The following is a 103,720-nucleotide window of genomic DNA, read 5'->3' on the forward strand; positions in this document are numbered from 1 at the left end:
CACATGGCCCACGCCCAGTTTCCCCTACTATTAACATCCTACATCAATATGGTACATTTCTCACAATTAATGAACCAAGAGTGATACATGACTATTAACTGAAGTCCCTACTTTATTAAGATTTCCATAGTTTTTAATGTGTTTTAACTTGTGTTCCAGGAACTGAGTAGCTCAGATTATAGGCGTGCACCACCACATTCAGATAATTTTTAAAATTTTTTGGAGAGATGGGGTCTCACTGTGTTGCTCAGGCTAGTCTCCAACTCCTGGGCTCAAGCCATCCTCCTACCTCAGCCTTCTAAAGTGCTGGGATTATAGGCATGAGCCACTGCGTCCAGCCTTTTTTTTTTTTGAGACGGAGTCTCACTCTGTTGCTCAGGCTGGAGTGCAGTGGCACAATCTCGGCTCACTGCAAGCTCCGCTTCCTGGGTTCAAGCAATTCTCTGCCTCAGCCTCCTGAGTAGCTGGGGTTACAGGTGCCCACCACCATACACAGCTAATTTTTTGTATTTTTTTTAGTAGAGACAGGGTTTCACCATCTTGGCCAGGCTGGTCTCGAACTCCTGACCTTGCGATCCACCTGCCTTGGCCTCCCAAAGTGCTGGGATTACAGGCATGAGCCACCACACCCAGTCTCCAGCCTCCTTTTTTTTTTTTTTTAAATGACCTTGACAGTTTTGAGGAATACTAATCAGGTATTCTGTAGAATGCCCCTCAGTTGAATTTGTCTGATATTTTTCTTATGACCACAGAGGTAAAGTGCCCTTCTCATCCCATCGTAGGAAGGGTGCACACCATCCTCATGGCTTAATGTTGATGTTAACTTATTTACTTATTTACTTTTTTTTTTTGAGATGGAGTCTTACTCTGTTGCCCAGGCTGGAGTGCAGTAGTGCAATCTCGACTCACTGCAACCTCCGCCTCCTGGGTTCAAGAGATTCTCCTGCCTCAGCCTCCCTAGTAGCTGGGATTACAGGCGCCCGCCACCATGCCCAGCTAATTTTTTTGTATTTTTGGTAGAGACAGGGTTTCGCCATGTTGGCCAGGCTGGTCTCGAACTCCTGACCTCAAGTGATCCACCTGCCTCGGCCTCCCAAAGTGCTGGGATTACAGGTGTGAGCCACTGATCCCGGATGATGTTAACTTTGATCATCTGTCTGAGACAGTGTTTGTCAGGTATTATCTAATATAAAACCCACCCTCACCCTCTTCCACCACCACTTCCATACTGCACTCTTTTGGAAGGATGTCGCTATGGGCAACTCACACTTAAGGAGTAGGGAGCTAAGCTCCCCATCCTTAAAGTATCTACGTAAATGATTTCAAAATCTGCACAGGAGATTTCTCTCCATTTTCCCCATTTATTTATATTTAGCAATTACTTTTCTTTTTCTTTTTTTTTCTGAGATGGAGTCTCCTTCTGTCGCCCAGGCTGGAGTGCAGTGGCGTGATCTCGGCTCACTGCAACCTCTGCCTCCTGGGTTCCAGCGATTCTCCTGCCTCAGCCTCCCTGGTAGCTGGGACTACAGGCATGCACTACCATGCCAGGCTAATTTTGTATTTTTAGTAGAGACAGGGTTTCACCGTGTTGGCCAGGATAGTCTCGAACTCCTGACCTCAGGTGATCCTCCCGCCTCGGCCTCTCAAAGTGGTGAGATTACAGGTGTGAGCCACTGCGCCTGGCAATTTTATGTTTTTAACCTGCACACGAACAGAGGTAGAGATGAAACGAGGATATAGTGCAAAACGTAAAAGACAAACACTGCACGTGGTTTTCTCTTCACTCGGCCCTCTAGCTCCCCACCCAGAGCTACCACAGGTAGCCAGTTTTTTGCACCCTCTAGGGAGATAGCTTAGGCATTTACAAGCATGTACAAATATATTTTTTGGTTTCCTTTTTGTTCCCAAATGGTAACTTACTAGATGCACTGATTTGGAGTCTTGGGGTTTTTTGCGTGTGGACTTTTTATTTTTTAATTTTAAAGATGGGGGTCTCACTGTGTTGGCCAGGTTGGTCTCAAACTTGTGAGTTCGTGCGGTCCTCCAGCCTCGGACTCCCAAAATGCGAGGATTACAGACGTGAGCCACCACTCCCAACCAGTTATTTTTGTTATTTATTTCTTTATTAGATCAGGTTTGATTTTAGATGCAGGGGGTCCATGTGCATGTTTGTTACATGGGTGTACCGGGTCCTGGTGGAGACTGGGCTCCCAGTGCGCCCAATCTATTGTTATTTTTTAAGCTCAGTGAGACATCAGGGAGGTCGCTGCTTGTCGCCACCGCTGGATGGAGCCTTGCCGGATCTCCCGGGCTCTGCAGCCCCTCTGCGGTCCCTGATGCTCGGCTCCTCGCGGGGGCGCCCCACTCCGGCTTCTGTGATGTCAGCGCCGGAACCTGGAATCCCGGCTCCGCGAGGGAAGGCCGGGGAGGCGGCGGCGGCGGCGGCGGCTGGAGAGGGTCCTCGGCAGCCTCTGAGGAGCGCGGGGCGCGGCCATGAGCGAGTCCAGCGGCAGTGCGCTCCAGCCCGGCAGGCCCAGCCGGCAGCCGGCGGTCCATCCAGGTAGGGCGGCAGGGAGCGCGCGCGGGGACGGTGCCCCTGGGGTCCGAGGGCGCACGGAGGGAGCCGGGTGCTGGAGGCTCGGCCTGGCCGCTGTTCCCTCCCACCCCCGACGCCGGGTGCTCCCGGCTCTGGGGAACAGCAGGTGGGAAGGAGATCTTCCTTATTCCTGCTCCCTCCACAAACGCGTCCTCATCCAATCCAGTGGAACCCAGCCGGGCCAAAAGGACACGAGAACTGCAGTCTGGACCGTGGTGGGTTTGTCTTCCAGCTGTTGACCGAGACAGTCTTTCAATAGCCTCATCTGCTGTTAAATGAAAGGATTTGAGCACCCCCTCCACGCCTAACATTCTGGTATGAGGTGCCTGCCTCCCGGACATTTCAGCCTTCACATACAGTTAGACCAACTTGAAACCGAATTCTGCCTTGTCTGTTTATTGCTGTGGGACCTTTGGTAAGTGGCTTGCCTTCTCTGAGCCTCAGATCCTTCAGCAGTAAAATGGGAATAGAATGGGGCGGGGATTAGCTGAGAATCGTGTGATGTGTCTAGCACAGTGCCTGGCATTGTGGCTAGACAGTCACAATAAATGGTAGCCAGCCAAGTATTATAATCTTTTGTATCGGGTAGAATTACAGTAAAGTATACAGCTCCATGAATTTCTACAGAAATATGTACAACGGCTGCCCAGTCAGGATAAAAAAGTTGCCAGCACTCAGGCAGGGTTCCTTGTAGCATTTGGAGCTTACGAATCTTGTCCTGAACAAAACACAAGACCCTGCTGTAAAGTTTTATCTGCAATGTTTTCTCTTTTTCAGTTTTAGAATAGAGATTTACTGAAACCAAGGATGTAGGGCCGGGCGTGGTGGCTCACGCCTGTAATCCCAGCACTTTGGGAGGCTGAGGCGGGTGGATCACGAGGTCAGGAGTTCAAGACCAGCCTGGCCAAGATGGTGAAACCCCATCTCTACTGAAGATACAAAAATTAGCCAGGAGTGGTGGTGGGTGCTTGTAATCCCAGCTACTTGGGAGGCTGAGGCAGAGAATAGCTTGAACCCGGGAGGCGGAGGTTGCAGTGAGCCGAGATTGCGCCACTGCACTCCAGCCTGGGCGACAGACCAAGACTGTTTCAAAAAAAAAAAAAGAAACCAAGGATATAGAATAAAACATGAGTGTAGATTTGGTCATTGAGGCCTTCAAATTGGATTGTTCCCAATGTCCAGAAGAAAAAAAAAATTTAGAAGAGACCCAAATCAGAAAACAAAAGTTGGGGTGGATTCAATGCGAATTATTTTCTAGCTCAATATTAATACTGCTTATGTCAGCTGAATTTCAGCCTTTCAATAACAGCTAGTCAAGTATTTTTTTAGTTGGTTCCTATTAATAGTCATCTTATTTTAGTGGAATCCATTATATTGAAGATGTCAAGTTCCTCATTTCCCATACAAAGAATGTGAGATTCATCTTTCTTGCATCTTTGCTAAGTGTATGAGGGGACTTTTGGCATCTTTTCAGGAGGACTATAATTGGGCCCTCTAACTAAAAAGTCTTCTATGCCCCTTAGATAGATGAGTTTTTTTTTTTTTTTTTTGATCTTGTACCCACCAACATTGGTGGGAGGCTCAGAAGGGACTGTGTTTGTAACTTTGTAGCACTTTCTAAACAGTGACCTGTTGTATGGGCATTATAGGACAGTCCGTGGGGTGGGGCGGGGGATGGGGGAGGCGACAAATGAGGTCTGGTTTAAAGAATGAGAAGTGTGACCAGGCATGGTGACTCATGCCTGTAATCCAGCACTTTGGGATGCTGAGGCAGGAGGATCACTTGAGCCCAGGAGTTTGAGGTTACAGTAAGCTATGATTATGACACTGGGCTCCAGCCTGGGTGACAGAACTAGACCCTGTCTCTAAAAAAAAAAGAAGAGGTATGTATCCTTCTAAATGATAAAACAGATCACTCCCCTGCTTACATAAAACTTTCCGGTGGCTGGCCAGGCACAGTGGCTCACACCTGTAATCCCAGCACTTTGGGAGGCCGTGGTGGGCAGATCACGAGGTCAGGAAATCGAGACCATCCTGGCTAACGTGGTGAAATCCTGTCTCTACTAAAAACACAAAAAATTAGCCAGGTGTGGTGGCATGCACCTGTAGTCCCAGCTACTCGGGAGGCTGAGGCAGGAGAATCGCTTGAACCCGGGAGGTGGAGGTTGCAGTGAGCCGAGATTGTGCCACTGCACTCCAGCCTGGGTGACAGAGACTCTGTCTGAAAAAAAAAAAAAAAAAAAGATGGGTATGGCGGCATGTGCCTGTAATCCCAGCTACTGGGGAGCCTGAGGCAGGAGAATCGCTTGAACCTGGGAGGCAGAGGTTACAGTGAGCCGAGGTTGCACCACTGCAGTCTGCCTGGGTGACAGAGCTAGACTCTGTCTCAAAAACAGAAAAACAACTTTCCGGTGGCTTCTCACTGCTCTGAGAATAAACTCCAGGCTCTTCCATCGCAACCAACAGGATCTGGTGATTCGACCCCAGCCCCTCTTTCCAGGCCCTCATCACCTTGATCCTCCCTTAACCTATCCTGCTCTAGCTGCACTGGCTGCCTTCCTATTCCTCCAGCATACCAAGATTGTTTCTGCCTCAGGGTCTTTGCATCTGCTGTTCTCTTCGCCTGGACTCCTCTTGGTTCTTTTTTTTTTTCTTTGAGATGGAGTCTTACTCTGTCGCCCAGGCTGAAGTGCAGTGGCGCGATCTCGGCTCACTGCAAGCTCCGTCTCCCGGGTTCATGCCATTCTCCTGCCTCAGCCTCCCGAGTAGCTGGGACTACAGGCATCCGCCACCACGCCTGGCTAATTTTTTTGTATTTTTAGTAGAGACAGGGTTTCACCGTCTTAGCCAGGATGGTCTCGATCTCCTGACCTCGTGATCCGCCCGCCTGGGCCTCCCAAAGTGCTGGGATTACAGGTGTGAGCCACCGTACCCGGCCATAGAGCAGCCTCTTCCTTTTCCTGTTGGGTCTCTACTCAAATGTCATGTCAGAGAGGCAGACCTCTGGGGCGGTCTATCTGAGGCAATGCACCCATCTCACTTCCTCTGACCAGTTAGTTACCTTGCTTATTCTTTCAAAGCTCTTACCACCACCTGAAGTCATCTATCTGGTTTGGTTATTTTCTTGTTTAGTAGCAGTCTTTATTTTATTATTATTATTTTTTGATGGAGTCTCACTCTGTTGCCCAGGCTGGAGTGCAGTAGCGCGATCTCGGCTCACCACAACCTCTGCCTCCCAGGTTCAAGCGATTCTCCTGCCTTAGCCTCCTGAGTAGCTGGGACTACAGGCACGTGCCACCATGCCCAGCTGATTTTTGTACTTTTAGTAGAAACGGGCTTTCACTATGTTGGCTGGTCTCGAACTCCTGACATCAAGTGATCCGCCCACCTCGGCCTCCCAAAGTACTGGGATTACAGGCATGAGCCACCACGCCAGGCTGGTAGCAGTCTTTCCTAGAATGTGGATGCCTTGGAAAACAGGGGCTTTGCCTTGTTTCCCTAGAACCTAGAATGGCATCTGGCACACAGCAGATGCTACATCTATTGTGAATGAATAAATGAATGAATGAAAGAAGTGTCCTTGCAGCCACACTGGCAGCCGTAACATAGTGGTTATAAAGCTAGACTCTGGAGTCTCAAGTGCAAATGTCATTGGCCTCTCCTCCAGCCTCCTCAAGGGACACTCAATGAAAGAACCTGGAAGGGCCTTGATATGACTGTGGTTGGACTGACCTGACTGCCAGATGGTGGGACTTGGTCTGGAGCAGGGACTACTTGGAACGGTAGAGGCAAAACTCAACAGCCCCTGGAGCTGCGCTTGTGGTGGAGCTGGACACTGATTTTAGCTGGACCTTGTTTTTAGAGACAGGGTTTCCTTCTGCAGTCTCAAACTCCTAGCCTTGATTGATCCTCCTGCCTTGGCCTCCCAAAGTGCTGGGACTACAGGTGCATGCAGCCACACCTGGTTAATTTTCTTTTCTTCTCTCTTTCTTTTTTTTTTTTTTTTTTGATGGAGTCTTGTTCTGTTGCCCAGGCTGGAGTGCAATGGTGCGATCTCAGCTCACTGCAACCTCTGCCTCCTGGGTTCAATCCATTCTCCTGCCTCAGCCTCCCAAGTAGCTGGGACTACAGGTGTGTGCCACCAGGCCTGGCTAATTTTTGTATTTTTGGTAGAGATGATACTTCACCATGTTGGCCAGGCTGGTCTCGAACTCCTGACCTCAGGTGATCCACCCACCTTGGCCTCCCAAAGTGCTGGGACTACAGGCGCATGCAACCACGTCTGGCTAATTTTTTTGAGTTTTAGTAGAGACTGGGTCTGGTTATGTTGTCCAGGCTGGTCCCAAACTCCTGAGTTCAATCGATCTTCCTGCCTTGGTCTCCCAAAGTGCTGGGCCTACAGGCGTGAGCCACCATACCCAGCCCAATTTTTGTATATTTTGTAGAGACAGAGTCTTGCTATGTTGCCAGGCTGGTCTCAAACTCCTGGGCTCAAGGGATCTTCTTGCCTTGGCCTCCTGGAGCACTTGATTACGGGCATGACTGCATGTGCCGTTGTGCCTATACTTTCTGGAGATACGTTGTTAGGAATTTATGTAGTTGGCCGGGCACAGTGCCTCACACCTGTAATCCCAGCACTCTGGGATGCCGAGGCTGGTGGATCACCTGAGGTCAGGAGTTCAAGACCAGCCTGGTCAACATGGTGAAACCCCGTCTCTACTAACAATACAAAAATTAGCTGAGTGTGGTGGCACATGCCTGTAGTCCCAGCTACTTGGGAAGCTGAGGCAGGAGAATGGCTTGATCCCGGGAGCAGAGGTTGCTTGCAGTGAGCCAAGATCATACCATTGCACTCCAGCCTGGGCAACAGAGTGAGACTCTGTCTCAAAAAAAAAAAAAAAAGGAATTTACATAGTTGAACAACTATTCTTTGGACGTCTTTCAGTCCAGTAGACGGTGTTAAACTTGAAGACAAATAACCATTTGACCTGTGATATTTGTTTTTCCCTCTTATCTTCTAAGCCCATTCGTCCAGGTCATTCATCACCTTTAAAGGCATCCCCAGAGGGAGGCAGGTCTGGACAGAGCTGAAGATTGCACAGGCCATTTGCAGGCTGGATTCGTTCTCTGGTGACCCACCCGTCTGACTCGAGTTATTTTTTCCCCATGTCTGGACAAGACTGACCTCTGCCCAGCAACTCAGGCCTGGATTTAGTCCAAGGGCCCTCAGTGGCTTTTTTTTGTTTGTTTTTTTCAGGAAGTGAAGAATTTAGAGGGATAAAAGGCGGAAATAACTTTTCGGCCTCTGACCTTTGTAACAATCTGGTTTCCTTTTAAAGGAGCATTGTTTGGGCCTGGGGCCACCTAGACCTTCTGATGCTCTGTCCCCACCCTTGGAGGAGGAGGAAGGGAAGAAAATGGGCCCTGAGCGATCACCACATACCAGGCCCTGGGGGTCTAGTGGCGAAGGAGGCAGGTAGGGTCTCTGCTTTCATGGAGCTTCTAGTCAAGCGAGACGCACTAAACGGTAAAGGGACAAATAGGATTACTGGAGGTAGCCCTAACTACTGGGACAGAAACAAGATGGTAAGATAGAGAAGGAAGAGTGGCCTGCTCAGGTGGGGTGGTCCAGAGGCCTCTCGGGGGGAGGCGACTCCTTTTTTTTATTTTTTTTGAGATGATATCTAGCTCTGTCGCCCAGCCTGAAGTGCAGTCGTGTGTTTCATGCGCGTCCATGTGAAGAGACCACCAAACAGGCTTTGTGTGAGCAACATGGCTGTTTATTTCACCTGGGTGCAGGCGGGCTGAGTCCGAAAAGAGAGTCAGCAAAGGGTGGTGGATTATCATTAGTTCTTATAGGTTTTGGGATAGGCGGTGAAGTTAAGAGCAATGTTTTGCAGGCAGGGGTGGATCTCACAAAGTACATTCTCAAGGGTGGGGAGAATTGCAAAGAACCTTCTTAAGGGTTGGGGAGATTACAAAGTACCTTCTTAAGGGTGGGGGAGATTACAAAGTACATTGATCAGTTAGGATGGGGCAGAAACAAATCACAATGGTGGAATGTCATCAGTTAAGGCTATTTTTACTTCTTTTGTGGATCTTCAGTTACTTCAGGCCATCTGGATATATACGTGCAAGTCACAGGGGATGCAATGGCCTGGCTTGGCTTGGGCTCAGAGGCCTGACAGTGTGATCTTGGCTCACTGCAAACTCTGCCTCCTGCGTTCAAGCAATTTTTGTGCCTCAGCTTCCCGAGTAGCTGGGATTACAGGTGCCCGCCACCATGCCCGGCTAATTTTTGTATTTTTAGTAGAGACAGGGTTTCACCAGATTGGCCAGGCTCGTCTCGAACTCCTGTCTCACGTGTCCGTGTGAAGAGACCACCAAACAGGCTTTGCGTGAGCAGCGTAGCTGTTTATTTCACCTGGGTGCAGGTGGGCTGAGTCCGAAAAAGGAGTCAGCAAAGGGTGGTGGGATTATCGTTGGTTCTTATAGGTTTTGGTATAGGCGGTGGAGTTAAGAGCAATGTTTTCGGGGCAGGAGGTGGATCTCACAAAGTACATTCTTAAGGGTGAGGAGAATTACAAATAAACTTCTTAAGGGTGGGGGAGATTATAAAGAACCTTCTTAAGAGTGGGGCAGATTACAAAGTACATTGATCAGTTAGGGTGGGGTAGAAACAGATCACAATGGTGGAATATCATCAGTTAAGGCTGTTTTCACTTCTGTGGATCTTCAGTTGCTTCAGGCCATCTGGATGTATACGTGCAGGTCACTGGGATATGATGGCTTAGCTTGGACTCAGAGGCCTGACATTCCTGTCTTCTTATGTTAATAAGAAAAATAAAACAAAATAGTGGTAAAGTGTCTGGGCAGTGAAAATTTTTGGGGGTGGTATGGAGAGATAATGGGTGATGTTTCTCAGGGCTGCTTCGAGCGGGACTAGGGGCAGCATGGGAACCTACAGTGGGAGAGATTCAGCTGAAGATTTTGGGGTAAGGGCTGATATTGTGGGGTTGTTAGAAGGAGCATTTGTCATATAGAATTATTGGTGATGGCCTGGATATGGTTTTGTATGAATTGAGAAACTAAACAGAAGACGCAAGGTCTGAATAAGAGAAAGAGAAAAACAGGTATTAAAGGACTAAGAATTGGGAGGACCCAGGACATCCAATTAAGAGAGTGCCCAAGGGGGTTCAGCATAGTTATTTGCTTGGTTGGCAAGTTTTTGGGCTCTATCCTTGAGTTTTTTTATGTTGTCATATACCAGGCCAGATTGATTTAGGTAAAAACAACACTCTGCATTTAAAAATATACAGAGTCCTCCTTTTTCAGCAATGAGTAAATTGAGGCCTCGGCGATTTTGGAGGAAAGAGAATTGCAAAGCCAGCAATTGTTTCTTTTTTATTTATTTATTTACTTATTTTTTTAAATTATACTTTAAGTTATAGGGTACATGTGCACAATGTGCAGGTTTGTTACATATGTATACATGTGCCATGTTGGTATGCTGCACCCATTAACTCATCATTTACATTAGGTGTATCTCCTAATGCTATCCCTCCCCCGTCCCCGCACCGCACAAGAGGCCCCGGTGTGTGATGTTCCCCTTTCTGTGTCCAAGTGTTCTCATTGTTCAATTCCCACCTATGAGTGAGAACATGCGGTGTTTGGTTTTTTGTCCTTGTTTGTTTGCTCAGATAGTTTGCTGAGAATGCTGGTTTCCAGCGTCATCCATGTTGCTACAAAGGACATGAACTCATCCTTTTTTGTGGCTGCATAGTATTCCATGGTGTATATGTGCCACATTTTCTTAATCCAGTCTATCATTGATAGACATTTGGGTTGGTTCTAAGTCTTTGCTATCGTGAATAGTGCCACGATAAACATACGTGTGCATGTGTCTTTATAGCAGCATGATTTATAATCCTTTGGGTATATACCCAGTAATGGGATGGCTGGGTCAAATGGTATTTCTAGTTCTAGATCCCTGAGGAATTGCCACACTGTCTTCCACAATGGTTGAACCAGTTTACAGTCCCACCAACAGTGTAAAAGTGTTCCTATTTCTCCACATCCTCTCCAGCGCCTGTTGTTTCCTGACTTTTTAATGATGGCCATTCTAACTGGTGTGAGATGGTATCTTATTGTGGTTTTGATTTGCATTTCTCTGATGGCCAGTGATGATGAGCATTTTTTCATGTGTCTGTTGGCTTCTTAAATGTCTTCTTTTGAGAAGTGTCTGTTCATATCCTTTGCCCACTTTTTGATGGGGTTGTTTGTTTTTTTCTTGTAAATTTGTTTGAGTTCTTTGTAGATTCCGGATATTAGCCTTTTGTCAGATAAGTAGATTTCAAAAATTTTCTCCCATTCTGTAGGTTGCCTGTTCACTCTGATGGTAGTTTCTTTTGCTGTGCAGAAGCTCTTTAGTTTAATTAGATCCCTTTTGTCAATTTTGGCTTCTGTTGCCATTGCTTTTGGTGTTTTAGACATGAAGTCCTTGCCCATGCCTATGTCCTGAATGGTATTGCCTAGGTTTTCTTCTAGGGTTTTTATGGTTTTAGGTCTAACAGTTAAGTCTTTAATCCATCTTGAATTAATTTTTGTAGAAGGTGTAAGGAAGGGATCCAGTTTCAGCTTTCTACATATGGCTAGCCAGTTTTCCCAGAACTATTTATTAAATAGGGAATCCTTTCCCCATTTCTTGTTATTGTTAGGTTTGTCAAAGATCAGATGGTTGTAGATGTGTGATATTATTTCTGAGGGCTCTGTTCTGTTCTATTGGTCTATATCTCTTTTTTGGTACCAGTACCATGCTGTTTTGGTTACTGTAGCCTTGTAGTATAGTTTGAAGTCAGGTAGCATGATGCCTCCAGCTTTGTTCTTTTGAAAGCCAGCAATTGTTTCTTAAAGAAGGATTAGAGATGGCTAGGAGAGAGTGAGTGAGATTGATAGTGTGGTGGAGATAGCTGGGGAGAGGTAGAGGGTGGCATAAGAATGGGAATGAGAACAAGAGTGAGTATAAAAGTAAAGAATAGGACTTCATCAGGGTGAAAGTGTTGGAGTGTGTCCTGTCAGCAAAGATCATCTATCCACTCCAAGAGGGAGTCAAGAGTGGAGGATTGGGGATAGATATTCACGATGGAAAGGAAATGAGAAGTTTTAAGAGGTGGGCTAACAGCTTGTAACCTACATGGAAGAAGTTATGAAATGATGACAGAATAGAATGGGCCTGTGAGGCTGGAAGGAGATATTTTCCTTGATCCAAGAACCATTTGCCTTGTGTGGGAAGAGATTGATAGGTGGAAACTTCAGTAGAAGAGTAAATAGGAGTGACCAATGAGAAGGAGAAAAACGGGCCATGAGGGACAGAAGTTGAAACGCTAGCTGCTTCTTTAACTACCTTATCAGCATAAGTGTTGCCCTGAGTGATGGGATCTGATGCCTTTTGATGGCCCTTGCAGTGAATGACTCCAGCTTCCTTTGGAAGTAAAGCAGCTTTGAGAAGTTTTTATTAGAGAGGCATTAATGATGGAGGACCCTTGCATAGTGAGGACATTCTTTCTGCCCATATAACAGCATGGTGGTGCAGGATATGGAAGGCATATTTAGAGTCAGTATAAATATTGACGTGTAGTCCCTTTGCAAGAGAGAGGGCCCGAGTTAAGGCAATGAGTTCAGCCTGCTGAGAAGTAGTGGAGGGGGGCAGAGTGGTAGCCTCAATGATAGATGTGGAAGATACTATAGCATAGCCTGCCTTTGCTGGTGAGTGGTGATTAGGCCTGGTGGAGCTGCCATCAATAAACCAAGTGTGATCAGGGTAAGGAACAGGAAAGAAAGAAATATGGGGAAATGAAGTGAATGTCGGGTGGATCAGAGAGATACAGTCATGGGGGTCAGGTGTGGTATCTGGAATAATGTGGGAGGCTGGATTGAAGTCCAGGCCAGGAACAATGGTAAGTGTGGGAGACTCAACAAAGACTGAGTATACCTGAAGGAGCTGGGGGGCAGAAAGTATATACTTCAAGTGTGAGGAGGAAAATAGATTTTGAAAGTTATGAGAACTGTAGAGAGTAAGTGGAGCATAGTTTGTGATTTTGAGGGCCTCTAAAAGTATTAAAGCAGCAGCAGCAGCCGCCACATGCAGACATGAGGGCTATGCGAAAACAGTAAGGTCAAGTTGTTTGGACAGAAAGGCTACAGGGCGCACTCCTGGCTCTTGTGTAAGAATACTGACTATCGTGCCACTGCACTCCAGCCTGGGTGACACGGCGAGACTCTTCTCAAAAAAAAAAAAAAGAATTCTGACCGCACAGCCCTGTACTTTGGCTGTGTGTAATGAAAAGGGTGGGGATGAGTTAGGGAGAGCTAGTGTGGGAACAGCTTTTAGGGCTGCTTCTTAAGGAATGGAAAGGGGAGTGGGGAAAGGAGTTAGGATTTATGGGGTCAGCTAGGTTTATCTAGAACAGAATGGGTTGTGGAGGGAGGTATTGAGGATAGGAGAGTATATGGGTTTGGCACCACGGGGTGGATAGGGAAGATAATTTGGTTGATAAGGCTCAGATCCTGAACTAACCTGTAAGACTTGTCCAGTTTTTGGACAGCTAAAATGGGGGAATTGTAAGGAGAGTTTATAGGCTTTAAAAGGCCATGCTGTAACAGGCAAGTGATAACAGGCTTTAATCCTTTTAAAGCGTGCTGTGAGATGGGATATTGGCATTGAGCGGGGTAAGGGTGATTAGGTTTTAATGGGATGGTAAGGGGTGCATGATCCGTTGCCAAGGCGGGAGTAGAGGTGTCCTATACTTGTGGATTAAGGTGGGGAGATACAAGGAAAGGATGTGAGGGAGGCTTTGAACTGGGGGAAAAGGCGGCAATGAGGTGTGGCTGTAGCCCAGGAATAGTCAGAGAAGCAGATAATTTAGTTAAAATGTCTCATCCTAATAAGAGCTGGGCAGGTGGGGATAAATAAAAGGAGTACATTAAAGAATGTTGTCCAAGTTGGCACCAGAGTTGGGGAGTTTTAAGAGGTTTAGCAGCCTGGCTGTCAATACCTACAACGGTTATGGAGGCAAGGGAAACTGGCCCTTGAAAAGAGGGTAATGTGGAGTGGGTAGCCTCCGTATTGATTAAGAAGGGGACAGACTTACCCTCCACTGTAAGAGTTACCCAAAGCGTCCGTGATGGTCCGGGAGGCTTCTGAGGTGATCAGGCAGCATCAGTCTTCAGCCACTAAGCTGAGAAGATCTGGGAAGGAATCAGTCAGCGAGCCTTGGGCCAGAGTTCCAGGGGCTCTGGGAGTGGCTGCCGGGCGAGTTGGACAGTCCAATTTCCAATGGGGTCCCACACAGATGGGACACGGCTTAGGAGGAATCCTGGGCTGCGGGCATTCCTTGGCCCAGTGGCCAGATTTCCAGCACTTAGAGCAAGATCCTGGGGGAGGCGGTCCTGGAGGAACGCCTGGCCGCTGCGGTTCAGACGTTTTGAAGTTCTTGTGTGCTAGAGATGTGGCTGGGGTTTCTCTCACAGTGGAGGCAAGTAATTGCAACTCAGAAATACGTTGCTACTTGGCTGCATCTACTCTATTATTGTACACCTTGAAAGCGAGGTTAATAAGGTCCTGTTATGGGGTTTGAGGGCCGGAATCTAATTTTTGGAGCTTTTTCCAATGTCAGGAGTGGACTGGGTAATAAAGTGCATATTGAGAATAAGACAGCCTTCCTCCTGGATCTAGGACAGTAAAGTGTCTAAGGGTTGTTGCCAAGCATGCCATGAACTGGGCTGGGTTTTTATATTTGATGAAAAAAAACCTAAATGCTAACTGATTTGGGAGTGGTCAGATAAAGAAACCTTGACTTGCCTTTAGCTCCAGCCACCTTTTTAAGAGGAAATTGTTGGGCAGGTAGGGGAGGGCTAGTTGCAGAACGAATCTGTAAGCCAGACTGGGTGTGAGGAGGGGAGGTGACAGATAGATCCTAGGGTTGGGGAGCAGCGGCTGAGGAAGAATTGGGACCTGGCTTGGCCTGGCGAGGAGCAGCCTGGGGAGAAGGGGAGAGGTCAGATGAGTCTGTAGAAAAGAAGGATTCAAAGGACTCAGAGCTTGGGGTGGTGACTGAGGGAACAGACAGGAGAAAGAAGAAAGATTTGGGACAAGTCGCATTGGGAGCAGAGACTAGGGAGGGAGCAATGTGTAAAAGAATGCCTGGATGTCAGGCACCTCAGACCATTTCCCATTTTTCAACAAAAATTATCTAGATCTTGTAGGAATTTGCCCATTTTTCGACAAAAACTATCTAGATCTTATAGGATAGACAGATCGAAAGTGCCATTCTCTGGCCACTTGGAACTACTGTCGAGTTTGTATTGGGGCCAAGCAGTATTGCAGAAGAAAATAAGGCATTTAAGTTTTAGGTCAGGTGCGAGTTGAAGAGGTTTTAAGTTCTTGAGAACACAGGCTAAGGGAGAAGAAGGGGGAATGGAGGGCGGAAGGTTGCCCATAGTGAAGGACGTTAGTTTAAAGAGAAAGGTGGAGACACAGAGAAGGGGGTGGAGAGCAGCCCTGGGCTGCAATGTGGGTGAGCAGCCAAAGCAGGCGTCTCCGCAATTGACTTGCCACCAAGGGAATGTGGGTGAATGACCAAGGCAGGCATCCCTGCGGTGATCAGACACCAATGAAATGTGGGTGAATAATCAGGCAGGTGTCCCCGCAGTGATTAAACATCAAGGGAAGGCTGTCTTCCCAAGTCCATGACTAGCGCCGGAGTTTTGGGTCCACGAATAAAATGTGTCTCTTTTGTCTCTATTAGAGAGGAAAAAGAACTGGAATTGGAATGACAGGGAGATTGAAGGGTAGCGAGAGAGGCCAGAGAAGAGTGAAAAGACTGCTTACCTGATTTGAAATTGGTGAGATGTTCCTTGGTCTGGTTGGTCTGAGGACCCGAGGTCATAGGTGGATCTCCTCACGGAGTGAGGGCGAGGACAGGGGACCGGTCTCCCGAAGGAGTCCTCCCGTCCTGGGTTTTGGCATCAAATGTCTCACATGTCTATGTGAAGAGAACACCAAACAGGCCATCTGGATGTATATGTGCAGGTCACTGGGGATACGATGGCTTAGCTTGGGCTCAGAGGCCTGACACTGACCTCAAGTGATCAGCCTGCCTTGGCCTCTCAAAGTGCTGGGATTACAGGTATGAGCCACCGTGCCTGGCCTTTTTATTTTTTGAGACAGGGTCTCACTCTGTCACCCAGACTGGAGTGCAGTGGTGTGATCTCGGCTCACTGCAACCTCTGACTCCTGGATTCAAGCGATTCTCCTGCCTTAGCCCCCCAAGTAGCTGGGATTACAGGCGCCCACCACCACACCCAGCTAATTTTTGTATTTTTAGTAGAGACAGGGTTTCGCCATGTTGGCCAGGCTGGTCTCCAACTCCTGACCTCAGGTGATCCAGCCACCTCTGGCCTCCAAAGTGCTGGGATTGAGCCACCGCACCCAGCCACCGCACCCGGCCTCAGGCACTGTTTTGAGCCAAGGATCTGCAAACAACTCCTGTGCCAAATCCAGCCTTTTTTTTTTTTTTTTTTGAGATGGAGTCTTGCTCTGTCGCCCAGGCTGGAGTGCAGTGGTACGATCTCGGCTCACTGCAAGCTCCGCCTCCCGGGTTCACACCATTCTCCTGCCTCAGCATCCCGAGTAGCTGGGACTACAGGCACCCACCACCATGCCCGGCTAATTTTTTTTTTGTATTTTAGTAGAGACGGGGTTTCACCATGTTAGCCAGGATGGTCTCGATCTGCTGATCTCGTGATCCGCCCGCCTCGGTCTCCCAAAATGCTGGGATTACAGGCGTGAGCCACCAAGCCTGGCCAACCTTTTTTTTTGTAATTCAACCTTTAGTAGAACACAGCCATGCTCATTCGTTTATGGATTATCTGTGGCTGCTTTCCTGCTACAAGGACAAAGCTGAGTAATTGCAAATAGTAAATTCCTACCTCTTTACAGAAAACGTTTGCTGACGTCTGTTCTAAGCACATTACATATGATTGCCATCTAATCCTCAGGACAGCTATAGGAGGTAGGAACCGCTGTCTACATTTTATAGGTGGGAAAACCAAGGCATGGAATGGTCAAGAAACTTGCCAGGTTATGCAGGCAGCAAGTGAGGCTGGTGTCCAAATCCAGGCAGGGTGGGTTGGGAAACTGTGCTCTTAACTGCCAGGCCTTGCCACCTTCTCGGACAGACAGAATTGCAGTAACTGCCCCACAGACCCCTGACCAGATGCTCCACGGGCATGAAAAGCAGGGGCTTGGCTGGACGCGGTGGCTCACGCCTGTAATCCCAGCACTTTGGGAGGCTGAGGCGGGTGGATCACGAGGTCAGGAGATCGAGACCATCCTGGCCAACATGGTGAAACCCCGTCTCTACTAAAAATACAAAAAATTAGCCGGGCGTGGTGGCGGGCACCCATAGTCCCAGCCACTTGGGAGGCTGAGGCAGGAGAATGGCGTGAACCCAGGAGGCGGAGCTTGCAGTGAGCTGAAATCAAGCCACTGCACTCCAGCCTGGGTGACAGAGTGAGACTCTGTCTCAAAAAAAAAAAAAGAAAAGCAGGGGCTTGAGGGCTTGAGTTCCAGGCCCAGCAGCAGCTCTTATGATGGAGTTAGTCACTGCTCCTGAAGGCTGTTTGCTCATCTGTTTGTAAAGCCTTAGACCCAGCCAGTCACCGGCCCCACCCAGGTGCCAGTTGACGTGAGTCATGCAGTTTCTCCTGACACTACTGTTACAAAGTCTAGCAGATCCGGGAGGCTACCAGGGCCTCTGGCTCCTCCCCTCTCAGACTAAGCTCTGGGCTGCTGTGATTGAGGCCCCTCTATGCTGTATTTATTTATTTTGAGACAGTGTCTCTCTCTGTCACCTAGGATGGAGTGCATTGCTTCCATCACAGCTCACTGCAGCCTCAACCTTCCAGGCTCGAGCGATCCTCCCACCTCAGCCAAAAAAATGTTTTATTTTTCTGTAGAGACAGGGTCTCACTATGGTGCCCAGGTTGGTCTTGAACTCCTGGGTTCAAGCAATCCTCCCGCCTCATCCTCTCAAAGTGTTGGGATTATAGGCATGAGCCACTGCATCCAGCCAGTCATATTTCAATTGCTTAATAGTCCCATGTGGCCAGTGGCCACTGTATTGGACAGTGCAGATATAGAACATGCCCTTCATTGCCGAAGCCCAACAAAGGGTAAGCCACCATGCCCGCACCCCTGACTTATTTTTCTCCATGCACTTATCAACATCTGAAATACATTGTTTTTACTTGTTTAATGTCTGTCTCCTCCAAATAGAATGTAAGTTTCGTAAAAGCAGGGAAATGGTGTGTGGTCTTCAAGGCTATGTTGTAGTCCTAGAACAGTGCTTGAGTGGTGATAGTTGCTCAGTAAATGTTTCTGAGTGACTGACTGGTGGGTGAATACATGAATAGATGGATGGGTGGGTGGTCTTTCCAGGAGCAGGGCAATGATCAGCCACTGGCTTTGGAGGGCTTCTTGCAATTGATTGACATGTCATAGCAGCTTCAACTAGAGTCTGGGGACGTTTTTTTGTTTTTGTTTTTGTTTTTTTTGAGATAGAGTCTCGCCCTGTTGCCCAGGCTGGAGTGCAGTGGCGCGATCTCGGCTCACTGCAAGCTCTGCCTCCCGAGTTCACGCCATTCTCCTGCCTCAGCCTCCAGAGTAGCTGGGACTACAGGTGCCCGCCACCACGCCCTGCTAATTATTTGTATTTTTAGTAGAGACGGGGTTTCACCATGTTAGCCAGGATGGTCTCGATCTCCTGACCTCGTGATCCACCCGCCTCAGCCTCCCAAAGTGCTGGGATTACAGGCGTGTAATCACGAAGGCTGCGAGCCACCACGCCGGGCAGAGTCCGGGCTTTATGAGTTCTTGGGTTAAGACCCTTTAGTAGCTGTAAACACAGATTATCTGGACACCCTCCCTCCACTTAACATCCAAAATAAAAACAATTCAGCCAGGCATGGTGGCTCACGCCTGTAATCCCAGCACTTTGGGAGGCTGAGGCAAGTGGATCATTTGAGGCCAAGAGTTCGAGGGCAGCCTGGCCAGCATGGTGAAATCTTGTCTCTACCAAAAATACAAAAAATTAGCCGGGCGTGGTGGTACACGCCTGTAATCCCAGCTACTTGGGAGGCTGAGGCAGGAGAATCGCTTGAACCCGGGAGGCAGAGGTTGCAGTGAGCTGAGATTGCGCCACTGCACCACTGCACTCCAGCCTGGGTGACAGAGCAAGACTCTGTCTCAAAAGCAAAAACAAAAAATAAAAACAATTCAAGTGAAAAGAAGTCCATAATGTTCTGAGATTGATATCTACATCGACTTATCGGTAATATCAAATTGTGTGTGCATGCATGACATTTTATCATTTCATGAGAAGAAAAAGCAAAGCACATTTCTAATAGGGCTGGTTTGTGTAGAGTACCTGAAATAGGAAGAATGTGATATATGGTCAACATCCCAGTCAATATTTTTTGCCAGCTTTTTTTACCCTGTAAATTATTTTTGTTCCAGGTACGGTGGCTCACCCCTGTAATTTCAATACTTTGGGAGGTGGAAGCAGGTGCATTGCTTGGGTCCAGGAGTTTGAGACCAGTCTGGGCAATATGGTAAAACCCCATCTCTACTAAAAATACAAAAAATTAACTGGGTGTGGTGGCACACACCTGTAGTCCCAGCTACTTGGGAGGCTGAGGCCAGAGGATTGCTTGAGCCTGGGAGGCAGAGTGAGTGGAAATGGCACCACTGCACTCTAGTGTGGGTGACAGAGTGAGATCCTGTCTCAAAAATAAAACACCAAACAAAACAACAAAATGTTTTGTATTGTGAAAAAAATACATCATTCATATAGAGAAGAATAATATTCAAGGGTTAAATTCCTAAAATCTTTTACTCATTTTTTTGACACCCTTTCTTTCCTGGTATGTAAAGTACTTTGGTTGGCGTGGTGGGTGATCTAACCTATCTTGTATCCTCAGCATCAAATTCATTCATTCCTGAATTATTCATTCATTCAACTTAGAAGGTATTTATTAAGCATCTGTCCTGTACCAGGCTCTGTGCTAGACCCTGGTAATTCAGCAGTGACAGAAAGAGATAAGGTCCCTGCCTTCATAGAAGTTATAGAGTCAGAGACAACACACAAGTAAAAAATTAAAAAGGACAGAGTAGGCTGAGTGTGGTGGTTCACACCTATAGTCCCAGCACTTTGGGAGGCTGAGGTGGGAGGATCACTTGAGCCCAGAAGTTCGAGACTAGCCTGGGCAACATAACGAGACCTCATCTCTATTAAAATATATGCATATTAACTGGGTGTAGTGGTGCACACCTGTGGTCCCAGCTACTCAGGAGCCTGAGGCGAGGAGTATTGCCTGAGCCTGGGAGATCAAGGCTGCAGTGAGCTATGATGGTACCACTGCACTCCAGCCTGGGCAACAGAGCAAAACCTTGTCTTAAACAAACAACACAAAAAGGATGGAGTAGTAACAGGGGTGAGTGAGTGCGGTGGAGTGGGTACTTAGGAGCTATGTGGTGTTTGAAGGAGTGAGCAAAAGCTCATCAAAGCACAGAGCAAGTCTTCATCTTCTCCAGAGTCCCAACCTCCAGTCTGGAGTCTGGCCCAGAGAGAGGATCCACGCAAGTTGTCAAACAGAACTAATTCCCATAGCAGCTGGTGAGAGGCCTGGATCCAGTGACCTACAAGGTCCCTTTTTACCCAGAGTTTCCATGATACTTTGTGTGGGAAACAAACCCCTGCTGTGAACTCAGCACCAAATACGGTTGGGCAAGTTTCTTGGCTAGAACGCGGGGGAAGCTGGTGGTGGTTTTAGTGCCATTTAGATCATACTTGGCTGGTGCCCACATCCTGGGAGGTTCATGCCTGTTGGTAGGATGTGGTGTCCTGTGGGAAAAGTTGCCAAGAAAGGACCTCAGGATGCTCACCAGATGTACCTGCCTCTGCCACTGCTCATTCATTCATTCATTCATTCTTCAGATGGAGGGCCGCTTTTTTTTTTTTTTTTTTTAAGATGGAGTTTTGCTGTTGTTGTCCAGACTGAAGTGTGATGGAGTGATCTCGGCTCACTGCAACCCCCGCCTCCTGGGTTCAAGTGATTCTCCTGCCTCAGCCTCCCAAGTAGTGGGATTACAGGCATGCATCACCACGCCCGGCTAATTTTGTATTTTTTTAGTAGAGACAGGGTTTCACCATGTTGGTCAGTCTGGTCTTGAACTCCTGACCTCAGGTAATCCACCCGCCTTGGCCTCCCAAAGTGCTGGGATTACAGGCGTGAGCCACAGTGCCCAGCCCGGATGGAGGGCCTTCTGTGAGCAAGACACCGCTTTTAAGCCTCAGAGAGACTTTGTCCTTAACCTGGAAGAATAGTATATGGCAGAAAAATTGGCTATGCCTGGCCCTGCTCCCTCATGTCTCCTGGAATTACCCAGTCATCCTCCTACCTAAGTAATAATCTCCTAATTGCTGAAATCTGGCCCCAGTGACCAAGAAGTTCTAGGCATTCTTAGAGGCACCCCAATATCTGAAATATGCTACCTGCTCCTGTGCAGATGGTCAACAGCAGCCCACGCTGACCACAGGACTACAGTGGCCATCCCAACAGCAAGGCTCTTGGCTGGACCAATTCAGTAGAATGTCTGACAATAACTGTAATGAGATGATCTTATTCTTTAAGGATGAGAAGGACATCAAGGCTCTAAGTGGTGAAATGACCTGTGGTAAAACCAGGAGTCTGTCTTGACACTCAAGTCTTGGGCAAGTCACCATGCCTGGGCCTCAGTTTCCCTGTTGGAAAGCCAGAGCAGGCCAAGGGTGGTGGCTTATGCCTGTAATCCCAGCCCTTTGGGAGGCTAAGGCGGGAGGATCACTTGAGCCCAGGAGTTTGAGACCAGCCTAGGCAACAAAGCAAGACCCCGTCTCTACTAAAAACTGAAAAAGAAAAAAATTATCCAGGTGTAGTGGTGTGCATCTGTAGTCCCAGCTATTTGGGAGGCTGAGGTGGGAGGATCGCTTGAGCCCAGGAATTCAGGTTACACTCCAGCCTGGGCAATAGAGCAAGACCCTATCTCAAAAAAAATAAAAAATACCAGGGCAACGGCCGCCCCTACTGGGAAGTGAGGAGCCCCTCTGCCCGGCCAGCCGCCCCGTCCGGGAGGGAGGTGGGGGGGGTCAGCCCCCCTGCCCGGCCAGCCGCCCCGTCCGGGAGGTGAGGGGCGCCTCTGCCCGGCCGCCCCTACTGGGAAGTGAGGAGCCCCTCTGCCCGGCCACCACCCCGTCTGGGAGGTGTGCCCAACAGCTCATTGAGAACGGGCCAGGATGACAATGGCGGCTTTGTGGAATAGAAAGGCGGGAAAGGTGGGGAAAAGATTGAGAAATCGGATGGTTGCTGTGTCTGTGTAGAAAGTAGAAGACATGGGAGACTTTTCATTTTGTTCTGCACTAAGAAAAATTCCTCTGCCTTGGGATCCTGTTGATCTGTGACCTTACCCCCAACCCTGTGCTCTCTGAAACATGTGCTGTGTCCACTCAGGGTTAAATGGATTAAGGGCGGTGCAAGATGTGCTTTGTTAAACAGATGCTTGAAGGCAGCATGCTCGTTAAGAGTCATCACCAATCCCTAATCTCAAGTAATCAGGGACACAAACACTGCGGAAGGCCGCAGGGTCCTCTGCCTAGGAAAACCAGAGACCTTTGTTCACTTGTTTATCTGCTGACCTTCCCTCCACTATTGTCCCATGACCCTGCCAAATCCCCCTCTGTGAGAAACACCCAAGAATTATCAATAAAAAAATAAATTTAAAAAAAAAAAAAAAAATACCAGGGCAAGTGAAGCCCTCTGTGCTTACCTCTGCAGGTTGGCGTGAGAAATGAGGTGACGTCATGCTGGGAAAAGTGTGTGTTATATGCAAACGAGGGGGTGGATCCTAGTTATAAAAATAATGATGCCTGTGTTCAAAGACATGGTCGTGACATTTTTTGTTTGAAGTTGAGGAACTTCCCTGGAGTGTCTAAAGAGGAAAAATCAGAACAGTTCTTCCTAGGAGGGGGTAGGTGGTGTATGAAAAACAGGATAATTACCTAGTTGATTTGTATGGAATTTTATTTTTATTTTTATTTATTTATTTGTATATATTTTTTGGGATGGAGTCTTGCTCTGTTGCCCAGGTTGGAGTGCAGTGGCGTGATCTCGGCTCACTGCAACCTCCGCCTCCTGGCTTCAAGCAATTCTCCTGCCTCAGCCTCCTGAGTAGCTGGGATTACAGGCACTTGCCACCATGCCTGGCTGATTTTTCTAGTTTTAATAGAGACGGGGTTTCACCATGTTGGCCAGGCTGGTCTTGAACTCATGACCTCAAGTGATCCACCTGCCTCAGCCTCCCAAAGTGCTGGGATTACAGGCGTGAGCCACCGTGCCCAGCTTATACGGTATTTTAACATTTACAAACACTTTTAAATCCATGGCCCCCTGAATTTTTTCATGGTGAAGACTACAGCTTTGGGGTCTGATAAACCTGTGATGGGTTCCTAGTTCCAACACTTACTGTGTGAGCAAGCAACACTTACTAATTGTCTGAGCCTCAGTTATTAATCTGTAACATGGAGATAATTCTTTTGTTTGTCTTTTGGGTTTTTTTTTTCTTGGAATTGGAGTCTTGTTATGTTGACCAAGCTGGTCTTGAATTCCTGGGCTCAAGCAATCCTCCTGCTTTAGCCTCCCAAAGTAGCTGAGACCACACCAGCACAATGGGGATAATTCTCTCTAAAGAGTAGTTCGGAGTATTAAGTGTGACGATGCATGTTAAATACTTTATTTTATTTATTTATTTATTTATTTATTTATTTATTTATTTATTTATTTTCTGAGACGGAGTCTCGCTCTGTCGCCCAGGCTGGAGTGCAATGGCAAAATCTTGGCTCACCACAAGCTCTGCCTCCTGGGTTCACGCCATTCTTCTGCTTCAGCCTCCCAAGTTAGCTGGGACTACAGGCACCCGCCACCATGCCCGGCTATTTTTTTGTATTTTTAGTAGAGATGGGGTTTCACCATGTTAGCAGGATGGTCTTGATCTCCTGACCTCGTGATCCACTCGCCTCGGCCTCCCAAAGTGCTGGGATTACAGGCGTGAGCCACCACGCCTGGCCCGCATGTTAAATACTTTAAATGGCCTGGTACAAGGTAGGCAAGTACTCAATAAATCTTAGCCAGTGTTGTTCATGTTGTTTGCAACTCCTTCCTCACCATCATGCTGATGAGGCCCATGGTATTAGATCCTCCATTCCCGAGATGAGAAAAATGTGACTCTGAGGCAGCTGTGGTCTCTCCTGGGGTGGCTTGGCTGGTGGGTGACAGGCCAGTATTTTAAACCAACCCAGGCTCCAGCCTGGGGCCCCTGACCCCACAGCTGTTGAATATTCAGTAGGTCCATGCTGTTCTATATTCAAAGACCTTTGTTTGTGGCTAATAATAGCTCTTTGTTTCTGCTTGCAGGAGGGTAGCCTCCATGCAGGGCTTAGACCCTTTTCCTTTTCAGGGACCACACCCACCCTACCCTCATATTGGCTCTAGGGAGCCACTGCCACTAATGGAAGTGTGTCATATCCTCAGGGTGTGCCAGGCAGGGAGGTAGAAGGGTGGGTGAGGCTCGTAGACTTGCACATGGTGATTGGCAGGGCCCCAGCCACGTGTCCATGTGTCATCTACAGTGGGACAGCTGCTCCATTGTGTCTGAACTTGCCTATCCGAGAAAGGCAAAGATTACAGTGTCAGAGCCAGGCCTTGACCGGTCCCCACCTGGCCCTGCCCCTGCCCATCCTCATCCGGTTGGTGCCTTTATGGAGCTCTGTGTGTGCCGAGCACTGCCTGGGACCTTCTACCCATGTGATCCCCTTTAATGTTCATAAACAGGCTGTGTAGCAAGTCCTGACCCCAGCCTTGCCCTTGCAGCCTCCAGGGTGACCTTTTTTTTTTTTTTTGGACGGAGTTTCGCTCTTGTTGCCCAGGCTGGAGTGCAATGGCACGATCTCGGCTCACTGCAACCTCCGCCTCCTGGGTTCAAGCGATCCTAAATAGCTGGGATTACAGGCACGCGCTAGCGTGCCCAGCTAATTTTGTATTTTTAGTAGAGACAGCGTTTCTCCATGTTGGTCAGGCTGGTCTTGGACTCCCAACCTCAGGTGATCCCCTTGCCTTGGCCTCCCAAAGTGCTGGAATTACAGGCGTGAGCCACCGTGCCCGGCCCAGGGTGACCTTTTAAAATGCAGTCAAAGCACAACATCCCAAGGTCCTGCCACAGTCTACAAAGCCTGACTTGGTTCGACCCCAGCCACCCCTCTGACTTTAACGTTTCCATTCTCCCTGTCCTAAATACCTATTGTTGCTCAACACACTGCTCCAAATGTGCTGGCTTAAGCCATGTTGTTATTTCTGCTGATTCTGTGCATCAGGGACGATGCAGGGCACGGGGGAGCCCGCTTGCACTGCTGCCTGGGATGTCTGCTGGCGCTGGAGCACCCAAGATGGCCTCATCATGGCGATGCCTGGTGAGGATGCCCCAGGGGTTTTTTTTGTTTTCTTTTGTTTTGCTTTTTTGAGACAAAGTCTTGCTCTGTCGCTTAGGCTGGAGTGTAGTGGTCCAATTTCGGCTCACTGCAACCTCTGCCTCCCAGGTTCAAGCTATTCTTCTACCTCAGCCTCCTGAGTAGCTGGGATTATAGGCGCGTGCCACCACGTGCAGCTAGTTTTTTTTTTTTTGTATTTTTAGTAGAGATGGGATTTCACCATGTTGGCCAGGCTGGTCTTGAACTCCCCACCTCAGGTGATCCGCCTGCCTCGGCCTCCCAAAATGCTGGGATTACAGGTGTGAGCCACCGTGCCTGGCTGTCCCAGGGGTTTGAAGACACGAGCCTGGGGCCTTGGTTCTTGCAGTCACCCAGGTTGTTGGTTCTTTTTGTAGGCTTAGGGGCTCTTCCTCTCCACCTCATTGTCCTAGGCAGTTGGACTTCCTACCAGGTAACCCTGGCCCGAGAACACAGAAGTGGCTACTGCAAGGCCCTCTTATGACTTTGGGCTGGAAATGGCAGAGCATTACTTCCATTGAGTCCTTTGGTTAAAGCAAGCACAGGTCCTGTGCAGATTCAAGGAGGGGACCACGCAGAGGGCCAGGCCAGTGTGGCTCATTGGAGGCCACCAACGAAACCGCCCACCAGGTTCTTGCTCATTAACTCTTCCTCCAACCTGTCACACACTCTTCTGCCGCTGGGCCTTTCCACTTATGGGTTCCCTCTGCCTGGGGTGCTTTTCCCCAAATATCCAGGGGTCTCACCCCTTCCCTTCATTCAGCCTTAGCTAAATGTCACCTTTAAAGAGAGACCGAGATCACGTGCCACTGCACTCCAGCCTGGGTGACAGAGCGAGACTCCGTCTCAAAAAAAAAAAAAATAAATAAATAAAATAAAGAGAGACAATACCTGACCCCACCTTATCAAAAACAGTTTACCCCTCTCATATCACCTCTGTCCCCTGACACCACTCTGTTCTTTTTTTTTTTTTTCATTACACTTATCACTTCCTGGCATAATATTTACTGCCTGTTTATTATTTGATATCCCTCTCCCTCATCTCAGAATATAACTGCCGCGTGAGTAGGGCACTTGCCTTGTTCACTGCAGTTCCCTTAGTTCCAGATATGACATATGGTAGATAGAGTTGTTGAATGAGTATTTGAGATGAGGAAACTGAGTCTTAGAAAGGTTAAGTAACTTTCACAAAGACATACAGCTAATAAGTGACAGAGTGGGGATCCAAACTCAAGCATTTGGCATTGATCATGAAGCTTTGCTGCATAGAAGCTTTGCTGCATAGGGGTAATTGCTTAGGTAATTATGGCTGCCTGCCCCCTCTTCTCCCTGAGTCCTGTCTGTCTCCACTCAGAGTGATCTTCCTGCAACTAAAATCTGATCAGGGATAAAACCCATCTTGAAGGTAGCTTCCCTCCCCTTCAGCAGAAAGCCCGCCTGCCTTAGCCTGCTGCCCAAGACACAGCAAAGCTTGGCTTCTAGCTCTGGCCTGATATAGAAACGATAAGGGTTTTGGAGTCAGCCCTGGCTTTGTCTGCAGTGCTCCCAATCACCAGCTCTCTAAATGCAAGCAAATTAGGAATGTCATTCATTCTGAGTGTCTGTGGTTAGCAGGGCGGTCAAGCTGGCTGAAGACTGGTCTGGAGCGGCCTCAGCTGGGGCAGTCATCCCACATAGTCTCATCTTCCAGCAGGCTAGCTCAGGCTTGTTCTGGCTGGGCTCCAGAGACAAGCAGAAGTCTGCAAGACCTCCTAAGGCTGGGCTTAGAACTGGCCCAGCATCACTTCTGCTGTGTTCTGTTGGTCCAAGCAGATCAGGAGGCCAGCCCAGATCCCATGAATATGTGTGAAGCTCTTAACACCATGCCTGACACACAGGAAATGCTATTATTATTGTTGCTGATGTTGTTGCCATGCATTTGCATGGTATACTTTATGCTTTTTAGAGTTTTATTGAATACATTACTATACCCTACACTGTGGGAGGAAGTTGGAGCAAATATTACCAGCCCCATTTGACAGATATTTAAAATATTTAAAACTTTGGGCAAGTTTAGATAACTTGCCCAAGGCCATGCTTTTAGCTAGTGTCTGTAGCCAAACACTGGAGATCAGATATTGTGCAATTTAAAGCATGTCTGCAAACACATCTGCAGAAAGCGAGCCCATCTGCAGATGATTTCATTGTCCTGAGCACCACTGTGGTAAATAAAATAAGATCAAAATGCTGTCGTCACTGACCCAGGCTAGTAACTATCTGCAAGGTTCAGTGATGATGTCCAAGATCCAAGTTTCCTGCTTGGCTTCCGAACTCACTGGAGTGAATGATGACTTTCTTTTCTTTTACATAGAGAACCTCTCTCTAGACTCCAGTTGCTTCTCTTCTCCACCTGTGAACTTCCTCCAAGAATTGCCAAGCTACCGGTCCATTGCACGTAGGAGAACGACTGTCCATTCCCGGGACAAGCAAAGCGGAACTTTGCTAAAGCCAACCGACTCTTACAGCTCCCAGCTGGAGGACAGAATCGCTGAAAACCTCAGCAGCCATTCTCTTCGAAATTATGCACTGAACATCTCTGAGAAGCGGAGACTAAGGTTTGTTCACTAGCCACCTGGAACCTGCATTGTGTATGTTATGGCCCAGAGGTATGTTTTGTGCGTGAAATGCATTTCCTGAAGAGCTCATATAATTAAAATTTTATTCCTTAGGGTAAGCTAAGCCTCTTTGACAAACATACCTGAATTTTCTTCTCCACTCCTACTGCTTCACTTGACTAGCCTTAAAAAAGAAAAAAAAAAAGACACCCAAACATACTCAACATGTTAGTTTCTTTCCAGGCCGGGCGCGGTGGCTCACGCCTGTAATCCCAGCACTTTGGGAGGCTGAGGCGGGTGGATCACCTGAGGTCAGGAGTTCGAGACCAGCCTGGCCAACATGGTGAAACCTCGTCTCTACTAGAAATACAAAAAATTAGCTGGGCATGGTGGCGGGTGCCTGTAGTCCCAGCTACTCTGGAGGCTGAGGCAGGGGAATGGCGTGAACCCGGGAGGCAGAGCTTGCAGTGAGCCGAGATTGCGCCACTGCACTCCAGCCTGGGGAACAGAGTGAGACTCCAGCTCAAAAAAAAAAAAAAAAAGAAGTTTCTTTCTTTCTTTCTTTTCTTTCTTTCTTTCCTTCCTTCCTTCATTCCTCCCTTCCTCCCTCCCTCCCTCCCTCCTTTCTTTCTTTTTCTTTCTTTCTTCTTCTTCCTTTCCTTTCCTTTCCTTTCCTTTTTCCTTTTTCCTTTCCCCTTCCCCCTTTCCCCTCTCTCCTCTCCCCTCCCCTCCCCTCCCCTCCTCTCCTCTCCTTTTGAGACACAGTTTCACTCTTGTTGCCCAGGCTGGAGTGCAATGGCATGATCTTGGCTCACGGCAACCTCCACCTCCTGGATTCAAGCGATTCTCCTGCCTCAGTCTCCCGAGTAGCTGGGATTACAGGCATGTGCCACCATGCCCAGCTAATTTTGTATTTGTAGTAGAGACAGGGTTTCACCATGTTGGCCAGGCTGGTCTCGACCTCCTGACCTCAGGTGATCCGCCCGCCTTGGCCTCCCAAAGTGCTGGGATTACAGGCATGAGCTACCGTGCCTGGCAGAAGTTTATTTCTTGCTAGCATAAAGTACTAGGTTCAGGTCAGTGGGGGACTTTGCAGCCATTCAGGGACCCAGGCTCTTTCCATCTTGTGGCTCTGCATACCCCTAAAGCCTCATTTTTGTCTGCAACCAAGCAGTACAAAAAGAAAGAGTTTGCAGTATGAGTATACCAGTCAGCTACGCAGCAGAATAAATCACCCCACAACGGAGTAGCCTAAAACAATAGTTTCTCAAGTCTACCAGTCAGCTGGACAAATCCTTCTAGTTTCAGTTGGGCTGAATCTTTATCCATAGTCGGCTGTGGTTGGGGAGGTGTCTCTGCTGATCTAGGCTGGGGATCAGCTGGCTGTAAGCTGGTCTGGGGTGGCTTCAGCTGGGATGATCACATGGTATCATCAGGATAGCTCGGGTTTGTTTGCATGGCAACAGCTGGAGCCCAAGAGAGGATCGGAAGCCTGCAGAACCTCTTGGGACTAGGCTTAAAACCAGCTCAGCTTCCCTCCTACTGCAGTCTGTGGTCTAACAAGATCACAGTCCAGATTCAATCGGTGGGAAAATATTCCTCCCGCTAATGAGAAGAGCTGTAAAGTCACATGGCCACGAGGCATTCACACATTCATTGAGTAATCGGGAGTTTTGGGAGTGGGTTAAGAGCCAAGTCTGAAAGGTGCACATATCACTTTTCTTTACATTTCTACCAGAGAGAATTTAGCCACATGGTCATACCTAACTGCCAGGAAGGCTGGGAAGTGTCTCCAGCTAGTGCCAGAGAAGGGGAGAATGGATTTGGGTGGTAGCTTGCCATCTCCCCCATTCTTGAAGAATTTAAAACATAATTTTCCGATTGACCTGGTGTAATGACAGAGGTGGTTATTTCTGCTTAACTCTCGAATTACTGCCCCCCACAGGGTCAGTAGCATAAATGCATTAGAAAGGTCAGGCAAAGTGGCTCATGCCTGTAATCACAGCAACTTGAGAGGCTGACGCAGGAGGATTGCTTGACAGCAGGAATTCTAGACCAGCCTGGACAGCATAGCAAGACCCTGTCTTTACAAAATAAATAAATAAATAAATAAATAAATAAATAAATAAATAAAATAATAATAATAGAAAAATTAGCTGGGTGTGGTGATGTGTGCCTATAGTCCCAGCTGCTCAGAAGGCTGAGGTAGGTGTATCACTCAAGCCCAGGGCTAGGAGGGCTGCAGTGAGCTATGATTCTGCCACTACCCTCCACCCTGGGTGACAGAGTAAGACCCTGTCTCTATGAAGAAAATAGCAAAACAAAATAACACATTGGATGATACACTGTACCTTGTAGGTTTGAGAATACATTATCTTTGGTTTTATTTTTAATTTGGGTGGTCTTGTATTCTCAAAAAATATTGAGACTTTATAAATGTATTTTAGCTGGCACAGTGGCTTACACCTGTAGTCCCAGCACTTTGGGAGGCTGAGGCAGGTGGATCACTTGAGCTCAGGAGTTCGCGACCAGCCTGGGCAATGTAGTGAAACCCTGTTTCTACTAAAATTACAAAATTTAGCTGGGCATGGTGGTGCACTCCTGTAGTCTCAGCTACTCAGGGAAGATCACCTGAGCCCAGGAGGTTGAGGCTGCAGCAAGCCAAGATGGCACCACTGCACTTCAGTCTGGGTGAAAAAGTGAGATGTTGTCTCAAAAAAAAAAAAAAAAAAAGTATTTTAGTGCTCCCTTTGGCAGCACATATACTAAAATTGGAGCGATACAGAGAAAATTAGCATGGCCTCTGAGCAAGAATGACACACAAATTCATGAAGTGTTCCATATATAAATTTATTTAAAAACCAAATAAATAAATAATGTATTTTATTTCCCACTCTTTCAGATTCACAGATTTTGAATTCTTATAAACTATTACTGCTCTATGCCAAACTCTGCCACACCTAAGAGAGAGACATATTTTCTTCCATCAAGGGACTTCCAGGCTCACTGGAAAAATGAAACTAACAGACTCTCATGAGCAGGGCCCATGTCTATCTGGTTTACCAGTGAATCCCTAGAAAGTGGCAAAGAAGGCTGGGTGCGGTGGCTCATGCCTGCAATCCCAGCATTTTGAGAGGCCAAGGCGGGTGGATCACCTGAGGTCAGGAGTTCGAGAACAGGCTGGCCAACATGGTGAAACCTCATCTCTACTAAAAATACAAAAATTAGCCAGGTGTGGTGGCGGTTGCCTGTTATCCCAGCTACTCGTGAGGCTGAGGCAGGAGAATCACTTGAACCCAGGAGGCGGAGGTTGCAGTGAGCCAAAATCGTGCCACTGCACTCCAGCCTGGGCGACAGAGTGAGATTCCATCTCAAAAAAAAAAAAAAAAAAAAAAAAAAAAAAGAAAGTGGCAAAGAAAAGGACACAGAAAGGAGAAAGGATCATTCTTTTTTTTTTGAGACGGGATCTCGGCTCACTGCAACCTCCCTGCCCCAGGTTCAAGCAATTCTCCTGCCTCAGCCTCCTGAGTAGCTGGGATTACAGGCACCCACCAGCATGCCTGGCTAATTTTGTAATTTTTAGTAGAGACAGGGTTTCACCACGTTGGTCAGGCTGGTTTTGAACTCCTGACCTCAGGTGATCCGCCTGCCTTGGCCTCCCAAAGTGCTGGGATTACAGGCTTAGCCACCGCACCGGGCCAGGAAGGACAATTCTAATTGCTAATAGTTGTTATTCTAAGCTCTTTATTTCCTTTAATCCCCACTCCACCCTCTGAGGCAAGGTTTTCAAATTATTATTATTATTTTATTTATTTATTTTTAGACGGAGTTTCGCTCTTGTTGCCCGGGCTGGAGTGCAATGGTGCGATCTCGGCTCACCACAACCTCTGCCTCCCGGGTTCAAGCGATTCTCCTGCCTCAGCCTCCCTAGTAGCTGGGATTACAGGTATGCACCACCACACCTGGCTAATTTTGTATTTTAGTAGAGACAGGGTTTCTCCATGTTGGTCAGGCTGGTCTCAAACTCCCGACCTCAGGTGATCCGCCTGCCTCGGCCTCCCAAAGTCCTGGGATTACAGGCATGAGCCACCGTGCCTGGCCTATTTTATTTATTTTTTTTGAGACGGAATCTCACTCTGTCACCCAGGCTGGAATGCAGTGGTGCCATCTCGCCTCACTGCAACCTCTGCCTCGCGGGTTTCAGCGACTGTCCCACTTCAGCCTCCTGAGTAGCTAGGATTACAGGCACCTGCCACCATGCCTGGCTAATTTTTTTTATTTTTGGTAGAGACGGGGTTTCACCATGTTGGTTAGGCTCGTCTGGAATTCCTAGCCTCAGGTGATCCATCTGCCTTGGCCTCCCAAAGTGCTGGGATTACAAGCATGAGCCACTGCGCCCGGCCGAGGGAGGGTTTTTTTAACCTTAGCACTCTTGCTTTTTTTTTTTTTTTTTTTTGAGATGGGGTCTCGCTCTATTGCCCAGGCTGGAGTGCACTGGCACCATCTTGGGTCACTGCAAGCTCTGCCTCCCAGGTTCACGCCATTCTTCTGCCTCAGCCTCCCAAGTAGCTGGGACTACAGGTGCCCGCCACCGCACCCAGCTAATTTTTTTGTATTTTTTATTTTGTTTTTAGTAGAGATGGGGTTTCACCGTGTTAGCCAGGATGGTCTTGATCTTCTGACCTTGTGATCTGCCTGCCTCGGCCTCCCAAAGTGCTGGGATTACAGGCGTGAGCCACCACACCTGGCCGCACTCTTGCTTATCGAGATTTGGGGCCAGATAGTTCTCTGTTGTGGAGGGCTGTCTGTGGATTGGAGGATGTTTAGCAACATCCCTGGCCTCTACCCACTAGATGCCAGAAGCATGTCCCCCTCCCCCAAGTTGTGACAATCAAAGATGTCCCCAGACCATTGCCTGATGTTCCTTGGGGGGTATGCAAAATCGCCCCCACTTGAGAACCACTGATCTAAGGGTAGGTACTTTACTAACTCCAAGTTACAGATAAGGAACCCAATGCACAGCACTGCGAGGCTCGTTTGGATGGAAGGTTCAAGTCCTTTTCTTTAATAGGAGCTCCCTGTCTGATGGAGGACAGACTGGTGGGAGGGTGGAGGCGTGTGCCGTGTGCCATATGCCATGGATGGCTGGCAAATTCCTCATGTTTCCTCTCTCGCCTTCAGGCCCCAGCACCTTCTCTTTCCCCTGCTCTCCTTACTCCCTGCTCCAACACCAACTTGGACTTGGGGCGCCTCCTCCAGGTTTCCAGAGCTCTGACCACATCCCCTTTTGTAGCACTTCCCCCAGGGAGCTGTCGTTGTTGGACGTCAGCCTGTTTGCCTTCCCTCCAGACTCAGGATCAGCTTTGTGGGCCGTGTAGTCTCTGTTGCAACTACTTAATTCTCCTGTTGCAGATGGTTCATAAATGAATTGGCATGGCTGTGTTCTAGGAATATTTATGGACACTGAAATTCGAATTTCATGTGATTTTCATGTGTCACAAAATATTATTTTTCTTTTGGCTTTTATTTTTATTATTTTTATTTAATTGTTTTTTTGTTTTTTTTTGATATGGAGTCTCGCTCTGTCACCCAGGCTGGAGTGCAATGGCAACATCTCGGCCCACTGCAACCTCCGCCTTCCGGGTTCAAGCGATTCTCCTGCCTCAGCCTCCCTAGTAGCTGGGATTACAGGTGCCTGCCACCATGCCCACCTAATTTTGGTATTTTCAGTAGAGACGGGGTTTCGCCATGTTGGTCAGGCTGGTCTTGAACTCCTGGCTTCATGTGATCTGCCTGCCTTGGCCTCCCAAAGTGATGGGATTACAAGTGTGAGCCACTGTGCCTGGCCTCCTTGTTTTTTTTTTTGTGACAGGGCCTTGCTCTGTCTCCCAGGATGGAGTGCAGTGGTGAGATCTCAGCTCACTGCAGCCTGATCCCCCAGGCTCAAGCAATCCTCCTGCCTCAGCCTCCCAAAGTTCAGAGATTACAGGCATGAGCCACTGTGCCTGGCCCGTCATTCCTTTCTGAGGTTGAATAATATCCTATTGTGTGGATAGACCACATTTAAAAAAATCCACTTATCTGTCAGTGGACATTTGGATTGTTTCTACCTTTTGATTATTAGCAACAATGCTGCTACGAACACTCAAGACAAGTTTTTTTTTTTTTTTTTGAGACCGAGTTTCACTCTTGTTGCCCAGACTGGCCAACATAGTGCAGTGGCATGATCTCGGCTCACTGCAAACTCCGCCTCCCGGGTTCAAGAAATTCTTCTGCCTCGGCCTCCCAAGTAGCTGGAATTACAGACGCCCACCACCATGCCTGGCTAATTTGTATTTTTAGTAGAGATGGAGTTTCACTATGTTGGCCAGGCTGGTCTCGAATTCCTGACCTCAGGTGATCCACCTGCCTCAGCCTCCCAAAGTGCTTGGATTACAGGCATGAGCCACCACGCCCAGCCTCATGACAAGTTTTTGTTTGAGAGCCCTGTTTTCAATTCTTTGTATGTACCTAGGAGTGGAACTACATGGCACATGGTTATTCTGTTTGACATTTTGACGGACTGCCAAACTTTTTTCCATAGCGGCGGCATTTTATATTCCTTGCAGCAATGTATGAGAGCTCACATATTTCTCTGTCCTTTCAGCTGGGATTTTATGAGATGCTGAGTCTTTCTTTTCTTTTCTTTCTTTTTTTTTGAGATGAAGTTTCACTCTTGTTGCCCAGGCTGGAGTGCAATGGCACCATCTCGGCTCACCGCAACCTCCGCCTCCCAGAGGTTCTTCTGCCTCAGCCTCGTGGAGTAGCTGGGATTACAGGCGCCCGCCACCACACCTGGCTAATTTTGTATTTTTAGTAGAGATGGTGTTTCACCATGTTGGCCAGGCTGGTCTTGAACTCCTGACCTCAGGTGATCCACCTGCCTCGGCCTCCCAGAGTGCTGGGATTACAGGCGTGAGCTACTGTGCCAGGCTGGGATGCTGAGTCTTGATGCTGCTGTTGTTGTCATTGTCATGATCATGTTTTCCATGCAGGGACATTCAAGAGACACAAATGAAGTATCTCTCCGAATGGGACCAGTGGAAGCGGTATAGCAGCAAGTCTTGGAAGAGGTTCCTAGAGAAGGCTCGAGAGATGACGACCCACCTGGAGCTGTGGCGGGAGGACATCCGCAGCATAGAAGGTATGCTGTCCTCACCTCTCTGCAGGCTCCTCCGCAGAAGTCTGTGTCTGGGGAGCAAGTACAGCTTCGTTTCCACTAGGGTCTAGCTGAAATTGAGCATTTCTTTCCATGATGAATGTGAGCAACAAACCACAGCAAGGTTTAGCAGAACCTGTGACTTTGTCACCAGGAAAAATCGTGGATATTTTCCTGTCCCTTCCAGTTGTTGTATTTATCTTGGAATACCGTTAATACCCATGAATACTTGGAAATTTCAGTCATTATTAGACTTCCCACTAGATCTTGTTATTTAATGTGCTAGTGAAGACCAGGCGCAGTGGCTCACTCCTGTAATCCCAGCAATTTGGGAGGCCAAGGTGGGTGAATCATGAGTTCAGGAGTTTGAGACCAGCCTGGACAACATGGTGAAATCCCGTCTCTACTAAAACTACAAAAAATTAGCTGGGCATGGTAGTGCATGCCTGTAATCCCAGCTATTTGGGAGGCTGAGGCATGAGAATCACTTGAACCTGGGAGGTGGACGTTGCAGTGAGCTGAGACCGCACTATTGCACTCCAGCCTGGGTAACAGAGTGAGACTCTGTCTCAAAAGAAGTGCCAGTAAAGGTGCTCATGATGCTCACATAGGTTATTCTATCACACATATTTTTAAAATAATATGATAACTGTATATCTTTTTATCTTATGCATTTAAATGAAATGCATGAATAGTATTATTTAAAAATAATATTAAATTATTTAATAATTTAATTTAAATTAAATGCATAAAATAGTATTATTTAAAAATAATATTAAATTATAATATTTTAATATTAGTAAACTATTATTTCATGCATTAAAATATTATGCATAAATATATTATTTTAAAATGTTATACTTTTAATTTCAATGCATAAAATAAAAACAGACATACAGTTATCATATTATTAAAAACATTATCCCAGCCAGGTGGTGGTTCATGCCTGTAATCCTAGCATTTTGGGAGACTGAGGCAGGAAGAGCATCTGAGCCCAGGAGTTTGAGACCAGCCTGGGTAACAAAGTTTAAGACCTTGCCTCTTCAAAAAACAGTTTTTTTTTTTTTTTTTTTTGAGACTGAATCTTGCTCTATCACCCAGGCTGGAGTGCAGTGGTGCAATCTCGGCTCACTGCAGGCTCCGCCCCCCGGGGTTCACGCCAGTCTCCTGCCTCAGCCTCCCGAGTAGCTGGGACTACAGGTGCCCGCCACCTCGCCTGGCTAATTTTTTGTATTTTTAGTAGAGACGGGGTTTCACCGTGTTAGCCAGGATGGTCTTGATCTCCTGACCTCGTCATCCGCCCTTCTCGGCCTCCCAAAGTGCTGGGATTACAGGCGTGAGCCACCACGCCTGGCTCCAAAAAAAGCTTTAAAAATTAGCTGGATGTGGTGCTATATGCCCATAGTCCCAGCTTCTGGGGAAGCTTAGGCAGGAGGATCACCTGAGCCCAGGAGTTTGAGGCTGCAGTAAGCTATGATTGTGCTATTGCACTCCAGCCTGGGTAACAGAGCCAGACCCTGTCTCAAAACAAAAACATAAATAAACAAACAGAAAGCCTTATTATCCTGAGTCGAGGTTCATCACTTTTACCAAACTGCAAAGAGTTCCTGTGGCCCTGAAAATACTGTGAACCCCTACTTTCCTATAATGGTGAGAATTTGGGATTAAAATATTGTTATTAGTTGGCTTGGGCTGCCATAACAAAATACCGCAGACTGGATGGCTTAAAAAACAGAAACTTTTTTTTCTCATAGTTTTGGAGGCTCGAACAGGCCTTCTTGCTGTGTTCACGTAACCTTTGCTTTGAGTGTGCTCTGAGAAAGAGTGCAAACTCTCTGGTGTCTCTTTTTATAAGGACACTAATCCCATCATGGGACACCACTCTCAAGACCTCATTGAAACCTAATCACCTCCCAAAGGCTCATCTCCAAATACCATGACACTGGGTGTTAGGGCTTCACCATACGAATTTGAGGGTGGGGACACAATTCAGTCCATAGCAAGTATGCAAAAATGGGAAGTTGTGCCAAAATACAAAATTAGCCAGGCACAGTGGCTCATGCCCCCATCCTAGTGCTTTGGGAGGCTGAGGCAGGAGGATCACTTGAGCTCAGGAGTTTGTGACCAGCCTGGGTAACATAGTAAGATCCTGTCTCTATTTAATCTAAAAATAAAAATGAAAATAAAAAAAAACCAAAATACAAAATTAGAAACATTAAACATTTTTTTGATTATCTATTTTATTTTATTTTTTGAGACAAAGTTTCGCTCTTGTTGCCCAGGCCGGAGGGCAATGGTGCAGTCTTGGCTCACTGCAACCTCCGCCTCACAAGTTCAAGTGATTCCCCTGCTTCAGCCTCCCACGTAGCTGAGACTACAGGCACGTGCCACCAGGCCGGCTAATTTTTGTATTTTTAGTAGAGACAGGGTTTCACCATGTTGGACAGGCTGGTCTTGAATTCCTGACCTCAGGTGATCTGGCTGCCTTGGCCTCCCAAAATGCTGGGATTACAGGCGTGAGCCACCACGCCCGGCCAGGATTATCTATTTTACAGCAAAACATTTTTCAAACATCTCCCCAAAACTGCTAAAATGGAAACTTTGTGAGGTTTGTAAGGAATGTAGTAGGATAAACAAAGGAAATGATTGTCTCCATTATTACTATTTTAAGACCTATAAAATACAATTGGCAATCTATCCAATGAGCTACCTTTTTATTGTTGTTTTATTTGGAGAATATAACATATTTCTAAAAGGCTTCTTGGCTCACTTAAGACTTTAACCATGCACTCATACTTTTTCTCTTGAGATTTAAGTTTAACATTATGTTTGGAGCAAAATAATAAAAGCTAACTGTTACTGAACATTTACTATAAACCAGGCATTGTGTTAAGCACTTCACTCATTACCTCAGTTAATCTTCAAAGGAAACTTTCATTTAGGTACTTGTCATTTGCATGGCTCAGAGAGTTTGAGATCTTGTCCAGGTTCACTCAGACAGGGTGAGGCAGAAGCAGGGTTTGAACCCAGGCATTCAAGATGTAGAGTCCAAGGTTTTAGCCACTATGTCTAGCTTCCTCTCTTGTGAAGTGGTAGGCTTTCTTCAGATTTTCATTCAGAAAGTGGCTTGTGTGGTAGACGGTAGGTTCTCCCTGGGAACCGGGATTTTGATTTTCTCTGCAGTTACTCTACCCCTGTGATTTCTTGGCTGGGTAGGTGCTCATCTGACATGAAGTGCAGGTGTGATAATTAAATTTCTTGCCTCTGGCAGATTGCTAAGTATTAGACAGTGGCAAAAAACTGTGGGTATCTTATATCTTCGGTCTCCAGTAATAAGTTCTTTGCCCCTACCAAGAACAAGAAGCCATCCTTGCTCTTCAGAATGCTTTCTATCCTCAGCAATTTAATCATTATCTAGCGGAAGGTTGGTTTTCTATTTGCAAATCAATCGATGTAATTCACCACAAAACAGAATAAAAGAAAAAAAATATGATCATCCCAACAGATGCAGAAAAAGCTCTGATAAACTTCAGTTCTCATTTTTAGCAAATAAGAAGTAGATAAGACCTTTCTTAATTTTGATTTTAAAAACCTATAAACATTATACAGCAAACAACATACTTAATGATGAAATATTGAAAGCTCTTTCCTTGAGATTGAGAATGAGAAAAAGGTGCCGATTATCACAGATTCTATTCAAAATCATCCTGGAAGTTCTAGCCAATGTAGTAGGATGGGCGGGGGGAAGGATAATAATTGGAAAGGAAGAAATAAAATGTCATTTTTTTTTGCAGATGACAATGATATGCATGTAGATAATTAAAAAGAACTATTAATGTTAATGTAACAAGGTTTATTGTTAATGTTAGTGTCTCTATATAAAATGAATTGTATTTCCATGTACCAACAACAAACATTTAGAAAGTGAAATTTTTTAAATGATACAATTTACAATAGTATCAAAAATGTCAGGGCTGGGCGTGGTGGCTCACGCCTATAATCCCAGCACTTTGGGAGGCTGAGGCAGGTGGATCACCTGAGGTCAGGAGTTCGAGACCAGCTTGGCCAACATGGTGAAACCTCATCTGTACTAAAAACATAAAAATTAGCTGGGCGTGGTGGCTCAGCCTCGGGAGGCTAAGGCGTGAGAATTCCTTGAACCCAGGAGGCAGAGGTTGCAGTGAGCTGAGATCACGCCACTGCACTCCACCCTGGGCAACAGAGTGAGACATGGTGTCAAAAATAAATAAATAAATAAATAAATAAATAAATAAATAAAAGCCAGATATCTAGGAATATATCTAAAGAATCATATGCAATAATTATGCACAGAAAACTATAATAGTATTATTGAGAAAAACTAAGGAAGACCTAAATATACCATGTTGATGGATCAGAAGACTTAATATTATAAATATGTCACTTCTCCTCAAATTGACCTGTATATTTTATGTAATCCCAATCAGAATCTTAGCAGATTGCACGTGAAAATTAAAACACTAATTCTAACATTTGTACATAAATGCAAAAGACCAAAGATATCTAAGACAATCTTGAGGAGTAACAAAGCTTAAAGATACCATGTGACAAGTCTTACAAATCTGCAGTAATTAAGACAGTCTAGCATTGGTGTAAGGATAGACATGTAGACCCATGGAACAGGATAGAGTTTAGAAACAGATTCATACATATATGTTCAGGTGATTATTTCCAAAAAAGGCAGCCAATAAATGGTGCTGAGTCAACTAGAGATTCATATAAGGAAAAGATAAATATTGAGCCCTCCCTCATACGATTCTCAAGTGATTAATTCAAGATTGATTGTAGATCTACAGGTGAAAAGTGAAAACACTAGAAGATCGAGTCTTAAAGCTAACAATTGAGAAAAAAATAAAACGTTTCTTCCTCCTTCCAGCTACTGATTCCTCCAGCTTCAGCTTTTGTGGCTGATTGAATCTATGATGTGTAGTGTATCAATATCCCTGGTCAGTGATGTCCGGGTTTGTTTTTTCCAGGGAAATTTGGCACTGGGATTCAGTCCTATTTCTCCTTCTTGAGATTCCTGGTGTTGCTGAATTTGGTGATATTTCTGATCATCTTTATGCTGGTTTTGCTCCCAGTCTTACTCACGAAATACAAGATCACCAACAGCAGCTTCGTGCTCATTCCTTTCAAAGACATGGGTGAGTGTAAGGCCTGGTTTACTACGAAGTGTGTTTGTTTTTCACCATGTACCTTGCTACAATGCTTCCTTTGCTAAGAATCTTTATTCTAATTCTTGGGCGACTGTATTAGTCAGGATGGTCTAGGTTATGCTGCAGAAACAAGTGACCCCATAATGCTCATGCTGCTGTGGAATAACAGCATGCAGGCACGACAGCATAACAGTATGAGACTGTGAGTGAGAAATAACCACAAAGGTTCATTTCTCACTCACAGTCCATGTCCACTGTGTGCTCTGGAGCCCAAGCTGATGGAGCAGCCTCTATCTGGAGCATTGATAGTCACACATACAAGCAAAACACAAGCTCTACATGTGGACTTACATACAAAATATGTAAAAAAGACATATCCCCAGATGTGTGGGGAGAATAGTGAAGGAAACATTAGAAGTAGAAGGAGAAAGAGATGTTACTGTATTGGACACATTGGGGTTTGGACTGAAAATGGCAAATCACAAATACACAAACATATCTATGTGCAAATATGCAAATATATATGACATTTCTAAATGTAATATACATATACAGTCATGTACCCCATGTCAATGTTTCAATTAACAATGGACCACATATGCAATGGTGGTCCCCTAAGATTATAATACTGGATTTTTGCTGTACTTTTTCTTTGTTTAGATATGTTTAGATACACAAATACTTAACATTGTGTTGCAGTTACCTACAGTATTCAGTGCAGTAATGTGCTGTCCACGTTTGTAACCTAGGAGCATAGGCCATACCATACAGCCTAGGTGTGTAGTAGGCCATCCCATCTAGGTTTGCGTAAGTCCACTCCGTGATGTTCGCATGACGAAATTGCCTAAGGACATATTTATCAGACTGTATCCTCCTCGTTAAGCCATGCATGACTGTACATGCTTATACACACAAATAGTGAAAAACAGGCAGGCTGTGGCCGGGTCCGGGGGCTCACGCCTGTAATCCCAGCACTTTGGGAGGCTGAGGTGGGTGGATCACCTGAGGTCAGGAGTTCAAGACCAGCCTGGCGAAACCCCATCTCTACTAAAAATACAAAAATGAGCCAGGTGTGGTGGTGAATGCCTATGATCCCAGCTACTTGGGAGGTTGAGGCAGGAGAATCGCTTGAACCCAGGAGGCAGAGGCTTCAGTGAGCCAAGATCACGCCATTGCACTCCAGTCTGGATGACAGAGCGAGACTCCATCTCAGAACAAACAAACAAACAAACAAACAAAAAAACCAGGCAGGTTATAGAGACTAAAACTGTTTCCACTGACATTCTGGTTTTTGTTTCTTACAGATAAACAATGTACAGTCTATCCAGTAAGCAGTTCTGGACTCATTTACTTTTACAGTTATATCATAGACTTGCTTTCTGGCACTGTAAGTATTTAACATAATCCTTTGTTTAGCTCCTCAATCTACTAAAAATTGATTGATTTAAAGATCAGTTTCCCAAATTTCTGCAGTGAGAGCTAAACACAAGTGTTGGTTGACACATGTACCAGTAAATGAAACAGGATTTGCAGTTACCTCATCAGAAAGAACAATGTTCACCATCGCCTGTTAGAATGTCAGGAAATATGCTTTATCACTTTCGGCCATTGGCCTTTTTCTAGTCCTTTCTTTTTATTTATTATTATTATTTTTTTGAGATGGAGTCTCGCTCCGTCGCCCAGGCTGGAGTGCAGTGGTGCAATCTTGGCTCACTGCAATCTCTGCTTCCTAGGTTCAAGTGATTCTCCTGCCTCAGCCTCTCGAGTAGCTGGAATTACACGTGTGTGCCACCACGCCCAGCTAATTTTTGTATTTTTAGTAGAGACGGAGTTTCACCATGTTGGCCAGGCTGGTCTGGAACTCCTGAACTCAGGTGGTCCACTCTCCTTGGCCTCCCAAAGTACTGGGGTTATAGGCGTGAGCCACCATACCGGCCTCTAGTCCTTCAATCTTTGTATTGATCTGCAACACAATACCGAGGTCCCCCACAGAAAGAAGCTTCAGTGAAAATGAACCCAGATAGAATGTTTACAATTTCTCTGACACCGATAAACCCCAACATTTTGGAGTCCCAGACTGGATGGATGAAAGACATAGCTCTTCTTTCCAGAAATTACACACAGGGACATGTGCGATGCACAACCTCACACTTTCAGATGATATGCACATATACCTGCATATCATGTACATGGGCGTATGAAGATTCTCTGAAATCCCTTATAAGTCAATCCAAGGTTAACATCCCCCACCACCACCCCAACTCTAAAATGGACTTAATCTCTTTGCTTTTATGGTAGTTGTAAAAGGTTTTTATTATCGCCTTCTAAAGAAATGATTTTGGCCAGGCGCAGTGGCTCACACCTGTAACCCCAACACTTTGAGAGGCCGAGGCAGGAGGATTGCTTGAGGCCAGGAGTTTGAAACCAGCCTGGGCAACATATCTCTACACAGAATAAACAGAATTAGCTGGGCGTGGTGGCGTGCACCTGTAGTCCCAGTTACTCTGGAGGCTGAGGTAGGGGAATCACATGAGCCCAGAAGGTTGAGGCTGCAGTGAGCCAAGACTGAACCACTGCACTTCAGCCTGGGCAACAGAGCAAGACCCCATCTTAAAAAACAGATTTTGTGGTTTTTCATTTTTTTATTTCACTTTTTTCATCAAATAAGATTGCAGCTATGAAAAGTGGCTATCTTTGCCCTTTAGACCAGGGTTTTTCAAACTTGGCACTATTGATATTCTTTTTTTTTATTTATTTTTTATTTTTTTAGAGATAGGATCATGCTCTGTTGCCCAGTTAGAGTGTAGTGGTGCAATTGTAGCTCACTGTAATCTCAAACTCCTGGGCTTAAACGATTTTCCCAAGTAGCTAGGACTACAGGCGTGCACTACACTTGGCTAAAAGCAATGAGATTTTGGCTCAGTGTGGTGGCTCACACCTGTAATCCCAGCACTTTGGGAGGCCGAGGTGGGTGGGTCACAAGGTCAGAAGATCGAGACCATCCTGGCTAACACGGTAAAACCCCATCTCTACTAAAAATACAAAAAATTAGCAGGGCGTGGTGGCGGGCGCCTGTAGTCCCAGCTACTCGGGAGGCTGAGGCAGGAGAATGATGTGAACCCGGGAGGCGGAGCTTGCAGTGAGCCGAGATTGCACCACTGCACTCCAGCCTGGGCAACAGAGTGAGACGCTGTCTCAGAAAAAAAGCAATGAGATTATAAGTACTGGGGGAACAGGCATGAGCCACCGTGCCCAGTGGATTAGATAACTCTGTGTTGTGTAGAGCTATCTGGTGCACAGTAGCATGCTGAGCTGTATCCCTGGTCTCTACCCACTAGATGCCAGCAGCACTGCCCTCTTCCAACTCTGACAACCAAAAATGTTTCCAGAGATTGCCAAATGTTTCCTAGTGGACAAAATTACCCCCAGATGAGAACCACTGCTCTAGGTGTTTAAGAAATACAAATAAGTATTTTTATTTTTTCAGAAATACTTTCTGAAAATTACTGGTATCAAAATACCATACCGGCCGGGTGCGGTGGCTCATGCCTGTAACCCCAGCACTTCAGAGAGGCCAAGGCGGGCAGATCACCTGAGGTCAGGAGTTCAAGACCAGCTTGGCCAACATGGTGAAACCCCATCTCTACTAAAAATGCAAAAATTATCCAGGCATGGTGGCGGGTGCCTGTAATCCCAGCTACTTAGGAGGCTGAGGCAGGAGAATTGCTTGAACCTGGGAGGCCGAAGCTGCAGTGAGCTGAGATCACGCAACTGCATTCCAGCCTGGGCAATGAGAGGGAGAGTTTGTCTCAAAACAAAACAAAACAAAACAAAAAACAAAAAAACAAATAAACAAATGCCATACCATTGAGCTTCTACTTTTCTGAATAAATTGGTAGAAAGCCTTGAATTTGTCCACTGCATTTGATTTTGAAAAAGCCCCCCACCCTTTTTTTTTTTTCTTTTTGAGACAAGATCTGGCTCTGTTGCTCAGAGAGTGCAGTGGCACAATCTTGGCTCATTGCAACCTCTGCCTCCTAGGCTTAAGCCATCCTTTCACCTCAAGCCTCCGAAGTAGCTGGGACTACAGGTGCATACCCCCATGCCCAGCTAATTTGTGTGTGTGTGTATGTGCGTGTGTTTGTTTTGTAGAGACAGAGTTTTGCCATGTTGCCTAGGCTGGTCTCGAGCTCCTGAGCTCAAGCAATCCACCTGTCTCGGCTTCCCAAAGTGCTGGGATTACAGGTGTGAGCCACTATGCCGCACCTGATTTTGAAAAAACCCTTTTACATCTCTGATCTCACGTTTTCCTAAAAACAACCCAGGGGAATTGTTGGGTGGGTGTTCAAATGTCTACTATGCAAAAAAAGTTAAAAAAAAATAGATGGCTTGGCACAGTGGCTCACGCCTGTAATCCCAGCACTTTGGGAGGCCGAGGCGGGTGGATCATGAGGTCAGGAGATCGAGAGCATCCTGGCTAACACAGTGAAACCCTGTCTCTACTAAAAATAGAAAAAAATTAGCCAGGCGTGGTGGCAGGCACCTGTAGTCCCAGCTACTTGGGAGGCTGAGGCAGGAGAATGGCGTGAACCTGGGAGGTGGAGCTTGCAGCGAGCCGAGATCATGCCACTGCACTCCAGCCTGGGCGACAGAGTGAGACTCCGTCTCAAAAAAAAAAAAAAGAAAGCAAAGTTAGGATCAAATCCCAGAGCTGCTGTTAACCCCATTTCTTTAGATTACATCCCACAAGAAAAGTTTCTGTTTGTGAAAAAAAAAAGTTTCTTCGCACACTGTAACCTTCTTCCTGATAGGAAAAATTTTATAGGAGAGTTAGCTGCGCTTAATTATAGATGTTCAATAAAGTAAGCATGATAACAGCCTGTCTGAAAGAGAACTTTCTGCAATGATCTGGAGAATGTGGACCTGTGCTGTATAACAATGGAACCACTAACTCTTTTTTGTTTGTTTTTTGAGACAGATTCTTGCTCTGTCACCCAGGCTGGAGTGCATTGGCATGATCTCGGCCCACTGCAACCTCTGCCCCCTGGGTTCAAGCGATTCTCCTGCCTCAGCCTCCCAAGTAGCTGGGGTTACAGGCGCCCACCACCACACCCAGCTAATTTTTGTATTTTTAGTAGAGACAGGGTTTCACCATGTTGGCCAGGCTGGTCTTGAACTCCTGACCTCAAGTGATCCACCCACCTCGGCCTCCCAAAGTGCTGGGATTACAGGCATGAGCCACCACACCTGACCTTTTTTTTTTTTTTTTTTTTTTTTTTAAAGACAGAGTCTCGCTCTGTCACCAGGCTGGAGTGCAGTGGTGCAATCTTGGCTCACTGCAACCTCTGCCTCCTGGTTTCAAGCAATTCTTGTGCCTCAGCCTCCCAAGTAGCTGGATTACAGGTGTGTATGATGACGCCCAGCTAAATTTTGTTTTTAGTAGAGACAGGGTTTCATCATGTTGGCCAGGCTGGTCTTGAACCCGTGACCTCAAGTGATCTGCCTGCCTCAGCCTCCGAAAGTGCTGGGATTACAGGTGTGAGCCACTGTGCCCGGCCCAGAACCACTAACTCTTGAGCACTTGAAATATGTCTAGTGTGGCTGGGAAACTGAATTTTCATTTAATGTTATTGTTAATAATATAAATGTAAATAGGCACAAGTGAAAGAGGGCCAGAGAGATCAAACAGGGGCTTGTTTTTCTTAAAAACAATTGAACCAAGCTCATTATCAAATCAGAAAATATTTTCCAGGCCCAGCCGACCTTTCCCCTGTAATTGTTACATTATTTTTAGGGAGAGGTTGGTGACAGCCCTGATATCAGCCCTTGGCAGTATAAACAGGTTTCTTCTGGTTGGACACGTTTTTATGGCCTTTGGGAGAGTTGAAAGGAGAATGGAGTCTTCTGCTTCTACTTTTTCTTTTCCAGTTAACACATGACTTAATTACCCAGATAATATAAGAATGCACGGTTGTCTTGTATAATTTTAAAATACAGATATGCACAATTGTATAACGTAAATATGCTCAGCTTCAATAAATTTGTTTTAAGAAGACACACACACACACACAAGAATGCACAGTTGTCATGAAAAATACAGAATTTATAGAGTAAAAAATGAAAATATCCCTCCCCAGAGGTCACTGAACATTTAACCCCATGGTTTACAGCCTACTTGACCGCTGACCTTTCTCTGTGCACTTACATGGTCTTGCTTGATATTTCATAATATGGATTTTTAGTGTTCTAGCCCAATCCCTGTATGGACATTCAGATTTCCTCTCATTTCCTTCCTTTATAAACAATGCTGTAGGGAACCTCTATGTATTATCTACCTACAATGTTTCTGCTATATCTGTTCTCTTCTTCACTCTCCTGGAGTTTTCCTGCCATCCAAGGAGGTGTTTGAGGTGTTCAATCATTCCCACCATAAGAAGTCAGTCAGCCGGGCACAGTGGCTCAAAACCTGTAATCCCAGCACTTTGGGAGGCTGAGGCTAGAGGATCATTTGAGCCCAGGAGTTGGAGACCAGCCTGGGCAACATGGCGAGACCATATCTCTACTTTTTTATTTAAAAAAAAAGAAGGAGAAGAAGTCAGAGAGTGTTCTGAGCCACCAGGCCTTACTGTTCTTCTTCTTCAAAGTTGTTTTGGCTCTTTTTCTGGGTGTGTTGCGATTCCATATGAATTTTAGGATCAGCTTGTCAGTTTTTCTATAAGGAAGCCAGCTAGGATTCTAACAAGGATGATGTTGAATCTGTAAATCAATTTGAGGAATTTGGCCATAGATCTTCTGATCCATAAACATGGGATGTTGTCCGTTTCTTTAGAGCTTCTTTAATTATTATTATTATTATTATTATTTTGAGACAGAGTCTCGCTCTGTTGCCCAGGCTGGAATGCAGTGGTGTGATCTCGGCTCACCACAACCTCTACCTCTCGGGTTCAAGTGATTCTCCTGCCTTAGCCTCCCGAGTAGATGGGACTACAGGCACATGCCACCATGCCCGGCTAATTTTTGTATTTTTAGTAGAGATAGGGTTTCACTGTGTTGGCCAGGCTGATCTTGAGCTCCTGACCTCATGATCCACCCGCCTCGGCCTCCCAAGGTTCTGGGATTACAGGCATGAGCCACTGTGCCCGGCCGAGATTTGCACTTTTTAAAAAAAAATTTTTAATTGTTTTATTTTATTTTATTTATTTATTTATTTATTTTGAGACAGAGTCTTGCTCTGTCACCCAGGCTGGAGTGCAGTGGCACAATCTCGGCTCACTGCAAGATCCGCCTCCCGGGTTCACACCATTCTCCTGCTTCAGCCTCCCGAGTAGCTGGGACTACAGGCGCCCGCCACCACACCCGGCTAATTTTTTGTATTTTTAGTAGAGACGGGGTTTCACTGTGTTAGCCAGGATGGTTTTGATCTCCTGACCTTGTGATCTATCCGCCTCGGCCTCCCAAAGTGCTGGGATTACAGGCATGAGCCACCGTGCCCGGCACGAGATTTGCACTTCCTTAGTTAAATTTAGTCCTAATGTTTTATTCTTTTCGATGCTATGGCACATGGAATTTTATTCTTAATTTCAGTTTTGGCTTGTTATATTTGCTTTTTTTCTTTCAGAGACAGGGTCTTGCTCTGTTACCCAGTCTAGAGTGCAGTAGCACAAACACGGCTTATTCCAGCCTCCTGAGCAGCTGGGACCATAGACATGCACCTCTATGCCTAGCTAATTTTTTTAAAAAAAATTTGTAGAGATAGGGATCTCTCTGTGTTGCCCAGGCTTGTCTGAAACTCCTGGGCTCAAGTAATCCTCCTGCCTCGGCCTTCCAAGGTGCTGGGATTACAGGTGTGAGCCACCACGCCTGGCCATCTGTGCATTTTTTTTTTTTTTTGAGATGGAGTCTCATTCTGTTGCCCAGGCTGGAGTTCAGTGTTATGATCTCAGCTCACAGCAACCTCTGCCTCCCGGGTTCAAGTGATTCTCCTGCCTCAGCCTCCCGAGTTCAAGTGATTCTCCTGCCTCAGCCTCCCGAGTAGCTGGGGTTACAGGCGCGCAACACCAGGCCCAGCTAATTTTTTTGTATTTTTAGTGAAGACGGGGGTTTTGCCATGTTGGCCAGGCTGGTCTTGAACTCAAGACCTCAGGAGATCTGCCCGCTTTGGCCTCCCAAAGGGCTGGGATTACAGGCGTGAGCCACCTTGCCCGGCCCACCTGTGCATTTTTAATGCCAGGGTTTTATCAGTGCTTTATTTACCAAACACTGAATACTCCCTGTGCCTCTGGGGCTGTTCCAGTCTCTGGGGATACAGAGAGGAAAGGGGACACTGGAACTTGTGTTCCTTGAGGCAGGGACTACTCTTCTGGTTCCCTGCAGTAAGCTGACCAGTCTGACTTCATGCTCTTGGCTTCGTTTCAGGGTTTCCTGGAGGAAACTAGCCTCTTTTACGGACATTACACCATTGATGGGGTGAAATTTCAGAACTTCACCTATGATCTGCCCCTGGCGTATTTGTTAAGCACAATCGCCTCCCTGGCCCTGAGCCTTCTTTGGATAGTGAAAAGGTAAAGTCTGCCTTTGCATTCTCTCTGAATTACCCCTGATGGCTGGAGGCTATTGGAGATATGGGAGCTCTGGAAGCCATTGCCTAAAGGATGAGTGGAGTCCAATGATGGGTTTTGTGGGGAAGGGTTTGTGAGTCCATTGGCAGCTGAAGAGACCTGGGAGAAATACAAGTCAGGATTTGGGATGGAGTAGCAGACTGAGGTTCTTCTTTTTTTTTTTTTTTTTCCAGACAGAGTCTTTCTCTGTCACACAGACTGGAGTGCGGTGGCGGGATCTCGGCTCACTGCAACCTCTGCCCCTCAGGTTCAAGTGATTCTTGTGCCTCAGCCTCCTGGGTAGCTAGGACTACAGGAACGTGCCACCATGCCTAGCTAATTTTTGTATTTTTAGTAGAGTTTCACCATGTTGGCCAGGCTGGTCTTGAACTCCTGACCTCAGGTGATCTGCCTACCCTGGCCTCCCAAAGTTCTGGGATTACAGGTGTGAGCCACCGCACCTAGCCTGGGGTTCTCCACTCAATCATTACTGAACACATCTGGCAATCCCACCCCACTGCACACATACCCCTTCCTTTGCTTAGGTGTGTATATTAACTAGGTCTCTACTGGGTTGTAAGTAGCAGAAACCTAGCTCTGAGGGTTATTGAGTGGCTCACAGATCCAAGGAAGGGAGGAAACTCAAATTACAGGAAGGACAAAGATGGAGCCATGGCTTAGGAACGATATCAAAAGTAAGAATCCCTCGTCTTCAATTCTTAGGTGTAGTGGTGCCTTTCTTAAATGGTGGGAAATAGGGCATCTTATAGTTTGCATCAGCCTTGACCTCCTGGGTCACAGGTGCAGAAATCCTTAGAAAAGACTTGTTGTATCTGCTTCATTCAGGTTCCCAGCCGTGACCCTTCCACCGTTGCCATGGGGAGCAGTGTGTCTGCGATGAGCCCCTGGTGGTTCAAGTGCCCAGCACTGTGCGAGCACTTCAGCTGTGGCCAGGGGCTGGGGTCCTATGACAACATGACTTTTCCTGTGGGAGACAAGTGGTTTAGGGAGAGAGAGCAATTCCCAAGAAAAGAGAAGAGTATTAATTCCCTTAACAAACAACAGGTACAAAAGGCACAAAGACCCAAACACAATAGAAATTTTATTTCTTCTTTATTAGCTGGGCGTGGTGGCACACACCTGTAGTCCCAGCTGCTTGGGAGGAGGAGACAGGAGAATCACTTGAACCTGGGAGGCGGAGGTTGCAGTGAGCCAAGATCGTACCACTGCACTCCAGCCTGGGCGACAGAGCGAGACTCTGTCTCAAAAACAAACAAACAAACAAAACAAAAACAAAACCTGTATTTCTCTTTTACATGACAGTCCTGGGTGGGGGCACAGGTTAGTGTGGTAGAATTCATCTTATAGTATTCTAGGACTAAAGTTGACCAAAGTTCAGCCATCTTCAGCATGTGGCTTCGAAGGTCCTGCCAAGGGATGGGAAAGGAAAACTCACGGAGGAGAACCATGCGGATGGTATTTATAGGCCAGACCTGGAAGTGGTGTACATCACTCACATCCCATTGGCTACAGCTCAGTCACATGACTATAGCCAACTGCAAGGGAGGCCAGGAAACATTGCTTCTGGCTGGGCAGCTATTTACCCAGCAGTGACACTGTATTATAGAAGATGGACCACAAATTTTTGATGGACAGCTTGCCATCTCTGCGCCAGGGGGGTTGCTTGGCAGACAGTATCATGGATGGGCCTCTTTCTTGCCCACTTGATTGTCCCTGTGAGAGCATGCACAGTGTTGTAAGCCATGGAGCTGTGAAGCTCCTTATCACAGGTGCAGAAGAGACCAGGGTGCTGTGGATTGATCTGGCCCTCCATAAGGACCAGGATTCACCATTGCAAAGAAAACCCCAATGCCCAGCTGGGCACTTGTATCCTGAGTTAGAATCTGTGAGATGAACGTGAACTAGTGAGCGTCCATCCCCCACCCAAGTGTACTATGTACAAATGAGAAGCAGCCTCAGGCTGCTTTTGAGGGGCAAAGAGATGCTTGGTAAAGAAATATTGGTTGATTGGGGTTCCGTGATTGTGCCAGGGGAGATCCAAGTTTTATGGACCTACAGGGTAGACAATTTGGAAGTGCCATCTTTAAGACAAAGAGTATGAAAATATGTTTTGTAAATGATAAAAAAAAAAAAAAAGACCATAGGGACACATTGCTAGAGTCTTCCAAAGCCTTGGAGGGGGCCCTGAAGAATGAAGAAGGTTTTTTGTTTTTGTTTTTCAAGACGAGTCTTGCTCTGTCACCTAGGCTGGAGGGCAGTGGCATGATCTTGGTTCACTGCAACCTCTGCCTTCCGGGTTCAAGCAATTCTTCTGCCTCAGCCTCCCAAGTAGCTGAGATTACAGGTGCACGCCACCACGACTGGCTTAATTTTTGTATTTTTAGTAGAGATGGGGTTTCACGACGTTGGCCAGGCTGGTCTCGAACTTCTGACCTTGTGATCCACCCACCTCGGCCTCCCACAGTGCTGGGATTACAGGCGTGAGCCACCGCACCCAGCCGAATGAATAAGGTTTGTTAGTTGCACAGCGAATCTACCTGTGAATCTCGTTCAAGCTCAAGGGCTTGATTGCTTTCTGGGGAAGGTCATGGAGGGAGGGCTGGGTGTGATGTAATGGGAGAAAGGCCTGCTGTGGCCCAGAAAGTGGATGTGCCACAGAGTGACAAAGAGTATGGACTTTGTAGGCCAGAGACCATCGCTGGAATGCCAGTTCACCTCTTTGAGCCTCATTTTCTTCATCTGTGAAATGTGCATCCTGGAAGGGTTGCTGGGAGGATTAACATAAACTAGGCAGGTGAATGAAATCTTAGCACTCTGCCTGGCACCTTATAGACATTTATGAAGTTAAAATTATCATCATCATCATCCTTATCATCAAAGTAGCACCAGTTCTGCCACCTAACTCTCTGGATATAGGGAAATAATTTTCCTTCCTCTGGATCTTAGTTTTCTCATCTGTAAAATGTAGTTCTGGGTCAGGCCCGGTGGCTCACACCTGTAATCCTAGCACTTTCTGAGTACAAGGTGGGTGGATCACTTGAGCCCAGGAGTTCAAGACCAGCTCTGGGCAACATGGCAAAACCCTATTTCTACAAAAAATACAAATAATTAGCTAGGTGTGGTAGCGTGTGCTTATAGTTTGAGCTATGCGGGAGGCTGAGGTGGGAGGATCACCTGAACTTGGTGAGGCTGAGGCTGCAGTGAGCCATGATCACACTGCTGCACTCCACCCTGGGTGACAGAGTGAGACCCCATCTCAAAAAGTAAAAAATAAAATAAAATGTAGGTCTGGTCTGAATCAGAGGCTTGCAACTGAGATGGGTCAGCATGAGCTTTATAACATGGCATATTTCTGGAGCCCACATGAGACCTATCGAATTGAAAATCTCAGGTAAGAAACCATTTGGGAACCTGGATTTGGGGAAAGCACTCCATGTTGTTCTGACATAAATTATTTGCTGTAATCCTTTGGCAGAATGACTGATCATAACAATTCCTTCCATTTCTATTGTCTTCATGCCTCACTGGCAAATCCTAAAAATAACCTCTTTCATCTACAGAGGACTGTGCATGGCATCTGGTGTTTTATACCAAGTGCCAGGTGTATTTTTTCCATGAAAGCATTTGAATGAATAAAAATATGCAACAGAATTGTATCTGACCTAAACAGGTGCTCACTAAATAGTTAATTTAAGTCATTTATTCATTGCTTTATCCATCAGTTGCATGTTAACCAAAGTATATAGTCCATATAAAGGTGGCAAGATAGCCAGGGTACCTGCTCTCAAGGAATTTAAAATTTAGTTAGAGTAAGGAGTTACAAGCAGTAAACAGATGAATAAGATAATTGCAAGTTAGTGTCATTCCTGTGAATTAAATAAAAGGGATTGGGCTAGGTGCGGTGGCTCATGCCTGTAATCCCAGCGCTTTGAGAGGCCGAGGCGGATGGATGATGAGGTCAGGAGATCGAGACCAGCCTGGCCAACCTGGTGAAATCCTGTCTCTACTAAAAATACAGAAAATTAGCTGGGCGTGGTGGCAGGCGCCTGTAATCCCAGCTACTCGGAAGGCTCAGGCAGGAGAATCGCTTGAACCCGGAAGGTGGAGGTTGCAGTGAGCCGAGACTGCACCACTGCACTCCAGCCTGGGCAACAGAGTGAGACTCCATCTCAAAAATAAATAAATAAGTAAATAAATAAATAAATAAATAAAAGGGACTGACTTGAAGTGGGGGTTATAGCCTTAGATGGGGAGGTGAGGGATTATAAAGGGGTTATTTGAGCCAAAACCTGAAGGATGGGAAGGAGATCAGCCATAGGGAGGGTCAGAGGAGCACCATCCTTGGGGATGGTAGTGGGAATTCCCAAGGGTAGAGTCCCAGAGGCAGGAACAGGAATTTGTGTGTTTATAGAAAGGAGAGAAAGCAAGTATAGTTACATGGGAGGAGAGACGACAGCAGAGCTGGATCATATAGGATATCTAGGCTGTATTAAGGAGTTTGGATTTTAAAAGAAAATGAATCGTTCTACCAAAAAGACATATGCACTCGTATATTCATCACAGTGCTATTCACAATAGCAAAGAAACGGAATCAACCTAGGTGCCCATCAATGGAGGACTGGATAAAGAAAATGTGGTACACATACACCATGGAATACTACACAGCCATAAAAAAGAATGAAATCATGTCCTTTGCAGCAGCATGGTTGCAGCTAGAGGCCATTATCCAAAGCAAATTAATGCAGGAACAGAAAACCAAACACCGCATGTTCTCACTTATTAGTGGGAGTTAAACATTGGGTACTCATGGACATAAAGATGGCAACAAAAGAAACTGAGGAATCCTAGAGTGGAGAGGGAGAGAGGGAGGCAAGGATTGAAGAACTATTGGATACTGTGCTCAGTACCTGGATGATGGAATCATTTCTATCCCAAATCTCAGCATCATGCAATATTACCAAGGTTACAAACCTGCACATGTACTCCTGAATCTAAAATAAAAGTTGGGGAAGAAAATTTGGATTTTATTCTAGCTGTAATTGAAGCGATTAGATGGGTAAAAGGAAAGGATCAACAATGAGATACCTTGTTAGCTGCCACATATATTTAGAATGGCCCCAAACTTGACCATGTCACAATGGGCTGAAAATGCAGCTATGTCTAACTTTTTAAGTTTCAGACACAGCCAATTCAGGGGACTCTCTTTTGCTGTTGTTTCTATAAGAAGGATGATTGTGTTTTGGGGTCAGGTCGGTGGAAGGATTCAAAATCAACCTGATTCGGAGTGAGGAGCACTTTCAGAGTTACTGCAACAAGATATTTGCCGGCTGGGACTTCTGCATCACTAACCGCAGCATGGCGGATCTGAAGCACAGCAGCTTGCGGTACGAGCTCCGAGTGAGTGCTCCTGAGTTTGTCCGTGGTGGGGTCCTCACCAGCAAGGTCCTGCCTTTGGAGCCTGAGTTTTCAGCTTGCAGAGGATCAAGGGTCGGGGACAGGTTGTCCCTGGTACTTAGCAAGTTACCCCTCTGTAGCTTTCAAGAACGTTTCACAGCGAACACGTTACTGGGGTTGATTACCCTAGACCTGAACAGGAGCACTGGTGAACTGGGACTGGGAAGTGGGGTGGGGATGCAGTGGCTGGAAGAAGGTGATGTCTTTCCCCACACCCTGCTACTTTACACTGTTATTTTTCCACCTGAGGAGGACCTGTCATAAACACTACTTATACCAGGAGAAATGGGAGTGAGGAGGGAATGTTATGACAATAGTGTGAGATGGAGAGTATATGAAAAAGTACAGACCGGGCGTGGTGGCTTATGCCTGTAATCCCAGCACTTTGGGAGGCTGAGGCAGGCATATCACAAGGTCAGGAGATCGAGACCATCCTGGCTAACACGGTGAAACCCCATCTCTACTAAAAATACAAAAAATTAGCCAGGCATGGTGGCACATGCCTGTAGTCCCAGCTACTTGGGAGTCTGAGGCAAGAGAATCGCTTGAACCGGGAGGCAGAGGTTGCAGTGAGCCGAGGTTGCACCACTGCATTCCAGCCTGGGTGACAGAGCGAGACTCCGTCTCAAAAAAGAAAAAAAAAGTACAAGAGAGTTTCCAACCATCTCTACTAAAAATACAAAAAATTACTTGGGCATGGTGGCACATGCCTGTAGTCCCAGCTACTTGGGAGTCTGAGGCAAGAGAATCAATTGAACCAGGAGGCAGAGGTTGCAGTGAGCCTAGATTGTGCCACTGCATTCCAGCCTGGGTGACAGAGCTAGACTCCATCTCAAAAAAAAAAAGTACATGAGAGTTTCCAAATGAATAAGGAGAGAAAGGAGTAAAGAATAGCATGTTAATAAAAATAAACCCATCAAAGAAAAGGAGGAGGGGACAAATAAATCAAAAGCATAATAAAATGGAAGGAATCAAATCAAATCTATTCTTTCTTACACTAAATACGAACTGATTAAATTATCCTAATAAAAGCAGAGACTACTACATTGTGTAAAAGAAAAAATAACAACACCTCACCTGTATTGTGTTTGAAGAAATGACACATACTATATTTAAGTAATATGAATAGTTTATAGTTCTGTTTTCACATTTATTGCAAAGCCCAATTGCAGTCTTAAATAGGAGGTTCTGTCTTTACTTAGGTCTTTAGTAGACATAAAAAATAGTTGGGCTAGGCCAGGCGCAGTGGTTCATGCCTGTAATCCAGCACTTTGGGAGGCCGAGGCAGGTCAGGGTCAGGAGATTGAGACCATCCTGGCCAATATGGTGAAACCCCGTCTCTACTAAAATTACAAAAATTAGCTGGGCATGGTGGTGCATGCCTGTAATCCTAGCTTCTCGGGAGGCTGAGGCAGGAGAATGACTGGAACCAGGGAGTCAGAGGTTGCAGTGAGCCGAGATTGGACCACTGCACTCCAGCCTGGCAACAGAGCGAGACTCTGTCTCAAAAAAAAAAAAAAAAAGAAAGAAAAAAAGTAGTTGGGCTAAGTCTAGGATGGTTTCTTGGGGGAGATGAATATTTAAAAGATGTCTTTTTTTTTTTTTTCTGAGATAGCATTTTACTCTGTCACCCAGGCTGGAGTACAGTGACGTGATCATACATCACTGCAGACTCGAACTCCCGGGCTCAAGCAATCTTCCACATCAGCCTCCCGAGTAGCAGCGACTACAGGCACTCATCACCACACCCAGCTAATTCTTCTGGGTTTTCTTGTAGAGATGGGGTCTCACTATGTTGCCAGGGTTGGTCTTGAACTCCTGGGCTCAAGTGATCCTCCTACCTTGGCCTGCCACGGTGCTAGGGTTACAGGAGTGAGCCACCATGCCTGGCTAGAACTCTTAAAGATGGATGGGGAGAGAATGATGAATCAATTTCTATCCCTGAGTATCCCTTCATCCCACTGCTCACAAGTGAATTTTCTTTTATCTTCAGGCAGATCTGGAGGAAGAAAGAATGCGGCAGAAAATAGCAGAAAGGACCTCAGAAGAAACAATACGCATTTACTCTTTGAGACTGTTTTTGAACTGTATTGTTCTGGCTGTTTTAGGGGCATGCTTTTATGCAATATACGTAGCAACTGTCTTCTCGCAAGAGCACATGAAAAAGGTAAATTAACTTGTACTCTGGCTGGACATTATGCCTAGTGCACTGAAAATCTGTGAGGTAGATACCATCGTCATTTCTGTTTTACATATGGAGATACAAGTTTGGCTGATATGATCAAGACCTGAAAATCAGAGGTGATCAGTTTCCACTTTTTTATTTTTTTTTGAGATGGAGTTTTGCTCTTCTTGCCCAGACTGGAGTGCAATGGCATTGTCTTGGCTCACTGCAGCCTCTGCCTCCCAGGTTCAAATGATTCTCCTGCCTCAGCCTCCCGAGTAGCTGGGATTACAGGCATGTGCCACCACGCCTGGCTAATTTTGTGTTTTTAGTAGAGACTGGGTTTCTCCATGTTGATCAGGCTGGTTTTGAACTTCTGACCTCAGGTGATCTGCCCGCCTCCACCTCCCAAAGTGCTGGGATTACAGGTGTGAGCCATTGTGCCCTGCCCAGTTTTCACTTTTAAGAGAACTTTTTTGTTTTTGTTGTTGAGACAGAGTCTCACTCTGTCGCTCAGGCTGAAGTGTGGTGGTGTGATCTCAGTTCACTGTAACCTCCACCTCCCAGGTTCAAGTGATTCTCATGCCTCAGCCTCCCTAGTAGCTGGCATTACAGGGATGTGCCACCACACCCAGCTAATTTTTGTATTTTTAGCAGAGACGGGGGTTTCACCATGTTGGCCAGGCTGGTCTCGAACTCCTGACCTCAAGAGATCCACCCACCTTGGCCTCCCAAAGTGCTGGGATTGCAGGTGTTAGCCACCGCACCTGGCCTTAGAGAAAATTTTAAAAGCATCTAAAGTGTAGTGTTTGAGATCCTTACTGCTCCTGGAATTTGCAATATTCAAAACTAGGCTGGACTAGGGTTTTATCCCTGACTGTTATTTTTGAACTAAGGCCTTGGTTTACCTAAAATAGCAGTGGTTTTAAAATTCCAAGTTTGTCTAGTGGCTCTGTTTTATGCAATCAATCATCAGGGGTCCAGGTTCCGTTCATCTTGTGGCTCTGCCCTCCCTAGGATATGGTTTTCTTTTCTTCTTTCTTTTTTCTTTTTTTTTTTTTTTTGAGACAGAGTCTCACTCTGTCACCCAGGCTGGAGTGCAGTGGCACGATCCCGGCTCACTGCAACCTCCACCTCCCGGGTTCAAGTCATTCTCCTGTCTCAGCCTCCCGAGTAGCTGGGATTACAGGCACCCGCCAACACACCTGGCTAATTTTTGTATTTTTGGTAGAGACAGGGTTTCACCAGTTTGGCCAGGCTGGTCTTGAACTTCTGACCTCAAGTGATCCACCTGTCTCAGCATCCCAAAGTGCTGGGATTACAGGCATGAGCCACCACACCTGGCTGGGTATGGTCTTCTGTATGGTACAAGATAGCTCACCACCATGGCCACATTCTAGCCAAGGGGAAGGAGATGAAGGGGCTAAGGAGGGCACATTTCTTCCTTTAAAGGGCATAACCTGTGGGTTACACTAAAAACTTCCACTTATATCCCCTTGGCCAGAATTTAGTCACATGGTAGTACCTAGCTACAAGGGAGGCTAGGAAATTTACTTTTTATTGCGGATGGCTATATATTGTCCAGGTAGTCTGTTACTGTGAAAGCAGGGAATTGCTATTTCAATTTCAAATCAAATCAATTCTACACCCTTGAAGATACTTTAAATTGCCCGTTTATACAGAATACATGGGTCTTCTTATACATCCCTTTAATAAATCCAGTAGATCCTGGTTTTCTTCCTGCACAGTACTAGATACCTCTTTTTGAATATCTGAAGAAGGAGATGGCGGCCGGGCGAGGTGGCTCATGCCTGTAATCCTAGCACTTTGGGAAGCCAAAGCGGGTGGATCACCTGAGGTCAGGAGTTTGAGACCAGCCTGACCAACATGGTGACACCCTGTCTTTACTAAAAATACAAAAATTAGCCTGGCATGGTGGGGGGTGCCTGTAGTCCCAGCTACTCGGGAGGCTGAGGCAGGAGAATCGCATGAACCTGGGAGACGGAGGTTGCAGTGAGCCGAGATTATGTCCCTGCACTCCAGCCTGGGTGACAGAAGGAGACTCCATCTCAAAAAAAAAAAAAAAAAAAAAAAGGAACGAGATGACTTATGCTTACAGGCCATGTTGAATGACAAATACGTTTTGTTTGCCCAACACACATAGTTGAGTTCTTTTTTGTTCTATCTATTTGTGGTGTAACTTCCTCATATACTCCTGACTAATAAGTTTTGTTATCCTCCTAGGAAATCGACAAGATGGTTTTTGGAGAGAACCTCTTCATATTGTATCTACCGTCTATTGTGATCACGCTGGCCAATTTTATCACCCCAATGATCTTTGCCAAGATCATCCGCTATGAGGATTATTCTCCAGGCTTTGAGATCCGTCTGACAATCCTTAGGTAATGCCTAACATGAAGATGGCAGGCATGTCAAGCCAGTCACTACCTGCCCACTCTCTTGCCCATGGCAGACATCGCTAATCAATTGTAGTGCATTTTCCTGCTGAGCCAAGAGTCCTCCTCAACCTTCAGACAGCCCCCATGAATGAATCAGAATTTGTATATATGGTGAAATGTCTTTGATTTGAAAGTCTACTCCTTGGTATTATATTTTTGCTTCATATAATAGCACAGGGCACAGGCTGGGACCCTGAGAGGAGGGGTTGCTCTAAAGCTGTCAGAAATGACAGCTATAAGGCAGAGTCCAGGGAGTTAACACAAATGAGTGGAGAGGACCAGGTGGGACTGTGCAGGACTTGAGAGTTTTCTTTCTGTTTCTCAAATGCCTTAGATTGCATTTGCATCTTATTTCAAACATTTTTTATTTTGAAAATTTTCTTTGATTCTTTTTTTTTTTTTTTTGAGATGGGGTCTTACTCTGTCCCCCAGGCTGGAGTGCAGTGATGTGATCATAATTCACTGCAGTCTCAAATCCCTGATCTCAAACAATCCTCCCACCTCAGCCTCCCACATAGCTGGGACTACAGACATGCACCACCATGCCCAGCTAATTAAAAAAATTTTTTTTTTTGTAGAGACAGGGTTTTGTTATGTTTCCCAGGCTGGTCTTGAATTCCTGGGCTTCAGTGACCCTCCCACCTCCAGCTCCCAAATCCTGGGATTACAGGCAAGAGCCACCATGCCCGGTCTCAAAGTTTTCAAACAGAATGCATAGTGTAATGATCCCCATATGCCTTTCACTTACATTTCAGTCATTCCCAGCATTTTGCTAATCTCGTTTCCATCCATTCCCTCCTAATTTGCTAGATTATTTTAAGCAAATCTCAGGCAACATGCCATTTCATCTGTAAACACTTCATTATACCTTTTTTTTTTTGAGACGGAGACTTGCTCCGTTGCTCAGGCTGGAGTGCAGTGGCGTGATCTTGGCTCACTGCAACCTCCACCTCCCGGGTTCAAGCGATTCTCCTGCCTCAGCCTCTCAAATAGCTGGGACTACAGGCACGGGCCACCATGCCTGGCTAATTTTTTAAAATATATTTTTAGTAGAGATGGGGTTTCACCATGTTGGCCAGGCTGGTCTCGAACTCCTGACCTCAGATGATCCACCCACCTTAGCCTCCCAAAGTGCTGGGATTACAGGCGTGAGCCACCGTGCCCAGCCAACTTCATTATATCTCTAAGTGATGGGAGCTTTAAATATATAACCATCATCACACCTAATAAAATTGAGGCGGTCTCCCCAGTGGGGTTGCAGATGGTTTTCCATGTTTGATTTGTTCAAAGCTGAATCCAAACAAGGCCCACATGCTGTTTGGTAGTCATGTGTCCTAAATCTCTTTTATTATTTTCAGAGTTTCCCCTCCCCTTTTGTTAGGCCTTTGATTTGTGGAAGAAACTGGATCATTTTCCTGTAGAATAGCTCCTATTCTGGATTTCGTCCATTGTTTCTTCCTGGTGTGTTTAATTTGTTTTTCTATGCCCATAGTTGCTATAAATGACTGTGGAGATTCAGAGTTTTTGGTAGATTCTGTGTCAGTTTTTAGTTAAGGAAACCTCATCAGGGGTGCCGTGTCCTTCCTGTTGTATCCCAGCAGAGGCACAGAAGGTGGTGTTAGTAATGAGAACAGTGAGCAGAGGGCGTGGGTTCGCTCTTTCCCCCATTCTTTTCTTTCCATTTTATTTATTTATTTTTTTTGAGACTGGGTCCAGGCTGGAGTGCAGTGGCATGATCGTAGGTCACTGCAGCCTTGACCACCTGGGCCCAAGTGACCCTCCTGCCTCAGTCTCTCGAGTAGCTGGGACTACAGGTGCACACCACCATGCCAAGCCAATTTTTAAATTTTTTGTAGAGACAGGATCTCCTCACGTTGCCCAGGCTGTTCTCAAACTCCTGGGCTCAAGCAATTCTCCCACCTCAGCCTCCCAAAGTGTTGGGATTACAGGCTTATGAGCCACCATGCCCAGTCTCCCTTATTCTTTAAATTATTCCTTCTTTTTTTTTTTTTTCTTTTTTTTGAGACGGAGTCTCACTTTGTCGCCCAGGCTGGAATGCAGTGGCTCGATCTTGGCTCACTGCAAGCTCCGCCTCCCGGGTTCACGCCATTCTTCTGCCTCAGCCTCCCGAGTAGTTGGGACTACAGATGCCCGGCACCACGCCCGGCTAATTTTTTGTATTTTTTAGTAGAGATGGGCTTTCACCATGTTAGCCAAATGTTTCTATTTAATTTATTTTTTTATTTTTATTTTTATTTTTCGAGACGGAGTCTCGCTCTGTCACCCAGGCTAGAGTGCAGTGGCGCGATCTCGGCTCACTGCAAGCTCCGCCTCCCGGGTTCACGCCATTCTCCTGCCTCAGCCTCCCAAGTAGCCGGGACTACAGGCCCCCGCCACCATGCCCGGCTAATTTTTTGTACTTTTAGTAGAGATGGGGTTTTACTGTGTTAGCCAGGATGGTCTCGATCTCCTGACCTCGTGATCCGCCCACCTCGGCCTCCCAAAGTGCTGGGATTACAGGCGTGAGCCACCGTGCCCGGCTACTTAATTTATTTTTGTATTACAAACCAAACAATGGAAAATTGTCTTAAAAAAAAAAACAAGAACAAAAACTCACCGTCTCCGCCCACCTCCCTTGAATCCAGTGTGTTTTTGTCTGCACAGTTCCTTATGTTTGTGCCAACACTCACGTTTTTTCTTCCAAAAATAGGATCATATTTATGTGATATCTCTGCAGCATACTTTTTTTCACTTTTCAGCATGCCAGACATCCCGCGACCCTGATACAGAAAAGATTCCATTGGTTCTTTTCAGGACTGTGTCATGTCTTGTAGTGTCACTATGTCATCACAGAATTAGGAGGTCCCAGCTTTCTGATCTTTTAAAAAAATTGTAGTAACATATATGTAACATAGAAGTTGCCATTTTAACCATTGTCAGAGTACAATTTGGTGGCATTTAAGTACAGCCCCAATGTTATGCAGTCATCACCAGCATCCATCTCCAGAACCTTTTCAACAGCCCCAACAGAAATTCTGTACCCATTTAGGCATTTGCTTATTATTTATTTATTTATTTATTTCTGAGATGGAGTTTCGCTCTTGTTGTCTAGGCTGGAGTGCAATGGCGTGATCTTATCTCACCGCAACCTTCGCCTCCCAGGTTCAAGAGATTCTCCCACCTCAGCCTCCTGAGTAGCTGAGATTGCAGGGATGTGTGCCACCATGCCCAGCTAATTTTGTATTTGTAGTGGAGACGGGGTTTCTCCATGTTGGTCAGGCTGGTTTCGAACTTCTGACCTCAGATGATCTGCCTGCCTCTACCTCCCAAAGTGCTGGGATTACAGGCGTGAGCCACCGCGCCCGGCCTGCTTTTGTTTTCTTTGAGATGGAGTCTTGCTCTGTCGCCCAGGCTGGAGTGTAGTGGTGTGATCTCGGCTCACTGCAACCTCTGTGCCCCAGATTCAAGCGATTCTCCTGCCACAGCCTCTGAACTAGCTGGGACTACAGGCGTGTGCCACCACACCCAGCTAATTTTTGTATTTTTGGTAGAGACAGTTTCACCATGTTGACTAGGCCAGTCTTGAATTCCTGACCTCAGGTGATCCCTCTGCCTCGGCCTCCCAAAATGCTGGGATTACAGGCATGAGCCACCACGCCCGACATTGGTTTTTTTGTTTGTTTGTTTGTTTTTTCTCACTCTGTCCCTGAGGCTAGAGTACAGTGGCTGAATCTCCGCTCACTGCAGCCTTGATCTCCTGGGCTCAAACAATCCTCTGGGCTCAAGCAATCCTCTTGACTCAGCCTCCTGTGTAGCTGGGTCACCACCACACCTTGCTCATTTTTATTTTTATTTTTTTGTAGAGACGGCCAGGGGGTGGTGGTCTTACTTTACTGCCCAGGTTGTTCTCAAACTTAAGGGCTCACGTGATCCTCTGGTCTCTACCTCCCAAAGTGCTGGGATTACAGGCGTGAGCCACTATGCCTGGCTGGGGTTTTAAGAAAGGCAGCTTTGGGCTGGGCACCGTGGCTCACACCTATAATCCCAGCACTTTGGGAGCCCAAGACAGGCGGATTGCTTGGGGCCAGGAGTTCGAGACCACCTGGGCAATATGGTGAAACCTCAGATCTACTAAAAATAGAAAAAAAATTAGCTGGGTATGGTGGCAGACACCTGTAATCCCCGCTACTTGGGAGGCTGAGGCAGGAGAACTGAGATCACACCACTGCTCTCCAGCCTGGGCAACAGAGCAAACACTCCATCTCAAAAAAAAAAAAAAAAAAAAAAAAAGGCAGCTTCTACATTCCCTAGCCCCAGTTCCAAGGGACCAGCCACCCTGAGGGCCTCATCTTCCCATCCTCTCTCCTTCTCTCCCCGAAGGTGTGTCTTTATGCGGCTGGCCACCATATGTGTCCTGGTGTTCACGCTGGGCTCCAAGATCACATCCTGTGATGATGACACATGTGACCTTTGCGGCTACAACCAGAAACTCTACCCGGTGAGTTGCGGGGCGGGGGCGTTCGGCTGGGTGGGTCCTTCTGGAATACAGTGTCATGGTCAAGAGAACAGCGGTTGAAGCCATGGGTTTGAACTGCATTTGCTTCGCTTTCTTGTTCTAGTGATGAGACAGAGTCTGGCCCCATGGAGTCTAACCCCAGGCACTTCTGAGGGCTTGGAAACCAAGGTCTGTGCTGAGGCTCAGAGTTTGCATCAGCTGATGCCCTCACTGGAGCCACAGGATCTGGAGTTGGAAAGGGAATTAGAAGGTGTCTTGGGAGCCTGGTTTTCTCTGCCTCAGCTAGGGTCTTTCAGTTTCCCTCACTCTCTTTGATTTCAGTGCTGGGAGACCCAAGTTGGGCAGGAAATGTACAAGCTGATGATCTTCGACTTCATCATCATCTTGGCTGTGACACTCTTCGTGGATTTTCCTAGAAAGTAAGTGCGAGGGGTGCCCATATTATCCCCCCCACCACACACATGCACACACACACATACACACACACACAACTGGAGGGTCCCATTGCAGCTGCATTCCAGAAGCTGCTGGATGACTCTACAGCCCTGGAAATCTGACAACTGGTAACTTTCTTTTTTTTTTTTTTTTTTTTTTTGAGGCAGGGTCTTGCTCTGTCACCCAGGCTGGAGTGCAGTGGCGCGATCTTGGCTCACTGCAACCTCCGCCTCCCAGGTTCAAGCGATTCTCCTGCCTCAGCCTCCCGAGTAGCTGGGACTACAGGTGTGTGCCACCATGCCTGGCTAATTTTTTGTATTTTTAGTAGAGATGGGGTTTCACCATGTTAGCCAGGATGGTCTGGATATCCTGACCTCGTGATCCACCTGCCTCGGGCTTCCAAAGTGCTGGGATTATAGGCATGAGCCACCGCGCCCGGCCAAGTTTTTAATTTTTTGTAGAGAGGGGCTCTTGCTATGTTGCCCAGGCTGGTCTCGAACTGGCCTCAAACGATCCTCCTGCCTCAGCCTTCCAAAGTGCTGGGATTACAGGTTTGAACCATTGTGTCTGTTCACAACTGGAAACTTTCAAGCAGCTCTAGGCTGTTGACCTCAGCATTCATTAGTTGCCCATCTAAAGGCAGCATGAAGAGCAGAAATGGGGTCGCTTTCCATGAGGTTTTGCTGGGGATGACCTTCTGCCATCAGCACAAAAGGTGCAGACCTTCCAGGCTGCAGTGGACACCTGTCTCCCGATCTGGGTTCAAACTCCCTCCCTGCTCCTTGCTAGTCATGTGACCTTGGGCAAGTTATTTAAGCTCTGTGCCTATTTTCTCATCTGTAAAATGGGGATAGTAGTAGTACCCACCCAGTAACTTTGTGGTGAGGAGTAACTGGGATAATTAATGCAGATAAAAGCACTGAGAACACTCCACAGTATAGAACTCAACAAAACATCAGCTATCACCAGCATGATTATCATAAACTGTGTTGTCATTTCTGTTATCATTCTCTGTTCACTTAACCACTGTTTACCCACATATGCAGATAATCTAGGCAGAGGCCAGAGGTCCAGTGAGCCCTTAAAAATAAATATGGAAGCCTGGGCACAGTGGCTCACACCCATAATCCTAGCACTGGGGAGGCCAAGGTAGGAGGATCACTTGAGGCCAGGAGGTTGAGACCAGCCTGGGCAAAATAGCGAGACCCTGTCCCTACAAAACACAAAAATTAGCCAATTAGCCAAGCATGCACATGTAGTCTCAGCCACTTGGGAGGCTGAGGCAGGAGGATCACTTGAGCCTTGGAGGTCGAGGGTACAGTGAGCTATGATTGCACCACTACACTCCATACTGAGTAACAGAGTGAGACCTTGTCTCAAAAAAAAAAAAAAAAGTCAAGGATTGTATGAATTTCAGTGCTGAACTATAGATCTGAGACTTGGAACCTGATCTTAATGATTCCAGAGTTCATTATATTCTGCATCTTTAAGACATTTGACTAACCAGTGTCCATGAGAAATATGCATGGAAATAGTCCTGATCTTTGTGATATGGTTCTGTGGCCTTGGCAGACACCAGTAGCCCAAATGAGAATTGTCTGTTTCCAGGCTCCTGGTGACCTACTGTTCCTCTTGCAAGCTGATTCAGTGCTGGGGGCAGCAGGAGTTTGCCATTCCTGATAACGTCCTGGGGATAGTTTACGGGCAAACCATCTGCTGGATCGGAGCCTTTTTCTCACCCCTTCTCCCTGCAATTGCAACCCTGAAATTCATTATCATCTTCTATGTGAAAGAGGTAAGGAGCCGGTGGGAATGGGGGCTCATATACTGGGCCATTTTCGACCTTCCAGGGCACCAATATGTCTGGAGCTCACCTCACATCCCATGAGACGTATCAAAATTACATCCTTTATTTAAAATATATGTTTATTCTAGAAAAATATTGCTTTTTTTTTTTTTTTGAGATGGAGTCTCACTCTGTCACCCAGGCTGGAGTGCAGTGGCGTGATCTCGGCTCACTGCAACCTCCCCCTCCTAAGTTCAAGTGATCTCCTGCCCCAGCCTCCCGAGTAGCTGGGACTACAGGAGCCTGCCACTGCGCCTGGCTAATTTTTGTGTTTTTAGTAGAGACGGGGTTTCACCATCTTGGCCAGGTTGGTCTTGAACTTGTGACCTCATGATCCACCCGCCTCGGCCTCCTAAAGTGTTGGGATTACAGGCGTGAGCCACCGTGCCCGGCCGAAAAAGACTCTTGATGGATTTTTTTTTTTTTTTTTGAGATAGAGTCTCGCTCTGTCATCCAGGCTGGAGTGCAGTGGCACGATCTCGGCTCACTGCAACCTCTGCCCCCCCAGGTTCGAGCGATTCTCCTGCCTCAGCATCCTGAGTAGCTGGGATTACAGGTGCGCTGTGATTTTTGTACTTTTAGTAGAGACGGGGTTTCACCATCTTGGCCAAGCTGGTCTTGAACTCCTGACCTCGTGATCCACCCGCCTCGGCCTCCCAAAGTGCTGGGATTACAGGCGTGAGCCACCGCACCCGGCCTACTCTTGATGAATTTTTATGTTTTTATAATTTTGAGAGTTTTGTTAAGAATTTTTTTTATTAAGGCTGGATGTATTTTGTAATTTTCTGTTGTATTTTGGAGCCAATGCATTTTTTTTATTTGTTTGGTTTTTTTGAATTTTTTTTTTTTTTTAAATTAGAGATGGAGGTCTTGCCATGTTGTCCAGGCTGGTCTTGTACTCCAGGGCTCAAGTAATCCTTCTGCTTCAACCCCACAAAGTGCTGGAATTGCAGGTGTGAGCCACCCCGCCTGGACCAGTGCATTTATTTTCGGGTTTCAATGATTTGTGTAAGACCCTGGGCGGTTCACAGTCCATTGCACCAGATCTAAGTGCTAATGAGGGATGTAGCCTTGCAGATGACTGGCTCATCTGGGCATATTAACCTCTTTTTTCTTTCTTTATTTTATTTTATTTTTTGAGATGGAGTTTTGCTCTTGTTGCCCAGGTTGGAGTGCAATGGCATGATCTTGACTCACGGCAACCTCCACCTCCCGGGTTCAAGTGACTCTCCTGCCTCAGCCTCCTGAGTAGCTGGGATTACAGGCATGTGCCACCACGCCCGGTTAATTTTGTATTTTTATTAGAGAGAGAGTTTCTCCATGTTGGTCAGGCTGGTCTTGAACTCCCGACCTCAGGTGATCTGCCCGCCTCAGCCTCCCAAAGTGCTGGGATTATAGGCATGAGCCACTGCGCCCAGCCTCTTTTTTCTTTATTATAGAGGCAATACAATATTAAACATTTAAATAATGCACATATGTATACAGTAATTTCTGTCCCTTCTTCCAGAGGTACCCTCTGTTAACAAGCCCAACGTTTATTGATTACCTGTTATGCCAGGCCCTGAGGATTCAAAATTGAAAATCATAACAATAGTGTTAATAATGATAATAATGGTGTTAGTAATAATAGCAGATAATAATGCCATGTGTCCCCACTCTGCCATTACTTTACACAAATTATCATGCACTGATTACACCCACCCTTTGACAAAGTACTAGATTATATTTTAGTTAAGAAATTTTTTTTTGAGACAGGGCCTCACTCCAAGTTGGAGTGCCGTGGCGTGATCTCAGCTCACTGCAGCCTCTGCCTCCAGGGTTCAAGCGATTCTTGTGCCTCAGCCTCTTGAGCAGCTGGGATTACAGGCATGCGCCACCGTGCCAAGCTAATTTTTGTATTTTTAGTAGAGACAGCGTTTCACCATGTTGGCCAGGCTGGTCTCCAACTCCTGGCCTCAAGTGATCTGCCTGCCTTGGCCTCCCAAAGTGCTGGGATTACAGGTGTGAGCCACTGCGCCCGGCCAAAGTGTCATATTTTATAAATTAGGAAGCTGAAGTTCAGAGAAACTGGTCCAAGGTCACACAGCTTTTAAGTGACCCCTTGGATTTGAACCCAGGTTTATTTCACTCCAGAGCCTAAGCTCTTAACCCAGTAAGCAAGGCCCTGAATTGGGCCAACCGTTCTACCTGGATGTTTTGGCTTTTGAAGAATGTTCTGATGCTTTCACTTGAAAACACAGGTTGGCCGAAATCATCAAAGGAGAGATGGACGTGAGAAAGCTCACAGGAACTTTTTTTTCCCTTTCCAGGAAATACTGATTAGCCCGTGGCTTCGCAGTGTGTAGCATAGTACAGACACTGTGGGGTGATGGGTTGGGTCATGGTGGGTACCTGGCCTCACTTCCGTCACTCACACCAGGCATGTCCCGCCGGCTGCCCCGAGGCTGGGCACCAAGTATCTTCGGTACTCAGTGTCCTCTGGCTCACAAGATGTTCCGGCTCCTCCTGAATTCAGAAGAACTTATGTCCCTGCGCAGTAACACAGCTTTTTAAACTATTGAGAAATTTCATGCCTGTTACCATTATATCCTTTCTTACTCCCCATTTGATATTTCCTTCAAGTCTTTCTTCCCTCAATGGAAATACTTATTTTTAACATGTAGGAGAAAATATATGTGCTTGTAAAAAACTTCAAATAAAGGAACTCCTAATTTGGTGTATATTATTGTAGATACAGTTATACATGTTTAAATCCCTATAAGGAATACATACTTAAAAAAAACTTAAATGGCCGGGCCCGGTGGCTCATGCCTGTAATCCCAGCACTTTGGGAGGCCGAGGCCGGTGGATCACGAGGTCAGGAGATCGAGACCATCCTGGCTAACACGGTGAAACCCCATCTCTACTAAAAATACAAAAAATTAGCCGGGCTTGGTGGCGGGTGCCTGTAGTCCCAGCTACTCGGGAGGCTGAGCAGGATGGCATGAATCCGGGAGGCGGAGCTTGCAGTGAGCCGAGATCGCGCTACTACACTCCAGCCTGGGAGACAGAGCGAGATTCCGTCTCAAAAAAAAAAAAAAAAAAAAAAAAAACCAAAAAAAACAAAAAACTTAAATGAATTCATCTTGTACGGAGTTTTGAAATCTACCATTTTCACAGTGCCACATGGGGATGTAAAGCTGTCTCTCATCCTTCTTTTTTCTTTTTTGAGACGGGGTCTCACCCAGACTTAGGGCAGTGGCACAGTAGCATGATACAGCTCACTACAGCCTCAACCTCCTGGGCTCAATCCATCCTCCCACCTCAGCCTCCCAAGTAGCTGGGAATACAGGTGCACACCACCATGGCTGGCTAATTTTTGTAGAGACAGGGTTTTTTTTAATAGAGATGGGGTTTCACCATGTTGGCCAGGCTGGTCTCGAACTCCTGGCCTCAAGTGATCCACCCACCTAGGCCTCCCGAAGTGCTGGGATTACAGGCGTGAGCCACCACGCCCGGCCTCATCCTTCTTTAGGACTGTATGGTATTTCATGCTATATAGATGTACTTTAACCTTTAACTATAACCTAATGAACTCCTGCTCCCCACCTTCACTTTTCTTTTTGAGACAGGGTCTCTCTCTGTTGCCCAAGCTGGAATGCAATGGCATGATCATAGCTCACTGCAGCCTCAAAGTCCTGGCCTCAAGTGATCCTCCCGTTCTGACCTCCCAAAGTGCTGGAATTACAGACGTGAGATGTCTCACGCAGCCACGAGCCCCCACTGATAGCTATTTAGGTTGCTTGCAGTTATTCCGTGTTATCAATGACTGTAGCGTTAAACATCCACATACCTGTGTTTTGGCCCATTTCCCCTTCTATTTCATCAGCATGAATTCTCCAAAGTTTGGAGTCTGGATGAAACCTTTTTTTTTTTGGATTTTTTTCTCCACCAAAATCTTTTTTTTTTTTTTAATTTTATTATTATTATACTTTAAGTTTTAGGGTACATGTGCACAACGTGCAGGTTTGTTACATATGTATACATGTGCCATGTTGTTGTGCTGCACCCATTAACTTGTCATTTAGCATTAGGTATGTCTCCTAATGCTATCCCTCCCCCCTCCCCCCACACCACAACAGTCCCCGGTGTGTGATGTTCCCCTTCCTGTGTCCATGTGTTCTCATTGTTCAATTCCCACCTATGAGTGAGAACATGCGGTGTTTGGTTTTTTGTCCTTGTGATAGTTTGGATGAAACCTTTTTCATTTTGATCTGTATTGCTGGACTACCCTCTGGAAAGGTTAGAGTGATTAACATTCCCACTGTAATGCAGGAATGCACTTATTTATCTTCACAGAAGCTGTACTTATTGATCTTAATTTTTCTTTCTTTTTCTCCTTGTAGTGGAGTCTGCTTTACACCTGCAGACCCTCCCCCAGGCCGTTCAGAGCATCCAATTCTAATTTCTTCTTCCTGTTGGTGTTGTTGATCGGGCTGTGTTTGGCAATAATACCTCTGACAATCAGCATATCACGGTAAATGTGACTTTGTTTTCTAGAACATTTCATTGCTTCTTGACCTCTTCCTCTTTTATGTAAAAGCGTCCGTCATATCACATTTTTTTTTTTTTTGAGATGGAGTCTTGCTCTGTCACCCAGGCTGGAGTGTGGTGGCGCAGTCTTGGCTCACTGCAACCTCCGTCTCCCAGGTTCAAATGATTCTCCCGAGTAGCTGGGACTACAAACTCCATCTCCCCAGGTTCAAACAGCCTCCTGAGTAGCTGGGACTACAGGTGTGTTCCACTATGCCCAGCTGATTTTTATATTTATTAGTAGTGACAGGGTTTCGCCACGTTGGCCAGGCTGGTCTCAAACTCCTGACCTCAGGTGATCCGCCCGCCTTGGCCTCCCAAAGTACTCGGATTACAGGCGTGACGCACTGTGCCTTTATTGGCTTTTCTCATGGTGTTCTACCCACAGAGGCTGACAAGACTTCCAAGACTCAAGCGATCTTCTTCCCTCAGCCTCCTGAGTAACTTGATACTACAGGTGTGCACCACCATGCCTGGCTAATTATTTAAACTTTTTAATTTTTCTGTAGAGACAAGGGCTCACTATGTTGCCCAGGCTGATCTCAAACTCCTGAGCTCAATGATCCTCTTGCTTCAGCCTCCTGAAGTATTGGGATTACAGGCATGAACCACCACACCAGGCCAAATTTTGTTTCTTCACCTTTAAATTAAAAGCCTGTACTGGGTGCGGTGGCTCACACCTGTAATCCAACACTTTGGGAGGCCCAGGTGGGGGTACTGGTTGAGCCAAGGAGTTCGAGACCAGCATTGGCAACATAGCAAGACCTTGTCTCAAATTAAAAACAAAAAAACAAACAAAAAAATAGGAAAAGCCTGGAACTTTGAGTCCCTCTCTCAGATTTTGTTCTTTTTTTTTATGAGACACGGTCTCACTCTGTTGCTCAGGATAGAGTGCAGTGGTGTGATCTTGGCTCCCTGCAACCTCTGCCTCCCAGGTTCAAGCAATTCTATGGCCTCAGCCTCCCAAGTAGCTGGGATTACAGGGACCTGCCACCACACCCAGCTAATTTTTGTATTTTTAGTAGAGACAGGGTATCGCCATGTTGGCCAGGCTGGTCTCGAACTCCTGATCTCAAATGATCCACCCATGTCGGCCTCCCAAAGTGCTTGGATTACAGACATGAGCTACCATGCTTGACCAGATTTTATTCTTTTTTAACACTTTGATTCTGTATGTGTTTTGTTGCTCTTTATTGTTATGATAATATACATTATATAAAAAATTCAAGCAGTACAGAAGGGTGTAAATTGAAGAGAAAAAAATTGCTCCTTATCTTCACCTCTTATTCTCACTCTCCATAGGTTACGTAACAACTGTTAACATTTTCTTATGAATACTTCCAGAAATTCTTTATGAAAAGCAATTATTTATTTTTTAAGAAAACGTGAGATAATAGTATAATCCTGCTTGGTAATTATTTTTTCATTAATATTCTTTTTTTTTTCTTTTTTTTCCAGTTAGTTTTATATTGTATCCTTTCCCATGTCCATGGACATACTAAACTCTTCTTTCAAAAATATTTTTAGCTTTGATTTTTTTTTCTTTTTGAGACAGAGTTTCGCTCTTGTTGCCCAGGCTGGAGTGCAGTGGCGCGATCTTGGCTCACCGCAACCTCTGCCTCCCAGGTTCAAGCGATTCTCCTGCCTCAGCCTCCAGAGTAGCTGGGATTACAGGCATGTGCCACCATGCCCGGCTAATTTTGTATTTTTAGTAAAGACGGGGTTTCTCCATGTTGGTCAGGCTGGTATCAAACTCCCGACCGCAGGTAATCTGACTGCCTCGGTCTCCCAAAGTGCTGGGATTACAGGCGTGAGCCACTGTGCTCGGCCTGATTTTTTAAAATAGGAAATGCATTCACATAGCACAAAATTCAAAAGATATTTTAAAAAATGGTGAAAATTCATTTTCTCATTCCTTCTCAAGTACTTAATTTTCCTGAGTGATGGTCATCTCCTCATATCTGTGTCTTTTCTTTCTTTTTTTTTTTTTTTTAAAGATGCGATCTTGCTATGTTGCCCAGGCTAGTCTTGAACTCCTGAGCCCAAGTGATCCTCCCACCTCCACCTCTCAAAGCACTGGGATTACAGGCGTGAGCCACCGTGACTGGCCACTTTTCTCTCTTTTTCTCTCAATGGTTCTTCAGTATTCAGTCATATGAATGGGCCATAAATTGTTCATCCATTTCCTTAAACAACATTTAGGTTGTTTCCAGCAATTTATTTTTATCCCTACATAAAGGGCTGCAATGGAAAGTCTTATACACAGACCTTTGTGATGTGAATTTAGTCAGTTCTTTCCAGGTCTTAATTTTAGTGCTTTCCTATTGTAATTTTATTTTATTTTTTTCTCTCCTTTTCATTTTGAAAAAGTTTAAATCTACAGAAAAGCTGAAAAACTAGCAGCAGTAAAACGCATATGCCCTTCAACTGGATGTCCCAATTGTTAACATTTTACTATGCAGTCTCCCTCAGGACCTTTGGGGAACTGGTTCCATGATCTTCCCCCCCAACCACATTAAAATCTTCAGATGCTCAAGTCCTTGCTATAAAATGGCATGGTAGGCTGGGCGCGGTGGCTCACTCCTGTAATCCCAGCACTTTGGGAGGCCAAGGAGGGCGGATCACCTGAGGTCAGGAGTTCGAGACCAGCCTGACCAACATGGAGAAACCCTGTCTCTACTAAAAATACAAAATTAGCTGGGTGTGGTGGTGGGCGCCTGTAATCCCAGCTATTCCGGAGGCTGAGGCACGAGAATCACTTGAACCTGGGAGGCAGAGGTTGCAGTGAGCCGAGATTGCACCAATGCCACTCTAGCCTGGGCAACAAGAGTGTAACTCTGTCTCAAAAAAAAAAAGCATGGGATTTGCTTTTTTTTTTTTTTTTTTTTTTGAGAGGGAGTCTCACTCTGTCACCCAGGCTGGAGTGCAGTGTCACCATCTTGGCTCATTGCAACCTCCGTCTCCCAGGTTCAAGCGATTCTCCTGTCTCATCCTCCCAAGTAGCTGGGATTACAGGCACGTGCTGCCACTACGCCTGGCTAATTTTTGTATTTTTAGTAGAGACGGGGTTTCGCCATATTGGGCAGGCTGCTCTTGAACTCCCGACCTCAAGTGATCCATCTGCCTCGGCCTCCCAAAGTGCTGGGATTATAGGCACAAGCCACCGCACCTGGCCATATTGTTATTTTTTATTTTTCAAATATTTTTATCTAAGGTTGGCTGAATTTGATGAAGAACCTTTGGATATGGGGGGCCAACTGGATTTGTTTTCTCTATGCATACTTTTTTTTGGATAGGAAATAATTTGAAATTAACTTATAGACATCATAATATTTCACTGCTAAATACTTTAGTGTGCAGCTCCTAAGACTAATGGCACTCTCTTTTATGTGTTTCCACAATAATATATCACACTTAAGAAGATTAATACTAATACCATGTTTCTGTCATTTTAAATTTCTCCAATTGTCCCCTAAATAGTCTTTAGTATAGCTTTTTTTTTGGAGATGGCATGTCGCTCTGTCGCCCAGGCTGGAGTACAGTGGCCCGATCTCGGCTCACTGCAATCTCCACTTCCTGGGTTCAAGCAACTCTCGTGCCTCAGCCTCCCGAGTAGCTGGGATTGCAGGCGCCCACCACCATGCCCAGCTAATTATTGTATTTTTAGTAGAGACGTGGTTTCACCACGTTGGCCAGGTTGGCCTCCATCTCCTGACCTCATGTGATACACCCGCCTTGGCCTCCCAAAGTGCTGGGATTACAGATTTGTTTTTAAAATAGTGATCTTTCAAGTTTGACCCATTGCTTCTATTTCTTCTATCTCCTTAGTCTCTCTTTTTTTAAATTTAAATTTAAATTTTAAGTTCTGGGGTACATGTGCAGGACGTGCAGGTTTGTTACCTAGGTAAATGTGTGCCATGGTGGTTTGCTATACCTACCCCCGTCACCTAGGTATTAAGCCCAGCATACGTTAGCTATTTTTCCTAATGCTCTCCTTCCTTAGTCTCTTTTAATCCCTGATTCTTTGAAGAGTCCAGGCCAGTTTCCTCACTTCTAAATTAAGAGACCGGAGAATAGAATGCCCACATTTTGGATTTGTCTTGTTATTTTCTTACACTGTCATTTAACTTGCTCTTCTGTCCTGAATTTCCTGTAAACTGGAAGTTAGGTCTAGAGACTTGATAAAATTTCAGGGTAAGCATTTTCTTTCTTTCTTTCTTTCTTTTTTTTTTTTGAGACGGAGTTTTGCCCTTGTTGCCCAGGCTGGAGTGCAGTGGTGCAATCTCTGCTCACTGCAACCTCCGCCTCCCAGGTTCAAGTGATTCTCCTACCTCAGCCTCCCAAGTAGCTGGGTGGGCATGCACCACCATGCCCGGCTAATTTTTGTATTTTTAGTAGAGATGGGGTTTCACCACGTTGGTCAGCCTGGTCTCGAACTCCTGACCTCAGGTGATCCACCCGCCTCGGCCTCCCAAAGTGCTGGGATGACATTCGTGAGCCACCGCGCCCAGCCAGGGTAAGCATTTTCGACTCAAACATTCCAGAAGGCCCAGGAGGTTAGGTGGCTCCCTGTAGGCCATTGTTAACAAAACATTCTGGGTGTACAGGGGCGGGACACTCAACCTGTGCTGCACGCTCCTTCTGAGCCCGTTGGTCTGTGTCCTGGCAGCATCCCTTCCTCGAAAGCCTGTGGGCCGTTCACCAACTTCAACACCACCTGGGAGGTCATCCCCAAGACGGTGAGCACCTTCCCCAGCTCGCTGCAGTCCTTCATCCATGGTGTCACATCCGAAGCCTTTGCAGTTCCTTTCTTCATGATTATTTGGTGAGTGAGAACCACCAGGACCCACTGAGGCACGTGGGCTCCTCCCATTGGGAAATGGCGGCGGTCGGGGCGGGGTCACCCTAGACTTGACAAGTTACTGAGCTTCTTTGAACTGCACTTTCCCATCTCTAAAATGGGCATAATAGGCCAGGCGCGGTGGCTCATGCCTGTAATCCCAACACTTTGGGTGGCTGAGGCGGGCAGATCACTTGAGGCCAGGAGTTCGAGACCAGCCTGGACAGCACAGGGACACCCCGACTCTACAAAAAAATAAATAAATAAGTAACAAAAATTAGCTGGGCATGGTGGTGCATGCCTGTAATGCCAGCTACTCAGGTGGCTGAGGCATGAGAATCGCTTGAACCTGGGAGGTTGAGGTTGCAGTGAGCCAAGATCATACCACTGCACTCCAGCCTGGGTGACAGAATAAGACCCTGTCTCAAAAACAAATAAATAAATAAATAAACTAGGCATAATAATAGTCACTCTTTCAGAGGCTCATTGGGCAAATTAAGAAAGATCACACTTAGCCCAATGCCTGGCTTATAAAAAGCTAATATATATTGCCTATTATTAACATTACTGTTTATTTACAGAATCTCTTGCTCTTTGACAAGGAACAGATTTCTGAGCAGAGAGATGAACATCAGATTAGAAGCATGCCCTTGAACCCTGGCTCTACCACTTATAAGCCATGAATAACTGGCATTAATTGTACCTTGCATGTACTAACTCATGAAATCATCGCAATTACTCTGTGATGCAGATATTCTTACAGTAAAACCCCAGCATAATACAAGAAGTGAGCCCAAAGAAATGTACCTGTAAAAAGGCAGGATACCTTTGATGAGATTAATACAATGACTTGGGGGAGCTGTGCAGCTAGCCAGACTCAAATTCGTAGGATCCAGGGCTCCAGCCGCTTCACCCTAATGGGTTCACCCCAGCAGTGCTTTGGCTGGTGCCACCTGGTAGCACTTCTCTGATCTGACTTAAGTATCTCAGGGACTTCCAGGGGAATACTGTGGACGTCACTGATTTCAGGATCTCCTGGTTACTTGGCCCTCATTTCATCAGCCTTGTCTGAGGAGACTGGATAGGAAACCACCTTCCCTTCATTCAGTGAGGTTGCCTTCTGTTTTTATGAGGGCTTGCCCTCCATTCCATTTGCCCCTCTCCCCAAATATAATAACTTTAACCACCCCCATTTCAGATCTAGAGCTGCACAGAAGACAGAAGCCAGCAGTTGATTTTTTTTTTTTTTTAGGAGACAGTGTCTTGCTATGTTGCCCAGGTGGGTCTTGAGCTTAAGTGGTCCTCCCTCCTTAGCCTCCTGAGTAGCTGGGACACCAGGCACCAGGCACCTTCTACTACACCTGGATTTGATTGCTTTTAATTAAAATGATATTATCAGCCAGGCATAGTGGCTCACGCCTGTAATCCCAGCACTTTGGGAGGCCGAGGCGGGTGGATCACTTGAGGTCAGGAGTTCGAGAGCAGCCTGACCAACATGGTGAAACACCGTCTCTACTAAAAAATATATAAAATTAGTCAGGCATGTAATCCTAGCTACTTAGGAGGCTGAGGCAGGAGAATTCCTTGAACCCGAGAGGCAGAGGTTGCAGTGAGCTGAGATCGCGCCATTGCACTCAAGCCTGGGCAACGAGAGTGAAACTCCGTCTCAAAAATAAATAAATAAATAAAATAAATAAAATAATTTTATCCCAAGCTTGCAAACACTGGGTTTTATTATGTTTTCCCTATTTTACAAATGAGGAAATGGGCTAGAGAGCCTCCACAGTGATCATCCACGTGTTAATTACATGCTCAGCTGACTTTCTCAACCATGTCATTCTCTCTCTTTCTGTCATTCTGTATGTACAAGGCGAACATCTGCAAATTTTAATATTAAAAGTAAAAAGCAAGGCATAAGTCAGATTCTGCTGCCACTGCCAAATAAAAACTTCAGTAGCTGTTTCTTATACCCTCTGCTTGGAAGAGATGAGGGTTTTCTTTATTTTTTGTGGAGACAGGGTCTGGCTCTGTTGCCCAGTCTGGAGTATGGTAATGTGATCATAGCTCACTGCAGCCTTGAACTTCTGGGCTCAGATTCTCCCACCTTAGCTTCCTGAGTAGCTGGGGACTACAGGCTCACGCCACCATGTCTGGCTAATTTTACATTTTCTTTTCCTTTTTTTTAGACGGAGGCTTGCTCTGCCGCCCAGGCTGGAGTGCAGTGATGCGATCTCAGCTCACTGCAACCTTTGCCTCTTGGGTTCAAGGGATTCTCCTGTCTCAGCCTCCTGAGTAGCTGGGATTATAGGCGTCCACCACCACGCCCAGCTAACTTTTGTATTTTTAGTAGAGACGGGGTTTCACCATGTTGGTCAGGCTGGTCTCAAATTCCTGACCTCAGGTGATCCGCCTGCCTCGGCCTCCCAAAGTGCTGGGATTACAGGTGTGAGCCACTGCGCCCGGCCATATTTTATTTTTCTAGAGGTGGGGCTCTCCCTATGTTGCCTGGGCTGGTCTCAAACTCCCAGCCTTAAGTGATCCTTCTGCCTGGGCAAAGCACTGGTATTATAAAATGAGCCATCATGCCCAGCCTTCTTTTCTAACAAGAGTAAAACTGTTCCAAGGAAAAATATGTTGGGTTATTTTTCTATTGGCCTTCAGATGATCCAGACTCCCTTGTGACCTGTCTGTCTTGTGTTGCAGCCTCATCATGTTTTACTTCATTGCCTTAGCTGGAGCACACAAACGGGTGGTCATCCAGCTCCGAGAGCAGCTATCCCTGGTAAGGAAGCATAGCTCCAGAGGGTCATGGCTGGGGACATTTACCCAGGACACTGCAAGGAAAGTGCTGTTTTCCTGGGAGGGAGTGAAATTACTGCAGCCTTCTCTCACCACCACCTCCCCAAAACTCTGCCTTGAGGCCCAGCCGCGTCCAGCTTCATTAATTCACTGATTCATCCATTCCTTCAAGATGTGTATTAAGGGGGATGTGGTGGCTCATGCCTGTAATCCCAGCACTTTTGGGAGGCCGAGGCAGGCAGATTACTTGAGCTCAGGAGTTCAAGACCAGCCTGGCCAACATGGTGAAACCCCGTCTCTACTAAAAATACAAAAAGTAGTTGGGCGTGGTGGTGGGCACCTGTAATCCCAGCTACTTGGGAGGCTGAGGCAGGAGAATCCCTTGAACTCAGGAGGTGGAGGTCGCAGTGAGCTGAGATTGCGCTATTGCACTCCAGCCTGGGTGACAGAGTGAGACTCCATCTTAAAAATAAAAATAAAAAAAGATGTGTATTAAGTACCTACTCTGTGCCTTGTACTATGCTGGGTGCTGGGACGCTTTGGTGAACAAGAGACAAAGCTGCTGGGTAGTTAATAAGATAAATGCTGATTAATTATAGCTTCTATGAAGACAATAAAAACAAGGTAGAGTGACAAGCGGGCTATCAGTTACTGCAGATGCGGCTGTAGAAGGCTTCTTTGAGGAGGTGATTTTTTTTTATTTTTTTATTCAGGACGGGGTCTCACTCTCTCGCCCAGGCTGGAGTGCGATTGTGTGGTCATAGCTCACAGCAGCCTCAAACTCTTGGTCTCAAGCCATCCTCCCACCTTAGCCTCCCAAGTAGCTGGGACTACAGGCGTGCATCACCATGCCTGGCTAATTTTTAAATTTTTTATAGACATGAGGTCTCCCTATGTTGCCCAGGCTGGTCTTGAACTCCTGGGCTCAAGTGATTGTCCCCTCTCAGTTCCCCAAAGTGCTGGGATTACAGGCATGAGCCACTATGCCTGGACCCTAGCTGAGACTTGAATAATAGAGAGAGGAGCCCATTATCTGAGGTCCTATTTAAGGATGAAAGTAAGAGGCAAAGAGCACAGTAAAGAAATGAGCCAGGCACTTCAGGGGGACAGGAGGGAGGGGACAGTGTGGCCACAGGGTGGTGAGTGATGGGAAGAGGCAAGGTGATATTGTAATAGCAACCAGAGTCATCAAGTCACAGTGCCTTGAGGGCTCTGTTTAGAGTTTTATTCTGAGTGGGATGGGAAGCTGCTGAAGGGTTTGTAAGAGTCTACTGTGCATTTTTTTTTTTTTTTGAGACAGAGTCTTGCTCTGTCACCCAGTCTGGAGTGCAGTGCCGCAATTTCAGCTCACTGCAACCTCCACCTCCCGGGTTCAATTGATTCTCCTTCCTCAGCCTCCCAAGTAGCTGGGATTACAGGCACCCACCATCACAACCGGCTAACTTTTGTATTTTTAGTAGAGAAGGGGTTTCACCATGATGGCCAGTCTTTTTTTTTTTTTTTTTCCTTTGAGACAGGGTCTCACTCTGTCGCCCAGGCTGGAGTGCAGTGGTGTGATCTCAGTTCACTGCAACCTCCACCTCCTGGGTTCAAGCAATTCTCCTGCCTCAGCATCCCAAGTAGATGGGATTACAGGCACCTGCCACCACGCCCGGCTAATTTTTTGTATTTTTAGTAGAGACGGGGTTTCGGGGTTTCACCTTGTTGGCCAGGCTGGTCTCGAACTCCTGACCTCAGGTGGTCCACCTGCCTCGGCCTCCCAAAGTGCTGAGATTACAGGCGTGAGCCACCTCGCCTGGCCTAATTTTTGTATTTTTAGTAGAGGTGGGGTTTCACCACGTTGGTCAGGCTGGTCTGAAACTTCTGACCTCAGGTGATCCACCTGCCTTGGCCTCCCAAAGTGCTGGGATTACAGGTGTGAGCCACCTCACCCGGCCTAATTTTTGTATTTTTAGTAGAGATGGGGTTTTACTATATTGGTCAGGCTGGTCTCAAACTTCTGACCTCAGGTGATCCACCTGCCTCGGCCTCCCAAAGTGCTGGGATTACAGGCATGAGCCACCGTGTCCAGCTGTACTGTGCATTTTTTAAAAAAAGGATCGGCTGCTTTGTGGACAAGGGGCTGTGGAGCAGACACAATGACAGACCAGATGAGAGGCCATTACAATAGTCCAGTGGTTAGAATCCTCAGCCCTCAGTCTGGTAGGTAATGATGGTATTTGTTTCCAAATATATTAAATGTACATGTGAACTTATTATTTTTTAGGAAAGTCGTGACAAGTGCTACCTAATCCAGAAACTAACAGAAGCCCAAAGGGACATGAGGAACTAACTAGACTGAGCGTGAAGATGGTGCTGCCTGTTGCTTCTAAGCTGACCTAGTGATTCTGCTGAGCCTACAGAGTCTACCTGGGTTTTGAGTGGACATTTAAAAATATATTTTTCTTGAGTTTAGGCTTTTCCATATGTGCAGCTGTGTTTACCTAACCCAGCCCTTAATTAGGGCTTCAGTGACTTAGAAAAGCAGGGGAAACCCAAGGCTTTGCCTGCAGACCGGCCACTCTGTGACAACTCTACCAAAAACCAACAAGCCATTCAAGCTTTTACAAGAATGAAAGAGCGGAGACGGTAGTTTAGTATTTGAGCCACGAGTTTATGTGCACAAGTGTTTTGGGTTGTGGACTGAAGCTCAGCCTGTTAATCAGACCAGCCCATGAGTGTATAACAAACAGAATTGGAGGCTGGTTTCTTAAACACACACGTCCACATTTTTTAGGGTTGTTTTCCTGTGCTTACAATTTTTAATGCATGTGCCTTTATTTCACAAAACATGTGGCTGGGCGCAGCGGCTCACGCCTGTTATCCCAACACTTTGGGAGGCCGAGGCAGGCGGAGCACCTAAGTTGGGGAGTTCAAGACCAGCCTGACCAACGTGGAGAAACTCCGTCTCCACTAAAATACAAAATTAGCTGGGTGTGGTGGCACATGCCTGTAATATCAGCTACTCAGGAGGCTGAGGCAGGAGAATTGCTTGAACCCAGGAGGTGGAGTTTGCAGTGAGCTGAGATCACACCATTGCACTCCAGCCTGGGCAAAAAGAGCAAAACTCTCCCTAAAAAAAAAATGTAGAATATCTCTTAAGATTTCCGTTATGGTAAAAACCATATGCAATAAATACCTCATTGTAAGCTTACCCAAAATTGATAGATGTCAACCTTTTAACAGAAGAACAGAAGTTTAAGTTATTGTTTAATGTAATCAGTTTTCATTTTAATATCTTTGAAATCTTTTTCAAAGGACTGTAGTTTTGTAATGGACTTTTCAAGCCTTCCTTCCATTGTTTTTCTTCCGTTCACTGGCTCCACACGTTTCCTGGGGAGTAGCCTGGAATTTAAAGTTGGGTGCAGGTTTTAGAAAGCTGTTGCTGTTAACAATAATTCTCCCGGCCATCTCCACTCCACTACTCAAAAATGCCTGAATCCTTGCTCAGAGGAGCAAAGGTATCTTCTCGTCCCTTTCTTACAGCCATTTTCTTGCTTTTCCACAAAGATATTATTTAAAGTGGAATATTTTTGTAACTGGGATACCAATGAGCTTTTCGGTCTTTTCCTGACTTGGTAAGGTTTATGGGTTTCTAAATCTAATAACTACAGTCATACCACCCTGAAAATGCCTGATCTCGTCTAAATCTAATAACTGGTGTCATGGAATTTTGAGTAACCAAAGATTCATTCCAGTCTCACTTAAAAAAATAAATTCTGCTGGGCACAGTGGCTCATGCCTGCAATCCCAGAACTTTGGGAGTCCAAGGAGGGCAGATCACCTGAAGTCAGAAGTTTGAGACCAGCCTGGTCAATGTGGCAAGACCCCGTCTCTACTAAAAGTACAAAAATTAGCCAGGCATGGTGGCGTGTGCCTGTAATCCCAGCTACTTGGGAGGCTGAGGCATGAGAATCACTTGAACCTGGGAGGTGAAGGCTGCAGTGTGCGAGACCGTGCCACTGTACTCCAGCCTAGGTGACAGAGGGAGACCCTATCTCAAAAAAAAAGATAGGTGAAAAGAAAAAAAAAGTTGTAATTGTAAACATTTCTGCCCAGTGCCTTTATATTTATATAACATTTTCACTGTGACCAGACTTGATGATATTCAAGTTTTCTATTTGTGTGTGTGTGTGTGTGTGTGTGTGATGAACACAACGAAAACGTACTGCGTTTTTTTTCCTATTATAAAAGTGATACTGAAATATGCTAATTAATATATTAATTTTAGTTAAATGCTGCTAATATGCATACCTCTTACTTGAAGGTTTTTAATATGTTTTGATAACTTTAATAACTTCAGGTGATGTCTGTATAACTTTTAAAGTGCAGCTCTCTCTAACAAATGTGCCTTACAACTCCTGATTAAACGGCGTCTTGAAGGTTTTAAAATGTGATCGTGTATACTGGAATTCAAAGAGGCTTCTTGTCAGCAGTCAAGTGATGATGGAAAACTGTAATAGTTTGTAAAGTTCCTCTTTGCTTTTTCCTAAAATGAGAGAAAAGAAAGAAGTGTTTAATGTAGTCCTCAGATGAGTGCTTTTAAAGCTCCTTGGCTCTGTTGAAGCCAAGGAGGGTGTATGTGTGTAACTGCCCAACTGGTTCATTTTGCCCGCTGCCTGGATACAGCCCATTCATCAAGACAGAGGAATTGCAGCAGAGGAATTGCAACAGAGAAAGCGTTTGATACATGCAGAGCTGGCTAAACAGGAGACCAGAATATTATTATTACTCAAATCAGTCTCCCTGAAATTTTGGAAACTGGGTTTTCCTGTGTATGTATTTTCTCTCTCTCTCTCTGTGTGTGTGTGTGTGTGTGTGTGTTTGAGACGAAGTCTTGCTCTTGTTGCCTAGGCTGGAGTGCAGTGGGGTGATACTGGCTCACTGCAACCTACACCTCCCAGGTTCAAGCGATTTTCCTGCCTCGGGCTCCCGAGTAGCTGGGATTACAGGTATGCGCCACTACACCCAGCTAATTTTGTATTTTTAGTAGAGACGGGGTTTCTCCATGTTGGTCAGGCTGGTCTCAAACTCCCGACCTCAGGTGGTCTGCCTGCCTCGGCCTCCCAAAGTGCTGGGATTACAGGCGTGAGCCACCGTGCCCGGCCGTGTTTTTTTTTTTTTTTTTTTTTTAATATGTAGTCTCTATTGCCCAGGCTGGAGTGCAGTAGTGCGATCTCGGCTCACTGCAAGCTCTGCCTCCCGGGTTCACCATTCTCCTGCCTCAGCCTCCCGAGTAGCTGGGACTACAGGCGCCCACCACCACACCCGGCTAATTTTTTGTATTTTTAATAGAGACAGGGTTTCATCAGGATGGTCTTGATCTCCTGACCTCATGATCTGCCCGCCTCGGCCTCCCAAAGTGCTGGGATTACAGGCGTGAGCCACTGTGCCTGGCTGTGTTTTTTTTTTTTTTTTTTTTTGAGATGTAGTCTCACTCTATTGCCCAGGCTGGAGTGCAGTAGTGCGATCTCGGCTCACTGCAACCTGGGTTCAAGTGATTCTCCTGCCTCAGCCTCCCAAGTAGCTGGGACTACAGGTGTGTGCCACCATGCCCAGCTAATTTTTGTACTTTTAGTAGAGATGGGGTTTTGCCCTGTTGGTCAGGCTGGTCTTGAACTGCTGACCTCAAGTGATCCTTCCACTTCGGCCTCCCAAAGTCTGGGATTACAGGGGTGAGCCTCCGTGCCTGGCTGGAACTAGTTTTTTTAATGGATAATTTGGTGGGTAGGGGGATGGAATTAGGGAATAGTATGCATTTTTGTTTTTTAAATTTTGTTTTGCCATTATAAAAATACTTGTTTTTTATAGCAAATACAGAGAACATCAAAAGCAACAGAGAAAAAAACTTAAAAAGCAGCACTTATGGGCACGCACTGTTAATCCTGGCAAAATTCTTTTTAAGATAGAAAGTACAGAGGGAGGGAAAAAGAAGGAAAAAGAAGGAAAGAACTTTGGTATTCTAATTTCTTTTTCACTTAATATGTGTTTTCCTGAAGAATCTAGTGTTTTCTCCTGTTATTAAAAGCTCTTTACAAACATTTCAATGGGCTACATAACATCATACAGTTGGATTTTTTTTTTTTTTTTTGAGCCAGAGTCTAGGTCTATCACCCACTCTGGAGTGCAGTGGTGTGATCATGGCTCAGTGCAGCCTCAACCTCCTGGGCTCAAGTGATCCTTTTAGCCTCACAAGTAGGTGGGATCAGAGGCACACACCACCATGCCTGACTAATTTTTAAAATTTTTTGTAGAGATGGAATCTCACTGTGTTGCCCAGGCTGGTCTTGAACTCCTGGGCTCAAGTGATCCTCTCGCCTCAGTCTCCCAAAGTGTTGGGATTACAGGCGTGAGCCACTGCACTCGGACATGATGTTTTGATATTCAATTGTTGCTTAACATTTTGTTTCCAAATTTTCCCAGTAATAAATAATGGGCACATCTATAAATCTTTGTCAACATTTTTTCTCCTTAGAAACAGAGACCTAGGCCAGGCGTGGCGGCTCACGCCTATAATCCCAGCACTTTGGGAGGACAAGGTGGGAGGATCACTTGAGGTCAGGAATTTGAGACCAGCCTGGCCAACACAGCGAAACCCAGTCTCAGCTGGGCGTGGTGGTGTGTGTACCTGTAATCCCATCTACTTGGGAGGCTGAGGCAGGAGAATCGCTTGAACCCGGGAGGCAGAGGTTCCAGTGAGCCAAGGTCTCCCCACTGCAATCCAGCCTGTGCGACAGAGTGAAACTCCATTTAAAAAGAACAAAAACAAAAAACAAAACAAAAAGGAAACAGAGACCTAGAAGTGGTATTACAGCAAAGGTTTTGAACATTTTAAGGCTTTTGAGCGCCAGATTCAGACACTCAGTAGTTTTACATGAGAGTGCTACAACATCCTCACTAAGTAGTATTTGGGTTCATCATAATTTTAAATTATTTTGGTGTGTCAATTTGAACACTAGAGTGATATAAAAACTAAAAACTTGAATTCAATAATTTTACAATTGTATTCCATCTTAAAATATTTTATGGTAAACTTGGATAAAGTATATAAATAATCCAAGGGTGTAAAGTAGAAAGTGAAAGCTCCCTTCTCCCAGTTCCAGCCCCCTGATGTTGCCAATATTAAACGTTGTATATCCTTGCAGACACGCATCTTTGATTTTTGCCCTCATGTACATTACTCATTTAAAAATTATTTCGTTGAGTAGATTCCTAAAAGTAAGACTGCTGTATTATATGATCTTTTTAAAGTATGTTGCTAAATTTCCCCTCCCTTCTCAAAAAATTCCAATTTGCACAAATATACATGCATACATGCACACAGTACATTAAGGTGGATACCAAGGATAAAACATGTTCTCTGTTTCTGAAAATAGAGAAAAGACCGGGAAGAAGTTTAAAGTTGGCTTTCAGCCCACCAATAGAGATAACACTATATAACACCATTAACCATGTGGTGCATGTAATTTAGATATACATATAATTTTATTTATTTATTTATTTTTCAGACAGGGCCCAGGCTAGAGTGCAGTGGCAGAATCACGGCTGACTGCAGCCTCGAGCTACCGGGCTCAAGCTATCCCCCCACCTCAGCCTCCCGAGTAGCTGGGACTACAGGTGTGCTCCACCAGACCCGGCTAATTTTTAAAATTATTTGTAGAGGCGGGGTCTCGCTATGTTGCCCAGGCTTACTATTTTAAAGTAGATGTAGGATACAAATAAAAAAAAAAATCTCCTTCCACGTAGGTAAAGCAGGAAATACCGTGCCTTGTTAATAAGTAATTCCCTCATGATCCTTTTCCCCAGGAACTTGGGTGAGAAATCATAACCTTGTCCTGATCTTTCTAAACAGCAATTTAGCATTTTCATCTCCCTGGCAACCCAAGGCGCCTTGGCCTTGGTCTTCCGAGTGATTGACAGTGACCCCACCCAATAAAATCTTTTTATTTGTCGTATCTAACCAATCTAACCCCTAGCGCAGAGCTAGGGGGCGTTCCCACCGGTGCGCGGGCGAGCTGAGCCTTCCTTACGTCTGCTGTGCGTCATCAGTCCGAGCCAAGGGCACTATTGGCCAGTTCCGTTCAACGAAGTGGTTGCTTTTTTTAGTTCCGGCAATGAGTTGCGCCGGGGCGGCGGCGGCTCCCCGCCTTTGGCGGCTGCGCCCGGGGGCCCGGCGGTCCCTCTCAGGTAAAAGGAGGCGCGCAGTCACAGTCCTGCGCCGGTCTAGCGAGCTAGGGAATTTTCGCTTGAGGTTTGGGTCGAAGAGGTCACGGGGGAGAGGTTCGTAACGTCACAGGCCTGCGACGGAGCGCGACTGCGTGACTTCGGCCTCCGGGGCGCTGGCGGGCGGGGCGGGGTCTGTAGTTAGCGGCGAGAGTGACAGGAGGACAGGGGTTGTTTCGGCAGTGACGCCTGGGGAGTGACGCAATTGCACCCCTGTGCAGTGATGTCACGGCAGGTGCGGCCAGCGTTCCGAGTCGAGGACAGTTGGCGACACTGAAAATTCAGCGTCTCCGGGAGTCTCTCTCTTTGTAGTCTTTGCCCAGGGCCTTGCCAGGCAAAGGGTAGCCCGACGACCAGCAGCCTCCGCTACTTCTGGGCGCTCGCTAGAAATACAGATTCTCGGGCCCCACCCCGACCTACTTGGTCGGTATCTGTGATCTGTGAACAGGACCTTTAGGTGATTTGCATGCACTGTAAACTGTGAAAGCCATCAGTGTAGTGGAAGGAGCATCGAATTTAGAGTAGAGAGACATGGTTTTGGACCCTGGTTCCTGCTTTCCTTGTTTCATCTGTGCTGCCTTAGAAAATTGTCATGAGCCCGGGCGCGGTGGCTCCGGCCTATAATCTCAGCACTTTGGGAGGCCGAGGCTGGAGGATCCCCTGAGGTCAGGAGTTTGAGACCAGCCTGGCCAACATGGTGAAACCCCGCCTCTACTAAAAATACAAAAATTTGCCAGGCGTGATGGCAGGTGCCTGTAATCCCAGCTACTCAGGAGGCTGAGACAGGAGAATCGCTTGAACCCGGGAGGCAGAGATTGCTTTGAGGCGAGATTGCACCACTGCACTGCAACCTGGGCGTCAGAGCGAGACTTTGTCTCCCCCGCGCAAAAAAAAAAAAAAAAAAGAAATTTCATGAAGTCGTTTTCTCAACGTTAAATTACCGTGTACCACTTTCGGGATTTTTGCCTAATGGCAGTACTGCTTGAACTTTTGATTACTAGATGTGTTTTTTTGTATAGCTATGTCCCATTTAAAAATTAAATTAATTTCCTTGAAACAAAATCCTTATGGTGAATGGGAAGCCAGTGCCACTTGCCACAAATGGGTGAGTAATCATTAAAAAAAAACAAACAAATTAAAAAGTTATGAAATTGTATTAAATACTGTCTTTCTGTTACAAAGGGGAAATTAGCAAGTGTTGGGAAAGTGTTAAGGCTATACCAGCTGTAAATGGAGTTATCTTCCTTAATGAAAGAGATTGCAAGAGATTTTGAAAGAGTACCCCTTACTACATGGGGTTATTTGCTGCATATCCATAAGCCACTTAATATTTTGTAGGTACCACACTGGCATGTTTCACACTTTGGGAAAATATGGACATAAAGTGATGCATTTGAGAGCTAGCACCGAGCCTCAATTTTACTTTAAAGTATATGGTAATGCAGGCAAAACTCCGAGGGTTGTTGAATGTGAATTTTAATGCTGCTCTGTTCAGCCAGTGAGCATAACAGAATAAGACTCATTTCTGTTTATAAAGTTACTTTGCTTCTTATATCTTATTTTATCCTCATAACTCAGTAAGAAAAGTTTATTATTGTATGTTTTCCCTTAAAAAGGAAAGAGCCTGATTATTGCCTTTTTTTTTTTTTTTTTTTGAGGCAGAGTCTTGCTTTGTCGCCCAGGCTGGAGTGCAGTGGCGCGATCTCAGCTCACTGCAACCTCCGCCTCCTGGGTTCAAGTGATTCTCCTGCCTCAGACTCCCGAGTAGCTGAGGCTGCATGCATGCACCACCACGCCTGGCTAATTTTTGAATTTTTGGTAGAGACGGGGTTTCGCCATGATGACCAGGCTGGTCTCGAACTCCTGACCTCAAGTGATTCTCCCTCCTTGGCTTCCCAAAGTGCTGGGATTACAGGCGTGAGTCGCCGCACCCAGCCAATTTTATATGTAAGAAATGTCGATCCTGATTTTCCCAAGGCTAGTGTTAGAGATGGGACACATGTTTTATGCTTCTTTTTTTCTTTTTTTGAGACAGAGTCTCACTCTGTCACCGAGGCTGGAGTGTAATGGTATGATCTTAGCTCACTGCAGCCTTTGCCTACTGGGTTCAAGTGATTGTTCTGCCTCAGCCTCCTGAGTAGCTGGGACTACAGGCACGTGCCACGATGCCTGGCTAATTTTTATATTTTTGGTAGAGATGGGTTTTCACCATTTTGGCCAGGCTGGTCTTGAACTCCTGGTCTCAAGCAGTCCACCTGCCTCAGCTTCCCAAAGTGCTGGGATTACAGGCATGAGCCACCACACCCGGCCTATGCAGTCTCTTTAGTCAGATATGCTCAGTGAGATGGAGAGGATCATGGCGAGGAGTAGACCAAAGCTGGGTCACTATGCTTCAGAACTTAGGTCCACGCTTCTTTGTTAAAAGTGTGACATTTACAACCCCATCTGGTAGAAGATTTCAAGTTCAGAGCCACCCCAAATTTCACCAACCCACCTCACTACCTTGTGTCCAAAGCACTCAAGCCTTTGTCATGAAAGAACCACATATGTATCTAAAATGAATTTTTTCCACATATTCGCTGGCTGTTGAAGTTAGCCTAAGTGAAAAGAAGTTTGCATAAAAGACATGGTAGTCACGGCTAAGAGCCCTAAAACATTACAAAGTGATACCAATGCTGGCTGGGCATGGTGGCTCACGCCTGTAATCCCAGCACTTTGGGAAGCCAAGGTGGGAGGATTGCTTGAGCTCAGGAGTTCGAGACCAGCCTGGGCAACATGGTGAAACCCCGTCTCTACTAAAAATATAAAAATGTAGCTGGGCATGGTGGCACCTGCCTGTAGTCCTAGCTACTCTGGAGTCCTAGCTGCTCTAGAGGCTGAAAAAGGAGAATTGCCTGAGTCTGAAAGGTGGAGTTTGCGGTGAGCCAAGATCGCACCTCTGTCTCCAGCCTGGGCGATACAGTCAGAGTCTGTCTCAAAAAAAAAAAAAAGTGATACCAGTGCAGATCGAAGCTACCATTACAAACTAAATGACCCTTAGGTCACTATTTTCCGTATCTGCAAAATGAGGTGAATACACCTTACACACCTAAGAATGCTGCAAAACTCCTCTCTGGCAGGGAAAAAAACCTTTTGAGTTACTCTAATATAAGGCTCAGAGAATATAATTAAGGTGTTAAGGTTAGGAGATTTATTTTTAAAGATAAAATATAATCTGTCATGAAGAATTTACATTTTGAAGATGAGAGTTCATTTGAATTGATTTTGGAGCATAATGAAGTGAAATCTAGGCTCCAAGGCTAGTCTCAAAATCGAATGCCCAACGGTGTGGGGTTTTTAATTTTTTTTTCTGTTTTTGTTTGTTTGTTTGTTTTTGTTTTTAGACAGAGTCTCACTCTGTTGCCCAGGCTGGAGTGCAGTGGCACGATCTTGGCTCACGGCAATCTCTGCCTCCCGGTTTCAAGCTATTCTCCTGCCTCAGCCTCCCGAGGAGGTGGGATTAAAGGCACACGCCAACACACCCAGCTAAATTTTGTATTTTTGGTAGAGATGGGGTTTCACCATGTTGGCGAGGCTGGTCTCAAACTCCTGACCTCAGGTGATCCATTCTCCTTGGCTTCCCAAAGTGTTAGGATTACAGGCATGAGCCACCGCGCCCGGACAGGTGTGGATTTTAAGAGAACTTAGTCTGTGGTTCTCAGCCTTGGCTGAAGAGAAGACTTATGCACAGAGCTTCTAAACAATATCAGTTCAGAGAGCCCCCTCCCAGAGATTGACTGGGGAAGAGCACGGTGTTTTTGAAAGCTCTGTATGGGCCTCTCCTGTACAGCCTGGGCTGGGGCGAAGTGGGCCAGAGGGTTGGTGAACTGGAGAACCATGCTCATCTAGAAGCGGTTGCCATGTTAACTGCCTGGTAAGAAGGTAGGCTCAGCATTTCCAGATCTTCATACACTTAAAGTGAAACCAGAAATCCAGATCTTTAGGTAAAATCCTCTGTTTTAACACTGTAGGTTAAACAGAGTCCGTTTATGGGCACGCCTGGCCCATGGGGAACTGATTTGTGACCTCCATCCCAAAGTGCCCTTTCTGCTGTCTGTAAAAGGAACATCTGGATTTTACCTGATCATAACGAAGAATAAACACTTGCATTTCAGCTTATGGAAGAAGAACCAGTGTCAGATTTCGCAGTTCAGGAATGACTTTAGACAATATCAGTCGGGCAGCTGTGGATCGAATAATCCGGGTGGATCATGCAGGCGAATATGGAGCAAACCGCATCTATGCCGGGCAGATGGCTGTCCTGGGTCGGACCAGCGTCGGGCCAGTCATTCAGGTGGGTGCTTCTTCATCTCCCTCACCCTGGTCTACTGAATGGGCAGATCCAAAGGACTTCAAGTAATGAATCATGGGAGGTCAAGCGTTCCCTAGGGAGATGCCATTGTCTCCAGGAGAGCGAAGGTTGGTTCTTGGTGGAGATGGGGAGCAAAAAGCATATTGTTCTTTTTATGGATAAAGCACAGAGAGACATCTAGTACATAGACAGGTATGCGGTATATCTTTGGTATCAGTACTCCATGGCGGGGGCAGGCAGTAATGAAAAAAGGTTAAGAATCGCTCAGCACAGCAGTCAACTGTGCTGAAATGTTGCAGCCCTGCCCCCTACCGTGCCAGAGAGGTATTGTATCCCAAGAGGCTATGGGAGGACCTGAAATTTGTAGTTACACAGACCTGGTTCACATTTTGGCTCTCTCCCACCTCCTACCTGTGCGACCTTGAGGATGGCACAGGACTTCTCTGGGTTTCCATTTCCGTATCTGCAAAATGGCCTCATAATGGCCTGGGTTTGGGTAAGGAACCGGGTCTGGCCCATAAAGGTCAAGTTAGTACAAGTTAAATGGCCTGCCCTGAACCCTTGGGCAAGCTACTTAGCCTCTCTGTGCTTCAGTTTGTTGTGTATACTGGCGCAGTCATAGTGTGTCCTTCACAGGGATTGTGTGGATTGAATGAATTGCTTGCATGAAGCTATTTGATGGCCCCTGGCACTTAGGACGTGCCATCTAAGTGTTAGCTGCAGCTAGCATTCTCCCTTTTTCCTCTGATGTAAATAATATTCAGGGCCGGGTGTGGTGGCTCACGCCTGTAATCCCAGCACTTTGGGAGGCCGAGGCCAATGGATCGCTTGAGCCCAGGAGTTTGAGACCAGCTTGGGCAATGTGATGAGACTCCGTCTCTACGAAAAATACAAAAATTAGCTGGGTGCAATGGCTCACACCTGTAATCCCAGCACTTTGGGAAGCTGTGGCGGGTGGATCACCTGAGGTTAGGAGTTTGAGATCAGCCTGGCCAACAAGGCAAAACCCTGTCTCTACTAAAAATACAAAACAAATCAGCCAGGCATGGTGGTGCATGCCTGTAGTCCCAGCTGCTTGGGAGGCTGAGGCAAGAGAATCACTTGAACCTGGGAGGCAGAGGTTGCAGGGAGCTGAGATCGCACCACTGCACTCCAGCCTGGGCAACAGAGTGAGACTCCGTCTCAAAAAAACAAAAAAAACCGCACACACACCACAAAATTAGCCAGGTGTAGTGGCATGTGACTGTAATCCCAGCTAATTTGAGAGGCCGAGGTGGGAGGATCGCTTGATCCTGGAGGTTGAGGCTGCGGTGAGCCATGAGCTTGCTACTGCACTACAGTCTGGGTGACAGAGTGAGACCCTGTCTGGAAACAAACAAACCACAACAACAACAAGATGATGCTATTCTAGTAATCTGGAAGGAAATTACACAACAGCCAATGTTCTGCCTTCCTGATTTTGAAATGGGTTAAACATGTCATTTCTTATGTGTGTAGACCCTTGTCATTTACTGGGCACATTGTGGGCCTGAGAGACTTCTGCTGCAACCATGGCTCATGGCAGTCTTAACTGGAATTGAGATAATAGACTGTTTTGTATTCTTGGTGCTCTCTTCTCTTTGTCACAGATTCCTTTAGTCTGATGTTTTACTGTTTCCATTGACGTTTTGAGGGGAATGGGGGAGACAGCAGTTCCATCATTTTCTCCGTTTCTGCTTTGCTCCCTGTATGCCGCTTGGATGAGTGGGAGGCCTCTATGGAATGCTTGCATGTCTTTATTTTTATGTTTCTTGCAGAAAATGTGGGATCAAGAAAAGGACCATTTGAAAAAGTTCAATGAGTTGATGGTTACGTTCAGGGTCCGGCCAACAGTTCTGATGCCCTTGTGGAACGTGCTGGGGTTTGCACTGGGTACGTGTCTCTCTAGAAGAGCTTATGCAAGCTTGGGGATCTAGGATGATTAAATCCTTCAGGTATCATGTTCACAATTCTTGCTGTGTCCTCTTATGACCTCATTCTGTTTACTTCATATTTTTCCGAGGTTAAATTGACTGCCTTTTTTTGTGTGTGGTTAAATTTATTTAAGATAGAATCTTAATGTCAGTACTTTAAAAAAAAAGGCCGGGCGTGATGGCTCACACCTGTAATCCCAGCACTTTGGGAGGCCGAGGCGGGCAGATCATGAGGTCAGGAGTTCGAGACCAGCCTGAACAACATGGTGAAACCCCCGACTCTATTAAAAATACAAAAATTAGCCGGGCATGGTGGTGCGTGCCTGTAATCCCAGCTACTTGGGAGGCTGAGGCCAGAGAATCGCTTGAACCTGGGAGCTGGAGGTTGCAGTGAGCCAAGATTGGCCCACTGCACTCCAGCGTGGGTGACAGAGCGACACTCTGTCTCAAAAAAAAACCAAAACAAAACAAAAAAAAACAAACCAGAGCCAGGGTCTCACTCTGTTGCCCAGGCTGGAGTACAGTGGTATAGTCGTAGCTCACTGAAACCTCAAACTCTTGGGTTCAAGTGATCCTCCCACCTAAGCCTCTGAGCCTGAGTATCTTGGACTACTGGCGCATGCCACCACGCACAGCTCTATTTTTTTTGTAGAGATGGGGTCTCGTTATGTTACCTAGGCTGGTCTCAAACTGCTGGCCTCAAGCCATCTTCCCTCTCTGGCCTCCCCGAAGTGCTAGGATTACAGGCGTGAGGCACTGCACCTGGCCTAATGTCAGTATTATAAATAGAAAATACAGTAAAAATAAACAACAGAGAAAAAAAGCTAGTAGAATTCAGTTGCAGCCAAATACTGTTCCCTGACAACGATTCTCAACCTGAGATCTGTTCACTCTTTTAAAAAACGGAGAAGAATAAATGGTATAAAAGATCAAAGATATACTCACCCCAAATGCTGACTTCTCTTGGCCACGGTCAGGATAAAACAGCATTGAAAAGAGAATGGTTTTTCTTAACTGTGTAATTCCAGGTTTAACACTGGGATCCAGTGTCTCCTAAAACAGTGGTTCTCCCTCAGGGTGAGTTTGTCCCCCTGATGAGGACATGTGGCAATACCTAGGGACATTTTTTTTTTTTTTTTTTTTTGAGATGGAGTCTTGTTCTGTCACCCACGCTGGAGTGCAGTGGCGTGATCTTGGCTCACTGCAACCTCCACCTCCCGGCTTCAAGCGATTTTCCTGCCTCAGCCTCCCAAGTAGCTGGGATTACAGGCGCCCACCACCACACTGACTAATTTTTGTATTTTTAGTAGAGACGGTTTCACCATGTTAGCCAGGTTGGTCTCGAACTCCTGACCTCAGGTGATCCGCCTCGGCCTCCCAAAGTGCTGGGACTATAGGCGTGATCCATTGTGCCCAGCCCTCGGGACAGTTTTGATTGTCAAAACTTAGTTGGCACTGCTGGCATCTAGTTGGTAGAGGTCAGAGATGCAGTTAAATATCCCACCATGCATGGGACAGCCCCTGTCACAAAGAATGACCCGGCCCGATGTCTGGTGCAGAGGTTAAGAAGCCCTGGCCACAGATGGTCTCCATTACCGGTCATATCTGTCTCTTACTTTTCTGGTCTGGGTTTAACAATCCCAGGGGCGGGGACCGCCTTGCTCGGGAAGGAAGGTGCCATGGCCTGCACCGTGGCGGTGGAAGAGAGCATAGCACATCACTACAACAACCAGATCAGGACGCTGATGGAGGAGGACCCTGAAAAATACGAGGAACTTCTTCAGGTATTTATCCGTGCTCTAGAACGGGGCTGCTCAAGGAGGAAAATGGCAGATAGCAATTGGGTAAGAGGAAAACATGTTAGAGATTGTTAGGGGATGATGGGGGTTTAGAGGCTCAGGTCAGTGCCTCAGTTTAAAGGTGAGCAAACTGAGGAACAGAGAGGTGAACCCGTCTGCCCTGGCCATACAGCACAGACAGAGCTGGGACTAGAACCCTTGTCTCCTTTGTCTTTTTTCTTTTTATTTAGAGATGAGGTCTTGCTCCGTTGCCCAGGCCGGAGTACAGTGGCACAGTCATAGCTCACTGCATCTTCAAACTCTTGGGTTCAAGTGATCCTCCTGCCTCAGCCTCCCGAGTAGCTATGGGACTACATACATAGCCACCACTCACAGCTAATTTTTTTTTTTTTTTTTTTTTTAAGAGATGGGGTCTCACTATGTTTTCCAGGCTGGTCTTGAATTTCTGAGCTCCAGTAGTCCTCTCTCCTCAGCTTCCCAAAGTGCTAGAATTATAGGCATGAACCACCACATCCGGCCAGAACCCTTGTCTCTTGAGCCCTGTCCTGTTCACTTATTTTATTTTTAATTTTTAAAATTTTTTGTAGGCACAGTCTCTCTCTATGTTGTCCAGATTGGTCTTGAGCTCCTGGGCTCAAGTGATTCTTCTGCCTCGGCCTCCCAAAGTGCTGAGATTACAGGTGTGAGCCACACCACCTGGTGCTGTTCACTTTTTTTTTTTTTTTTTTTTTTTTTTTGAGATGGAGTCTCACTCTGTCCCCAAGGCTGGAGTGCAGTGGTCTCCGCCTGCATTGCAGCCTCCGCCTCCCGGGTTCCAGCGATTCTCCTGCCTCGGCGTCCCAGGTAGCTGGGATTACAGACATGCACCACCACGCCCAGCTAATTTTTGTATTTTTAGTAGAGACGGGGTTTCACCATGTTGGCCAGGCTGGTCTGGAACTCCTGACCTCAGGTGATCCTCCTGCCTTGGCCTCCTAAAGTGCTGGGATTGCAGGCGTGAGCCACCGCGCCCGGCCCACTTCTTTATCATTGGTAGATTCTGAGCAGATGCTGTGAGCAGGAACCCTTTAGATTGAATAAATGAATAGATATCCTGAGATAATTTTCCACAGCAAATAAGGGAACTGTTTAGTTTTTTAGAGTCTAAATCTGAGGTTGGCAAACTATGGCCTGTGGCCAGCCACCTGTTTCTTTAAATAAACTTTTATTGGAACACAAGCACGTCCATTTGTTTGCATGTCTCCGGCTGCTTTTCTGGTTACAGTGGCAGAGTTGGGTAGTTGCAACAAAGTATTTACTCTCTGGCCCTTTAGAGGAAAAGCTGGCCTCCCTGTCTTAGGCCATAATAAGAGGCTTTAGCCTCCAAAATGAAATGGAACAGCAGGAGAGTTGGAAGGCTAACTTGCTTTGGTGTCTTTTTATTTAACCAGCTGATAAAGAAATTTCGGGATGAAGAGCTTGAGCACCATGACATAGGCCTCGACCATGATGCAGAATTGGTAGGGCCCTACTGTTACCTGTTCTGCTTTGGGACTCCTTATTTGGGAGGCTGAAGGGGCAGGAGGTTTCTGTTGCCAGAAAAATACATTTTAAAGTGACAGCGAAAGGGAGAGAAAACCAATGACGTTGCTTTGACAAAAAGCAAGCAAACGCATTATTGCTCCAGATTGGGAATCTCCTTTCTTGCTTTATGCCTTCTCCTTTTCCCCAGAAGCTTTTTTTTTTTTTTCCCAGACACAGTCTCACTCTGTCTCCCATGCTGGAGTGCAGTGGTGCAGTCTTAGCTCACTGCAGCCTCCTCCTTCCAGGTTCAAGCAATTCTGCCTCAGCCTCCCAAGTAGCTGGGATGACAGGTGCATGCCACCATGCCTGGCTAATTTTTGTATTTTTTATTTTTAGTGGAGACCGAGTTTTCACTGTGTTGGCCAGGCTGGTCTCGAACTCCTGACCTCAGGTGAGCTGCCTGCCTTGGTCTCCCAGGAGCTTCATTTCCTTTCCTGTGAGAATCTGGATGACTCCAATGCTTTGGCAGTAGTAGCAGAGGCATTCCGACCTTTTGAATAGCTTTCTTTGAAACTAAAATAAATTGTTCCTTAGATCTATTTCTTATCCAGAGAAATCCAAAGCCTGCCCTGCCAGCCCTGAATCTTACAACCGAAAATGAGCACATAACATGTTTCTTTGTTTGCTTATTGTTTTTAACAGGCTCCAGCCTATGCCGTCCTGAAGAGCATTATCCAGGCCGGATGCAGAGTGGCGATATATTTATCAGAAAGATTATAAAGTGTGTCCAGTTTTGCCTGTCTATAAAAGATGATAGTAATTTACCAAGTGACATTTGCAGAGAAACAGGTGTACAGTTATCGTTGTACTTTTGTACAATGTGAATTTTGTTAATAAATTATAAGGTTTGTTTTTTTTTTTTTAAACTCTGCAGTGTTGATTTTTCTCTGGGTTGTTTTTTCTGCCATGAGACCAACAGGTCACCAGCCTTGTTCAAGTTACAGCAAACGAAGCTGGGCCTTGTTTGGTCTCATACTTAATTTTCTTTTATATACATGTTTTTCTTTTACATGCATATATATATATTTTATTTTATTTTATGTTTTTTGGAGACAGGGCCTCGCTCTTTTGTCCAGGCCGGGTCACAACTCACTGCAGCCTGGACCTCCTAGCCTCAAGCAATCCACCCACCTCAGCCTTCCAAGTAGCTGGGACTACAGGTGTGCACCACCACAGCTGGCTAATTCTATTTTTTTATAGAGGCGAAGTCTCACTATGTCGCCAGGCTGGTCTCTAACTCCTGGGCTCAGTGATCCTCCCGTTTCGACTTCCCAAAGTGCTGGGATTACAGGTGTGAGCCACTTCACCAGGCCCATTTTCTCCTAAAACTTCAAGGACAAATCATTAATAATGTAACAGGAATCTTTAGGAGAAAAAACAATTTGGTTTACTGATAACAAAAGATAATTGGAAACATGAGAGTATTTGAGATTGGCCAAGCAGAACTATGAAGTCCATCAAGTAAGTCAAAGATCATCGTTTCTGTTTTGAATTGTGGGTGATAATGGGTGGGAGAGTGCTACAGTCTGTATGTCTGTGTCTCCCTAGAATTCATACGATGAAATCTTCACTCTCAAGTTGATAGAAGGTGGGGCCCTTGGGAAGTGTGAGGTCATGAGAGTGGAGCCCTCATGAATGGGATCAGTGCCTTATGAAAGGCCCTAGAGAGATACCTCATCCTCTCCACAGTGTGAGACTTCAAGGGGAAGTATGAGACTTCTCTGAGGAAGCAGACCCTTCACAAGCAAAATCAGCCAGCACTTTGATCACGGACTTCCCAGCCTCTAGGACTGTGAGCAATAAATGTTTGATGTTTATAAGCCACCCAGACTGTGGTATTTTGTTATAGCAGCCTGAACAGACTAAGACGGGGGTGTTGCTTCCATCAAAGGATGTACTAAGTTGTGGATTATTTGTGAAATTGAATTACAACCTTTTCCTTAAGGTCTTTTACCACCTCCCCCCCAAAAAAATCCCCCAAAACTGATTCAGATTTTCATACTTTAATGAAATATTTTATAATTTGCAAATTTTTAAGTAATTTATGAAAAACCTAGATCAGTGGATCTCCTCTCTGGCTGCCCATTAGAATGTCCTGTGGAGATTAAACTTTTTTTTTTCAGTTTATGGACCAAGAGTTTTGATTTATTTAGGGTGGAGTTCAGGATCAGAATGGTTTCAGAAGCTCCCAGGTGATTCCGGAGTGAGTTGGAGCTGCAAGCCCCTGAGCTAGATTATAAGATGCTTCTGGGAAAGAACCACATTTTAGGAATTTGCTTCCCACCCAGTGCCCTGCATTTAATCAGCACCTGATGACTTGGCAGGACTTGCCCCACCAGGGTCTGGCTTTGAAGGGTAGTGGACACCAGGATCCTTTGGATTAATCCTCTGCCACCTCTCTCTTTTCCTCAACCGAGAGTGAATTTATGTAATTGAGTGAAAGTCTACGAATCATAATTGTAATAAATTAAGGCTGGGCATTTGTTTGAAATTAGATAGGATAAAGCCAAAGGTTTGAACAAGTTGTGGATGGTTTGTAAAAATTAATCTTACAAAATAAATGCTGTGTGTGAACACGTTGATTAAATTCAAAAGGGTATTATTTGGTTTTTCTGTAAATTGAACCTTGAAATAAAAGCACAACAAGGTTTTCTTAAGGTACTGATCTGCTCTTTAACAAGAATTTGTAAAGGGTTATAAAAGGTTTACAAGAATCTCACCTCATGGTCAAACTAGTTAAGATTGGATAGATTTATCTATAAGGTATTATTAAAAATTGGGGATGACATTAATAGTAGACTGATGCAAGGATGACATTTGACTCTGTCTTGAACAAGATTTTTATGTAATAGTAAAGGATAATGAAAGATTTTTGTTTGCCTTGCAAATAAACTACCAAAAAAAGAAGGGAAAGGCAAGAGACAAATTGTTTGGAAAGTTGTCTTCCCTTTTAATGGGTAAAGGTTTTGTGCTTTTTAAAAAAGTTTTTGAGTCATCATTTTGGCTAATGATAACCTGGAATTCTATTTTATAATATCAAGTGTTTTAAACCTTTAATATGTTCAGTAGGCTTCCCCAAATCGAACTTTAGCTTCAAGATTGTCTTTTTTGACCCCTAACTTTTGGATGCCATAGAGGGCCCCTGGATTATTTGACATGTTTAATTACATGGGATTGCCAAAATAAGAATAATGTTTAATCTTATTCAGGTTACATTTTAGTGAATAACATTAATATATATATTAATATATGTTCCAAAATTGTATAAGATTTCTAAAATTCTAATATCTGAGTATATGATATCAATTATAATTAGGGTTATTATGTTAAGTTATTGTAAACCACAGAAATAACGAAATTTCTTTGTCAATTGTGTTTTTGACTGTGACTGTCTAAAGACATCTTGTGATTCACAGACAATCGTAGTCTTGTTTTGATCCTCTTCAAAAGGTGGTTTATAATCAGCTGTAGAACTTAGGTGCTCTTAAATGCATATTTCCAATATCTTTAGATTGTGATATTAGAATAAAGGAAAAACATTCAGGACTCATGAAGAGCTGAAATATTCATGAATATCAAGCAGAGCAAGAGTTAACTGAATGGGCTGAACTAATAGAAGACATGTAATCTGTTTAACTTTTTGCTTAAAACTTTGCTGATGTTTTGTTTTTCAGAGTCAAGAAAACTTTTATTTTGAGCTATTTACAGCTTTTAACAATTGAGTAAGGTATACTCCTGTGAACAAAATTTGGAGTGTATTTGTTCCTCTGCTGGTTTCTCTAGAATTCAGAAACTATTTGTGAGTATTCTTATGGCAATGTAGTTATTTGCATAAGTGCAACAAGAATCCATTTTCTTTTGCAACAGGACACAATTGGAGAAACTGGTGGTTTTACCAGTTTCTGATAGAAGGGTGTGCTTCCCTTTAAGGAATCAAGCTTGACTTGCAGAGCCAAAAAAAAGGAGAAACTGGCCTCATACCTTGTCTACACAGTCCTTGTACAGGGCTCCTAACCTGTGATGAGTAAAGAATGTCACTTTCTAACAGGTCCAGGAGCCCCAAGTTATCTTGGGACCTCAAGAAGAGAGGAATTTACCCAACTCATAGGTATTGGAGGGTACAAACCCATTGCTGGGCTTGACTTTAAAAAGTCTTTTCTGATATTCCTTATGGAACAGAATTCCATCAGAGCCAATTTTAAAAGCATATGTGAAAAATAATTATTCTTGCTGTACTTTATGCAAATAATCAGGCCAAGTATAAGACTAAAGTTTATTTTGCAAACAATCCTATTATGATTTGTTTTTAACAAAAATGAAGACTGGAGAGTTTCAAAACTTATCACACTTGTCATTAAATTCTAGTTTTATTAGTTGTTTTTAAGTTTTTGTCTGTATTTTAGACTAACCCTACTTATTCTGTGAACCAACCAGTGATCTCTGGCTGAAGCTCAGAAGAAACAAGGGATGGTTAATATAGAAATCTGGATCTGGATCAATATTCTAGAGGAGGCGGAGGTTGCCGTGAGTTGAGATCATGCCATTTTACTCCAGCCTGGGCAACAAGAGTGAAACTCCATCCCAAAAAAAAAGAAAAAAAGAAAACATGTTCAAACCAATCCTTGTACATGAATGCTCATAATAACTAAAAGTGGAAACAACTCATGTCCATCAACTGATGAACAAAATGGCAATATACCCAAACAAGGCAATCTTACTCAGCTATAAAAAGGAATAAAGTAGTGATACATGATACAACATGGATGAACCTTAAAAATATTATGCTTGGGTCCAGAGTTTCAGTATGGGAAGATGAAAATAGTTCTGGAAATGTATGACGTTGATTATTGAACAACAATGTGAATGTACTTAATGTCAATGGAATGTATTCTTAAAAATGGTTAAAATGGGGCCAGGCACAGTGGCTCATGCCTGTCATCTCAGCACTTTGGGAGGCCAAGGTGGAAGGATCGCTTGAGTCCAGGAGTTTGAGGTTGCAGTGAGCTATGAGAGCACCAGAACAGTCTAGCCTGGGTGACTTTGAGAAGAAAAAAAAAAAAGTTTAGGCCAGTTGCAGTGGCTCACGCCTGTAATCCCAGCACTTTGGGAGGCTGAGGCAGGTGCATCACGAGGTCAGGAGTTCAAGACCAGCCTGGCCAAGATGGTGAAACCCCGTCTCTACTAAAACTACAAAAATTAGCCGGGCGTAGTCCCAGCTACTCACGAGCTGAGGCAGGAGAATCGCTTGAACCCAGGTGGCAGAGATTTCAGTGAGCTGAGATCACACCACTGCATTCCAGCCTGGGCAACAGAGTGAGACTCTGTCTAAAAAAAAAAAAATAGTTAAAATGGCAAATTTTATGTATATTTTACCACAATTTTAAAACATGCTAAGTGAAAGAAGCCAGACACAAAAGGTCACGTATTGTATTATTCCACCTACATGAAATGTCCAGAATAGGCAAATCCATAGAAACAGAAGGTAGATTAGTGGTCGTCTAGGGCTGGAGGGGCGGGGATGGGGAGAAATAGGGAGTAACTGCTAATGGATACAGAGTGTTTTTTTGGGTGATAAAAATGTTCTAGAATCGGTGATAGTTGCACAACCTATACTTAAATTTACTGGATCATACATGTTAAAATTGTGAATTGTATGGCATGTAAATTGTCTTAGTCTGTTTTGTGTTGCTATAACAAAATACCCAAGACTGGGTAATTTATAAAGAAAAGAGATTTATTTATCTCACAATTCTGGTGGCTGGAAGGTCCAGGATTGGGCAGCTGTGTCTGGTGAAGGCCTCACACTGCTTCCACCAATGGTGGAAAGAGGAAGGGTAGTGGGCATGTCAAAGAGATTGAGACAGGATGCAAAAGAGTCAAACTGAGGAAGCCAGACACCTTTTAACAATGCACTCTCTTGGGAATTAACCCATTCCCAAGAAAGCGAGAACTCGCTCTTCCAGCAGGAGGACGTTCATCTATTCGTGAGGGATCCGCCTCGATCATCCAAACACCTCCCAACACTGCCACATTGGTGATCAAATTTCAACATGAGTTTTGGTTGGGACAAACCACATTGAAACTGTAGCACAGAGCAAAGCAATAGGAAAAATACAGGTGATTTAGTTTAGTTTTTTGTTTGTTTGTTTCTTTGTTTTAGGGTAGTTTTATGCAAATTTTAATTCTGGCTGTTAAATGAGAAAGCGATTTTGTACATTTACTACCCTTCAAGCCAGCAGAGCATGAAGAAACTTTCATCTTCTGAGACTCGGGTGCTATTTCTTGCCCTCCCATATCAAAGCTAATTTTATAAGTACTGCAGCCAGGAGTCTTAGTCCCATAAAGCACTTTGTACAATTCTTATTAAAAACCCAGGCTGTTTGTTTAGCCTCCCCTTCAGAATTGATGGCTGATGTTTTATGCTTCTGAGAGCTTCCAGAACAAGGCCAGAGAGATTTTTTGAATCTCCCTTTGATTGTTTTTAATTCCATTACAGCTTGTCCTTGTGTATTAACAAGGTAATCTTGTCTTTCTCTTACTTTCCTGATCTGACCTTTTAGGGAAAATGTGATTTTAAAATTGGACACTATCCAAAGATGATGGCAGGATGAGAAAGGATATTATTCTTGCAAGCACTGTAGTTCCAAGGAGGCGATCTGAACTATAGTTCTTTGCAAGTCTTTGATTCTCTCATTATTCAAAGTGTGGTTCATGGACCAAAGGCAGTGGTATCACATGGGAGCATGTTAGAAATGCAGAATTTGGGAATCTCTCCAGACCTACTCAAACAATTTGCATTTTAGAAAGATGTGGTGGTTTTAAAGTATGTCCACAAATTCCTTGATACACCTATGTTCGGTGGAGCTTGCTTCCCCTTGCCTTCCATGTGGGCTGTATTCAGTGACTTGTTTCTAACAAACAGAACACGGTGGAAATGAAGTGTGACATCCAAAGTTAGGTCATAAAAGACACTGTAAAGATTGGCCGTGTGTGGCTTACACCTGTAATCACAGCACTTCAGGAGGCCAAGGCAGGAGGTTTGCTTGAGGCCAGGAGTTCAAGACCAGCATGGGCAATATAGCAAAACCCTGTCTCTACAAAAAATAAAAATAAAAAATTAGCTGGGCATGGTGGCAGGTATATGCAGTCTTAGCTACTTGGGAGGCTGAGGTTGGAAGATCACTTGAGCCCGGGAGTTAGAGGCTGCACTAAGCTATGATCATATCACTGCACTCTAGCCGGGATGACAGAGCCAGATTCTGTTTAAAAAAAAAAAAGACACTGCAGCTTCCATCTTTCCCCCTGGGATTACTTACTCTTGGGGAAGCTAGCTGTCATGTCATGAGGATACTCAAGCACTTAATCTGTGGAGACGCTCACATGGCCAAGAACTGAGGCCTCCTGCCAATAGCCATGGGAGTACACCATCTTGCAAGTGAATCCTTTGGCTCCAATTCAGCCTTCAGATGACTGCAGCCCCCAACATGTTGACTCCAACCTCATGAGCGGCCCCAAGCCAGAATCAACCAGCTAAGTCACTCCTGAATCACTCAGGAGTGATTAGACCCTCAGCAACTATTTTAGATGATAAATGTTGTTTCCAGCTGCTGAGTGTTGGGGTCATTTGTTATGCAGCAATAGGTAACCAATACACCAGCTCCAGGTGATGTGGAAGCACGTTAAAAGTGTGAGGCGCACTGAGCCAGACCATAAACTCCTGCAAGGCAGACACCAATTTGGTCGTTTCCATGTCTTCAAGGCTTAGCGGAGTACCTGACATGCAATACATTTTTGTTGGACTAAAGACAAGGTTAAATTGCCCTGTTTTTAAAACATTAAAACTTTTTTTTGT

At 45.7% G+C, this 103,720-nt stretch overlaps 2 protein-coding genes, 1 long non-coding RNA gene and 1 pseudogene across 30 annotated transcripts, besides 5 other annotated features; 3 read left to right on the plus strand and 1 right to left on the minus strand.

The window, feature by feature from the left end:
• Positions 2,275 to 2,334: a silencer, noted in NCBI's record as "silent region_7239". NCBI's record gives its function as "represses an Ori minimal core promoter by ATAC-STARR-seq in GM12878 lymphoblastoid cells {active_cell/tissue: GM12878}" and the evidence as "EXISTENCE:reporter gene assay evidence [ECO:0000049][PMID:35858748]".
• Positions 2,364 to 82,372, plus strand: TMC7 (transmembrane channel like 7). 9 transcript variants are annotated; one of them, XM_047434662.1, is made up of 17 exons: positions 2,364 to 2,560; positions 2,829 to 3,011; positions 27,602 to 27,845; positions 34,880 to 35,028; positions 40,059 to 40,226; positions 41,543 to 41,625; positions 48,654 to 48,799; positions 54,106 to 54,253; positions 56,304 to 56,477; positions 58,719 to 58,876; positions 63,314 to 63,431; positions 63,771 to 63,868; positions 65,493 to 65,679; positions 70,116 to 70,246; positions 74,972 to 75,127; positions 77,846 to 77,924; positions 80,208 to 82,372. In XM_047434662.1, the coding sequence occupies exons 4-17, from the start codon at positions 34,899 to 34,901 to the stop codon at positions 80,271 to 80,273; spliced, it is 1,842 nt and encodes a 613-aa protein (XP_047290618.1). In that variant the 5' UTR covers positions 2,364 to 2,560; positions 2,829 to 3,011; positions 27,602 to 27,845; positions 34,880 to 34,898; the 3' UTR covers positions 80,274 to 82,372. The 9 variants fall into 9 exon arrangements, 8 of the variants coding, with proteins under 8 accessions (XP_047290618.1, NP_079123.3, NP_001311192.1 ...); NM_024847.4 differs by lacking the exon at positions 2,829 to 3,011; NM_001324263.1 differs by lacking the exon at positions 2,829 to 3,011 and having other exon boundaries at positions 54,106 to 54,240.
• Positions 7,417 to 7,711: an enhancer, noted in NCBI's record as "tiled region #10247; HepG2 Activating DNase matched - State 5:Enh". NCBI's record gives its function as "activates a minimal TATA promoter and a strong SV40 promoter by Sharpr-MPRA in HepG2 cells {active_cell/tissue: HepG2}" and the evidence as "EXISTENCE:reporter gene assay evidence [ECO:0000049][PMID:27701403]".
• On the plus strand, positions 30,587 to 30,693 carry RNU6-1340P (RNA, U6 small nuclear 1340, pseudogene; annotated as a pseudogene).
• Positions 48,217 to 48,761: an enhancer, noted in NCBI's record as "H3K27ac-H3K4me1 hESC enhancer chr16:19041109-19041653 (GRCh37/hg19 assembly coordinates)". NCBI's record gives its function as "activates a minimal SCP1, AML or CMV promoter by ChIP-STARR-seq in primed H9 embryonic stem cells {active_cell/tissue: H9 hESC(primed)}" and the evidence as "EXISTENCE:reporter gene assay evidence [ECO:0000049][PMID:30033119]".
• On the minus strand, positions 81,184 to 86,121 carry COQ7-DT (COQ7 divergent transcript). Of its 4 annotated transcripts, NR_119379.1 has the most exons (4): positions 86,011 to 86,121; positions 84,609 to 84,706; positions 82,235 to 82,469; positions 81,184 to 81,325 (listed from the first exon to the last, which is right to left on the minus strand). It is a non-coding gene; the product is annotated as a COQ7 divergent transcript (long non-coding RNA). The 4 variants fall into 4 exon arrangements; NR_119381.1 differs by lacking the exon at positions 84,609 to 84,706; NR_119380.1 differs by lacking the exon at positions 84,609 to 84,706 and having other exon boundaries at positions 85,981 to 86,121.
• On the plus strand, positions 86,044 to 101,527 carry COQ7 (coenzyme Q7, hydroxylase). 17 transcript variants are annotated; one of them, XM_047433496.1, is made up of 8 exons: positions 86,044 to 86,167; positions 90,358 to 90,536; positions 92,351 to 92,465; positions 94,151 to 94,290; positions 95,736 to 95,804; positions 96,511 to 97,329; positions 99,543 to 99,667; positions 100,303 to 101,527. In XM_047433496.1, exons 1-6 carry the CDS (start codon positions 86,095 to 86,097, stop codon positions 96,586 to 96,588), a joined length of 654 nt encoding a protein of 217 aa, XP_047289452.1. In that variant the 5' UTR covers positions 86,044 to 86,094; the 3' UTR covers positions 96,589 to 97,329; positions 99,543 to 99,667; positions 100,303 to 101,527. The 17 variants fall into 17 exon arrangements, 14 of the variants coding, with proteins under 14 accessions (XP_047289452.1, XP_047289451.1, XP_047289450.1 ...); XM_047433498.1 differs by lacking the exon at positions 86,044 to 86,167 and adding an exon at positions 87,077 to 87,308; XM_047433495.1 differs by having other exon boundaries at positions 99,543 to 101,527.
• Positions 86,068 to 86,227: a silencer, noted in NCBI's record as "silent region_7240". NCBI's record gives its function as "represses an Ori minimal core promoter by ATAC-STARR-seq in GM12878 lymphoblastoid cells {active_cell/tissue: GM12878}" and the evidence as "EXISTENCE:reporter gene assay evidence [ECO:0000049][PMID:35858748]".
• Positions 86,258 to 86,407: an enhancer, noted in NCBI's record as "active region_10523". NCBI's record gives its function as "activates an Ori minimal core promoter by ATAC-STARR-seq in GM12878 lymphoblastoid cells {active_cell/tissue: GM12878}" and the evidence as "EXISTENCE:reporter gene assay evidence [ECO:0000049][PMID:35858748]".

The sequence above is a fragment of the Homo sapiens genome, chromosome 16 (genome assembly GCF_000001405.40).
Source record: "Homo sapiens chromosome 16, GRCh38.p14 Primary Assembly".
Lineage (NCBI taxonomy): Eukaryota > Metazoa > Chordata > Mammalia > Primates > Hominidae > Homo > Homo sapiens.

Excerpts from the sequence above, each read along its gene's own strand:
- COQ7 (XM_047433495.1), top strand. The coding sequence starts at position 86,095 with ATGAGTTGCGCCGGGGCGGCGGCGGCTCCCCGCCTTTGGCGGCTGCGC. Across the intron at positions 86,168-90,357 it reads GGCCCGGCGGTCCCTCTCAG|CTTATGGAAGAAGAACCAGT; the intron begins GTAAAAGGAGGC and ends CTTGCATTTCAG. Across the intron at positions 95,805-96,510 it reads TCGACCATGATGCAGAATTG|GCTCCAGCCTATGCCGTCCT; the intron begins GTAGGGCCCTAC and ends TGTTTTTAACAG.
- TMC7 (NM_001300732.2), top strand. The coding sequence starts at position 2,494 with ATGAGCGAGTCCAGCGGCAGTGCGCTCCAGCCCGGCAGGCCCAGCCGG. Across the intron at positions 40,227-41,542 it reads CATTCCTTTCAAAGACATGG|ATAAACAATGTACAGTCTAT; the intron begins GTGAGTGTAAGG and ends TGTTTCTTACAG. Across the intron at positions 48,800-54,105 it reads CTTCTTTGGATAGTGAAAAG|GTCGGTGGAAGGATTCAAAA; the intron begins GTAAAGTCTGCC and ends TTTTGGGGTCAG.